The following is a 144,179-nucleotide window of genomic DNA, read 5'->3' as shown; positions in this document are numbered from 1 at the left end:
ATGAATCCATTTTACTTCTCTTTTTAGTTATACATTTCTCTCAATTTTGTGAATTGGGAATATTGGATAAATTTATTGTCCAACAAGTCCCTCAAGAAATTTCCCAGATTATTGATAGATATCATCACGTAGTTTGGCAGAGTTTGCAATGTCTGTCTACACCCAATGTCTTTTTTCACGGTTGGTATTTATTAATTTCTCAGTTAACCTGAAACTTCACAGCTTTTAAAATACCACCTTTGATTTTTTTGTGAATTTTTTCGTGGGATGAACTCATAGTTTCATTGGCGCTAAAAGTCATAATCGACTAAAACCCAACCGTGTCGACTAAAACCCAACCGTGTATAAAATCATTTTCCAAAAATCAGAATCACTTATCAAGTTGATATCAGAACACTGAAAAAGGTATAAAATAGGAAACGAAATTCCTATCTGTTGATACAAACTACTATAATAGAATAAGAGAGGAGATTGTGATCTATTTATTGTAAAATTATAATATAAAATAATAACTCTGGGCGATATTATTACATTGTTATACAAAAAATCTATGCTCTAAAAAAATATTGCAAGAAAAACTTGCAAAATTGTAAGGTCTCATACACTATTTCTATAACAATCTAGCATTTTCGCATATGCCCCGGTCTTATACAAGTTTTGGTAGGTTCCTAAGCAGAATTGTGAGGAAAGTTAACAATCACCGGTTGGGTGATATATAGTTGTACTTTATGAGCGATATGAAGGATTGTAAGAAAAACACATGGATCGATTTTTTACTGCACACCTAGTTGTTCGATGAGGACGGTATTCCATAAACTTGTTTCTGATAGTTCGCCAACTACTCAACCTGGGTCAAACTCGAAGAACAATACAAACATTCAACGAGCATCAATTTTAATGAACGTCAGTTTGTGTAACATGCACTAATTAACAATTCATTTTCCACCACGGAAACAACAATGCAGTCATTTGCTGTTCTGCAGCAATAGGTTGAGACAAACTTTTGCAACTGTTGAGTTCCGAACCGAGACCGCAATTCCACTACAACCGCGCGATATGTAAAATGCAATGAATAATAATGCAGGTTTACAAGCACTCTAGCAGCAGTCAGTACTCAGCAGTGGCGGCTGCCTACCCACATTCGGGGCAGGAGCGAGCAACAACTATTTGATCACATTCTACCTCATCGCCTTCTTTTTCTGAGGTATTCAGTGGCAACTATTCATTGAAATACTTGCTCATGGGTAGGGTTGATCATTTCATTGCTGTGTTAATAAAATTGTCAGATTTATTTTTGAAAATGGTAAAATTATTGATAAAAAACATTATGGCTGCGAACCGAAAAACGCATATTCTGACGTTGATATCAAATTACAATCAAAATATGTATGATCAAAATTTCATTCTTTACAATTCATAACATTTTTTCAAACTACCATTTATTTCGAAGGGTCATTCGTCGGGAAGCATTACGGAACCGGAATCATGTTTTTCAATATAGTTTTTTATTCTCATACACTTATATTAGTTTTGGGGAACCGAAAGACTCGCGATTCGGTCGAGATTTGGGAATACAATAATACAGTAGGAAAGGAATTTGGGTTGCTTAATTAATTACAATGCTGATGTTCACATCCTTGGCGCTGTTTCACATCTTTATCGGGAAGACCTTTTTTTGGAGACTGCAACGAGAGGAAGACTTAGGAATGGAGTTTAAGGGAAGATTACGAGAGGACGACCTTCTTAACGTAACACGGAAAGCACGAACAATCATGAAATCACATCATTTTCATAATCGATGCTTATCTGTTTTGCTTTTCTCGTATTTCTACAACAAATATGGCTTTGGAAAAATAGCACCGGCACGTGCTTACTCGCAATATGCATGCTGATACATTACAGTTTCATCAATCAACTGAAACCCGAAATTCGGCGCTCCAAAATTAAGAGGTAATAAAATTAAAATGATACAAAAGATAAGAAAAACTCAAAGGTACAGCCCAATCGGGTTGTACGCAAAGGTGACGTAGGACTACGTAGCTTCATTGAACGTTGTAGCCGAACGGACTTAGTATTGCTTAGGGGCTGGCAGTAAAGTGTAACGGTATGTCAATTGTATACATCGCGAAACATCAAATCAATTTTTATATATCTGTATTGGATTTACACATTCTCTATCCAAAAGACTGAAACATCAAGTGAAATTTTCTGAACTTTGGGTTTGTTTACGTTTTTGATTGGAAATGCGAATCATTGAAAACAATTCATTTTAGCAAACACTAGAATAGCTGAAGAAAATCTGATTTTAGTGGGTTCACTGAATCAAACATGAATTATGTACCATAAGTTTTGAAGAAAATTATGTATCCATCGCTAAATAAAATTGTACCCTTTGTGCATTTCCCAAGTTTATCGTGGCGATTCTAATAAATAAGGTCAATCAGATTTATTTTTTATAATACGCGTTTCAAAACATGATAAAAAAACAAAAGGTTAAATCTCGTTAGAAAATTTCACTTCCTACTTATAAATAGCTGCAGAAGCTATCGCAGCGAATATTATTTCTGCCCCAACCATTGACGGTGCTTCCTACGTCTACCTCATTGTTATTGAATTTTCTGGTGATTTGAAGAATATTTATCTTGAATCAACTCTCTTCTATTAAATATGGTGGACCTGACAAGAAACGATTTACGCTTATTGATACACTTTTACAATCACTATCTGCGATCAAATACACCCGATTCATTTTTACACGGGGGATGCGTTCCGTGTAAAAAAGAATTTAGTTCAAAATTTGAAAATCCGTGTAAAAAAAGTTCTATGATTTCTCGACAAATCATGCTAAATAGAGCAACTTTGCAAAAATTTTGTATGGGGTTTTTTTACACGGCCGTGTAAAAAAAATCCGTTTAAAAACAGAATCGGGAGTATCCAATAGAAAATATCCACGAAGCTGTGACTACAACAGCACAGGAAGTGTTAGGCACTGCACAGCGACACGCCAACGAAATGGTTGGTTTGATGAGGAGTGCCAGCGAATGACAGACGAGAAAAATGTTGCTAGGAGTCGAATGCTAGTGGCTCGTACCCGTTCCAACAGAGAGCGGTACAGTGTAGCAAGGGCAGAAGAGAAACGAATCCACCGCAGAAAAAAAAGGCAACACGAAGAGAGTGTGATAGCTGAAGCGCAGGAGAACATGGATAGAAACGATATGCGGAGGTTTTACGCAACTGTCAATGGCGCGCGGCATAATACTGCGCCAGTGCCCGCCATGTGCGATGACCGAGAGGGGAATTTGATGACAGACAAGACTATGGTGGCAAGGTGGTGGCCCGGTGGAAGGAGCACTTCGAAGATTCGTTGAACGGTGAAAATGAAGGTGTATTAAAGAGCAGGATGGACATAGTCGGCGACGGTTAAGCCTTAGAACCACCAACGCTGGACGAGGTTAAGGAGGCTCTAAACGAGCTGAAAAACAGCAAAGCTGCTGGGAATGACGAGATCCCGGTAGAGCTTCTCAAACACGGAAGTGAGCAGCTGCATCAATCAATCCACCACATTATCCATAAAATGGGAGGATGAAGAACTGCCTGCCGGCTGGTTGGATGGCCTCATATGCCCAATCTATAAGAAAGGGCACAGACTAGAGTGTGCCAATTACAGAGGGATCACTCTTCTGAACTCGGCGTACAAAATCCTGTCGCGTATCCTGTTTAACAGACTGAGACCGCTTGAAGAGTCCTTCGTCGGCGAATACCAGGCAGGTTTTCGTGAGGGCCGATCAACGACGGATCAGATGTTTAGCCTGCGGATGATCCTTGATAAATTCCAGGAGTACAACTTGCAGACTCACCATCTGTTCATTGATTTCAAAGCAGCGTACGATTCAGTGAAGAGAAATGAGCTGTGGCAGAAAATGTCCGAACATGGTTTTCCGGCGAAACTGATTAGACTGATACGTGCAACGCTGGATGGCTCGAAATCAAGTATTCGGATTGCAGACGAAGTGTCAACCTCGTTTGTGACCTTAAATGGATTGAAGCAGGGTGATGCACTTTCGAATTTATTGTTCAACATTGCACTCGAGGGTGCTATTAGGAGATCTGGCGTGCAGAGGAACGGCACCATCATCACGCGGTCGCATATGCTCCTGGGCTTTGCGGACGACATCGACCTCATTGGAATCGATCACAGAGCAGCAGTGGAGGCTTTTGGCCCACTGAAGAGGGAGACGGCGAGGATAAGCTTAATCATTAACTCTACCAAGATAAAGTTCATGGTGGCAGGTAGAGATAGGGGAAGACCTAGTGGTTTTGGTGCAGAGGTAGTGCTTGATGGGGATGTGTTTGAAGTTGTTGAAGAATTTATTTATCTTGGAACGCTTGTGACATGTGACAATGACGTTTCCCGTGATGCAGACGGAAACGAAATTTGCGCTATACAAAACTCTGATTCTACCAGTGGCCCTTTAGGGGCATGAAGCATGGACATTAAAAGAGGCGGACCGGAGAGCTTTCGGGGTTTTCGAGCGAAAAATGCTGCGTACTGGTGTGGTGTGGTGTGGTGTGGTGTGTGGCGCAGACGCATGAATCATGAGCTGTACCAAGTATACAAAGAAGAAAATATTGTGAATCGAATTAAATACGGCAGACTTCAGTGGGCTGGTCACTTAGTGCGAATGTCGGAATAAAGAATAGCGAAAACAATATTCAACAGAGAACCAGATGGGGGCCGGCATCTTCGTGGAGGGCCTCGGTGGAATCGGACCTGGGGACCCTGAACGTTCGGGGAAACTGGAGAAACATCGCCCAAGTTCGACGATTATGGAGCTCTACAATACGACAGGCATAGCTGTATTGACACAGTAGCCAACCAGGTAGATAACTAACTCAACAGCAGTCTGAAACACGCGAGAAAAGTTCACTTGAGCTGCTGGCCGACCACACGATGATTTATTGCAGCAGACGCCATCGTTGAGGTGAAATTCGGCGTGGGTTGCGGAATAAAAAATTCTGCAGCAACAACACCGACCCGAAGGCCTCCACCGATGCCGATGCTGGGACCGCACACAACGAAATTTTAAACAAAATGGCTCGCGTGCGCAGTAAAGCTGCTTTTATGTATCTCATAAAGTAAGTGACATTCCGCAAAGAGCGTATCAGCATCAGAAATCGATCTTATAGTCGGCGTCGATGGGGGTCGTCGGCGTGGTTACTGCTGAAAACTCATTCCGAAAGATGGTCGTTGTCAGCAGGAAGTAAACCTTTCTCGGTCTGATAGTGATTGTAAAGCGGTGTTGAACTTAGTCTGTAGATTAAAAAACACCTTAATAAAGACTAAAAAAAAAATGATTGTAAAGGTGCATCTAGCATAAATCGGTTCTTTTAAGGACCACCATTTTGAACGGAAGAGAGCGTATTCGTGAAGTATTTTCTTCAAAGTGATAGAAAATGTAATGGATGTGATGGCGTCAGTTGTTGCTACCGGAAAAATGCGACGCCGACGTAGCTTTGTATTTTTTAAAATAAAAGACAAAAATGGTTCTTGACGAATTTTCTTCAATGTCCATAAGCGTTTGGCGATGGCGAAAAGTTGGCATCGATAGAGGAATTACGAGCGCGCTTCGGAGGGAGAGGTGCCATTTAATTCATTCGCCTACTGACTGCAGGAAATTCGATGGTATCAGTATCGGTATTTTTATTCGCTGTCGTCGGCGTTAAGAGAAATTTTCTCGCTAGATTCTTACTTTGGTTTTGTTGCTATTATTTAGTCATTCAAAACACGCATGATTGAAAATGCATAAATAGGTTCTTTTAAGGATCACTGTTTGTATAAGACAAAGTTCATCCGAGATGAATTTACTTCAAAATAGAAAACAAAATACTTTGTCAGGCCACTCGATAATTTTTCGCTAAGACGCCACCATTTAGAATAAATTTTCAGCATCGCCACTGGTGGCACTGGACCACAACAGACGCCATTTTTGTTTTCAATGCTTCCTTCGCATAAAATTCTAGTTTTGAAAAGAACCGATTTTTTATTCACAATGTGCCTTTCTAATCATTAACAGCTATCAAACATTAGTTCGAACCCTGCGATGAAATTTTACTTTGTGTTGCTTCTGTCGGCGCTAACCACTCAATGACTTACTTGCGAGAGACGAGTGCTACTGTCAACAACCGCCACTCGCCGCTGTTGTTGACCATAGAGCTATCGCTTCCATCACTGAGGTTGAATGATCTGCAGTAGACTACTACCGATGCGATGGTTTTCTGTTGAGACTGCTACCAGCGCCATCGTGTTGCTATGTCCACTCCGCCGTTTCCGCTCTGCGTGAAATCTTGTTTGAACTAATTAGATCCAAACCTGCGGTGCGGTAAGGCGCGCGGCTACAAAGCAAGACCATGCTGAGGATGGCTGAGTTCGATTCCCGGTGCCGGTCTAGGCAATTTTCGGATTGGGAATTGTCTCGACTTCCCTGGGCATAAAAGTATCATCGTGCTAGTCTCATGATATACGAATGCAAAAATGGTAACCTGGCTTAGAAACCTCACAGTTAATAACTGTGGAAGTGCTTAATTAGCACTAAGCTGCGAGGAGGCTCTGTCCCAATGTGGAGATGTAATGCCAATAAGAAGAAAAAGAAGAAGAAGAGATCCAAACCCGCAAGTTGCTTGATTTTGATGTCTGTGCTTGAGATGGATGTGCGGGATTGGTTGGTTTACTTATTTCTAAACTTTTTTTTATCAATTATCGGCAATAAATAGTGTAAAATTAGTATTTTCAAGAAAATACAAAGAAGCGTCCAAAAAAATTGAAAATCCATCAAGGAACGGATGAGATATTAAAGTTCAAAGTCTATCATATTTTCGTGACGGTCTCCGATTTTCGCGATCGTAAAATGTACCCCAACATAGAAAAGGCAGACGTAGTCCTACGTCAAAAATTTTGCCTACCAACCTGCCTGGCAAAAATATGTTTAAACAGTGTACGGTCAAAATTTGGATCAATGAAGACGTAAGTTTTTAGATTGTGTCAAAAATGTGTCAAATCCTAATTTATCTAATTTAAATTAAATCTTTATACCTGCCGCATCCTAACGAAGCTATCAAATCTGTACTTTCGTCTCTAATTCTATCATTAACAAATTCGTCTAAGATAGGAAGATTTGTATACCATTGCAAGAATTTCTTGATTACAAATAAGCTTATTGTTGAAACCCAATTATTCGTCCATTTTAGCTGTGACATGTGTAAACTATTTTCAAAGAAGCATCAGTAAGCAATTGTAGAATTTGACTTCTAGCAGAAATTGGAGATATAATTATGAGGTCACCGATCTTGGACAACCCTAATCCCAACCGATTCGACAACAATGACCAGCACAGTACTATATTTGCGTTTTTGATAATCCATCCAACAACCTCCGGTTTTATTTTTCATAGCATAGCAAGGCAACATGTTTTTTGCCAATGCATCACTATACGACTGAAAAGCATGTCGGTAAAAATTACTGCAGACGTTTTCCTCACGCGGTGTTCATGCACTGCATGGTTCATATTCTATGGCAAAATAAATTGTAAATATTCTAGAAAAAAAAACCAGATTAATCCACCTAGCAGTGATGATGCCTTTCTCGTGCATTATAAAATATATCGAAAGAATCACATTAGAAAGGTCAAAAGGAGAATAGATCACATGTTTTCGATCATTTTACATACTTTTGCATTAGTTAAAATGTATCGCCACCATTTTCGAAAAAAAAAATTTTTTTGCTTTTGATTTTTTTTTCCAAGGGGGGACCCTTGGGAAAAAACAATGATATTTCAATAATTCCAAAATGCAATGTCCGATCGAGCCAATTTTCAATAGCAAACAATGGGACCGCATTCCCCTTCGAATGCAACTTGTTGTGAGTAAATCGGATAATGCTAAGTGTGTCTACAAAATTTGTACACATACACACATACACACACACATACATACATACACACATACAGACATCACCTCAGTTCGTCGAGCTGAGTTGATCGATATATAACACTATGGGTCTCCGAGCCTTTTATCAAAAGTTCTTTTTTGAAGCAATCATATAGCCTTTCGGTACAACTTTGTTGTACGAGAAAGGCAAAAATCAAAGAAATAGTTAGGATGTTAAATTATATTTTTTATAATATCAGTGCTTGAAATTTATAACACTAATTCAAAACGGATAAAAATGCTTCAATTGTAACAGAAGAACAGGCAGTTATTATCCCAGGCTTTACTTTCGAATATCAATTTCCAACGGGAAACAATAATATATAAATAACAAGTTTTTTTGTCCAGTCAGAGTATTATTCTTATTATTAATTATTGTGATTATTCCTTCTCTCTGGAACTAGTCACCCAAAGTTTTTGTCTAAAGCTTTTTTATAACAATCGACATTTTTTGTCTGCATGACTAACTGTAGACTAGGGATTCGTATTATCAGATTTTGTGTCAAGCAGCATAAGTGTCATTCATTGACAATAAAATATAAAACATCGTTGTTGAATGACACAAAAAATGAGTTCAAAATGGTCAGTAATCTGTTTTTAGTCATCACGATCTGCTAATGATGTTATTATTATTATAGCTTTATTTAAGAGGTTTTCAGCCGGAGACTGGTTCACCTCTTGCTAATGATGTTGAAATATTAATTAATTGGCGATTAGCGATAAAAATTGCGTCAACTTCAACGGCTTGGTGCACCAATTTTCCAGTAATTAAAACTGAAACAAGCAATATAGAGTAACCATAATTAGGAATACATTTCATACAGGAAAACCCGGATAATAATTGATCTAAATAAGGGGCCTTCCTCGACGTACCTGTAAGAACATGCTGAAAGTGGCTGAGTTCGATTTTTGTTACGGTCTTTTAAATTTCCGGGTTGGATGTTTTCTCGACCTCCCTGGGCATAAGAGTATTATTAACTGTAGAAGTGTCGAATGAACACTAAGCTCCGAGTTGGCAATGCTCCATAAGAGGATGTAATACAAACAAAGTGAGAAGAAGAAGAAGAAAAGAATTGACCTAAATTGTAATGCTCGCGCACAAGTGCGCTGCGTGGCTGTTCGAACAACGGCAACATTGCTATGTTGCAAAAATGAACCCAAGTTACCGGCCATTCGGATATCCGGCCCGAAGCGAAAATGAAACCATTATTGGCCTGGTTTGTCATCTATATTTAATCCAGTGAAAGCAGCTCCGTCCATCAGCCAGCTATCAACGCTGACCGACGATGAATAAACCAGCAAACTCTGATGGTATGCTGGCAGTTTTTTGTTTCATTAGCAGAAATCTTACGCGTTAGGGTAGTATGTTTGAGATTTCTCGTTGAACGTAAACTATTTTCTACAAAGCATTGAAAATATTCGATTTTGTCAACAATTCTGCCTGGACGTCATTGAAAACTTAAACATTATAATGTTATCAAACTCGCACTTTTCCGAACACCCTATTTCACATATTTCCATGCTGATATTGACCGTGACACACAATCGTACAGTAGTTCTGGTTTGCTCCCTCCGGGAGATTGAAATTTCTCCGAGGACTCTTTGTGCCATTTAAATTTTTTATGGTTTCATCAAATGAAGTATTTACGGAATCAGTACGACCGTGCGTTGCACGTAGGGGTATTTCGCCATTTCGATTGAGAAAATTATCTCGCATGAATGAAATGGTTAAAACATAATATTATCCGGAATCAAAAAACAATAATACCATGCTACTTATTAGATTTCTTGATTACTCACATTTTTCTGACTCAGTTGCCGTGTGATGTGTTCCTCAGTTTGCGCTGATGACATGATTTTTTCAGACTTATTTCCTTCTACCAGATGGACAAAATACCCCTACGTGCATCGACATTTTTGTCCGACCGAGGTCCCCTCGCTTGCATGTATACGGAAAACTACCTTTTATAAAACCCCGTGTCGGTACTTGGTAATTCAAGGCTGGATATGGGAATATGAAAATTTTGAGCAGTGAGGCGAGCAGCAACAGCAGCGGAATCGTTTTGCATTCAAAATGGTTCTGATTTTGTTTTCGGTCATGTCCCACCATTTCCTCCCGGCACTAGATGCTTCACAACAATCGCAACAACGCAGTCCAATGGCGACCGTACCGAGATGGATTCTCTGTTTTAATTTCCGGTGCAGCGATAAAGTGATGGAACAAATAACAATATCGCACAACATAACAGCTTTGTGTAAAACACTGCTGAGAGATTAAATCAATGAAATAAACAGATTCCATTGTTGAAATAAACTGTGGTCAAATTGTGTGTCGGTATGGCAAATAAAAATAGGTTAAGTAACAATTAAACCTTGTGGCTTACTGCAACAGATTGGGGATTCGAGGCTGGGATTGGCTAGTCCGTTTGACAGTTTTCCCTTGGGAAAAAATGCAGCTTTTATATACATATTTTACCATTATGAAACAAAACAAATGGAACGAAATCGGCGAATTTTGAATAGATGTTGGTTCATTCGGAAACTTGCTCTATAACAGCAGCTGCACTTGGTGTATGTTTGAAGTCTTTAGTAGAAGTGCTTGGTTTGGACTCCGCTTTGGCAACCTACAATGTTAGATAATTTTTGAAAAAAAGTGTATTTTGAGTAGATAAACTTTTTACGAAAAGTGAGTAATATTTCCGTGAGAAAAAAAGATGGTAACAAATTTTCACTTAGTCAGTGAGTAGAGACTATAATAGTAAATAAAGACGATAATAATGAAACGTACAACGTACAACACTTGAATAACGCTGAGATTACAGACAACAGAGGAAATGACTATGTCAGTTCAGTGCACAGTGGAGGCCAACCAGCCTCCACACCGAGGGAAGTTAAGGATGCCATCCAATAGCAAAAGACCAGTACAACAGCTGGTAAGGATGGTGAACGGTAAAACGTTGGGTTAATTTTAATTTGTTACTTTCATCTTTTTTTTTGTTGAGTAAAATTACATTTTTTTAATCATTACCAGCAACACTGTACCAATTCAAATTGAGTAATAAAGCAAACCTTAAGCAAATCGGAAGTGTTTTTCGTGAGCCGTTTCAAAACGCCGAACCATCCGAATTACCGGCCGAATTGCCCTGTCTGAGCTATCGGTGGACATTTTTTGGTCCGTTCTCCCGGATCATCGGACGGTTTTCGTGGTTTCCGGCGTTCGCGAGTCGTGTGATTAGTACCGTGTACTAATTTCTGTAAGGCCAAACAACGCGTTGGTGGTGCTTCGCCACCAAGCCGGTGTGCCCGTGGCACAATAAAGCCGGAAATTGCCATCAGAGAGCAGTTATAAAAGTGGATTGTACCAAACGTGTCCGTGGCACGAGATTGGGCGGTCGCCATTTTGTAAAAACAGTTTCGAGTGGTATCAACGTCGCGTGTGCAAAATAGACGCCATTGTGGCGAGTGAACAGTTCTAGAAAAAGTGTATCAGTCGTGCCCGTGGCACGAGGGATTGGAACGCCATCTTGGAAAAAAGAGTGTCGGTTGATTTCAACGTCGCGTATGCAAAATAGTCACCATTTTGGCGTGTGAACAATTCGAGAATATATTGTACCGGCCGTACCCATGGAACGAAGGTTTGGGTCGCCATTTTGGAATTTGTGTTGAGCGATTTCTAATTCGCGAATGTAAAATCGACGCCATTTTGGCGTGCGAACAATCCGAGGAAGCAGTGTGTTCGAATCGTGTGTGGAATTGTGGCCAACGAAGAGGCAAAAGAATTCAATGAGTGACAGTGAAACCCCTCGTAGACCGTTAAGTAGCGTTCAACGTAGAAATATTCTGGACGCGCTTACAGGATCCCATAGCAGAGAAGGGTCAACAATTTCCAACTATAGCCCAACAGAAACAAGCACAGCAGGCGCTGAATACAAAGCGCAGAATGGCCCAAAGCTTGGAGATTTTATCCGATCGGCAGGCACTTCTAACCGAGAAGTTGCTGCGAATGAATGCTGCGCTGCAAGAAGAAGGTATCAGCGTTCATCTGCTTAAGCTTTACGTAGAGACTTTACGCCGGGCATCAGATGAGTTCGAAAAAGTGTATTCCGAAATGGTCAGCCTTCTGCCGAGGGAACAGCGGAATGAGCTGCGTGTCGAATATTCCAACTTCGAAGAGCTGCATAACGAAATCTACGTCAAGCTACAGACGCGGATTGACCAAGTGCAACAGCTGAAAGTCCAAGAGCTCCAGAATGTTCCGGTTGCGCCACTCCCACAACAGGCCCAGGTGGCACCGGTGTATGTGCAGGCTCCAGTTCCTCACCTACAGGCTCCGTTTCCAACCTTTAATGGGACTCTTGACAACTGGTATAGCTTCAAAAGCTTGTTCCAGAGTATCATGGCCCGGTACATAAACGAAACTGATGCCATGAAGATCTTGCATCTTGGAAACTCGCTAACCGGCGATGCGAAAGATAAAATCGACCAGGAAGTTGTTAAGGTGGTTATACAACAAAGCCACAAATCGGCCATCTTGGAAACCACGTGCTTTTTCTAGTGATTTTTCAAGAGCACGAATTGAGAGAACCACAACGCTCATGGAGATGAAACATCCGTAGATCGTTTGCCTACTTATGCTAAACAATCGACTTTAATTTCGGCATTGTACGAATATTATTACGCTAGATTTGAACTTTTCATAATAGGAGTAGAAACCGTGTGGTGAATTTGAAATTCACCACTTGGCTTTATTGTATAATCACCTTAACAACAGTGATTATGCCTCCGCCTGGAAGATTTTGGAGGATGGCTATGAAGACAAACGCCTGATTATGGACACCCACATCGACGCCATTATGGATTGCCCGAAAATCACAAAGGATAACCGTGGTAAGTCCCTATCGAAGCTCGTTGAGGTGTGTGTAAAACATACAGATGCATTGCACGGACATGGGTTCCCCATCGAAGGATTGGCGGAGCTCATACTAGTTAACATCCTATACAAAAAACTGGATAAGGAGACCCAAGAGCAATGGGAAACAAAGTTGGGTAGTGGCAATCTTCCTGAATTTGATTAATTCATCGAGTTCTTGCGCGAACGCGGACGTGTACTTCAGCGCACTATTCGGTTACAACAGCCCCCAGTGCATACGGGAGTATCAGGTCCAGTGAAGCGACAACCAGTAAATCAGAAGCTGCACGTGCCATCTAACTCATTCGTACAAGTTGCAAAGGAAATATGTCCATGCTGCAAAGCAGAGCACTCGATTTATCGTTGTCCGAAATTCCAAGGTATGCCCCTACATGAGCGAAAAACAGTTGTAACTAAAGCAACACTGTGCTTTAACTGTCTCAAGTCCAGACATCGCGTCATCAACTGTCCGTCGGAGCAGGGCTGCAAAGTGAAAGGGTGCGGTCGCAAGCATCACAGCTTGCTTCACTACAACGAGCCCCGTCGAGATGCGAATCCAAGCAATGAAGAAGATAACGAAGAGCATTCAGCGGAATTGGAGGAGCAAGCACAAAAGAAGACCCCAGAGCCGCGCAGCAATGCAACCACTCTTTGTGCTAATGTCCATGGTGCTAAACAGCAAGTAGTTCTCTCGACGGCACAAGTATTAGTAGCGGGAAGGGGCAATACGATTGTCAAATGTCGCGCTCTACTGGATTCCGGATCCGACAGCAATATCATAACCGAGAAGCTGGCCATCAAGCTTCAGTTAAAAATGATTGCTGTGGATTTTCCTATCAGCGGCTTGAACAGCATGGAAACACGAGTGAAGTACCAGTTAGAAACACGGCTACAGTCCTGTGTTAATTCCTTCGCCACGTCACCGTTGGATTTTCTTGTCGTCCCTCGAGTAACGTCGAGCCTACCGGTTCTAGAGATAGACACCCGATACTTGCCAATTCCATCCGGACTAAGATTTGCTGATCCTCTTTTTTCTTCACCTGGTGAAATAGACATGATCATCGGAAACGAATTGTTTTTCGACATAGTCAAAAACGGCCGATTGAAGCTCGGCATCGACAACGTAACGTTAGCGGAAACGGAATTAGGATGGGTCGTGGCAGGATCAGTATCCATCAGGAAAGCCCAGTCGTCTCGTCGTGTTTGTCAACTTAATCGGAATGAGGAGTTACTCAACCGCACAATGTCAAGATTCTGGGAACTGGAAAGTGTACAAATGGAGACCGCTACAACTGCAGCTGAAGATTTAGTTGAACAGCATTTCAAGGATACTCATTACCGCGAAGAATCTGGGCGATATGTCGTGCGACTACCATTTAATGGTATGGAACATCAACTAGGTGATTCCTTTGAAGTGGCCAGAAAGCGGCTAGCTAGACTGATGGTCCAACTTGCTAAGTATCCAACTAAGCGTGGTGAGTACTACAATTTTCTATCCGAGTATTTATCACTGGGTCATATGACGGAAGCGGCTGAATATTCGGTTGGTCGTGGTTACTTTATTCCACACCACGCTGTTTATAAGGCTTCCAGTTCAACGACGAAAACAAGAGTGGTCTTTGATGCGTCAGCGAAAACCAGTTCAGGCCTCTCGCTCAATGAAACGCTCTTAGTTGGACCCACGGTGCAAAATGACATCGCAACGATCATACTCCGATTCTGCGTCCACCCGGTGGTGTTGACCGCCGATGTTTCAAAAATGTATCGACAGGTGCGGCTGCATAAAGATGATTGCAAATACCAACAAATTCTGTGGTGGGACAGTGAAGGGCATCTGAAAGTATATGAGCATGAGCATGAGCATGATTGACCGCCCACGGTTGCTCCTCCGTTATTGCCAGGTCAGCTGTAATTACACAGAGAACCAACAGATGATGTTTGGGACTAACATCATCCTCAATGTGTAAGAACTGGTGACCCAAATATTAAGCAATACCAGCGCCGGCCGTGTCCGAATGCAGGTCAATTAAGGAATGGGTAGGATAATGTTGATGTGATACTCGCTTTGATGGAAGCCGACGAGTCATCTGCACTTCCACGAGAAATCACTGGGATGTTGGATACATGGGGTACATAGGTATTGTAGCAAGGTTCGTTTTGGTAAACGGTTTGCCGTGTGAAGCGTATAGTTTGATGAAGTTTAAACAAATATACAATCGAACGCGCACTGATTAATCGACTTAACAACCGCACAGAGCAGAACAAATTATTTCGATGATCGCACGATCGCTCTGCGTACTAATACAAACACGATAGAACACGCACTTAATTTTTATTTGTTAATTAATTTAATTACGCGCACAACGCAGAACCAAATATCTTAATGATCGTGCGATCGTTCTGCTTATTAGAAAAAACACGATCGGACGCGCACCAATATTTCATTTGCTAATTAATTAATGCACTTATACAAAGCAAAACAACATATTTCGAAGATCGCGTGATCATTCTGAATTTGTAAATTAAATTACTCGTTCGCACAACACAGAACAAAACAATTTGGTGATCGTTCTGAGCGCTAGATGTCCCTACTATTAGGGGATGGTCCCCCAGTACACATAAGCGAAAAACTCTCACGAAAACCAAGTGAAAAAGTGTGTGTATAATGGTTATTATTTTCGTGTGGATTTATCAATCGAATTATAGAGAAGGAAACGAAAAAGATAGTATAAAGTAAATCAAACACCAATGATGTTTGAAAACATTGATTTGAATAGTATTATTAATTGTTTAATGTACCCGAGCAGCACAAGTCAGACAAAAATGGTTGCAGCAACTTAATTTTGACTGAATCTGGTCGCATATGAATTGCTGTAACCTATGTGAAAATATTGTGCTGCTAGGGTATGTATGTATTTATACCGAATATTGAGCATTATCTCTCGGATTCTCAGTTATTTCCCATAAATATACTTTTTGTATAAACAGATAAACATATACTCATAGCATGATAAAGTGGACTAGAACATGAACAGGTGTTTGGAATTGGGAAAGGTTTGTCGTTGGTGGTCGTTATGTTGAACGATTTGCTGTGATTAAAACTTTTTATGATTCTTTAATTGTTCATCCATCGCGAGGATAAACAATCAATCGCTCAAAGCGAGCGAGTGTTGTTACTAGAGACCGAGAATACTTCTGCATCTCCACAATTTACCACGGAAAGGAAGTTGCATTAATTGGGTCGGGCAATCAATAACATAGATCAGAATTCACCATGGAAAGTGATGTGACCTATGCAGCTTTTATACAAAAGTATTAGCATTTTCCTATCTTGTTCAATTGTTCATCCCTCGAGAGGACAAACAATCAACCGCTCAAAATGAGCGATTGATCATTTTAATTTTGGATCAAGCGCCAGCGTTATCATTTCTTTAACGTAAGGAAAGTAGAAAAAAGTGGGATTGAAATTGAAAATAAGGGAATATTCACGGTTGCTCAACCACATCGATAGTAATCTTGATTGGTTTGTTTCTAGTTATTACTGTAAACAAGAGTTGAATCTTTGTTTTTTTAATTGGTACTGTTAATTGGTACTGAACATATTTTTATTTCCAAGCGTTTATATTTATGTACAATGGGTCTGGGGGGTGAGAATGGGTCAGCGCACTTACCGGCAGTCTGGATGTCGTAGATCAAAATCGTTCAAAAAGGTCTTTTATATTTTAGTCATCTTGCCCTCAGATACATTAAATCTATTCTACAAGTATTCTAAATAGTTGAAACAGTGTCTCACTCTCACCCCCATTTGACCCATTGTCACCCCGACGACGGTATATAACAACAGTGTAATTCACTTTATATACATTCATCTCAACAGTTATGATAAGGAATAATTGAGAAAAATCCACATCAATAACTGTTATTTGATCGAATAATATTATTATACTAATAGAGTAAACGAAAAGCTAAAAACTTATAAGTTGGAATAAGATTAAAAATCTTGAAATAAAAATTAAACAAAATAGTAAGGAAATGGAAATTAGATTAGGTAAAAAATAAAGTAAAACAAAAATCTTCTCTTTAAGTCTTGAGCTCCATAATATAATGAATGCTGGAATAAAGTTACTTAGCCACCGTCACACGCATAACCGTCTCATGTTCCAAGGAATCCCAGCAGACATGAGACAAATATGCGTATGACCGAGGAAAAGCTGTTTTACAAAACCATCAGATAATATAACTGAGGTAATGTTGATGTGTTTTTTATACAAAGGGACAAAATATGATGTACTTAGCTGCAAATTCAAAGAGTTTGAGTCCTTCAGATCCTGTTCCTCCGATGGTTAAATTGAGTAGACCGTTGCGTTAATCATTTTCGTTCAGCAAAACCAGGCCGATTTTTTTCTTTAAATAATTTTTAACACGACCATCACGTGTTAACACGGCAACTCGGCAAATCACATATTATCCGGAATACAGTGTTAGCAAATTCAAGGTGATAAATTATACAAATTAGGAAACTTGAAAAATTGTGACACTTGAAATTTTTCCATCCTGTCTGTATCAATGCACACTACGATCCTCCTGAAGGGCATCTGAAAGTATATGAGCTGCAAACTGTAACATATGGCGTAGCTAGTTCACCATACCAAGCGACGAAGGTGTTGATTCAACTGGCCAGTGACGAAGGCGAAGAATTTTCACTCGGAAGGAAAGTTATCCATGATGACAGTTATATCGACGATTTTTTGACTGGTGGTTTGTCTGTCGAAGAAGTTATTCGAATCTTTTCGGAGCTATCGGAATTGTTGCGTCGTGGTGGCTTCGAAGTACACAAATTTTGTTCAAACAGTGTGGATGTGTTGAATGCAATTCCCAAGCATCTCCAAGAGCAGCAGGTTAGCTTTGACGAAGCCGGCCTTAGCAACAGCATCAAGACTTTGGGATTGATATGGAACCCCCAGGATGATTATTTCACGTTCCGTGCTACTACAGCTAATGATTGCAATGGGGTGCCAACTAAACGCAAGGTGTTGTCGGAAATTGGACAACTTTTTGACCCGCTTGGATTTTTAGGTCTTATTGTCGTGTATGCCAAGTTAATAATGCAGGACATTTGGCGATTGGGTCTTGACTGGGATCAGGATCTTCCAGAGGAACTGTTGAGAACATGGTATGGATTTCGGCAACAACTCCCAGTTGTGAATCAAATGCGCAAACCTCGTTGTGTAACTCAAGGAGACGTGACTACTGTAGAGCTTCATGGTTTCTCGGATGCCTCGAAGCGGGCCTATGGAGCTGTCGTTTATGTACGGAGCATCACTTCGAGTGGGAAGGTCTATGTCAACCTGGTGGCCAGCAAATCACGTATGGCTCCTCTCAAGCCGATGACGATACCACGACTCGAGTTGTGTGGTGCGAAGCTTCTGGCGGAATTGATGCAGAAGGTATTAGCTGCAACAAAGATGAGTTTTGATAATGTGAAACTGTGATGTGATTCCCAAATAGCTCTGTGCTGGCTTAAGAAATCACCTCTAACACTAAATCCGTTCGTAGCTAACCGTGTTGCTGCAATTTTGGAAATCACGCAATGTTATCAGTGGGGTTACATACGATCCGAAGATAATCCTGCTGATGTAATATCAAGGGGTGAGCTGTCCGAAGATCTGCTGCAAAAACAATTGTGGTGGTGCGGTGCACAAATGCTTTGGGAAATACAGCTCACGTCATGTGAACCTGAATCGTTTGATGAATTGATGCTACCTGAACTAAAACCATCAGTGGTGTTATCAGTTGTGAAGGTGAAACCGACGATAGTGCTCAACAGACTCAGCAGTTATAGAAGGATCCAGAGAGCGTGGGCGTATATTCATCGGTATATCGATTGTAAGGTGTACAAGAAACAGGTGTCTGGTGATATTACTGTCGACGAAATTATGAGGGCTGAGAAATCTGTATTATTGCTTGTCCAACGCGAATCTTACGGAGATGTTTTGAAGTCACTAAAATCTAACTCCGTTCAGCAACACCCGTACCGAAATCTGGCACTCTTTGTGGACGACGATGGGTTAATACGAGTTGGTGGTCGTTTAAAATATTCTTCTATTCCGTATGATGGCAAGCACCAGGTGCTCCTACCACAGAAGCATCACATCACCGAATCCATTGTTCGTGGGCTGCATCAAGAACATTTTCACGTCGGCCAGAACGGGCTTTTAGCAATCGTTCGTGAACGTTATTGGCCTGTCCATGCTAAGCAGTTGATTAAAAAGGTGGTTACGTCATGTCAGGTGTGTGCACGCCAGCGTCCCATACCGGGCATCCAGTACATGGGTAACCTTCCCGGCTGTAGAGTAAATCCGTCACCGCCATTCTCCAAGGTAGGAATAGACTATGCCGGTCCATTTATGCTGAAACTTGGAGGACGTAGTACGTAGACGTAGTAGCTGTACAAAGGGTACGTAGTTGTGTTTGTTTGCCTGGTCGTTAAGGCCATCCATTTCGAGGTGGTCTCCAGTTTGTCAACCGACAACTTCATTGCGGCGCTAAAGCGATTTTCCAGTCGTCGTGGTTTTCCGAGTGATATACACAGCGATAACGCCACTACTTTTGTCGGGGCAAATCACGAATTGGCAGCTCTCAGGCAACTGTTCGAAGACCAGCAACACCAACTGAAAGTAAAGGAATATTGTAGAGCAAAATGTATCCGCTGGCATTTCATTCCCCCCAGAAGCCCACACTTCGGTGGGATTTGGGAAGCGGGGGTGAAATCAATGAAATATCACCTCAAAAGGGTTGTGGGTGAAACCCGACTTACTTACGAGGAGATGACCACCTCCTCGCTCAAACGGAGGCCATTCTCAACTCGCGACCATTGTGTCCAATGTCAGATGATCCCAGCGACTACTCCGTTTTGACTCCGTCTCATTTCTTGATCGGTCGTTCTGGGGTAGCTTTACCAGTACCGTCTTACGAAGATGAGAAGGTGGGACGACTTGATCGATATAAACACGTTCAACAAATGCAGCAGCACTTCTGGCGCAAGTGGTCAAGCGAATATCTGCATCATCTGCAAGGCCGCCAAAAGTGGAACACGAAGGTGAACACAAGTTTCAAGGTCGGTGCATTGGTCTTATTGATCAAGGAAAATCAACCGCCGCAGCAATGGAAACTTGGACGAATTGCAGCTGTCCATCCGGGTGACGACGATGTTGTTCGTGTGGTGACAGTCAAAACCGCAGGAGGTGAATATAAACGAGCTGTGTCGAAGATTGCTTTGATGCCTTCTGTTGAAACTGAATTATCAACGGGGGGTGAATGAACGGTAAAACGTTGGGTTAATTTTAATTTGTTACTTTCATCTTTTTTTTTGTTGTGTAAAATTACATTTTTTTAATCATTACCAGCAACACTGTACCAATTCAAATTGAGTAATAAAGCAAACCTTAAGCAAATCGGAAGTGTTTTCCGTGAGCCGTTTCAAAACGCCGAACCATCCGAATTACCGGCCGAATTTCCCTGTCTGAGCTATCGGTGGACAGATGGTATCGGAGCTGAGCTCATCAAGATGGTTCCAGGAAAGATGGCCACTTGCCTGCACAAACTAAACGTCAGAATCTGTGAAACTGAACAGCTACAGGAGGAGTGGAAGGAAGGGGTCATATACCCCATATACAAGAAAGGCGACAAGCTGGTGTGTGAGAAATTTCGAGAAATCATCCCCCATAATGCCGCCTACAAAGCGAAATCCCAGATTTTCTTCCGTCGTTTGTGAATGAGCTCGTGGGGCGTTATCGAGCCTGCTTCATCGTGCCGCTCGGCAACGGACCAGATCTTTACTGTACGGCAAATCCTCCAAAAATGCCGTGAACACCATGTCCCAACGCACCATCTGTTATCGATTTTAAGGCGGCATACGACAGTAATTGACCGTCGTAGAGCTATGGCAAATTATGGACGAGTTCAGCTTCCCTTGGAAGCTTACCAGACTGATCAAATCAACGGTGGATTATGTGAAAAACTGTGTGAACACTACAGTTCGTTCGAATCGCGCCAGGAACTAAGGCCGATGACATACTGGCGCGTATGCGTGCGCGAACGCATTTAAGACAAAAGAATTCCTCTTGCTGATTGTTGGGAGGCTGTCCACTGACTTCGCCACAAGGGTGGCAGGTGTCAGTGCGACAGATGCTAGCGGTGATGTCAGTAGAATGAGAGAACGGAAAATGGAGAAGATTGATTACGATAGCAAGTGATTCGAAATGTTTTTATAATTGTAAGTTTTGTAATAAAGTATATTTTAAATCGTTCGTATTCCTTTTATCACTTTTATCACTATGTTGCGATAGCATTGACGAGGAGGTATTGGAGCTTTGCGCGAGAAAAACAAATTGCGCGTTCGTCCCAAAATAAGGCGTTTTTGTGGATTCGGAGACAGTGAAATAAGTGCAATGACGGAGAACAATGCAGGTCAAGCGTCAGGAGGGCAACCGCAGCCCCGCAACCTTACAGAGGATGTTGTAAAGTTATGTCCATTTAGAATCCGGAATAATAAAATCATCTGTATTTCGGTAACGGATTGACGTACAAATATGGTTAATACATCAAAACAAGGGTAATTCATTGTACTTTATGGAAAAAATATTGATACAAACCATTTCTTCTTGTTTCTAGTGAAAATTCTCACCTTCTTCTTTATTCCTCTCATCAAAAGTTGCACACCTCCAGTGTCAACATTTGTTTTTTTCCTTGGCACATTTGTTCCACATTTTGGTCCTCTGAGTCGCGTCCCGAGTTGTTTTTCCACTTTTCTTAAGTCTCCGCTTCATTACTGCCCAAAATGTAACGATGGGCCGGAGCTGTGGGCAGTTGCGTGGATTTATGTTTTTATCGATGAAATCTTCGTTATTATCGCGGTACCACTGGATGACTTCCCAGTTGTAGTGGCAACTCGCCAAATCTGCCCAAAACTTCACGGGACCTTTATGGGCTTTATGGAAGGTAGACCGCGGTTTTTCAGACATTCCTCCTTGTACAGCTTCGAGTCCATCATCTTATTCGTCACAAGCACTTAGGTCTTTGCTCCACAGCTGCATATCCCTTGCCAAAATCATCTGTTTTTTTTTGCAAGTTTGTCCAAAAAGCAAACTTAAATTTCGCAGGAACTACTCCTCGTGCCATCGCCATGTAGAATTTTTGGCTAGGAAGCTGTCCGAAATCCATTTTGACGTAGGTTCCATTGTCGATGAGTGGGATTATCAACGTGGGTGTGTCTCTCCTTTCGGCTTCCATCTGGAATAATTTTTGACTCGCTGCACCAAACATCGTGAAATTTATACCACAGCAAATGGGCGCCTAGGTAGACAAACCACTGTAAAAGAATTCTTACAGCGGTCACTTTCCGTGCCGCTGCAATACAATAAATGATTCCGGATTCTAAATGGACATAGCTTTACAAATCCTGAATAACCAGCAAGCCTTTATGAGACAAATAGCCAAACAGTTGGCCGCCACCAATTCCAATCCAAATCCAAACCAAATCCAATCCAAATCCAACCCAAATCCAATCCAAATCCAACCCAAATCCAATCCAAATCCAATCCAAATCCAATCCAAATCCAATCCAAATCCAATCCAAATCCAATCCAAATCCAATCCAAATCCAATCCAAAACCAATCCAAATCCAATCCAAAACCAATCCAAATCCAATCCAAATCCAATCCAAATCCAATCCAAATCCAATCCAAATCCAATCCAAATCCAATCCAAATCCAATCCAAATCCAATCCAAATCCAATCCAAATCCAATCCAAATCCAATCCAAATCCAATCCAATCCAATCCAACCAATCCAAACCAATCCAAACCAATCAAACCAATCCAAACCAATCCAAACCAAATCAAAGCCAATGCCAATCAAATCAAATCAATCAAATCCAATCCAAACCAATCCAAACCAATCAAACCAATCCAAACCAATCCAAACCAATCCAAATCAATCCAAATCAATCAAATCCAAATCCAATCCAAATCCAATCCAAACCAATCAAATCCAATCCAAAATCCAATCCAACCAATCCAAATCAAACCAATCCAAATCAATCCAAATCCAATTCAAATCCAATCCAAACCAATCCAACCAATCCAAATCAAATCAATCCAAATCAATCCAAATCAATCCAAACCAATCCAACCAAATCAATCCAAACCAATCCAAATCAATCCAAATTCAATCCAAACCAATCAACCAATCCAAATCCAATCAAATCCATTCAATCCAAATCAATCCAAATCAATCCAAATCCAATCAATCAATCCAATCAAATCAATCCAAATCAATCCAAATCCAATCAAATCCAATCCAAATCAATCCAAATCCAATCCAAATCCAATCCAAATCAATCCAAATCAATCAAATCAATCCAAATCAATCCAAATCCAATCCAAATCCAATCCAAATTAAATCCAAATCCAATCCAAATCCAATCCAAATCCACTCCAAACCAAATCCAAACCCAATCCAAACCAATCCAAATCAATCTAAACCAATCCAAATCAATCCAAATCCAATCAAATCAATCCAAACCAATCGAAATCCAATCCAAATCCAATCCAAATCCAAGCCAAATGCAATCCAAATCCAATCCAATCCAAATGCAATCCAAATTCAATCCAAATCCAAATCCAATCCAAATCCAAAACCAATCCAAATCCAATCCAAATTCAATCCTAATCCAATCCAAATCCAAATCCAATCCAAATCCAATCCAGATTCAATCCAAATCCAGTCCAAATCCAATCCAAATCCAATCCAAATCCAGTCCAAATCCAGTCCAAATCCAATTCAAATTCAATCCAAATCCAATCCAAATCCATTCCAAATTCAATCCAAATCATATTCAAATCCAAATTCAATCCAAATCCATTTCAAATCCAATTCAAATCCAAATCCAATCCAAATCCAATACAAATCCAATCCAAATCCAATCCAAATCCAAATCCAATCCAAATCCAATCCAAATCCAAATCCAATCCAAATCATATTCAAATCCAAATCAATCCAAATCCATTTCAAATCCAATCCAAATCCAATCCAAATCCAATCCAAATCCAATCCAAATCCAAATCCAATCCAAATCCAATCCAATCCAAATCCAATCCAAATCCAATCCAAATCCAATCCAAATCCAAATCCAATCCAAATCCAAATCCAATCCAAATCCAATCCGGGAGTTTAGCTTCGAAGAAATTGTGGGCAAGTTAAAATCGTTAGTTGGGGCAACTAAATCAACGTTTCAGAGGCGATACAACTGTTTGCAGACACCAAGGAGAACGTTGATGACTACTTGGCGTATTATTGCAAGGTGTGCGTCGATTTCAACTCTGCAGCAAGTTGTGTAGCAATTTAACAGCCAACAGGTCAATCTCAACCAGGATACAGTGTTGGTGGAAAGTTGCTCTTCGGCGGTCAATGCGGCCGCATTTTCCAAGTGAAAGAAACCAGAACGTCGATCACCTTCGGATATCAGCAATAACCGCGAACAGCCAAAAAAAGCCCTGCTGGTCATGCGGCGGAATGTATTTCAATAAAGATTGTCGGTTTCGAGACAACAATTGCGGGAGACACGGATACCGTAAAGGGCATTGTGGGTGCTTCTCGTTGAAAACCAGCCATACTGCAAGCAATCATCCACACAAATTTAACAAGAGGAGACATCAACCATAGACAAAAACTGTGTCAGATAGGACCATCGGTCATCGTCGTAAATTTGTCGAACTCCAAATCAACAATGTACCTCTTCGTCTGCAGTTGGACACAGGATCCGACATCTCCATTATTTCCCACCAATCGTGGATCATAATCGGTCTACCAAAAGCGAAATCAGTAGAGTGCACTGCCAGGACAGCATCCGGAGAGCCACTGAGTGTAAAATCACCTTCAATGGCACCACCAGCGAGGGCTAGTGCTTCATAGCATCTCCTAACGTCAACCTCGACATTTTAGGCATAGACTGGATGGATTTATTTGGTTTATGGAATCATCCCATCACATCATTCTGCAAGCAAATAACAACGCAAGCCAATCAGCGAATCGTTTTACTTCAAACACAGTTTCCCGAAGTATTTACGAATGAGATGGGACCAAGGATGGGACTCTGTAGCAAGTCCCCGGTCAAGCTGGATCTTAAAGGAGATCCAAAACCGGTGTTTAGGCCAAAACGACTAGTGATATACTCCATGGAGCAAGTAGTAGAAAACGAACTGATCCGTTTACAAAGCTTGGGTGTTTTGAAGAAAGCGGATTTTAGCGACTGGGCGGCACCAATCGTCGCGGTACGAAAACCAAACGGTACCGTTCGTATCTGCGCCGATTATTCTACCGGCCTTAACAGTGTTCTCGAACCAAACCAATATCCGTTGCCATTGCCTGAGGATATTTTAGCAAAGATGGCCAACTGTCGGATTTTTAGTTCTGTGGACTTATCCGATGCTTACCACCAAGTAGAGGTGGATCAATCCTGCCAACCTCTCCTGACCATCAACGCCCATAAAGGTCTCTTCCAGTATACACGCTTCTCACCTGGCATTAAGTCTGCCCCAGGTGCTTTCCAACAACTATTGGATACTATGCTAGCCGACCTCGAGAATACCGTTGGTTATTTGGATGACATCCTTGTGGGTGGCCGCAACGAAGAAGAGCATCAGTAAATCTTGGAACGTACCCTCGAACGTCTCAAAAACTACGGGTTTACCTTGCGCGTCGAGCAGCTTTGGATTGCAGCAAATCAAGCACCTAGGACAAATTTTAGATGGTAGTAGAATCAGGACATATCCAGGGAAAATTTCAGCTATCGTCAGTGTGGTAGTAGCGGATTGTGTTAAAATAATAATCGAAGATACGGAATGGAAGCATGAATTATTTGAATGAGATTGGAATTTCTAAATCGAAGCAATCGGCTTTCGAATAGTAGGCGCCCATAAGCACACGAATATGAGCTCGATTGACAGAACGAAACAAAGAAAGAGACGATACTAATCCGAATATCAGGTACATCGCCTATGTATCACTAGAGCTACTCGTTCTGTCAGAACATACAGTTCTGAGTACACAGTCCATGATAATTCAAATATTCGACGGATGTCCTAAGGATATTCGCTCGGCCACGACAGTTATTATGCCGCTTCCACACGATGTATCTTCGCTTCGTTCCTACCTAGGTGCCTAAATTATTATGGTGAATATGTCAAAGAAATTCGCACTCTACGGCACCCACTGGATCAGCTGTTAAAAGCCGAAACAATTTTTGAATGGTTACCAGCATGTCAAGCAACATTCGATCGATTTCGGGAGATACTCCAGTCGCCGTTACTACTGACCCATTACTGGGTTGGGATCCCGGATTGCGCATCAATTTACGGACGGGACGGTTAAAGCTGTGTACCAGGTATCCCGAAGTTTAACGGCAGCTGAATGTAGTTTAACGTGTGCCGGTCAAAGCGCACAAGCCCAAGTCCTGGTGTCAGGTGGGACAGGAAGTTTGCGCAGGCCCAATAAGCCGCCTGGAAAACCAATAATTGCGACCAATATAAGAGATAATACGACTCGATATAATCGGCAACGACCTAGGCGACGAATAAAGGATCAAGATTGGAAGCTTGGAATATGGAACTGCAAGTCGCAAGGTTTCGCAGGTTGCGACAGGATGATGTACGATGAATTACATCCCCGCAACTGCGACGTCGTAGTGCTGCAGGAAATCTGCTGGACAGGACAGAAAGTGTGGAAAAGCGGGTATCGAGCGGCTACCTTCTACTAAAGCTGTAGCACCACCAACGAGCTGGGAACCGGCTTCATAGTGCTGGGCAAGATGCGCTAACGCGTGATTGGGTGGCAGCCAATCAGCGCAAGGATGTGCAAGCTGAGGATAAAAGGCTGTTTTTTCAACTATAGCATCATCAACGTGCACTGCCGATACGAAGGGAGACCCGACGACGAGAAAGAAGCGTTCTACGCACAGCTGGAGCAGACATACGATGGATGCCCACTGCAGGACGTCAAAATCGTCATCGACGGTACAGGTAGGAAGGGAGGAAATGTATAACCGATCATCGGACCGGATAGTCTGCACACCGTATCGAATGATAACGGCCAACGATGCATAAACTTCGCAGCCTCCCGCAAAATGGTAGTCCGAAGCACCTCCTTTCCCCGCAAAAATATCCACAAGGCCACATGGAAATTACCTAACCAAGAAACGGAAAACCAAATTGACCACGTTCTAATCGACGGTAAATTCTTCTCCGTCATCACGAACATACGCACTTACCGCAGTGCGAATATTGAATCCGACCACTACCTCGTTGAAGTATGCCTGCACTCAAAACTCTCGACGGTGATCAACACGCGTCGAAGTTGAACGCCGTGGCTTAACATAGGGCGGCTACAAGACGGTAGACTAGCCTAAGGATACGCGCATCAGCTGAAAGTTGCACTCCCAACGGAGCGTCTCTTGAAGATGGCTGGAGAGATATTCGATCCGCCATTGGTAGCACCGCAACCGCTGCACTTGGCACGGTGCCCCCGGATCAGAGAAACGACTGGTATGTCGGCGAATGTGAGCAGTTAGATGAGAAGAAGAATGCAGCATGAACGAAATTGCTGCAACACCGTACGAGGGCGAATGAGGCACGATACAAACGGGCGCGATACAGACAAAACTCAATTTTTCGGAGGAAGAAGCGCCAGCAGGAAGATCGAGATCGTGAAGAGACGGAGCAAGTGTATCGCGCTAATAACGCACGAAAGTTATATGAGAAATTAAACCGTTCACGAAAGGGCCACGTGCCACAGCCAGGTATGTGTATGGACATAAACGGGAACTTACTTTCAAAAGAGCGTGAGGTGATGCAAAGGTAGCGGCAGCACTACGAAGATCACCTAAATGGCGATGTGGCAGACAACGGTGGCGGTATGATAATGAACCTAGGCGCAAGCACGCAGGACATACGTGTTTCGGTTCAGGATCTCCAGAAAATTCAAGAAGGCGATCGACCGGCTAAAAACAACAAAGCCCCTGAGGTTGACCAACTACCAGGAAAGCTATTTAAACACGGCGGTGAGGCACTGGCTAGAGCGCTGCACTGGGTTATTACCAAGGTTTGGGGGATGAGGTTCTGCCGCATGAGTGGATGGAAGGTGTCGTATGTCTAATCTACAAAAGGGCGATTAGCTGGATTGTAGCAACTACCGCGCAATCACATTGCTGAACGCAGCCTACAAGGTACTCTCCCAAATTATATGCCGTCGACTAACACCAACTGCAAGAGAGATCGTGGGGCAGTGTCAGGCAAGATTCATGGGCAAACGCTCCACCACAGATCAAAAATGAAATTTACATAGGGACCTTTTTCAACGAGATGCAACTTTTGACCACTATCCGTTTTTAAAATTCGAAGTCATTTTTCATTGGCACCCTACCATACATAAGGAATCTTGCCCGCTTGTCGTCAACACTTTCAGATGGAAACTACTATGGTCAATTGGCGATTCATTCATATTAATGATGTCGAGGTTGATTGTTGTTGATGCAATTTGAAGTCGCGGGAGCAACTTAAGCTCTAATCTCATCAACTATCAGCGTCATTGTTGAATTTAATTGCTTGCAATTGCTTCGACGAAAGGAAAATTTTTCAGCATAGGAGAAATAGATTACGATCCTTGTTTTATTAGTTGTCATCGCGCTGAACTTTTTATTCCGATAATCCTTTTTTTATCCCCACGCTTAAGTACCCGTTCCATTTAGTTTCTTAAGATGGCTTTTTCTTCTTCATCTACATTACCGATCTTTAAATTACCCTTTTTTGTGGTATAACATGCTATAGCTGAGTAATATCAATAATAAATATTGACTGTAGAACATTTCAGTTTCCCAATGTTTATTTTTCTATAAAACTTTATCGTTCCTCTCGTTTCTAAGTTTGAGAAGAATATCAAACGAGTGGGAAAAATATAGTTCACATCTGCTTCGGCTGAGTTACTTTTGACGAATGCTTTGGTTGCAAATTTAATATTCATATGAATTTCCTCTTCCCAAACTCCTTTTGCAGACAAGGTCCAGACCTTGCTTCGACCGGGTTCAACTCTCGTTTTTTAAATTGTGTTACACATACAGCATATTTTTTTAGTTGCCCCTCGTTATGCGATATCTGGCACTCAAATCCGGCAGCATTCCATTTGGGACGTAATTTTATAAAAAAGTGAAGAAAAAAGTAGATGAAAATGAATTTCATCTTCTCTCTATATCTCACCCATCGAATCACAGCATATCGGGCTGTCGGTAGCCTTTACCGTACGTCATGCAAACCTGAAATACGTAGACGGCCAGATAACATTGCTGGTACAGGACGCTCGCACAGATGCTAACTGAAACGGCATTGAACGTTGGGTGGGCTGCAATCTTTTCAAAACACCGGAAAAACTAGGCCACTTGGTAAACTAATTCTGGTTGGGGGGCTGCTTCGGACAGGACTTGATTAAAATTTAATTTGCTTTGCACCGCATCCGCCATCAAACCGAGACAGGTGGATGTTTGCGGGCGAACCAAAACTTTTCCCATCTTCCAGTTAGGCTGTTTGAGCTTTGGTTTCCGTACGCCACACGGTACGGAACGGATTTCGAAACTAAATCCGAACAACAACGGAAATGATGACTACGTGGATGTCACGGATGTACTTTTCGGGTCTCCACTGGAGACGTTGAGCAAAGGCGTGATATTGTGAATGCGGAAACGGGGCGAGTACGATTCTCATCCGGTTGATGATATTGGGGATGTTTGAAGAACTTTTCACAGAGTATATAAAATTATTGTATTTGTGACATAAAATGAGCTTTTTAACTACAGGTTTTTTAAGCCATCGTACACTAATTAATAGTTCTTTAGCATATCAACTATAATATGTCATTTCGAAAGAATAATTTTGAAATTTTTCGCATATATTCTGTTTTGACTAAACCTTTCATGAGAAGAAGATCTACTTGGGTGGAACAACATATTTCCGTTCCCAGTTTTATGGCTCAGACGTATCCCAGCCAAAATATTTGATATTTTTGTTTCAATCAAGCACTTATTAGCAGGTCAATACCCAGAAAATAAGCTATTAATTATTTTCTGGGTATTGACCTGCTAATAAGTGCTTGAATTTCCATATTGGAATAAGCAAAACAAACAATTTGTTATTCTTACAATTTTTATCTTCCGCTAAGGCGACTCATTATCATCATCACAGCTGCTTTCATATAACTTATTTCTGAAAACGTGCACTTCCTGGTCCAACATCAAGATTTGAAATTCAACCAGCTTGAAAGTCCCTACGCGCCCAAGACAATACAACCAAACATTTTGCCCAATAAAGTCCCAATCTTTATTGTACAACTTGACCGACAAATTGATTTTACTTGTTACCACTCCCTGTTTTGTTGTATTGTACAACCGCCCTCCGACGTTTTTACGATTATCACATCGCCCGGTAAAAATATCACCCGACGGCCTATAACAAACGGAAACATATGTGGATGAGTACCGTGTTCGGAGTACGGCGTCCGAAAGCGTGCCCAAGAAGCAAGCATCCGTACGGCAAGAGCCAAATAAAATTATGACGATTCGTAAGGCCGGCGCCACACACAATCGTACACCCGGTCCGCTCCTACCAGCCAGCAGCAGCGCCAAATGTGTTTCAGGAAGTCGGTAGTCGTGGTGCGGGGCTATCTGACTTTTGAGAATAGGGACCAAACTGCCGAATAGGATGTTTAGCGGCGAACAAAAACAACCAAAATAAAGTTAAACGCTTACAAGTTTCATGCCCACACAGCGAATTTGTTCGATTTGGAGTTTAGCAATGGCTGTGCGATATGTTTAGAATTTGTTTGCTTTTCTCGTACAACTAAGTTGTATCAATGGTATTCAGAAACGATCTATTCATAGGAACATCATTATAGAGGAAAAACTTATATTCGACTGGTAAAGTTACCCTCTTTTTTGCCACTGTACTTCCTCATAATCGCTGCTTTAAAGTTATGGTGAAAACGATGTTTCAAAATAGAAAAGATTTTCTTCATGCTGCTAAAACACCATGGTGCTGATCTGATCATCTATCAGGTGGAATAATCAAGTTGTTTTTTGATACTTTCATCTTAATGACAATATTATCACAGAAGAACTGGGCCATCCTTAAGGTGACATGTAAACAAACAAAAACTTTATTTGCACATAAATTTAAAAGAATCAGGGGACGATTGAGTTGAGCTATTGAGCTGAAGAACAAATAGCCCAGAGCGAACGTCGACCAAATTTCCCAAGGGCCGGGTACGTGAAAATTCCAAATTGATTTTTTTGTGATAACAAATGTCTTAGAAATGCATGAAACATCAGGAAGTTCCAAAGGGATTTCTGGTGGAAGTTCCGAAGGGATTCCTGGAGGAAGTTCTGGAGAGATTCCTGAAGGAAGTCCCGGAAGGATTCCTGTAGGAAGTCACGGTGGGATTCCTGTAGGAAGTCCCGGTGGGATTCCTGTAGGAAGTCCCGATGGGATTCCTGTAGGAAGTCCCGGTGGGATTCCTGTAGGAAGTCCCGGTGGGATTCCTGTAGGAAGTCCCGGAGGGATTCCTGTAGGGATTCCCGGAGGAAGTCCCGCAGGGATTCCCGGAGGAAGTCCCACCGGGATTCCTGGAGGAAGTCCCAGAGGGATTCCCGGAGGAAGTCCGGGCCTCTTGAAAGGAGGTTTCCGGGAAGGTTTCCTGGAGGAAGTCCCGGAGGGACTCCTGGAGGAAGTCCCGGAGGGATTGCTGAAGGAAGTCCCGGAGGGATTCCTGGAGGAAGTCCAGGAGGGATTTCTGAAGGGATTCCTGAAGGAAGTCCAGGCCTCTTGAAAGGAGGTTTCCGGGCCTCTTGAAAGGAGGCTTCCGGGCCTCTTGAAAGGAGGCTTCCGGGCCTCTTGAAAGGAGGCTTGGGCCTCTTGAAAGGAGGCTTCCGGGCCTCTTGAAAGGAGGCTTCCTGGGCCTCTTGAAAGGAGGCTTCCGGGCCTCTTGAAAGGAGGCTTCGGGCCTCTTGAAAGGAGGCTTCTGGCCTCTTGAAAGGAGGCTTCCTGGCCTCTTGAAAGGAGGCTTCCGGGCCTCTTGAAAGGAGGCTTCCGGGCCTCTTGAAAGGAGGCTTCCGGCCCCTTGAAAGGAGGCCTCCGGCCTCCTGAAAGGAGGCTTCCGGGCCTCTTGAAAGGAGGCTTCCGGGCCTCTTGAAAGGAGGCTTCTGGGCCTCTTGAAAGGAGGCTTCTGGGCCTCTTGAAAGGAGGCTTCTGGGCCTCTTGAAAGGAGGCTTCTGGGCCTCTTGAAAGGAGGCTTCCGGCCTCTTGAAAGGAGCTTCCGGGCCTCTTGAAAGGGAGGCTCTGGCCTCTTGAAAGGAGGCTTCCGGGCCTCTTGAAAGGAGGCTTCTGGCCTCTTGAAAGGAGGCTTCCGGGCCTCTTGAAAGGAGGCTTCCGGCCTCTTGAAAGGAGGCTTCGGGCCTCTTGAAAGGAGGCTTCCGGGCCTCTTGAAAGGAGGCTTCGGGCCTCTTGAAAGGAGGCTTCCTGGCCTCTTGAAAGGAGGCTTCGGGCCTCTTGAAAGGAGGCTTCCGGGCCTCTTGAAAGGAGGCTTCTGGCCTCTTGAAAGGAGGCTTCCGGGCCTCTTGAAAGGAGGCTTCCGGGCCTCTTGAAAGGAGGCTTCCTGGCCTCTTGAAAGGAGGCTTCCGGGCCTCTTGAAAGGAGGCTTCTGGCCTCTTGAAAGGAGGCTTCCGGGCCTCTTGAAAGGAGGCTTCCGGGCCTCTTGAAAGGAGGCTTCGGGCCTCTTGAAAGGAGGCTTCCGGGCCTCTTGAAAGGAGGCTTCCGGGCCTCTTGAAAGGAGGCTTCCGGGCCTCTTGAAAGGAGGCTTCCGGGCCTCTTGAAAGGAGGCTTTGGGGCCTCTTGAAAGGGAGCTTCCGGGCCTCTTGAAAGGGGGCTTCCGGGCTTCTTGAAAGGGGGCTTCCGGGGCCTCTTGAAAGGAGGCTCTGGGCCTCTTGAAAGGAGGCTTCGGGCCTCTTGAAAGGAGGCTTCCGGGCCTCTTGAAAGGAGGCTTCCGGGGCTCTTGAAAGGAGGCTTCCGGGCCTCTTGAACAGAGGCTTCCGGGCCTCTTGAAAGTAGGCTTCCGGCCTCTTGAAAGGAGGCTCTGGGCCTCTTGAAAGGAGGCTTCCGGGCCTCTTGAAAGGAGGCTTCCGGGCCTCTTGAAAGGAGGCTTCGGGCCTCTTGAAAGGAGGCTTCAGGCCTCTTGAAAGGAGGCTTCCGGGCCTCTTGAAAGGAGGCTTCCGGGCCTCTTGAAAGGAGGCTGAGCCTCTTGAAAGGAGGCTTCCGGGCCTCTTGAAAGGAGGCTTCGGGCCTCTTGAAAGGAGGCTTCCGGGCCTCTTGAAAGGAGGCTCTGGGCCTCTTGAAAGGAGGCTTCCTGGCCTCTTGAAAGGAGGCTTCCGGGCCTCTTGAAAGGAGGCTTCCAGGGCCTCTTGAAAGGAGGCCTGGGCCTCTTGAAAGGAGGCTTCCAGGCCTCTTGAAAGGAGGCTTCCGGGGCCTCTTGAAAGGAGGCTTCCAGGCCTCTTGAAAGGAGGCTTCGGGCCTCTTGAAAGGAGGCTTCCGGGCCTCTTGAAAGAAGGCTTGCGGGTCGCGTGAAGGGAGGCTTTCGGTCCTCTTGAAAGCAGGCTTCGGGCCTCTTGAAAGGAGGCTTCAGGCCTCTTGAAAGGAGGCTTCATGCCTCTTGAAAGAAGGGTTCCAAACCTCTTGAAAGGAGGCTTCCGGGCCTCTTGAAAGAAGGCTTCTGGGCCTCTTGAAAGGAGGCTTCCGGGCCTCTTGAAAGGAGGCTTCCTGGCCTCTTGAAAGGAGGCTTCCGGGCCTCTTGAAAGGAGGCTTCCGGGCCTCTTGAAAGGAGGCTTCCGGGCCTCTTGAAAGGAGGCTTCCGGGCCTCTTGAAAGGAGGGTTCGGGCCTCTTGAACGGTGGCTTCCAGGCCTCTTGAAAGGAGGCTTCTGGGCCGCTTGAAAGGAGGCTTCCGGGCCCCTTGAAAGGAGGCTTCCGGGCCTCTTGAAAGGAGGCTTCCGGGCCTCTTGAAAGGAGGGGCTCCGGGGCCCTTGCAAGGGAGGCTTCCGGGCCTCTTGAAAGGAGGCTTCCAGGCCTCTTGAAAGGAGGCTTCTGGGCCTCTTGGAAAGGAGGCTTCCGGGCCTCTTGAAAGGAGGCCTGAGCCTCTTGAAAGGAGGCTTCTGGCCTCTTGAAAGGAGGCTTCCGGGCCTCTTGAAAGGAGGCTTCCGGGCCTCTTGAAAGGAGGCTTCCAGGCCTCTTGAAAGGAGGCTTCCGGGCCTCTTGAAAGGAGGCTTCAGGCCTCTTGAAAGGAGGCTTCTGGGCCTCTTGAAAGGAGGCTTCCTGGGCCTCTTGAAAGGAGGCTTCCGGGCCTCTTGAAAGGAGGCTTCCGGGCCTCTTGAAAGGAGGCTTCTGGGCCTCTTGAAAGGAGGCTTCGGGCCTCTTGAAAGGAGGCTTCCGGGCCTCTTGAAAGGAGGCTTCCAGGCCTCTTGAAAGGAGGCTTCCTGGCCTCTTGAAAGGAGGCTTCCGGGCCTCTTGAAAGGAGGCTTCCTGGGCCTCTTGAAAGGAGGCTTCCGGGCCTCTTGAAAGGAGGCTTCGGGCCTCTTGAAAGGAGGCTTCCGGGCCTCTTGAAAGGAGGCTTCCAGGCCTCTTGAAAGGAGGCTTCTGGCCTCTTGAAAGGAGGCTTCTGGGCCTCTTGAAAGGAGGCTTCAGGACTTTTGAAAGGAGGCTTCCGGGCGTCTTGATAGGAGGCATCTTGAAAGGAGGCTTCCTGGCCTCTTGTAAGGAGGCTTCCTGGCTTCTTGAAAGGAGGCTTCCGGGCCTCTTGAAAGGTGGCTTCCGGGCCTCTTGAAAGAAGGCTTCCGGGCCTCTTGAAAGGAGGCTTCCGGGCCTCTTGAAATGTTGCTTCCGGGCCTCTTGAAAGGAGGCTTCCGGGCCTCTTGAAAGGAGGCTTCCGGGCCTCTTGAAAGTAGGCATCTGGGCCTCTTAAAAGGAGGCTTCTGGGCCGCTTGAAAGGAGGCCTTCCGGGCCTCTTGAAAGGAGGCCTTCTGGGCCTCTTGAAAGGAGGCCTTCTGGGCCTCTTGAAAGGAGGCCTTCTGGGCCTCTTGAAAGGAGGCCTTCTGGGCCTCTTGAAAGGAGGCCTTCTGGGCCTCTTGGAAGGAGGCCTTCCGGGCCTCTTGAAAGGAGGCCTTCCGGGCCTCTTGAAAGGAGGCTTCCGGGCCTCTTGAAAGGAGGCTTCCGGGCCTCTTGAAAGGAGGCTTCCGGGCCTCTTGAAAGGAGGCTTCCGGGCCTCTTGAAAGGAGGCTTCCGGGCCGCTTGAAAGGAGGCTTGCGGGCCTCTTGAAAGGAGGCTTCCGGGCCTCTTGAAAGGAGGCTTCCGGGCCTCTTGAAAGGAGGCTTCCGGGCCTCTTGAAAGGAGGCTTCCGGGCCTCTTGAAAGGAGGCTTCCGGGCCTCTTGAAAGGAGGCTTCCGGGCCTCTTGAAAGGAGGCTTCCGGGCCTCTTGAAAGGAGGCTTCCGGGCCTCTTGAAAGGAGGCTTCTGGGCCTCTTGAAAGGAGGCTTCCGGGCCTCTTGAAAGGAGGCTTCCGGGCCTCTTGAAAGGAGGCTTCCGGGCCTCTTGAAAGGAGGCTTCCAGGCCTCTTGAAAGGTCTTGAAAGGAGGCTTCCGGGCCTCTTGAAAGGAGGCTTCCGGGCCTCTTGAAAGGAGGCTTCCGGGCCTCTTGAAAGGAGGCTTCCGGGCCTCTTGAAAGGAGGCTTCCGGGCCTCTTGAAAGGAGGCTTCTGGGCCTCTTGAAAGGAGGCCTCTGGGCCTCTTGAAAGGAGGCCTCTGGGCCTCTTGAAAGGAGGCCTCTGGGCCTCTTGAAAGGAGGCTTCTGGGCCTCTTGAAAGGAGGCTTCTGGGCCTCTTGAAAGGAGGCTTCCGGGCCTCTTGAAAAGAGGCTTTCAGGCCTCTTGAAAACAGGCTTCCGGGCCTCTTGAAAAGAGGCTTCCGAGCCTCTTGAAACCCTAGTAGCACATTTCAGATCGATTTGGTTACAGCAACTCCAGAGTGACTGGATTGGGTCGCATATGAGTCACAGTGACTGGTATGTGACAAGTGTGCTACTCGGGAAGGAGGCTTCCGGGCCTCTTGAAAGGAGGCTTCCGGGCCTCTTGAAAGGAGGCTTCCAGGCCACTTGAAAGGAGGCCTCTGAACCTGTTGAAAGCATGTTTCCGAACCTTTTGAAAGGAGGATTTCAACTGCAGAAACTTATCTCGTTGCACCATCAATCAACCGCTCCGCGTCGCCTGATGCATCGTGTTCAGACAAAGTTATGACAAATTCAACTAACCCAGAATAGTTCGCCAGGACAGACGACATCTACACATACATTAAACTGCATCTTACAGCGCAAAGCGGTTCAGATAGGTGGTATCATTTGATTAGAGAGCCTGAAACAGAGTCCCAGACACAATTGATCCCTGAGAGCACGTTTTGGTGAATCCCTGACAAATTGATCATATCCTTAACATGAACAGGACAAGTCTTGATGATGGCTTGTGTATCCAAGTTTAATAATTGAGCAGAACAATAAACAAATAAGCTCTCTTTTTGTCATTAATGATTTTTATGGTCATGCACGCAAGAATCAACTGCACATCCAATGTATATAAAATATATTTGTAGCTTTTGAATCGACCGTTGCAATAATATGAGAATTTATTAATAATCTTCGAAAACTGGACTTTTGAAGGCAAACTATATTGGGGGGGGGGCGGTTCGAAATGATACTTTGCCCCTTCAGATAATTACTGAGGGGGCAAAAAGTGCCTCGCCCCCCAAAGTTGGCGCCTATGGGCCGAGGTACACCCTACTTAAATCGTTTGAGACTGCGGACCATGTGACACTCAACAACGGTTCGTACAACATTGCTAATGGCCATTGCCATTGAAGAGATCGCTGCCAGTAGGTGTATTCTTTCCGCTTTCAAGTGGGAAGGGTCTGCCGACTTATTCGGGAGCAATCGTCCATGCCTCAAACATCACACGGAGAACAAGATACTGACCTCCACCTTCGACGCACATTGAGCGAAACACGTTAAACGTTACACGAAACAACGTTACATGTATCCCGCAAACCAGCACCCAGTCAGAGCAGAAGGCATTCCGCTAGTGGTCGGATAAAAAGCATCGGATGGTTAAAGTCAGAAGGAACGTAACAGAGATTTCCCGCGCTAAAAATAAGTAACTACCCACTAGTGGCTGCAATCACTATTCTGGAAAAGGTTCTCAATGTAAATATCAATTTGTAGTCAGTACCTAAATGCAATACCCTGATAACGAATTGAGTACAACATGAACTTCTGCGAAATGTTTGATGTTCTTCATTTATCGAACTAAACCTATCGTTTTCCAGAAATAATGCTATGCAAAACCTTCGATGACATATGATCTGTCAATGCTTGTTACAGCAAAGTTAATTTCCATAAAGATAAGTTAATGACTGTACCAACAACTGCTCCAGGTGCAGTGATTACAAGAAAAGTTATACAAAGCAAAACGGCTGCAGGAAGAAAAGTTTCACAAAAAGCCGGTGCAAAGTTCAACGGTTCCTTATTTCCCATCATTTAGATCGGGAGGCGCATTCATTTTTCCTATACTTGTCATAGAACCAACCAACCAGCATCAGCATCGGCAGACTTTTACTCCGTGAGAAGTTTTCCGAAAGCTTTTTATTACCATATTACACCACGTAATGGACGAAATGAGAGGCCTCACTAAAGTCGACTTTGACATCTTTGCTTCAGTTGTAATAAATTTGATTTTTTTTTCTCTACAACAGCAAACTTTACGTCTGTCAAAGTCGTAAAAAGTAATTAGGAAAATTAACTTTTACGCCTGGTCTGTTTCGTACTGCGGACGAAAAATCTACCATGGCGTTCCGCAATAAGACGGTATCTTTCATTTTAAAAGCCCATTGATAACCTGTTGCTGGTGTGCTGGTGTTATGAGTTTAATCCTCTGAAAGCGAATCAACAGTTTACCTTGGGAATTTAAATGACGCTCTGCACCGTACTCTCCAGTAAGGGGAGCTTTTCATGGTCGAACATATTTGGAGCGCGGGTAGATTTTTTTATATTTGTCAAGAATCAATTCGAAATTATTTACTTCGAGTTTATTTCTGGTACACTGTTCACCGTGCGGATAGGAAAAGATTTATCTTTGTTGCCAAATTAAAATATACTTTTGTCTCTTCCTGACGCATGAAAGGAGAATTGACATTTTCTTCGGGGCTTGCGTTTTATTGTCTCAATCTAATATTGTATAAGAAGATAAGTAAATAAGACCTTTAAAAAACTATAAAATTAAAATCATTTATGATTACACCAGCCAGATTTGAGCAAATGAACATGATTTTTTAAGATGTATTTTGATGATTCATTTTAGGTTGACTCCTACGCGGAGAACAACACGAGTTCTGCTCAGTAGGAATGAAAATGTCACGATTACGTCATGTTTCATAATATGAAACAGAATATATTAACAAATGCCTAGAAACCTAGAAAACTAGAAACCTAGAAACGCTGGCGAGTTTTTATCACTTGATAATTTAAAACTAAGATCGCGGGTGAGTTTTGATCATCCTCGATTTTTTGAAAATTTAATTTTCCCATCCCTGGAGAAAAGAAAAACGAATTAATATATTTTGAAATTTGATCGTAAATACAATGTAAACACATGGAATTTATTATGTTTCAAAGGGTTATCTTTTGTTGCCCTAGAAAATTTATACTGAAATCATCGATAATTATTCGTAAATTCAGATCATCACCTAATTAATTATCACATTAATCATTTTTTTTGTTAAATATCTTGGCTACGCACAGAACATGTTTCGAAAATGTACAAATTGATTTCCAATTTGCGAAAAAGAATCCACGTGCCTTGAAGGGACTCGAACCCTCAACCTCCTACTCTCTAGGTAGGGGTGATAATCTCTACACAACAAGACCGATTAGGGGCCTTCCACAAATTACATAACGCTGAATGGAGACAGAGGGGGTCAAGCCGAGCGTTACGATCCATACAAAAATATTAAACCTTCCATACAAAAAATGTTACGAGGGGAGGGTGGGTGTCCAGAATTACCAAATTTAGCGTTACGTAATTTATCCACAGCCAAGCGAGCCCACATTATTGTCTCGAAACGGAACCGTCAATGTAGTGGTGTTCATGGCTCCTTATTCTGGTGTTTAGCAATTCGGCGACCGATATCGTCTGGCCGACATGGTGAAACCGACCGACGCGACGAGGTCCACCGATAAACTGCACTGACCGCTGGCTGTTTGGGTTTAGATACGCGTTCGCGTCAGAGTGTCTCCGAAAATCGCAAGCCGGATGTCGCCCGTGTATACGAAGATGTAAATGATTTTGAAGTGGCCATTGAAGACCCAGTTTATGACAATCTGAAACAAAACCACTATCAGAACAGACCCCTGAGAGACCTCAGTCTCCATTGGATATGTTCTGGATTGCTGATTATTGTTGCATTTACTACAGAACGTTATGTCCTCAGTGATCGGGTGGTTATCCGATAAATTCGCGCTGATGCAGTTGTTGGCCTTACCACATCTACAAATTTTCTTCATTTACTTCGACTACTCAATATAAGTTTGTTTCAACAGATACCTATTTATTTTCTACTTAAAAATTTCTTCAAAGTAAATAGTTGAAGAAAAAAGGACAACATTTGATATCCAAATCAGATTGATGAGATCTTATCAGTGTCAGCGTTCAAATTTGATAAAGGTTCAAATGCGCTTTGCAAGTTCTAGCTTTATTTGTTGCAAAAGATCAACACGAAGCAGCTTATTCTAATCCATATAGGTATGGAAAATATTAGACTGTAAATTGAATGTGATACAAAAATGCACTCATTTCCACAAATTTGTCGTTGTGGACGAAACATGCTGCAGTGGACCCTGTAAAATATGTCGAACTGAAAAATGTTTTCTAGATTACTGTAATGTTTTTCGAAGAGTTTATAAAGAATTTCATGCTTCTCATCATTATTTTTCCATGACGGGATGGTTCCTTGATTATCCGCTCACGGAGAGTTGACTTTAGTTATAATGATTACCTGAGAATATATTTGATTCAATCGCATTTGGTCCACTGAACTTTGTGTAATCTTATATTCTTCGGATTTAATGTACAATACAAGAACCTAAATTGCAAACATAAATTCGTCGTATTTCTTTTTTCTATTCAACCAGCAGACGTGTGAATGGTTCGGCTTGTAAAAGTTCTTTCCCTTCAAATCTCGGCTGCTTCTGTTTGCGTTTGCGATCTCCCGTCGGACACGACAATTAATTTGAAATTCAAATTCCATCACCGGCGCTGTCGTTTCCACAAAACCAAATCTATGAGCCCAGCTTAAAAAGTCCGTCTCCCGTCCGTCAACCTCGGACGGAAGCGCAAACCAAGGAAGAATGTTTGGCTCGTCAGCGGTAGTGAAATGCGTTTTGTACCATTTTTTTACTTTGCAACCAACAACCGCCCGCTGATCATTTGCCACCAAGGTATGGACAGAGGTATGTCTGCGGTCGGTGACCCAGAGTGGTGCAAGTTGGGGGTATTGTGCAGATCCGGAGTGGCTGGAAATTTTTGGCAGTCTGAAAGCAATGGAATTAATTAAACTATTGGGTGGAAATATTTTAGCATCTGTCCGACTGTTGTCAGCGAATAGTACAATGAATTGAAGGTGCCATTTTTGTAACGAACCTGGTCTGATAAACAGACAGTAGCTATTTCAATTCTGCATTTCAAATTTGATTTAGTAATTTTCTATTGAAGAAGCTACGACCGAAGCAACTCATATTATGAATATAATTTCTGTATCAAACTAGCCTGCTTATCAGACCGGTTGTGTTACTAATTACAATGTGTTCAGCAAACCTTTTATTAACAGTGGAGTGGAGAACATTTAAAGCATTTAAGATTGACATGGACGAATCGATTATACGTCGTGTTTTCACCCCTGCTATGAGATTTGGTTTTCCCTAACACCACTAACAATATTTACGAAAGTTCAATCAAAGTTAATTGCCTATTTTCCGTGTGTTAGACCACCCGACTTGGACATTAATTTACAATGTTCTGAAAAACTCAGATGTGAATATGTACGAAACCATGACCCTCAGTACGCTGGACGGGTGCTTTAACCAACTAAGCTACGAAGGACCTCCATCGGCCTTCGCCACTTAGCGGCTACTGAATGACCCCGAGATTCCCAGATTGGACGCATAGTCGAATCACTCACAATCCATTTTTCAAGCCATCTCTTCCACATGTGTATAGTACACGTTCACATTAGAGGAGCGTGAGTATTTAGAATGTCTGACAGCTACACACATTCTTTATCAGCAATTGTACTGATCAACCTCTATGGTAATACACTCATCTCAATTATCATAATAATGATTATTCTAAAAGGCTTTGGGACATAAATAATCCACAAGATTCATGGATAAACTGATAAAAGGAATTCAGTCGACGTGAGGAAGTTCAGCGGAAGTGCGGAAGAGCGGAAGAAACGAATATGGATGTCAATGAGGATTTTTCACCTGACCTTAAGAAACTTCTGGAGACTCTGGTGTATTATAGATCATCGCGATGTAGGTAACGCGACCCCGGTAAGGTAGCTTACTGAAGCCTCTCAAATACCACGAAAAATGGAGATAGAAGAAAAAGAGAACGTTATTTTTGCAACCGACCCGGCAACGAAATAAGGACTATGATTGGAAACTCGGTACCTGGAATGTCAGGACCCTAAATGAACCTGGACGAGTGAGCCTTCTGGCTCGTGAACTGCAGAAGGTTGGAGTGAACGTGGCTGCTATTCAAGAAGTCCGATGGCCTAGATCCGGAGAACGTGAATTCCGAGCCGTGGACCCCACGACCAATACTGCATTCAAGTATAACATTTATCACAGCGGCGGTGAAAAAGCAGAGCATGGAGTTGGTTTCGTAGTGATGGGCAAGCAGATGAAGCGAGTGATGCGGTGGAAACCCATTAGCGAACGAATCTGTGTGTTGAGGATACAGGGCAAATTCTTCAATTACAGCCTAATCAACGTTTACGCACCGACAAACGATAAATCCGACGACGTGAAGGACACGTTTTATGAATGTCTTGATAAAGCCTATGGAGAGTGCCCAAAGCATGACGTGAAAATTGTTATCGGAGACGCTAACGCTCAGGTCGGTTGAGAGGTTCCGTCCCATAATCGGTAGGGAGAGCCTTCACTCCGCTACCACGACAACGGCCTACGGCTATTAAATTTTGCTGCTGGCAGAGGGATGGCCATCAGAAGCACCTACTTTGCACGAAAGAACAACCGAAAGCACACCTGCAGACACCCAAATGGTGAAACTTGCAACCAAATAGACCATGTTCTGGTGGATGGGCGCCATTTCTCGGATGTTATCAATGTACGGACATTCAGAGGTCCGAACATTGACTCTGATCACTACCTCGTTGTCAGTAAAATTCGATCACGGTTGTCAACTGTATCGAACGAAAGATTACAGCGAACGTCGGCGGAAGGAGTATCGGCTGAGTACCGCCAGAAGCTCGACGAACGGATAAGTGCAATCAACGTTAGCGACAACATCAACGATCTATGGGAGTCGATCCATGGAGCGGTGAGCACAACAGTACGAGAAGTGGTAGGCACTGCACAGAGGCGACCCAGGACGGGTTGGTTCGATGTGGAGTGTCAGTGAGTGACAGACGAGAAGAACGTTGCCAGAAGCCGGATGTTGGTGTCAGGTACCCGAACGAATAGAGATCGGTACAAGCCAGCAAGAGCAGCTGAAAAACGAACCTACCGCAGGAAGAAAAAAGAGTACGAAGAACAAGTTATTAGTGAGGCGCAGGAAAAAATGGAGCAGAACGATATGCGGAGGTTTTATGAGTCTGTCAATGGCGTGCGGAGAAAGACAGCGCCATCTCCCGTCATGTGCAACGACCAACAAGGGAATTTGCTGACAGATAAAACTGAAGTGGCTGCCAGGTGGAAGCAACACTTCGAGACTTTGTTGCATGGAGGAAGTGACGGTGCATCGGTGAACAGAATAAATATTAGCGACGATGGACAAGCTGTGGAGTCACCTACACTAGATGAGGTTAAAAAAGCTGTCAAAGAGCTGAAAAACAATAAGGCTGCGGGGAAGGACCAGCTCCCGGCTGAATTTCTCAAACATGGCAGTGAGCAGCTTTATGAAGTTCTGCACCATATTATGTCGAAAATATGGGAAGACGAGGAAATGCCTGCTAGCTGGTTGGACGGCCTCATTTGCCCTCTCTTTAAGAAAGGGCACAGACTGGAGTGCGCCAATTACCGAGGAATAACCCTCCTTAATTCGGCGTACAAAATTATGTACAAAATATTGCTTAATTATCGATCTACGCAGTTTAAATTCTGAACCCCTTGGCCGAATTCGACCAAATTTGGAACACAAATTCCTTATCTTGAAAAGGGGACGATAGGGGGTTAAGCATGCTCTTTGGAAAAGGGGGAGGATGTGGGGGGAGGGGTACTGCTTAGTTATCGATCAACTCAGTGTAAATTCTGAACCCCTTGGCCGATTTCAACCAAATTTTGAACACAAATTCATTATCTTAAGGATGGGACGATAGGGGGTTGAGCATGCTCTTTGGAAAAGGGGGAGGGTGTGGGGGGACTGGTATTGCTTAGTTATCGATCAACGCAGTTTAAATTCTGAACCCCTTGGCCGATTTCGACCAAATTCGGAACACAATTACCCTATCTTAAGAAGGAGACGATAGGGGGCTAAGCATGTTCTTTGGAAAAGGAGGAGGGTGTGGGGGGAGGGGTATTGCTTAGTTATCGGTCAGCTCAGTTTAAATTCTGAACCCCTTGGCCGATTTCAACCGAATTTGAAACAAAAATCCTTTATCTTACAGAGGGAACGATAGGGGGTTAAGTATGCTCTTTGAAAAAGGGGAGGTATGGGAGGAGGGGTATTGTAATTATCGATCAACGCAGTGTAAACTCTGAACCCTTGGCCGATTTCGACCAAATTTGGAACACAAATTCTTTATCTTAAGAAGGGGACAATAGGGGGTGAGGCATGCTCTTTGGAGGGTGTGGGAGGAGGGGTGTTCTTTACAAAAGAGGGAGGGTATGGGGGGAGGGGTATTGTTTAGCAATCGATCAACTCAATGTAAATCCTGAGCCTCATGACCGATTTGAACCAAATTTGTATCAAATATTGTCTGTCCTAAGGAAGCGATTTTAGTGGATGTGGTTAAGTAATTTTAAAAAATGGGAGGGTGTGGGACAGGGGGTATTGTTTAGTTATCGATCAATTCAGCATGACTTCTGAACCCATTTATCGATGTCCACCAAATTTGGAACCCATATTATCTGTCTAAGGAAGACTATATCAGACTGGGTATGAGTGCCATAGCTAAATGAGAGAGAGGGTATATTCATTAAACGAACAGTTTAGTATACCTTTTTATCGCATAGGTCAATTCAAACCAAACACGTAAGCACGTAATCCCTACCCAAAGGAAACTATTATAGAGAGGCTGGAAGGGACTTTTGGAATGGGATGTGGGAGGGGGGGTATTGGGATTGGGTATTGTTGTTCATCGGAATAATTGTATGCCCAGTGAAAAGTAATGATTAATGTGTTTCCTTCTGAATGGTGGATGTGATTGCTTCTTCAAAAGTAGGCATTTGCCCGGAATAAGGCAATGGTGGGTGTGATCCCTTCTTTAAAAATATGCGTTGTCCGAATATGGCATCGATGAATGTTTTTTCTTCTTTAGAAATATACGTTTTCCCGGAATAAGACCTTTCAAACCCAAGATCCCTTCTTCAAAATCAGTCAATGTTTCCAAAAGGGTCTGTTCACAAATTACGTAACGCTTTTGGGGGGGAGTGGGAGGTCCAACTTGCGTTATACTTTGTTACACCAAAAGGTGGGGGAGGGGGTGGGTACTACGAAATGTTACGCATAACGCGACTAAGTTTATTTCAAATGTTTTTTTAATCACTGATTGCAGTAATCATTGACATGTCTTGACGATGAATACGCAATAACCTATCCTCTTTACTACCATACTACCCATAATTGTCCCATGTTAGTCTTTGTAGTTTTTTTTTTACTTTTTATCTCAGAGCAGGCTATTTTAGTGTATTTTTTAATTCTAAAAGACAGCGAGTTTTGTTCGAAACATTGTTTCTTAATTTCTAGGAATTTTTGTGTCAATATTCACGATTGCTACAGATTATATTATTTTATAGAACGACCTCGGAGACGACGCTTTTATTGGTATTGTATTTCATGATTAAATCTTCCAAACAAAAGCCAAAGTTAATAGAAGCAACCCAGCTTCAACCATGTAAACATTTAATTTAACTGATATGCCCAAAAACTATTTCAATGGCCATGGTCGCAATTTACGTTTCTAATAGCTGCATTCTTATTATCCTTGATTTTTGATCATGTGCCATTCGTATTATAACAGTGTTCAAAAAATACCAAAACCCATGTGTTTCAGAAAAGAAAAAAAAATCTGCCTTTAAAATTTTCATTGTTACGCGTTATACGGGGGAGGGAGGGGGTACCGAAAATGTTACTTTTTGTTACGAGGGGGAGGGAGGGGGTCAAAAACTCGGATTTTTGCGTTACGTAATTTGTGAACAGACCCAAAGCCTTCTTTTAATCAAATGATAAAGTATGAATAAGTAAACACAATTACCCTGTTGATCAATTGGTTTTATCATTTTCCGATTGTAAAAGAAAACTGCAAACCAAACTGGCAATTCCGAGCAAGGCCGGGTACATAAAGCTAGTCCTTGATAAATTCCGGGAGTACAACTTGCAGACACATAATCTATTTATTGATTTCAAGGCGGCGTACGATTCAGTGAAACGGAATGAATTATGGCAAATTATGTATGCCTGAACATGGTTTTCCGGCGAAACTGATACGGCTGATTCGTATAACGTTGGACGGATCGAAATCAAGTGTAAGGGTTGCGGATGAAATATCGACGTCATTTGTTACCTTAAATGGATTAAAGCAGAGTTATGCACTCTCGAACCTACTGTTCAATATAGCGCTCGAGGGAGCGATTAGGAGAGCTGGTGTGCAAAGACGCGGTACCATTATCACTAAATCGCATATGCTCCTGGGCTTTGCGGACGATATCGATATTATCGGAATTGATCGCCATGCCGTGAAGAGGCTTTTGTGCCTTTAAAGAGGGAGACAGCGAGGATTGGACTCACGATCAATACCAGCAAAACCAAGTACATGGTCGCTGGCAATCAACGTGGGTTCATTAGTGGTGGTGGTAGCGAAATGGTGCTAGATGGTGAAACATTTGAAGTGGTAGAAGAATTTGTGTATCTTGGAACATCAGTGAAAAATAGGGCTTATTTCGGACTTCGTAACCAGCTTAAGTCCCGTAGTCTGCAAACGAAAACAAAACTCGCGCTGTATACTACTCTGATTCTTCCGGTGGCTTTATACGGCCATGAGACATGGACGTTAAAAGAGGCTGATCGGAGAGCTCTCGGAGTGTTTGAGCGAAAGGTGCTGCGGACAATACTCGGCGGTAAACAGGAGAACGGTATCTGGCGGCGTCGCATGAATCACGAATTGTACCAGGTGTATAAAGGGCTGGATATTATTAAGCTTATACAACACGGCAGACTACGGTGGGCTGGTCACGTTGTTCGTATGCCGGAAGAACGTCAAGCGAAGATAATATTTAGTAGAGAACCCGGAAGAGGCCGCATGCTTCGTGGAAGGCCGCGTACACGATGGCTTTTTGCAGTTGAAGAGGACCTGAGGGCGCTCAATGTTCAGGGCGACTGGAAGCGATTGGCCCAGGATCGATTCCAGTGGAGAAGGATACTCCATTCGGCGTAGGTTCATCGAAGAGCTGTAGCCCATCAAGTATCAAGTAAGTATCAAAAACCAATGACATCAATGTTTCTACTTCATTGTAGTCGGCTTTGGAACATTTCGTTGATTGACAGCTAGTCTAATGACATTTGGTCAAATGACATTTCGTCGAAAGGACGTTTAGTCGAAGGGACATTTGGTCGAATGAAAATGGTTTTCTTATACTTTTCATTGAAACTCTTCCTTTCACTCAATATTTATACAATAATTAGTTCAGAATGAAATTATCTTCTAACCATAATTCGTTTATTATTGGCCGAAAATTTAATTCCTATCTAATGGTCATAAGAATTTATGGTGAAATGGTGACTGAATTTCTTTTGACCATGTGGTATAGATTCATCGTAGTCGGTTAGAGAGGTTCGCCAATATCAATATCCATTCGGAAATATTCTCGGGATATTCACCGTTTTCGTATTAATTATTCTTTTTATGGACCCATCATTCTTTGGACAATATTGGAGGAATAATTATGTGACTTTTAGAAAACCCGAATAAATCATTTATTTTTTTATTGTTATTGGCTAAAGTTCTTTTCTTTCAAATATCCATTCGACGGAACGTTGTTAGACTAAATTTACCAAGATTTTTAATTCGAAAACTCGCTTTCGACCAAACGTCATTCGACCAAATGTACGAAAAATTTTCATACTAGAATCAGATTTCGACTAAATGTCAATTCGACCAAATGTCCTTTCGATCAAACGTCATTCGACCAAATGTCCATTTGACGTAATGTCATTTCGACCAAATGTCATTCGACTAAATATCATTCGACGAAATGTCTTTGACGAAATGGTATAGATTCATTCTAAATAATGCATCAAATTATTCAGATGCAGAATACTTAACAGGTTTTAAATGCCTACATCTTCAATTTTGAACTAAATAATTTGACAGAATACGAATCACTTATAGTCTAAACATAGAGCTGCATTTCTCAGAAAAACTTGTGAATTTTGCCAAGAAAATCTAATGCGATATCCCGGTATTTATTTATTACCAGATTAAGGCCGGAGTGGCCTGTGCAATACATAGAAGTTTTCTCCATTCAGCTCGGTCCATGGCTGCACTTCGCCAACCACGCAGTCTGCGAAGGGTCCGCGAATCGTCCTCCACCTGATCGATCTACCTTGCCCGCTGTGCACCTCGCCTCCGTGTTCCCGTCGGATCGTTGTCGAGAACCATTTTCACCGGCCTACTGTCCGACATTCTGGCTACGTGCCCGGCCCACCGCAGTCGTCCGATTTTCGCGGTGTGAACGATGGATAGTTCTCCCAGCAGCTCATGCAACTCGTGATTCATTCGCCTCCTCCATCTGCACCCCATCATAGATGGTAAGCAGCACTTTCCTTTATAAAACTCCAACTCCGCGTTGGTCCTCCACGAGCATCGTCCACGTCTCGTGTCCATAGAGGACTACCGATCTAATGAGCGTTTTGTAGATTGTCAGTTTGGTACGGCGGCGAACTCTATTCGATCGATTTGAAATAAAATGAAATAATGAAAATTGCAGTTGTGGGTGCTCCCGTTTTCAATGGAATGCCCTTGAAAATGCAAGTGCATTTAGTTTTGGATTCCGTTTGGATTTTACTGGATACAAATCAATTATAAGTCTGAAAATAGAGCAGAAAAACTTTTGGATTTCGTGAAGAAATTCGCCAATGATTTCCAGGAATACCAATCTTCATCCACTAGGGAAATATTTTTAATTTTTAACAATTTTTTGTTTCGAGTTTCAACTATAAAACCATCTGAAAGCACCAAAAACCCTTCAAGTAAAAATTCAAAAGAATTTCCAGTGCACATTTTTTAGAATGTCCTTCTGAGTTCCTAAGAATCTACAGTCGAAATTCAGATACATTCCCCGTAGAACATCGAGAAATTTTTTTTTGCACTTGAATTTGTATTTGTTGGCTAGGTATATGAGTTGTCTAAATCAAAACGTTGAAAACGGCTTAGCAAGCGATGAATGCGTCTATTAATGAAGTGTATTCAAAACTATAGTAGGTAAAACGCTACGATTACATGTTTTAATTGGAATACGAGTTCTAAGAACAGCTTTAAATACCAATTAAAAGAGTGTGCAATTCATATTATTTTTCATGGGCCATTCAGTATACCGAAGCGCATCCATCCTTTCTGCATGATTGCTCGAATGAATCAGAACTGGCTTGTCGATTCCTAAAAAAAGTATAATAAAAATAGGTTGGTGCCGATTTCCGAACCTAACGCCATTGATAACATACAACCCAAAAATCGGAAACGACCCATCTGCCTCCAAACGCTATCGGTCGGTTTTACGGGTGGCTGATTTTTGCCAAAAGGAATTATTCAAATTAGCTTTGCAGGCACATTGATGAATCGTCGCCCGCCGCCACCACACGCTCGCTGCTGGCTCAGTGATGACGATGGTTATGGTATACTAAAATGCCCCTGGGGACCATGACGAATGTGATTCAGCTTTTAATAGAGACCAAGTCCCACCTGCTAGGGTACGTGTAAAACGAGGCTTTGGAACGCGGCTTTCAAAACGACGCACCCTCAAATTCGGCACGGGCGATGGAGTTTTCCGCTAAATGGGTTTTGATGGGTTTTGTGAGCGGACACGGTCAAATAGGTTTCAAATTACTCAAGGATATCATCCGGTATCGTGGACTATATTTTCGCTATTTGATGAGGTTATGTCACACGGGGTTTGTCGCGCTTTGATGATTCGCAAAGCGATTGGCAAAGTGTTCTTCACAGCGTATTGTGAGTATGAGACGCATTCTTGGTATAGAAATTTGAATACTAGGTTTAGGAACTAGGTTTAGACTTTGAAAGATTCCACCAAACAATAAATATTGTGTTTATCAGAAATGGAATTTATACGTTTTAATGAAAACAAAAAAACTTGCCAGTGTGATTTATGTTCTCAAACAAATTCCTCAATACATTTAGGCGTTGCTCTGCCGCATACTTACGAACAAATCAATCACTACAAAAATAAAGCTCGATTTATGATTGCATTGATTGTTTATTACTGTTTATATACTGATTATCATGATAAGTTTGGATACACTTTCAAAATGTGTTAAAAATAACGAGATTAAATTATTTAGTTTTTTTTTTAGGTAGCATGTCGATAGGACTTGCAAATCAGTGGGCTTGGTAGTCATATGGCTACTGGTTCTGCCTCATACGCAGGAGGTCGTGGGTTCAATCCCAGGTCCGTTCCATTATCTTCTACTTTGTATCTTTCTCTATATTTCTCATGTGCTAGCAATCGCTAGAACTGGAAATGGACTTTTCCATCTCAGTTCCTATACCTTCAACTTGAATATTCTAACAGTAATCTGCTAGAATTGGAAATGAACTATAAAGCGCGTTTCCAAACATCCAATTGAAAATTCCATCAGTTGCTTTCTCCTATCTATCACATTGGCAGCTCGTTAACCAAGACGGACCTCTGCATGTACATGTACATGTACTTCTTCGATGCGCTCACTACCATTCCAACTTTTATTGGCTCACGTTTCAGGCGGGTGTACAGTTTTGCCACCTTTTCAAATGTTACACCGACATTATCCAAATCATCCGCGAAACAAACAAATTGACTGGATCTGTTGAAAATCGTACCCCGGCTGTTGAACCCGGCTCTCCGCATGACACCTTCTAGCGCAATGTTGAATAACAGGCATGAAAGTCCATTACATTGTTTTAGTTCCCGGTGCGATTCGAACGAACTGGAATGTTTGTCTGAAATCTTCACTCAGTTTTGCACACCATCCTCCTTTGCTTTGATCATTCTGGTAAGTCTTATTAAAAACCGGGCATATATCAGTCAGTCAGCTTGTTGTTTCACTAATTGATAAGCCAAGTGTCCAAGTTAGTGTTTAACGGATTTTCAAGCAATCTTCTGGAATCGATCACAAAATTCCTATAGTTTTAGGAACCAAGGTCAATTTTTATTAAATGACCATGGTTTCGGATATATTCCGGGGAGTACTGGGGCTACCTCCCTCCCATCTTGCGACATGACAAACTTGATGAATTTGCAAAACAAGAACAATGGAGTATATTTCGGCGATTTTCAATCACCTTCCGGGTACTTCAAGGAACTGGTTCCCTTGGGGAAGTGGCCACACTTCGTTCAATCTTTGACCCATTCTTGCGACATGTAAACCTTCATGATTTTACAAAATTAGTACATTGAAGCACAACGGTGTTAGATCGATCTGGCTACCTTTCGGGTGTTTCCGGAATTTGGCTTCCCTTGGGAAGTGATCAATCTTTGAACCCATTTTGCGACATGTCAAACTTTATGATTTCACAGAATACCACTGAAGCACACTTAGACGATTTTCGATCAAACTGGTCACATTCAGGGTGTTCCGGAACCTGGCTCTCATTGTTCTTGATCTGTTGGATGGCATCGTTAACTTCTTTCAATGAGGGGGCTGGTTGGTTTCCATCATACGCTGAACTACTGAAGTCGTTTCATTATTCATTACTCGGGGGCCTTCATTACTCGTAATTCCAGCACTCAGAATCTGCTGTCTCCATCTAGGTCTATAGCGTTCTACGTTCTAGTGGGTCCCTTGCTATAACTCAACCCTGCGCGCTGCGTCCTTTTCCTACAAAATCTGTCCGCACGCTTCAGAGCACTCTTCAAAATCTGTCAGTCAGAGTCCGAACCAACACCCAACGTTTATTTATATTGTAAAAACATATAGTTTGACATGTCGCAAGATAGGTTCAAAGATTGAACCGAAAATGGTTTGCATTCGTATATCATGAGGCTAGCACGATGATACTTTTATGCCCAGGGAAGCCGAGACAATTTCCAATCCGAAAATTGCCTAGACCGGCATCAGGAATCGAACCCAGCCACCCCCAACATGGTCTTGCTTTGTAGCAGCGCGTCTTACCGCACGGCTAAGGGGGGCCCGTATTACAAGTACTTAATGGATAATGGACAATTCCTTGAGATTTTCAAGTTTTTCCAGGGCTTCACACTTAAATCATTTGGTAGATCTCGGCAAAATTTTTGCCGAGATTCCAACAGCCAAGATCTCGGTAATATTTTTTACTGAAATTCGGTAATTCCTTTACCGAAATTTCAGCAATATTTTACCGAAATTCGGCAAAGTTGATTTTTTGCCGAGATCTCGGTAACGATTACCGATGACTCGTCGAAATTATTACCAATATCTCGGCTGTTGGATTCTCGGCAATCGGTAAACTTAGAATTTTAAGTTGTTTGTGAGTAACTGTTATCTAAATCGAGTGTATGATCTTAACCTTCCTAACTAATACCAATCCTAAAAGCTGCAGCGCATTTTAATTATCACTGTAGGCTTCTTGAGAAAGGTTCGGTAAAACTCTTAGATTTCAAGAAGAGGTAACTAAAAGTTGAATAAGAAAGAACTTTGTATTCTTTCGGATGGATTTTAGAAACTCCGCAAACTTTTTAATTCTCTAAACTCCTATTGTCGCTGCAGCAATGGAACCAGTGAAAATGTCTCAGTAGGCGTGAAACAGACCTACTGAGAGAAAAGATGTGTTAAATGTCCCAATGTGTTAACAAATGCTTCTATAAGTTAATTTGTTGCAATTTTTTAAACTAAATTGAAAATTAACGACCAATAAGTTGTATTGGGATGTAAAAATGTTTTTTTTAATCATCCTAGAAGAAAGAGAAAGGATAGTTTGTTGTGGTCAGATTGCCGTTTGAAAGCTCATAGGAATTGCCAGGCCACTGAATTGAAAGCTGGCGAAAAGATTTTAACTAACTAATTTATTGAAGCAAATCAAAAAATCCTTTAAAAATCAGGATCGTGCTTCACATTCTTTTTACGGCGAGCGCAACACCTATGGTGTTCTGAAGCTATCAAGAATTTTGGGAATCCTTGGGGATTTCTAGATTTTTGTAGCAAGGATGAGCGTCGATGAACATCATTTGAAATATTTAAGCCGTTCATTGATATCTGGTAGACCAACTTGCGAACAATATACAATAATATACATACATCAGTTGAATCGAGCGAAAATGGTAAACTTTCTGTGTTCTTCTTCTTCTTCTTCTTGGCATTATATCCCCACACTGGGACAGAGCCGCCTCGCAGCTTGGTTTTCATTAAGCACTTCCACAGTTATTAACTGCGAGGTTTCTAAGCCAGGTTACCATTTTTGCATTCGTATATCATGAGGCTAGCACGATGATACTTTTATGCCCAGGGAAGTCGAGACAATTTCCAATCCGAAAATTGCCTAGACCGGAACCGGGAATCGAACCCAGCCACCCTCAGCATGGTCTTGCTTTGTAGCTGCGCGTCTTACCGCACGGCTAAGGAGGGCCCCTTTCTGTGTTATGAGTGTTAAAATAGAAAAGTTTAAAAAAAAGTTAGCCCCCTCTAGAATTTTTCATTAGTTACGCCAATGACTTCCCCACGAGACCTAGGTTCCGCCAAAACCCAGAAGATGGCCAACCAGCTCGATCGAAAGCTGTCGAAATGTTCTTCAGTTTACTGATTTTGTAAAATCATGAAGTTTAACATGTCGCAAGATTGGTTCCAAGATTGATCGAAAAGTGGAAGGGAAGCTAGGTTCCGGTGACATCCGGGAGGGGACCAGTTGGATCAAAACCCATAGAAATGTGCTTCAGTGCTCTTATTTTATATAATCATGAAGTTTGATATGTCGCAAGATGGGTTCCAGCATTGAACGAAAATTGGCCGCTTCCTCAAGAGAACCAGGTCCTGTAAGTACCCGGAGAGTGACCAATTGGATCGAAAATCGCCGAAGTGTACTTGTTTTGCCAATTACTGAAGTTTGACATGTCACAAGATAGGGTCCACGATTGAACGAAAAATGGCCACTTCTCCAAGGGAGCCAGGCCCCGGAAGTATCAGGCCAATTCAATCGAATATTTTCGAAATGAACTTCGGTATTCTTGTTTTACAAGATCATGAAGTTTGACATGTCGTAAGATTGGTTCCAAGATTGAGCGAGAAGTGGCCGCCTCCGCCACCAAGGCCTGGAAATCTAAAAAAAATTTCAAAGAGTTTCTAAAGGATTTTGTGAAGGGATTTCTGAAAGAATATTCAAAGGAAATTCCGAAGGAATTTCGAAAGGACTCTGAAGGTCTACAGGAATTTCTGTAAAAGTTGCTAAAAACAATCCGGAGAAATAACCGAAGGCATTCCTAGAAGAATTTTCGAAAGAATTTCAGGAGGATGTTCGGAAGAAATTCCTGAGGAAGTTACGAAGGAATTTTCTTTCTAGAGTTTCCAAAGGGAATTCTTGAGTTAGTCAGAATTTTCAAAATATATTCCGAAGAATTTCCCAAATCAATTTCCGAAAAAAAAAGCATTAAGAAATTCCTAAAGAACTTTCGGAAGGATTTCTCATAAAGGAATTTATGAAGGTTTTCCACCAACAAAAAACAAATATAAAACAAATATCGTAAGTATTGTAGGTACTGAAGAAATTCTCAAAAGAATTCGTAAAGGAATTTCCGAATGAATTTTTGGTTTATTATTATAATTCCTTCTTTGAATTTTCGAAGGAATATTATGAAAAATTTCTAAAAGAATTTCTGGATTTATCTCCGAAGTAATTTCAGGAGGATTTTCAGAAGAAATCCAAAAAAACCAAAAGAATTTTTGGAGGAATGTCCAAAGCAATCTTCCAGAAATTTAAGATTGTCGGAAATTCTTTTACGTATTCTTTATTGGAAATTCCCATAGAAATTATTTTGGAAAATTCTTCGGTAATAGCTGTGGAAAATCCTTCGAAAATTCCCTCAAGAATTCCTATGAAAATTATTTTAGGAATACCAAATTCAATTTTATTGGCATATCGGTCTCGCTGCTGCTCGTTTAGCGGAAGGGAGCAGCATGTGTGCGAGAGCAGATAGGATTGAAACGGAATCCGAAAGTTATCGCTAGGCTGCGACAAGTGTGAAAATGGTTTGTAAAGTGTTGAAGTATGCGAGGGCCATTAGAGAATAATTAAATTATCGAAGCGTCTGTCTTTGCCGCACATCTTTTCTGGGGATGGCTCGCGCAGTGAATGAAAGTCACTGTTACCGAGACTAATGCCAATAAAAAAATGAATTTGAACTGATCACGGTCGTACAACTTCTGTCTAATTTAGGAATACCTTCAGAAATTGTTTAAGGAGAACTCCTTCGGAAATTTCTTTAGGAACTCCTTGGTATGTCCAAATTATTTTCTGGAATACTTTTCAAAATTTCTTCAAAAATTGCTTCAGGAATTCGAAAAATCTTATAGGGATTCCTTCAAGAATTCTTCTACTAATTCTTTTCGTGATTTCTGCCGAAATTCTGTTAGAAATTGCTTTAAAAAATCTTTTTGGAATTTCTTTAAGAATATCTACGGAAATTTTTTTTTAGAAAATCCTTCCGAAATTTCTTCAGGAGAAATCATTTTATCAATTCTTTTAAAAATTGCTTTAGGAACTGCCGAAATTAAATTAGGAAGTCCATCAAATTTTCAACGAATTGCATCAGCAGTTATTTCAAGATTCTTCCAGTAATTCCTTAAGCAATCCATTCCGAAAATTTATTGAAAAAAACTTGAAATTCCCTTGAAATTTCTTTTGGGAATTTCTTCAACATCACAACCAGATATTTTCTTCAGTACCTACAATACTTACGATATTTGTTTTTTTGTTGGTGGAAAACCTTCATAAATTTCTTTATGAGAAATCCTTCCGAAAGTTCTTTAGGAATTTCTTAAGGCTTTTTTTCGGAAATTGATTTGGGAAATTCTTCGGAATATATTTTGAAAATTCTGACTAACTCAAGAATTCCCTTTGGAAACTCTAGAAAGAAAATTCCTTCGTAGCTTCCTCAGGAATTTCTTCCGAACATCCTCCAGAAATTCCTTGAACACTTCTCCAGAAATTAAATCAAAAATTTCTTCAGACCTTCGGATACTCTTTTAGAAATTCTCTGCATATCTTTTCAGAAATTCATACAGAAAATCTTTTAGGAATTATTCAAACATTACTTCAAGATTTTCTTCGGAAATTTCATCTAGAAATTCCTTTGAAATTTCCGTTAATAACTCAATTATGGCGTATATAATTAAATTTGCAAATTTTCGGTTTTTTGGGTCACGTGCCACATCGTGCCCCAGCTCAACCCCAACTCAAAAATTTACTTTTTAGAACAATTTTGGCGTATATTATTAAATTTTAGAAAAAAAAGTGCACTATCGTGCCTCAGCCTAACTCCAACAGTGCATGCCACATCCTTGCGAATGTTGAGGAAGGGGAAGGATGATTCTTAAGAAAGATGCAGAAAACTCTACGATCCCTCATGGTTTATCAAATTCCTATGAGTTCAGCAGTTTCACATTTAGAATTGTTAAAATTTTGATTTTTAAACAATGTAAATTCTTATTCAATGCTACACTATTGAAACATTTGAAAAAAAAATTAGGGCATAGAATGAAATATGTTGCCCCATCATTCGAAAATACAACATTTGTATGAGCATGAATACGGTGGTCTCAACTTCTATATGAAAATCTTAAAACTCACTCAGAATTGCACAACAAAATTTACTAAATACAGTTTGAAGATAATATCTGAAGGAAATATTTCTAGAAATTGATTTACTAGCGATGATTTACTAGGGACTAGCGATTGGAAACTCGGTTCGTGGAACTGCAAATCTCTCAACTTCATCGGGAGCACACGCATACTCGCCGATGTGCTCAAGAACCGTGGATTCGGCATCGTAGCGCTGCAGGAGGTTTGTTGGAAGGGATCAATGGTGCGAACATTTAGAGGTAATCATACCATCTACCAGAGCTGCGGCAACACACACGAGCTGGGAACAGCTTTCATAGTGATGGGCGATATGCAAAGGCGCGTGATCGGGTGGTGGCCGATCAATGAAAGAATGTGCAAGTTGAGGATCAAAGGCCGGTTCTTCAACTTCAGCATAATCAACGTCCATAGCCCACACTCCGGAAGCACTGATGATGATAAGGACGCATTCTACGCGCAGCTGGAACGTGAGTACGACAGCTGCCCAAGCCACGACGTCAAAATCATCATAGGAGATTTGAACGCTCAGGTTGGCCAAGAGGAGGAGTTTAGACCGACTATTGGAAAGTTCAGCGCTCACCGGCTGACGAACGAAAACGAAAGCAGCCACCGACTAATTGATTTCGCCGCCTCCAAGAATATGGCCATTCGCAGCACCTACGCACTTACAGCCTTCCGTATCGGTACACCTGGAGAACACCACTGCAGACAGAATCACAAATCGACCACGTTCTGATTGATGGACGGCACTTCTCCGACATTATCGACGTCAGGACATATCGTGGCGCTAACATCGACTCTGACCACTATCTGGTGATGGTTAAACTGCGCCCAAAACTATCCGTCATCAACAATGTTCGGTACCGACGACCGCCGCGGTACGACCTAGGGCGGCTGAAGCAACCTGATGTCGCCATTGCATTCGCGCAACATCTCGAGATAGCGTTGCCGGAAGAGGGTGAGCTTGATGGAGCCCTCTTGAGGACTGCTGGAATACAGTTTAAGGAACCATTAACTATGCAGCTGAGAACGTTGGGTATGTGGGACGAAGTCAACGGAACGGTTGGTTCGACGAAGAGTGCAGAAAGATTCTGGAGGAGTAGGACGCAGTGCGGGCGGTCTCGCTACAGCAAGAGACCCGGCAGAAAGTGGAACGCTATCGACGGAAACCCGCCTTTTTCAGGAGAAGAAACGCCGCCTGAAAGTAGCGTAGTGCGAGGAGCTGTGCCGTTCCCAAGCAAACACGCAAGTTCTATCAGAAGCTCAACGCATCCCGCAAAGGCTTCGTGCCGCGAACCGAAATGTGCCGGGATAAGGATGGGAGCGTCTTGACGGACGAACGTGTGGTGATCGAAAGGTGGAAGCAGCACTACGAGGAACATCTGAATGGCGCTGAGAGTACAGGCAGTGAAAGTCAAGGCAGCGGAGGAGATGACTACGTCAGTTCAGCGGACGATGGAAGCCAACCAGCCCCCACCTTGAGGGAAGTTAAGGATGCCATTCAACAGCTAAAGACCAATAAAGCAGCTGGTAAGGATGGTATCGGAGCTGAGCTCATCAAGATGGGCCCGGAAAAGCTGGCCACTTGCCTGCACAAACTGATAGTCAGAATCTGGGAAACCGAACAGCTACCGGAGGAGTGGAAGGAAGGGGTTATATGCCCCATCTACAAGAAAGGCGACAAACTGGAGTGCGAGAACTTTCGAGCGATCACCATCCTTAATGCTACCTACAAAGTGATATCCCAGATCATCTTCCGTCGTCTGTCACCATTAGTGAACGAGTTCGTGGGAAGTTATCAAGCCGGCTTCGTTGATGCCCGCTCGACAACGGACCAGATCTTTACTGTACGGCAAATCCTTCAAAAATGCCGTGAATACCAGGTCCCAACGCACCATCTGTTCGATGATTTCAAGGCGGCATACGACAGTGTAGACCGCGTAGAGCTATGGAAAATTATGGACTAGAACAGCTTTCCTGGGAAGCTTACCAGACTGATCAAAGCAACGGTGAATGGTGTGCAAAACTGTGTGAAGATTTCGGGCGAACACTCCAGTTCGTTCGAATCGCGCCGGGGACTAAGACAAGGTGATGGACTTTCGTGCCTGTTGTTCAACATTGCGCTAGAAGGTGTCATGCGGAGAGCCGGGTGTAACAGCCGGGGTACGATTTTCAACAGATCCAGTCAATTTATTTGCTTCGCGGATGACATGGACATTGTCGGCCGAACATTTGCAAAGGTGGCAGAACTGTACACCCGCCTGAAACGTGAAGCAACAAATGTTGGACTGGTGGTGAATGCGTCAAGACAAAGACAAGACAAAGACAAAGTACATGCTTGTGGGCGGAACCGAGCGCGACAGGGCCCGCCTGGGAAGCAGTGTTACGATAGACGGGGATACCTTCGAGGTGGTCGAGGAATTCGTCTACCTCGGATCCTTGTTAACGGCTGACAACAACGTTAGTCGTGAAATACGAAGGCGCATCATCTGTGGAAGTCGGGCCTACTACGGGCTCCAGAAGAAACTGTGGTCGAAAAAGATTCGCCACCGCACCAAATGTGTCATGTACAAGACGCTTATAAGACCGGTTGTCCTCTACGGACATGAAACATGGACAATGCTCGAGGAGGACTTGCAAGCACTCGGAATATTCGAGAGACGGGTGCTTAGGACCATCTTTGGCGGTGTGCAAGAAGACGGTGTGTGGCGGCGAAGAATGAACCACGAGCTCGCCCAACTCTACGGCGAACCCAGTATCCAGAAGGTAGCTAAAGCCGGAAGGGTACGATGGGCAGGACATGTTGCAAGAATGCCGGACAGCAACCCTGCAAAGATGGTGTTCGCTTCCGATCCGGCAGGTACGAGACGGCGTGGAGCGCAGCGAGCGAGATGGGCAGACCAGGTGCAGAACGACTTGGCGAGCGTGGGGCGTATCCACTTCAAATGTTTCACCATCCAGCACCATTTCGCTACCACCACCACTAATGAACCCACGTTGGTTGCCAGCGACCATGTACTTCGTTTTGTTGGTATTGATCGTGAGTCCAATCCTCGCTGTCTCCCTCTTAAAAGGCGCAAAAGCCTCTTCCGCGGCACGGCGATCAATCCCGATAATATCGATATCGTACGCAAATCCCCGGAGCATATGCGATCTTGTGATAATGGTACTGCTTCTTTGCACACCAGCTCTTCTAATCGCTCCCTCGAGCGCTATATTGAACAGTAGATTCGAGAGTGCATCACCATGCTTTAATCCATCTAAGGTAACAAATGACGTCAATATTTCATCCGCAACCCCTACACTTGATTTAGATCCGTCCAACGTTATGCGAATCAGCCGTATCAGTTTCGCCGGCAAACCATGTTCAAGCTAAATTTTCCACAACTCATTCCGTTTCACTGAATCGTACGCCGCCTTGAAATCAATAAACACATGATGTGTCTGCAAGTTGTACTCCCGGAATTTATCAAGGATTTGTCTCAGGGTAAACATCTGATCCATCGTTGATCGGCCCTCACGAAAACCTGCTTGGTATTCACCGACGGAGGACTCTTCAAGCGGTGTCAATCTGTTGAACAGAATACGGGACACAATTTTATACGCCGAATTCAGGAGGGTTATTCCTCGGTAATTGGCGCACTCCAGTCTGTGCCCTTTCTTAAAGAGAGGGCAAATGAGGCCGTCCAACCAGCTAGCAGGCATCTCCTTGTCTTCCCATATTTTCGACATAATATGGTGCAGAACATCATTAAGCTGCCTTATTGTTTTTCTGCTCTTTAATAGCTTTTTTAACATCATCTAGTGTAGGCGACTCCACAGCTTGTTCAAAATGTTTTACAGAACAAAAAAAGATAAATAGCTAGAGTTGTTTTTCCATCAGTTTCTTCATGAACCAAATATCCAATAAGATTTATGTTAAAAAAAACATATTAATCCACCTAACCTAATCCACCTTTCTCGCTCATTATAAAAATGTGAAAAGCAACACGTAAGAAAGGTCAGTATTACACTTTAGAGGGATAGATTTCATTATTTCCATCAATTCATATATATTTGCGGTCATATGACAGCATTGCAGAAATTTCTAAAAATAAATATTTTTTTTTTTTTGAAATTTTATTTCAAGGAATTATTAAAAAATGTTTTGTCAATGACTCTAGAAGGTAATGGCCGATCGAGTAATTATCGAGAATATCAATTAATGAGACTGGATTTTTCGTATAATGCAACTTGTTATGAAGTATATCGGTTGATACTAAGTACCCGAAAGTGTGTCTTCATTTTTGTACGCACACACATACATACATACACACACACATATAGACATCACCTCAATTCGTCAAGCTTAGTCGATTGTCATCACTATGGGTCCCGAGCCTTCTATAGAAAAGTTTGTTTTGTTTTGGAGTGGTACTATAACCTTCCGTGTAGGACTTAGTATACGAGAAAGGCAAAACGGATACGTTTTTCGTTTGTTTAGGTAGGGAGTGGGACCATTTGGGCAGCACCCCTATTCCCGTCCGCAACGTTAATAACTCGACCGCGTTCCAACCAAATGGCTTGATTTTTTGTAGATCACTAGATATCGACAGAAACTAACGATGTACTAAAAAACAAGTAATTCGGTTGTAACACGATCGAGTAATGAACGATGCGGACGGGAATAGGGGGTGATGCCTAAATGGTTCTTTACCCTATGTACACATTAACAGCGGTTTTTATCAACTAAAAAACAACCCGCACAAATCTAATATCATCAACAGGGTATATGCAAGTTACACTAAAGGTACAATTCGTGCACATCGCATGAATTGGAAACCTAACGCAATCCTTTAAGGAAGCAAGAAAATACGAATCTAAGCACCGCAAGATGCTGAGTTTCCTTTCCATGGGCTAACATCGCCCATTCTCTGAAGATGTATTCCGCGAACTCAGTCTAATGTAATCAGCTGATTTTATCCATTCCGACTGCAAACACAACAGTCACTCTCCGTTAAATCGAGCACTTCCAATACTCTGAGAGTAAGTTCTGCATAATATCAAAAGCTCGTTCGTGTACACGAGTAACCTTCCAGCTGACAGCTGATGTATCGCGACACTGCCAGCATCCCAGGTTCACGACCTTCGCCCACCCACCCAAAACCAGAGAGCAGAGAGAAGGTCCATTTCCTCTCCAGCTCCAAATCCTTCCGTTCAGGACACATGCTGTCACACAGCAACAGACCATCAGGAGACTTTTGTTTAGTGTGGCCTCAGCTTCCAGGACGACTTGTGCGTTTGCCATCGATACCGCTACGCCATCCCTGACGCCTGTTGATTCAGGACTTTGTTTTTGAGTTATGCCCACTCCAGGTGCCTCCCATTCCCATTCAGCAGGAAACGTTAGGGATAAAACAAATAATCGTGAGCACACAACTCGAGCAAAACGATCCCATTGACATGGAAGAGTTTTCTGGGATTTTCGACGATAGCAGCGGGTTTCGCTTCCGGATGTGTCACACAATCCGGCGTCGCTGTTCGTTTGCTACAAATAGTGACTGATTGTGACAGGTTGTTCCTCCCACCCGAATCGTGCAGTCGCTTGCTTCAGGCATAAACGTCGTCAGCGGCACAGGTGGTGGTTTTGGTTTGGGGCACTCCATAACATGGTCCGGGAGGCGGGGTAGGACGTGCACGCGGTAATGAGGAAGCTGCATGATTTCGTGCGAACATTTCTGCTTCCATGGGGCTTGATTGAGAGCGAATGGTGTTGGGTAGACGAGATGCGGTACCTCAGATGGGTTGAATTGATGGCTGATTTTTCACACCCACAAAATGATACAGCTTCGTCTCGTTCATTATACCACACCTACTCGATAACGACTACCCATAGCGATCGAAGAACGGTCACAGCAGGAAGTCGAATGCCGGATGGGAACTGACTGCTCTTGACTTACTGCCGATGATTGATGCTGTGTGCTCCTTCCTACTCGTTTCAATGTGAACGACGTCGTACCTACCAGCTTCTCTGACTCAGCGGATTCATTGAGAAAAAGTAGTGTCCGATGAAACTCATTCACGATGCCGCCTCCTTCAGTCAGGATTTTGATTAGGAAACTTTGAATAATGCTGAAGTTTCGAAATAACTATTGTAAAAGTTTCTAATATAATTATGTAGAGTATATACTGGAGCAGTTGCCATTGGCAGGTTTTGTTTCATCATTGACACGAGGTTTTTGCAACTCAATCTATTTGAAACTGGATAGATTGAGTTTATAGAATAGCCGACAAGTTGACAGAATTGGATAAATTGATCAAATAAAATGTGCAAATTAATCCCACTAGCGCTGATGGTACCTTTTTGTTGTATTATAATAGTAATCCCGTGTCGTACGTTTATCCAACGAGGCTTGGCAGCTTCCGGCAGTTTCACAAATTTGTTGTGATTGTTTGAAAAGTTTATTAAACTTCAATTTTGTACCAGAAAATACTTGATGATTTTTCAAAAGACCGCGATATACCCTATGGGAGAGGGTTACAACAAGTTATAAACCAATCAAACAAATCAACTAGCACGTAAAAAGCAATCACGGAGCATGAACTTTTCAAATATTAATCAAATGTGTTATCTATGACAGAAACGCCAAATGGGTCAAAATTCACACTGCAGAATTTCAGTTATAAAACTATTTTCCGCAGTCGTAATAAATTTCAATTTATAAATAGACACTACTAGGCTACTACCGTTTTATTAGCTCCAGCATATATTACGACTTACAAAGACGAATACATCACCTTAGGAAGAAAAATACTATCTGCACAGATTTTACTCTCCTTGGTTTTGCTCCAACGGCGCCAGAGACATTTACGATCGGAAGTAAAAAAAACGAGATGTGTACCACCACACTCTTCAAGGGAATTGCTTTAGCACCGATCTCCCAGCAATATTGGCTGGTAGCTGACGTTAACACGGTTTTCAATTTTGCCCTCCAAATGCCTACCAACTTCCATCTGAAACCATTCATTGATGTGTATTGCCTATCGCTTCCCGGGAGATTCCATCCGAGAATACGTGAGCACATCGTGTGCCGTTCTTTACAATCCGTACCCTCCGACAGATGAAGGGGATGCGTTTATCGCGATAAGCAAATTCCACTCACGCCGATGCCACAACTTATGAAGCGTTATGACGGCTCACGTACTGAACGGGCGGAGGCTTAATTTCGCGTCAATATAACCTGGTTTTCCACGGTTTCCCCCCAGGTTTCGATTGCAGTAGGTTGTAAAATATGGGGCTTTACCTCGAGGTTTTCTTAGGCTGTCAGACTGACACTGCTACGGTACGTTAGAATATGTTGCGCTGTACGTTGAACCAAGATATGTTTTTTAGTACATTGAAAGTGTTCAGTTCAGGATAATAACACTTCTAATAAATGCTTTCTGGCTATTTATATTGAAAGGGACGTATTGATTTTGAACTTGAATTAATACTTTTCGTTATATTACCAGCAGATGGAGTATGTTTTATTCATCGATTTGAACTTCAGAATTCAACTCTTCATCTCACTAAACATATATCCATCCCACGCGGTTCTATAGCTTGGCAACTGCAATTCTGTCGCCGTTTGTATGAAATCGTAAATGGAACATTGCCTGCAAACACAATTACTCAACAACTAGTTGTCGCTGTCGCGGCAATGGAGTCGCTTAGATCTGGGGGAGCCTTGAATCTTCAACTACATAATAAAATTCTCCTTGGGTGCATGTATTATTACGTAGCTAAAGTACCATACGCCTCCATATTCACTATAAGTTGAAATCTTTGGAACGCTTGAAGAACAAATTTGATTTCTGAGCATTAGGTACCCCTTATCGACGTAGGCAGGTATTTTCGCAGGCAGGTATTTTCGTCTTTTCGTCATAGTCTCGAAAACCAATAAAGGAGACACTTTTTTGACAAACTCATTCATATCAAATCTTAAGCTCAGGAGATACGTTCTGCTATAGTGGAGCTCTAGCGAATGGATGTTGCTTTCGATGGTTTTAGTCCCTATGACGATGGACGGAAATACCTGCCGTGTCCCTACTACCTTTTTTTTAAGTTCGTTTATTTGGTAGGCTTAGGCATGGGGCCCTCCTTAACCGTGCGATAAGACGCGCGGCTACAAAGCAAGACCATGCTGAGGTGGTGGGTTCGATTCGTGCCGGTCTAGGCAATTTTCATTGGAAATTGTCTCGACTTCCTGAGCATAAAAGTATCATCGTGCTAGCCTCATGATATACGAATGCAAAAGTGAACCTGGCTTAGAAACCTCGGCGTTAATAACTGTGGAAGTGCCTAATGAACACTAGCTGCAGCGGCTTGTCAGTGTGGGGATGTAATGCAAGAAGAAGAAGAAGGCATGTAACGCTATGGAGCCATGGTTCTTTGTAATATATAAAATCAATATCATTTCATTATACAGTTAGTAAGAGAGGGGTAGAAGCCAACGTACTCGTGGTGACTCGAGGTTAGTTTACTATGTTTAAGGATGGACGAGGCTTAGGAATCGGGATCAGAAAACTTCAGCTTCTCATCCAAATGCGTCAGGTGGCGAGTCGTCGTGCTCGAGGAGGTCCGACTGGGACAATGATGCTGATTTTTTCGAGTGCACTAATACGAATGCACTTTTAGAACAAATTAAATATTTGATTGCCATTTACGACTTACCTCCATCAGTGCGTAATCATGGCATTCTCATATGAATTTTTCACCCTCTTAACTAGATAATAACCAATGGATTGCTTAAAAACCCTTAAAACTGTTTTTTAGTCATGTACCATATGATAACCGAACACATACTAACTCCGAGCTTTCGGTTCAAACACATACATATATCAAGAACATCCACTTAACTTTTCATTCTCTCATTTCTTCAATTACGCCTGCCGGCACGTGAACAAAGCTGTGCATAAACACGAAAACAATCACCACTTCATCGCTGCCAGATTTATTTATATGATAAAAATCGTTGCTGTTTCCTGGTTAAACAAATGAGCCAAAAAATATTAAAAAAAAAACTATGTAAGCTTCTGTTATGTATCAATTGGTGTATACATTATTTTCAAACTATAAATTGTTATATATGCTCGTATATTTGATACATCATGAACATGTTCAAGAGGGAAGGGCCGAATGCCATTTGGACGAAGACCACTAGGCATAATATATCATTTGGCCGAGTCATTTGGCAGACCATTAGGCCGAATGTCATGACATTTGGCCGAATTTTAAGACTTTTGGCCAAATTTTAAGACTTTTGGCCCAATAGGTTATTTGAAAAGTGAGAAAGTGAGATGTAAAAAGTGAGACGTCTCACTTCTTACCACTCATTTCCCATTTCTCACTGTGAATTGTAAATAGTGCGGAGAGAGAAGTGATTAGTGCGAAGTGAGAAGTAAAACGTCTTACTACTCACTTATCACTTTTTACAGTGAGCACTGAGAAATGATAAGTGAGTAGTAAGACGCCTCACTTCACGCTACTCACTTCTCGCTGTAAAAAGTGAGACGCGCGAATTGAGTAGTGAGATGTCTCACTACTCATTTCACGCTTCTAACTTTTTATAGTGAAAAGTGAGAAATGATTAGTGAGAATTGAGACGTCTCACATCTCACTATTTATTACTTACTTCTTATTGTAAAAAGTGAGTAGTGTGAAGTGAGAAGTGAGACGTCTCACTACTCACTTTTCACAGTGAGAATGAGAATCGTTGGACACACATGCTAATGGGCCCTCCTTAGTCGTGCGGTAAGACGCGCGGCTACAAAGCAATATCATGCTGAGGGTGGCTGGGTTCGATTCCCGGTGCCGGTCTAGGCAATTTTCGGATTGGAAATTGTCTCGACTTCCTTGAGCATAAAAGTATCATCGTGCTAGCCTCATGATATACGAATGCAAAAATGGTAACCTGGCTTAGAAACCTCGCAGTTAATAACTGTGGAAGTGCTTAATGAACACTAAGCTGCGAGGCGGCTCTGTCCAAGTGTGGGGATGTAATACCAATAAGAGAAGAATAAGAAGACATGCTAATTCCGGATATGTCGAATTGGATTAGTAAAAGACAATGTCAGGTCAACTTCCACCTATAACAGCTGTTATCTGAACATGACTGCTTTAAAAAGTTCCTGCATAGGTTCAGGTTCGCAGATTCTGCGGAGTACCCAGAATGTGTAGGTGAGGAAGAATCGGCAAAGCATGTGATGTTTGCAGGCCCGCGATTCGATGTTGAACGCAATGCCATGCTGCTTGCAGGCTTGCCAAAAACTACTCGCTGAGTAGAAAATGAGCAATATATGTATTAAAATTGACTTCCCTTTTTGCAGTAGTACAGAAAAATATCCATCTCTATCCGGTGACTTGCGGCGATGAACTGTCGCCGTCACGGCGATGGAATCGCTTAAGTCTACAACTAATTCTTCGTGGGTGCATATGTTATTATGTCATTGTCTTATTGAGTTAAAATACCATGCGCCTCCATATTCACAAAAAGTTGAAATCTTTAGAATCCTTAAAGAACAAGTTTGATTTCTGGGCATTAGGTACCCCTTATCGACATACCATTTTGACTCAATTCCCGAACATGACTCATATTCCGGACACTCGCTTTTAAATGGCTATTTCAAATATTATCTATGAAGTTGATTAAAATCAAATTTTTATTTTAGGGCGCTAAAACTCCAGTGTACGACTCGATACAATCGGCAACGACCTAGGCGACGAATGAAAATCACGATTGGAAGCTTGGAACATGAAATTGCATGTCGCTAGGCTTCGCAGGTTGCGACAGGATAATCTACGATGAATTACATCCCCGCAACTTCGACGTCATAGCGTTGCAGGAAATCTGCTGGACAGGACAGGAAGTGTGAAAAAGCGGGCATCGGGCGGCTACCTTCTACCAAATCTGTGGCATCACCAACGAGCAAGGATGTGCAAGCTGAGGATGAAAGGCAGTTTCTTCAACTATAGCATCATCAACGTGCACTGCCCACACGAAGGGAGACCCGACGACGAGAAAGAAGCATTCTATGCACAGCTGGAGCAGACATACGATGGATGCCCACTGCGGGACATCAAAATCGTCATCGATGACATGAACGCTCAGCCCGGTATGTGTAAGGACATAAACGGGAACCTTCTTACAAACGAGCGTGAGGTGATCCAAAGGTGGCGGCAGCACTACGAAGAGCACCTGAATGGCGATATGGCAGACAACAGTGGCGGTATGGGAATGAACCTAGGAGCACGCGCGCAGGACATGCGACTTTCGGCTCCGAATCTCCAGGAAATCCAGGAGGAGATCGGCCGGCTGGAAAACAACAAAGCCCCTGGGGTTGACCAACTACCAGTAGAGATATTCAACCACGGTGGTGAGACACTGGCTAGAGCGCTGCACTGGGTGATTACCAAGGTTTGGGAGGATGAGGTTTTGCCGCAGGAGTGGATGGATGGTGTCTTGTGTCCCATCCACAAAAAGGGCGATAAGCTGGATTGTCGCAACTACCGCGCAATCACATTGCTGAACGCCGCCTACAAGGTACTCTCCCAAATTTTATGCCGTCGACTAGCACCAATTGCAAGGGAGTTCGTGGGGCAGTACCAGGCGGATTTTATGGGCGAACACTCCACCACGGACCAGGTGTTCACCATTCGCCAAGTACTGCAGAAATGCCGCGAATACAACGTGCCCACATATCATATATTCATCGACTTCAAAGCCGCATATGATACAATCAATCGAGACCAGCTATGGCAGCTAATACACGAACACGGATTTCCGGATAAACTGACACGGTTGATCAAAGCGACGATGAATTGGATGAGGTGCGTAGTTCGAGTTTCAGGGGCATTCTCGAGTCCCTTCGAAACCCGCAGAGGGTTACTGCAAGGTGATGGTCTTTCGTGTCTGCTATGCAACATCGCTTTGGAAGGGGTAATACGAAGAGCAGGGATTTGGTTTCGCCGACGACATAGATATCATGGCACGTAACTTTGAGAAGATGGAGGAAGCCTGAATCAGACTGAAGAGGGAAGCCAAGCGGATCGGACTAGTCATCAACACGTCGAAGGCGAAGTACATGAAAGGAAGAGGTTCAAGAGAAGACAATGTGAGCCACCCACCGCGAGTTTGCATCGGTGGTGACGAAATCGAGGTGGTAGAAGAATTTGTGTACTTAGGCTCACTGATGACTGCCGAAAATGATACCAGCAGAGAAATTCAGAGACGCATAGTGGCTGTTAATCGTACGTACTCCGCAATTAAGACGCTTCGATCGAATAGAATTCGCCGCCGTACCAAACTGACAATCTACAAAACGCTCATTAGACCGGTAGTTCTCTACGGACACGAGACCTGGACGATGCTCGTGGAGGACCAACGCGCACTTGGAGTTTTCGAAAGGAAAGTGCTGCGTACCATCCATGGTGGGGTGCAGATGGCGGACGGTACGTGGAGGAGGCGAATGAACCACGAGTTGCATGAGCTGCTGGGAGAACCATCCATCGTTCACACCACGAAAATCGGACGACTGCGGTTGGCCGGGCACGTAGCCAGAATGTCGGACAGTAACCCGGTGAAAATGGTCCTCGACAACGATCCGACGGGCACAAGAAGGCGAGGTGCGCAATGCAACGAGGCAAGGTGGATCGATCAGGTGGAAGATGACTTGCGGACCCTCCGTAGACTGCGTGGTTGGCGACGTGTAGCCATGAACCGAGCCGAATGGAGAAGTCTCTTATATACCGCACAGGCCACTTCGGTCTAAGTATGAATAAATAAATAAATAATAACTAATGACAGTCTTTCCTTCAAGATAGAATAATGAAACATTTATTCTCTTCCCGTAGAGAAATAATAACAAATATAATTAATGACTTTCGGCAAGAAATGACTCTCGAACAACATTCGAAAGCTCTAAAGGTGACGAGAGTTTTTTATTCGACTTGAGTCGTTTTCCAGTGTGCTATCGAGTATCCATAATGCCTAAACATCTCGTTATTCTTGTACCTCCTCGTCGTTTTCGAGATTGAATTGAAAGCCGTAATGCCAAACAGTGTTGTCCTGCACTCAGTGCGAAAAAAAATCTGCTCTTTGATTTTACTCTATCTAAACGATTTTACACTCTTAACTAAGTAAGTGTAACTATTAGAAGGATATTTGAATTTTCTAAATGTCATGTCAAACTGTCAAAAAAATGCACGCCAGAGCAACAAAAGCGCGCGCGCTGAAAATACACTCCAGTGAAAACACTCCAGTGTATTTTCAGTGCGCGCGCTCCTGAGGCTCTGGTGTGCATTTTTTCAATAGTTTGACATGACATTTAGAAAATTCAAATATCCCTCTATTAGTTACACTTACTTAGCTAAGATTATAAAATCGTTTAGATGGAGTAAAATCAAAGAGCAGAATTTTTTGCACTGAGTGTAGGACAACACTGATGCCAAATATGTTCGACTCGATAGGATTTCGTTCGAATCGAGATGCGCAATGCCACCCCAGGATCAGAAGCAGCATTCCGAAAGTCGATGTGGTAGAACCGTACCTACAGCGGTCATGTTATACCAGCAAAACTAAGCTGCGCCCCATGACGAACCACGAACCATATGCCAATATTCATTAGTCTAAGTTTGAAGACTAAAGACAACTCTTTGTATATCATATATCAGATTGAACTGCCTCTCTTGAGAACTGCTGGAATACAGTTAAAGCAGCTATTAACGACACAGCGGAGAACAACGTGTAGAGTGGTGCACAATGGGGTCTTGTCCGACCCTATCCGGGTCGTAGCTGGTGTGAGGCAAGGATGTATTCTAGCACCGTTACTGTTTCTCATCGTAATCGACGAGATTATGGTAGATGCGATTGACAGTGAACCAAACCGCGGGCTGTTATGGTAGCCTACAACCATGGAGCACCTAAACGACTTCGAATTGGCTGATGACGTTGCACTCCTCGCACAATGGCGCTCTGATATGCAGAGTAAGCTCAACGACCTTGCCGAGCGCTCCACTTCGGCAGGTTTAGTCATCAACGTCAACAAAACCAAATCGTTGGATGTAAACACGGTGACTTCTTCCAGTTTCCCAGTAGCCGGGCAACCAGTGGAGAATGTTGAAAGCTTCCAATATCTTGGTAGCCAAATGGCGTCAGACAGCTGAACAAAGATCGACATAGGCGCACGGATCAAGAAAACAAGGGCTGCCTTTGCGAGTTTAAGAAATATCTGGAAAAACAGGCAGATAAGTGAACGCACCAAAATACGAATTTTCAACTCTAACGTGAAATCTGTGCTGTTATACGCTAGCGAAACATGGTGTGTATCAGTGGAGAACACTCAACGGCTGCAGGTGTTCATTAACAGATGCCTGCGGTATATAATTCGGGCCTGGTGGCCTCACAACTGGATCTCAAACAACGAACTTCATCGTCGTTGTCACCAGAGGCCGATAGCAACAGAAATTCGGGATCGAAAGTGGGGCTGGGTCGACCACATTCTACGTAGGGGCGGAAACGAAATCTGTAAACATGCATTAGACTGGAACCCAGCGGGACATCGCAGCAGAGGCAGACCCAGAGGCTCTTGGTGGCGAAGCCTCAATGAAGAAATTAAAGAAGTCGACCGAAATCTAAACTGGCAACAGGTCAAAGCGATAGTTGGGCACCGGAGATGTACAGGATTCATAAGTAAGTAAGTATACTAACTTATACTTATACTTATACTTATAAGTAAGGAGAACAACGTCGGGTATGTGGGACGGATTAAACGGAGCGATTAGTTCGATGAAGAGTGCAGACAGATTCTGGAGAAGAAGGACGCAGAGCGGGCGATCGCGCTTCAGCAAGGGACCCGGTAGAACGTGGAAATTTATAAACGGAAACGGAGACACCAGACCCACCTTTTTCAGGAGTAGAAACACCGCCTGAAAGAAGCGGAGTGCGCAAGAAACACGCAAGTTTCATCAGAAGCTTCGTGCCGCGAGCCAAGATGTGCTGGGATAAGGATAGGAGCATCTTGATGGACGAACGAAAGGTGGAAGCACTATGAGGAACATTTAAATGCCGCGCTGAGAGTACATGCAGTGAAAGTCAAGGAGGAGATGACTACATCAGTCCTATTCGGCCTAATGTCCTATTCGGCCAAATATTCTATTCGACCAAATTTCCTATTCGGCTAAATGTCCTATTCGGCCAAATGGCCAATTCGGCCAAAATGTCTTATTCGGGAAAATGTCCTATTCGGCCAAATATCATATTCGGCCAAATGACCTATTCGGCCGGATGACCCGTTCGGCCAAATGACGTTCGGTCAGATGAGTTTCGGCCAAACGACCCTTCAACCCATTTTGTCAAGTCTGGCAACATTATGTTTCAACTGGCATATTTTTAACACCCCAGTTGTACACGAAATTTGTTTATTAGTGTTGCTCTTTTTAGTAGCAATTTCATCACCAATCCTAACAAACGTTACAATCATTAGGTTTCAAAATAGAGTGACGGAGTATTGAGCCTTAAGGAATTTTCACTGCGATTTGATCGCTTCCTTTTTCTTCATGCACTTTCAGAGGTAAGGCCTATTGTTCACAGCAAAAAAAATCAGAATCTTTGTGTACAAGACACCACCGGCCGATGTAAACTATGAAACACTTTTTGGTGCAATGATAATTGTACCAAAGGGTTATTATTAGGTTGTTAAACGCCACAGACTCTAACGTCGCCAAGCGATTATATTTTGTTCTTTGAAGAAAATTCTTCTTGTATCAACTCTCTCATGTATAAAATCCTGTCAATAGTCCAACTTATTTTCAATTATACGCATTTTCAATCACTAATAACAACAAAACCAAAGTCACAATCAATTTCACTTTTCAACGCAATCATATTCAATTCTTGTCAACCACTTGCCGACGACGGCCGCCGCTCGGACCGATGCTGATGCCATCAAATTTCAGTCTCATAGTCTTGCGAGAATATTTCACTGAATGCCATGAATATGCTACAGTCACAGTCACATACAGATGCCACCATACGCCGTCGACCGACTTCCTGGAAATCTCGAACGAAAATGACACGCATCTGCGAAACACGGCTCTTTCTACGCACAAAGGAAATGAAGCGTTGGGTCATTATAGCCCCGCCTATGAAAAAGCATAGTCAAAGGTGGTTAAAATGGACACGGACACTCATATCGTTTACCAAAGGGGCAAGGCTTATAGTGGTCCCTCATAAATGGATGGTGGTGCAGAACTAAGTGGTCGGGAAGCAGCTCTCAAGTCAGATTTATCTCGCAGGATTTGAACTATTGAGTGATTGCTTATAGTGATTGGAGATATTTTTGGAAATAAATCGGTTCTTCTCAGGCGCACCATTATATTCGGAAGAAAGTAAAAGGCTGTACTGTGACTGTAGCAAATTCATGGCCAGTAAAATTTTCTCGCTAGGTGCTGAGCTGTCGTTATCGAAAATTAACATTTTCTTACCAAATTCTGAATTGGCTATTATTGATTTAACATGCGCACCTTGTCGGAGAGAGACGCTGCAATCAATACATTCGCAGACGAAGGCTTAAAATTTCTTCACTATGATGGCGTCTTCATCGGATTGGCTGGTGTCGGTGAAAAGTGAAATTTTCTTGCAAGACTCTAAGTTGAATTGCAGTTAATAAAATCTGTGAATAATTATTTACTGTTTTGTATGCATTGTTTTTCACAGATTTTGTGAACTCTACTTAAAAAATATTAAATGGAAATCAGAAAATGAAGTACACCTCGGAACACATCCCTTTTTCTAGCAAATTATTTTGTGGCCCTCAAAAATGACCGCTTCTTTCTGTACGCATGAAGCCATTTGAAGTGATGTTAATCGCGTGCCGGTGAATGCAATTGGCTGGTTGAGGCAGGAGGCACTTCAAAAATGGCTGAAGTGCTCTAAAAAAAGTGATCTTCTCTAGACAAGTTACGTAATGACTAATCTACATAAGGACTAGATAATAAGTATTTATTGTACTAAGTATAATTGGTCTACATTTGATTGAGAGCAAATAAAATAAAATAAAAGGATCATTTGTCATGCTGGTCCGTCGAAAGGGATGTAGAGCACTGCTCTGACGGCGTGCTACCGATTAGTAAACATACCCCAACGGCAGGAGAATAGTTGAACTGCAGAATATCCAGGCAAGAAAATACAATATTATTGATGTCATAGAATTTTCTTCAGTAATAATTGGCAACCGGATAGACTCCCTAAATCTTTTACGTCAGGCGAACTTCTATGTTCCAGCACGTCGTTCCCACCAACGTCCTCTATTTTATACAAATCGGTATCGGACTGTGTTTGGACAAAACCACCCGTTGGAAAAATGTTTTACTGTGCTTAACGATGTACCCAGCCCATGTTTGATTTCAATATCAGTAGAGACAGTTTTAAAAATAGCATAAGGCAATTACAATAGTTATAAGAATATTTAGTCTGTACAGCTTAAGCTGAAGATTATGAAAATAAAATAATAATAATAATAATAATAATGCGAATAAATTTATTGCATCATCTCCTCCCGACATGTGCTTGGGCTCTACTACCGACGGCAACTTTGTACACTTCGTATCAAGCACTCCGTACTTAGAACTTCGTATCAAGATTATCTCGGAATTTCATTTTCAATTAGTTACAAAAACAAAACCAAACTTAGAATCTCGTGGCAAAATTTCACTTTGTGCAGACATCATCCAAATCATCAGTCAGACGCCACACTATTGAAAAATTTCTGAACCATCCACTCACCGTCTGCCGATGCTCGGATCGGCACTGTCGCTATGATTCCGCTACCGACGCCAAACGATTATGCTTTGTTTCACGAAGAAAGTTCATTTAAAATAAACTTTCTCAATCACTAACATCATATAACCGTACTCTAAAAAACGCTAGAAAATTTCACTGTAATTTTTTTCAGTTCCTAGCGGTTGCACTATGGAAAAATTGTTTCAACTTAACCTTCTTCCAAATACAACGGTGGTCCTGAAAAGAACCGAATTATTTCCACTTATGTGCCTCACTAACAGAAACCACTGGACTACGCGCCCATCATCCGATGATTCGGTGATACGGATGTCGTTGCCAGATCCGCCGAAGATGCTGATTGGAACACGGATGTAAATGATGTGCAGGTGCTGCCACGACTGCGCGTACACGAAGCACGGGTCTTTTTATACACAGGGAAACGTGGGCCCGTACCATACATCAATCTGATGTTCGTGTTGGGGATGCATGAACGGGATTGATTATTTCTGAATTTTTTACCGGGTTTTGGGAAGAAATGACATTCTCAATAGTTTAAAGTTGATAATCAATAGTATCGATGGAATTGTCAAATTTCTGGGGAGTTTCCGAAACGATTGATAAGAAATTCTCGAAAGGTTAAGACGCTATTTGCGTTTGAAATCTCTCCTTAGTTCATGACGGTCTAAAATTTAAAAATTTCGTTTTACACCGAATCTTCCTCTTAGACGTAATTTATGCATAAATGACTGTCAGATTAACTAAGAACATTCTTTCCTCAAAAAAATATTTGAAAATCTGGTGTGTTTTAAATTTAACATTTCTAATACGACGGTTTACATATACCAGCCATCACATGAGTCTGTTTCTTGTGTTTGCCACAATGTCACAGAAATAAAATTATTGTATTGCTGAAGTAGAGTTGGAAGACATATTAAATAACATCTTGAATCAACTTGAAAAGTTTCGTAAATTTTCGATTTGAAACCATGTTCACTGAAACTTCGGTTCCACTTCAAGCTACATTAACGATTAATTCTTTTATTACACAGAGTAACACCCTCAATAAAACAAAACCAAGCCAAGCTCCTACTTGATTTATTCGCCCTTAATGGAGCGCATCCCATTAATCAATTTCATAAATAAACATGTATTTCCACACCAACGAAAAAAGTGAAAATCTATCACTTTGGGAATTAAACCGGGTGTCGATTGCTGTGTATATACAGACTGTCACTGCCAACAGTCGCGATTGCCGATAGCGTCCTCGGGCAAGATAAAGAGCATTTCCCTCCGAGGTCTCATCCAAATCCCACAAGCAAGCAGCACATGCTGCTCCCTACCAATCGCCGCCATGCCATGCCACCATCAAAGCTGCCATCATCGTTCTGGTCGCATTCAACCGGAAACACGGCAGCCATCCAGCCGGATGACGAAACAAAAAGAAAAACCTCCCACAAAAGAAAGCTATTCAACTTTGGTGCGTTTATCTTCCACCAGGATCAATCTATTTGTCTTTCAAACTGTGACTAAATCTATTTCACGCCTGTTTATCATTTCCCAGCAGTGTAGATAGGGGACTTTTCCTGCTGTATGTACAGGATGATATGGCAACAGATGATTTTCGATCGATTTATACATCTGTTGACAATACTTTTGCTTTCAATCAAATGTCGATGACTCTATTCTATTGAAACTTTCAAAGCCATTTCTACTGAACATGTTATGTTATTTTTAATCATTAAAGAAAAGCAAGAACGACTTAATTTTATAATTGGATGACTTATGAACTCATAAAGTATAATAAAAACGACTTGGTACATTCAAAGTTAATTGTTTGGCATGCCGGGTGCTGAGCCACCCGGAGGAAATCCAATGTTCAGATCGTAATTTAGTTAACTTTAAATTAATTACCACGCGTCCGAACCAAATCTATCACATGCTGTACATATGCATAATCAAGTTTCAGACATAGTAATTAATTTCCACCTGTGGCTCAATACCCGCATATAGGCAATTAACTTTGAATGTACTGATCTCGAGTGGCGATCTCTTCGCTTGTGTGGTCGTGTTGAGATTCTGACGACCAAACTGGCAATAACTCACACAACCCTACTTCATTGAGCGCCGTTGCTGATGAAGCAAGTGTGTAGGAGCCGGACAATACTAAAGACTCATCCAACTTGGTTGACATGATGTGTACAAAAATACATTTGAGAGAGCTAGTTCTGAAAATGTATTGCGAGAGATCGGCTGGTACCTGGTGCTGGGAATTTGGTTTCATCAGTACCCGCTAAGCTGCGGTGGACGACGGAGGTCCTTCGTAGCTTAGTAGGGAAAGCACCTGTCATGCGAACTGGGGTCGTGGATCAAACCCCACCGAAGGGGCGGTTACCTCCAATACCTTTTCCGAACTAAATCTATCACATGTTGTACATATGCATAATCAAGTTTCAGACATAGTAATTAATTTCCACCCGGGTGGCTCAATACCCGGCATATAGGCAATTAACTTTGAATGTACTGATCTCGAGTGGCGATCTCTTCGCTTGTGTGGTCGTGTTGGGATCTGACGACCAAATCTGGCACAACTCACACAACCCTACTTCATTGAGCGCCGTTGCTGATGAAGCAAGTGTGTAGGAGCCGGACAATACTAAATACTCATCCTACTTGGTTGACATGATGTGTACAAAAATACATTTGAGAGAGTTAGTTCTGAAAATGTATTGCGAGAGATCGGCTGGTACCTGGTGCTGGGAATTTGGTTTCATCAGTACCCGCTAAGCTGCGGTGGACGACGGAGGTCCTTCGTAGCTTAGTAGGGAAAGCACCTGTCATGCGAACTGGGTCGTGGGATCAAACCCCACCGAAGGGGCGGTTACCCTCCAATACCTTTTCCGAACTAAATCTATCACATGTTGTACATATGCATAATCAAGTTTCAGACAAAAAACGACTTGTTTCATTTATGTTACTTATAATGGAATTAAGTTAACTGTCTCGTTTTTTGTCTTATTCTTCACATAATTAATTCTATTCTTAGATAACCTTGTAGATGAGAGCACGATATACACAAACCGGAAGTCTAAAGTTTGCTAACACAAATTTCATAAGACTTTTCACCCTTTTTAGTTGACTAGCTACGCTCTTGTTGTCACCACTCCACCAACATGCATGCATCCCTCACGAAGTAATCCATCATTCATCGGTGAAGCGAACGGCGACACATGTCCATAGAGATACTATCCGGCGATACCGAGGGTCCATGTTCCGTCGTGACCTCCGTCAACCTTTCCATTCGTGTGACATGGGAACGGACCCGAATGGACGGATACGGTCGTCTCGTCAGTAAAGTTTGGTGAACTGAGCCAACCGCAGAGGGTTCTAAATGACGAAAAAGACATCGCCGCTATCGCATCAGCAGCCTCAGTAGATTTGTGTTACACAATGATAACAAATTATTCATGACACGATCCAAAATAAACACACGACGAAGAGAGCACGTCGAATGGCGACGATGACGACGGCTATTGGACTACGTGAATGGGCCGCACAATCGGCCGTTTGTGGGCAGTTGGAGAAATCCGGTGGACCGCTTCCGAGCAGTTCTGCTGAGCCAAGCCAATGACTATTATTCTGACAAAGTGAGCTGCCCTGCCGTGGTGTTATCATGTGGGATTGGAGAGTGATCGGACTACACACCGAGTGGATAAGCCGGAAGTTGAGCACACGTGCCGGATGACACAAAAGTTTTGGGGCTTAAAAATAATTTCAGAACAATGTTAACGGGGTGACGATGACGATGCTGTTGAAATGTACATGAGTTGTGTGTTGGATTATTTTGTACTTTTACTGAATAATTCAAGCAGAGTTAATTATTCAATTGATATTCTGATGTCGAGATAAAATGGTACCACTGTAAAAAACGATTCATGTTTTCAGATCTACATCATCACTGATTCCGAAACGACAAACATGAGACTTAAGTGCGATCTACAAAAGGATTACGCGACTTTTCAACTATCTCTTATCCACTGGCTCTTTTATTTGAGGTCAATTGCATTTTTTCATACTTAAACCTACAATTAGCTAAACTGTTTAGGACTTGTCAGAGAAATTGCAGTGGGTGTCCATTACCATACCACCATGCGATGGGAAATTCAACTGTTAAGGTTTCCCCAAACACACGTGACATGACGGTCGCTGTCGCTTGAAAGCGAAATGGATGCAGCGACCCAGCGATAGAGCCACGGCGCCAGTCGTTCCGCGTGTATTTGGGGTGTCTTCAAGCAAATGTTTGATTCAATTAGACTATGGAACACTTGAAAACTATTGAGATTTTTTTGAATTTAAACTCTTCGAGTGTTACAAGTTATCACAACAACATAGTGATTCTTGTTCAACTATGTAGATTCGATCAAATCTTTTCCAATTTGACAGTTCACAACATAAGGTAAGACGACAAAACGCCATTTGGCATAATTTAGAACTGTGAAAGAGTAATGTATTTTTCGATGTATTTTTTTACATAGATGAAGTAAATCGAGGAATGTTCTGATAAATTTAGGGTGACCTTTTTCAGAAGAACGGACGGACTACTTCCGACGGAGGAATCACATGCATGATTGACTTATTCCAGGCAAACGGCTTCTTCCGAAAAAGGAATCTCAATTCCCGTTCCTGAACAAACGTACAAACCTACTTTTTAAGAAGGGATTAAATCCAACATTGCCTCTATCGTGGTCGATTCCCATTTTAAAAGAAGGAATTAAATTCAACGTGACCTTATTTCAGTCAATAACCTACGTCCAAAGGACGAATCACCATTGGCTTACATACATGAGCATGATTGACCGGCCACGGTTGCTACTCCGTTATTGCCAGGTCAGCTGTAATTACACAGAGAACGAACAGATGGAGTTTGCGACTAACTTCATTCTCAATGTGTAAGAACTGGTGACCCAAAAATAAGCAATACCAGCGCCAGCCGTGTCCAAATGCAGGTCAATTCAGGAATAGGTAGGAGCTTGTTGGCGTGATACTCGCTTTGATAGAAGCCAACGAGTCATCTGCGCCTCAACAAGAAATCACTGGGATGTTGGATATATGAGTAGGGAGTGTGGCAGGGTTCGTTTTGGTAAACGGTCTGCCGTGTATAACGTGTAGTTTGATATAAAACTAAAACAATCGAACGAACACTAATCAATTTAATTATCGACCGCACTACACTACTGGATGCGAACTATATTTTCACTTTCTGATTAATTCACTCACCCGCACAATGCAGCACAAAATGTCAGTGACCGGCCGATCGGTTATTTCGATGACCGGCCGATCGCTTTACCCACTGGAGAAACACTACTGGACAAGAAACAAATTTTCACTTTCAGACTAATTTACTCACCCGCACAAAATTTCGGTGACCGGCCGATCGTTTTGCTTTCCGCACCCATGTTTCAAGTGATACTTTCATTATTGTAGATTAAGTTAAGATTCCACACTTGTAGCACACTTGTCACATACCAGTCACTGTGACTCATATGCGACCCAATCCAGTCACAGAGTTGCTGTTACCAAATCGATCTGAAACGTGCTACTAGGGATCATCATTAGACCAAACGAAACTTTTGATGTAAATTACAAAAAAAAATCACTACAATTCGATGTTTTTTAATGTGTAGTAACCATTTATTAATATACATATGCAGCCTGATATATGTATATGTGATTACTCGAACAAACATGAAATATTGAAATGCCTTGTGAGAAAAAAAAACCCTGGGACACGAACATACTTTTTGAGAATTAAAAAAACAGTTCGTATGACATGTGTTTGTGTTTACGGGATGGGACAACCTTATTCGGGGCCCTTTGATTTTCCAGGCAAAGCGCGAACTCTTTAATAAGGGACCATACACTATTTGCATGAACGATGTTTAATTTTTTTTATTTTCTCTACTGTTAATTGAAAAGTGCTGATCCTTTAATGAATCACACTTTCAACCTATTATTATTTGCAATAAACAGCTACAACAAATTGCAAAGGACTTAATGTGTGATACTACCACCATTTCCTTTAATCGCTCAGCTCTTCGGATGCGCGTGTGTGTGATTTGTTGGCCTTTCAAATACGAACATTTTTTAATCATTGGTGTTTGAAGTTTGAAAATTCGATTCTGACGGCGATCCTGTTGATCGATCAAGGGTCCCTTTTCGCATAAGTGAATGTTCGATTCGTTGCGTGGGTGGCGTCGTCCGATGTTCCATACCAAGCGTTCAGATGATCAGCGGGAGTTTGTTAACTATTATTTTCATATTATTTCTCGCTTTTTTGTTGCGTATTTCATTTGTCTATGTTATTCTCCTTTTTATGTTGATATCTCGTTGAATCTTCTGGTTTGCAAGGAGAATGCTCCTAGTCCCTCGCGTTGAAACAATAAAGATGGCGTTGACGTTTTTAATCCACTTACAAATGAACAATCGCTCACTTTGAGTGATTTATTGTTTATCCTCAAGATGGATGAACGATTCAACACTACTCTAAAAAATCTGATAAGAAAATGCTAATACTGTTGTACATAAAAATACTATTTTTTTAAAATAGAAGTTGCATAGATCACATCGCTTTCCATGATGAATCCCGATCTATGTTTCTGATTACCCTACCCTACTAACATAAATTCTATCCCGTGGTAGTTGTGGAGATGCAGAGGTATTCTCGGTCTCTAGTAGAAACAATAACCACAAACTAACCTTCCTTTCCTTTCCCAACTGACTGTAAGGACTTGGCCGGCGCCGTTATTGATCAACATCCGAGAGCTGCTGGAACGTGCACTTCGAGAATAGATGGCAAATTCTCACCACTATTCACTTGGATCGAAGTGCAATTCGCACCAGCTCCGATCAATCACGGAGTAGCAACCATTGATATGTACAGTCAGTCTAAGCTAAAGCTAAGCTAAAAACCCAAATTTATCCCCAAGTGGTGATTATGCCTTTCTCGATTCCATATGTTGGATTCGAATTAATGTTGTAAATGCTGTGCTAATTGCCTACATCTTGGCGGTTAAAATATTTGATGCAACTCTATCACGCTGCTTATAAATTACTCAATAATTGAGTAATTTTTAAGCAATTATTATGAGAGTAAAGGATTGCGTCATGGCTAAATTGATTAATGACTTAAAGTGTGCATGTAAACAGCGTGTTTGTTAAAAGAAAAATAGAAATATTATTCAAATTGAATGAGTTATTAGCAAACAAAAACAATAGTGTCCAACTAGGAAAGTTTCTCCGTCGAATGAAACTAGTTGCACTCGAATCGGTCAAGTCCTTCTAAATGAAACGTGTTTAACAATAAAAAATTCCCGGGGCTACACACACACACACACACACACACAGTCAGACATGTGCTCAGTTTTTCGAGCTGAGTCGATTGGTATATAACACTATGGGTCTCCGAGCCTTCTATCAAAATTTGGCTTTTGGAGTGAAATTATAGCCTTCTGGTACAACTTTGTTGTACGAGAAAGGCAAAAAGATACTACCACCATTTCCTTTAAATTCACTGTTGCGGAAGATTATCTTTTTGCTTTCCGTAGATTCCTCTCTTACACGATTTTTTCTTCTTCTACACGCGTCAATCTCCTTCTGTATTATGGTTTCCTTCTTGATTTTGGCACTCGGTACAAACGATAGTTGGAATATTGAAAACGACTGTTATTTTGATACCAAAAATGGACGAAAAACGATGGATAAAATGACGTGTCGAAAAATATGATTCCGTCTTTAGTCATGGCACACTCATCAGGACGAATCACTATTGGCTTACTCATGGCAAACTCTTATTAAAAAAAAAAAAAAAGGAATTACATTCCCCTCTACCTTATTTCGGGCAAACACTCACTTTCACTTTTAAAGAAATTATCAAATCCACCATTACCACCATCACCATTGTCTACTTCGAAAGAAGGGATCACATCAATCATTGCCTTAAACCGGACAAACGCCTACTTTTAAAGAATAATTAACATCCACATTGCTTTTAAGGAAGTGATTATATCCCCCATTGCTATATTCCGCGCAAACGCCCACATTATTAGAAGGAATCACATCCATCATCGCCTTCAGCCGGACGAACGCAAACCAATATAGTGAACTCGTGTTTAACAGAGATCATCACCGCTTCTAATCATGTGAGATTATTTTCATCGGCTTTTTTCGGTGAACATTAATTTAAACTAAGCAAATTACCGGACGTTTCGACCTACTAATATGTTCGGTCATCATCAGCGGATCCTTAAATATTTATTTTTTAGTTTTTTAGATACAATATTTTAATTAATGATAACTTACATGCTATAGAGAAAATCTACTCCCATCACTTCTCTGCTTTTGTTATGTTCATCAGTCGTTTTGTGTGGTATATTGTGTCCTTAGGTTATAGTTGTTTTGTTGTTATTAATTTTTCAATTAGACCGTTATACGTCGATCTGAATCTGATGGAATCTCTCTGCAAATTCACTGTATTCTCTTCTCCTCTAATTTTAATATAAAAGGTTTCTGCTATGAGTCTTGTGTCTGTTCTAGGTATCTCGTCTAGTATAGTAGTACAGGTTTAGTACAACATACCATCAACGAAGGACACTGCTTTAATTTTGAAAAACACAAATACTAGACGAGATACCTAGAACAGACACAAGACTCATAGCAGAAACCTTTTATAATAAAAATTAGAGGAGAAGAGAATACAGTGAATTTGCAGAGAGATTCCATCAGATTCAGATCGACGTATAACGGTCTAATTGAAAAATTAATAACAACAAAACAACTATAACCTAAGGACACACATACCACACAAAACGACTGATGTACAAAACAAAAGCAGAGAAGTGATGGGAGTAGATTTTCTCTCTAGCATGTAAGTTATCATTAATTAAAATATAGTATCTAAAAAACTAAAAAATAAATATTTAAGGATCCGCTGATGATGACCGAACATATTAGTAGGTCGAAACGTCCGGTAATTTGCTTAGTTTAAATTAATGTTCACCGAAAAAAGCCGATGAAAATAATCTCACATATAGTGAACTCTCCCCTACTCGATACGTAAGGGACCATCAAGCTAGGGAAGTATCGAGATATGTAACACATTTATATTTTTCACAAAATATCAAATACTTTTCATAACATGTAAAAATATGCTTTATGGTCATTTTGGCCGAAAAGGTATGTTTTGAATGAAAGGGTCATTTCACCAAACTTAATTTGGCCGAATAGTTAGAACTGTTTCCTTTTTAAGTGGAGGAAGAAGTGAGATTTTCGAAGTAAACAGTTAAAAATGAGAACTTAGAAGTGAGAAATGAAATGTTCGAAGTGAGTACAGGGTAATGAGAAGTAAGTACTGAAAAATGAAAGTGAGTACTTAGTAATGAGATGTGTACAGTAGCAAATGAGAAGCGAGTAGTGGGAAGTGTGAAATGAGAAGTGAGATGCGATAGCTGCGAAATGAAAAGTAGTGAGTAGTAGTAGTGAGGAAAACAGAAGCAAGAGGTGAGAAGTGAGAATGATAATTGGGATATGAGAAGCGAGATGCTGAGACAGAGAGAAGAAGGAAGGAGGAAGAAGTAAGTAGGAAGAAGAAAAAATACGGAAGCATGAAGGAGTCAGAAGGAATAAGGAAGAAAGAAGAAAGAAAAGGGTTGAAGGAATAGGGAAGAAGGAAGGAGAAAGAAGGAATAATGCAGATAGAAGGAGAACAAATGAAGAAAGGAGAAGAAATAAAAGAAAAAGTTAAATGGAATGAAAAAAAGAAGGAAGAGGGAATCAGGAAGAAGAAAGAAGGAAATACAGTGAGCTCTCCCTAACTCGATGTTCTGTAACTCGATGTTTTCCCTTACTCGATGAAATTCAAAGTCCCTTGAATTTAGCATACTGCGCTCCCTCCGTAAGTCGATATCTCCCTTACTCGATATTCTCTAAGTCGAAGCAATTTTCCAATGCATTTTCATCTCGCTCGCATGTTGTCAAAAACAGTACATACACGATATAGTTAGAAATTGAAAGTAAAAATGATAAGCGAGAAGCGAGAAATAAGTAGATAGAAGTAAGAAATGAGGAGTGAGACATGAGTAGTGAGAAGTCAGAAATTCCAATTGAGAAGTGAGAAATGAGAAGTGCGAAGTAAGAAGTGAGTAGGACAAAGCAAGAAATGAGAAGTGACAAATTTAAATTGCGAAGTGAGTAGTGAAAAGTGAATAGCAGTCTTCACGAAAACATGAGCGGCGCTGAGCTTGAGTGCAGTTTTTGCAAGTTCATGTTCATCCCGAGCGCGCGTTCTCCTTCAAGCTCGTGTTCACCATCAGCATCGAACATGGGTGCGAAAAATGAACGCGGTGCGGCTCAGCTTAGGCTCGAGCTCAAGTTCAAAACTTGGGCTGTGTGTTCAGGCTGTGTGCTCATCCAGCATGCTGTGTGCTCAGACTGTGTGCTTAGGCTGAAAACTGAGGCTGTGAGAATAGGTTTTGTGCCGAGCGCGATGCTTTACGTTATGCGGCACGTTTCGCATTCGCCATAGTTGAGCGGCATAGCAAAAAAAGATGAATCGGAGTTGGTAGATGAAAACAAGTTATGCTTTCAGCATTTGCATTTGCGTGCGTCAAACGGGAAAACAGTCAAAACGTTCGCAAAAGTACCCATTCTGCGTGGCCCTTTAGTATGCGAAAAGCAAGCGTGTTATGTTTTATTGTTGAAAATAATCCAAAACGTGAAGCAAACTATCTTTAACATGAAAATTTAGTGTGTTAGCTAAGATGGTACATAACATTATTGTTTCTATCCAAAACTATCTATCTAAAAACATAAAGAGTGTACAATAAGAAGGTAATGTTGTTGTTATACTGTCGTGTGCATCGCTTCTCTAGTAAGCTCGAGTAAAACCGTTAATTTCACAGTGTTATTGAAGTGATTTATTGTCATCTTGCGATAATATCAAAAGCATGAATGATTTCGTGTAGCTGATACTATTGATGTGCACCGAAAGCTGTTGGAAAAATAATTATTCAATCATCTATCTATCATCGAAAAACCTCCGTACGCATTTGCAATTGTTTTATTCTTCCATATCCACTCAACACCAACAGTACCCGTGTGTTCGTTAGTGAGGAGAAACGATTGAATTTGGCTAAGGGTTACCTCGACCGTATTATGAGTTCATCGTGTTGTGACGAATGCAAGGAGTCGATCACTCGCATAGACCCGGTTGTCTCTTGCAGCGCATTCTGTGATAGCACCATTCGGTATCATGCGGTCTGCGTTGGATTATCTGTAGAAGAAGGTCTAGCTTGCCTCAATCGGAACATTTTTTGGGTATGCAATAGATGTCGAAATTTGTTCGAATCCAAACGGTCATGCTTACATATGAAAGCTCCCGAAGAATCTGACGGAAAAGATATGAACCGCATTAAGCTGGATATCAATCAAATACAATCATCATTGGATACACTTGTTCAACGCTTCGAAGTCATCAGCCCATCTTCGCATACTGTTAATAAAGATGTGGATGCAAGTACTTGTTATGCAGTGCGAGATAGTTCATCGTTGCTAACGTCTTCAAGGATTGTACCAAATGTTCATGACGATCCAGAGTGTAGTAAATCGCTGTTTGTTTCCAACATAGCCAACGACGTGACAGAAGAAGAAGTAAGCCTGATGATACATGAAACAATTGGAGTGGATGATGTTATTTCGCTCAAATGTTTAATCTCGCCATGGAAGGAAAAATCGTCACTGGATTACGTGTCGTACAAAGTCATTGTAAAGACAAAGCATTCAACACCACTTGAATACAGCTGGCCGAAGGGAATTTACTGTCGTGAGTTCAAGAATCGTCTCAATGAAACCTGGCGACCATCCCGTAATTACTGATTCCGTGAAAAATTAACTTTGTTATATGTTATTTCTTATATGTTCGCCTATAATTGTTGCTTTGTATTCTATGTTAAATTGCTAAAAAGTATTCTTTCCAAACAGTGTTATGTTAATTTACACTACAGATTATATTAAACATCATTGGGGCTTCACCAGCCTGTTGATTTGAAGAATAAATAAATAAATAAATAAATAAACGGATTAGTTAATTGATTGCCACTAGCATGTTTGGGTCCAGTTTAGAGTGTTTTCGTGAGGGAAACATTTTCGACGTCTTGGACATAGTATATTCATTGTGTTTTCTACATAAAGTACACAAAACACATGTATACAATGGCAGGCATAGAAAAGCCTCAATTATAACGGTTCCTTTAAATGCTAATAGGGAACACTTAGTTCAAAACAGGTCAAGTTGCATTTGAAATGTAGATCCATTGAAGAAGAAATGGAGGCTTATATAATCGTGAATTGAATACTTCATTGTTGATTATCGCATTGCCAAAATATGTACACACATTTCCATCCCAAGTAGAGAGAAATCCCGCAGTGCAGGACAACTTAGTCACATTACGTAAAATTCCATAAATTTCGGGTTCTGCGATAGGTACCCTTTATACACAAAATATACGATCCACATTTGATTATTCGAACATGATTTCCGATTATGTACTTTGATAATAACTGAAGGTAAAAAATCACGGATTACCAAATCGTCCTCCAATATCGTAAACTTAAGCGGCATAGGGAAGCAACCGAAATAATGTTTGAAACTCTTCTCAACAAATCTAAAAGACATTCAATTAAAAATGGTTAGAAGTACGGGGTTGAACTTTCCTTATGCTTATGTTTTTCGTAGAATGTCCTTTTACTCTGTCATTGAGCATATTTCAAATATCTACGCGCATAATAAGATGATAAATAAGTTCCTTTTTACTTTTACGAACAAAGTATCATCGAACCATTGAAATTCAATTATATGAAAACTAGAGTTTCAACACCAAAATGCTAAGCCTAGCCAACCAAGCAATGTCTGTTGATTGTAACCGATGTTTTGTACCGTGCTCAAAGCGGCGCTCACAGCCGCGCTGAAAACATCAATGTTCGAGCGCCGCTGTGAGCGCGGTGCAAAACATGAGCATCCAGCCTACGCTCGGGTTCATGCTCATTTTTGCGAGTACAGGCATACCTCGATAGTACGTACCCTCGATAGTGCGTACCCTCGATAGTACGTACCCTCGATTGTACGTACATTTTACCTCGATAGTACGCACAAAAAATTTTTTTTTTCTTTCAATTTTCTGTACGATTTTAGTAAAAATTTGAATATGCTTTGATCATGGCACATGCGGGGCCCTTCATATGTTACGTAATAATTTCACAACTGATTTAAACACCATTGTGAGGTTATAATGAATTTAGTAGCAAAACTTTGAAAAAAGCAGCGTGTCATAAATGTTTGCCAGTCTTACGTAACACATATTATACTATCATTTTAAACAATTGAAGAAACATCTGGAACAGCTGGGCGATGCGGAGCGCGTCCAAGCCCTCATAAAGCAGAATACCAGAAAGAGGATTTTTTTTGTCTTGGATGCGTTCACACACGCACTCGCGTGAGTATGTCATCGGCATAAGAGTGTTATCAGCAATAATTGAAATTTTATGGGTATGATTTTTTTAGAAAGCAGATTAGCTACCCACTTAATTGAACAATTATTATGTATATGAATTATTGTATTCATCAAGGAAGTTTATTCCAGTTCTAGAACCCTTCCCCATGCATTAATTCACCTGATGGACCAGTGAATATTTCCCCGAGGGGTAAATTAATTCCATCATGGGAATGGTGATTCATAAAATTGAATTGTCGGCAAGATATTTCATTGTTTAATTAAGTTTACATTAAGTTTAGTTCCACATTTTTTTTCTTGAGAAACAAATTAGCAGAGTTACTATAATGAGGATAAATTTAATTGGTTGAAAATTTCCTCTGAGACGTTTTACTGGGATTTCCGAAGAAGTTTATCCTGGAACAATAATTCATTTTTTTTACATAATTTTCATTTTCATTTACATAAAATCTATAGGTGGAATCCATAAAATACGTCACGTAAAAATGTTGTGATCCACTCCCAATCGTCACTTTTTGTAGTAACATGCATAATTATGCATGAAATGTAACATATCTTTGAAACGTCACGAATATCTCGTAATTTATGGATGTTCCGACGCATTAACATACAATATTTCATAAAAATAATAGCCTCACATTTACAAGGACGATAATTTTGCGCAATGCTATATGCAGGCACCATTTCAAGAAAAATCTGAGTCATGCTGGTCCGTTGTGTACTATATCAAATATAAATTTGCTTAGAATACAGAGCCTTCTATCGAAATTTTGGCTTCCGAGCGGTTTTATAAACATTACACCACTCCCAAATAAATAGAAAGGCAAAAAAAAAAATTTTTGTTCGGTTTTATTTGCTTCGATAGTACGTACGCTTCGATAGTACGTACACTAAAATTACGGAGGTGTACGTACTATCGAGGTATGCCTGTACACGTTCGAGCCCGAAGCGAATGTTCATTCGAGTGCGGCAGCACGGATAAACATTTGCGCGGGACTGCACCTTGAAGACTGGTGAATAGTTAGAAGTTAAAAGGGAGAAGTGAGAAATGAAAATTATAAAATGGTAAGTGAGAAGTGAGAAGTGAAAAGATAAAAGTGAGAAGTAAAAAATTTGAAGTGAGAAATGAGAAGTAAGTAGTATGAACTTAAGATGTGAAAAATGAGAAGAAAGGAGTGAGAGTTTAAAGTGAGTAGTGAGAAGTGAAAAGTAAGAAGGGAAAAAAGAGAAGTGAAACTTAAGAAATTAGAAGTGAAAAGTGATAAGTGAAAAATGAGAAGTCAGAAGCGAGATATAAGAAATGTTAAATGGGAAGTGAGAAATAAATGGTTAGAAGTAAGAAATGAGAAGGACTAAGTGAGAAGAGAGTAGGAAGTGAGGACCGAGGAAAGAGGAATGAGGAACGAGGAAGAAGTTTTTCTTCTGCCGTTTCTTCTGTCCTTCTCCTTTATGTTTTATATCTCTCCACTCACTTCTCACTACTCAACATCTCGCTTGTCACTTCCCGATTATCATCTCTCATTTCTCGCCCCTTGCTTCTGTTTTTCTCACTATTCACATTCTACCTGTCACTTCGTAACTATCACATCTCCCTTCTCACCATTTTCTTTTCACTCTCATTTCTCACTTTCCACTACTCACATGTTACTGCACGCATCTCACTGCTTAATACTCACTTTCGTTTCTCAGTACTTACTTTTCACTACTCTGTACTCCTTTCGAACATATCATTTCTCACTTCTCAGTTCTCGCTGTTCACTATTCACTTCGAACATTTCACTTCTTACTTCACTTAATAAGGAAACAAATATTAACTGTTCGGCTAAACGGCATTCGGCCAATTATAAATGTGTTCCCTATCTCGATACCTCCCTAACTCGATGGTCTCTTCAATATCGAGTAAGGGAGAGTTCACTGTAGAAACTATCGAAATGTAGTGGTAGTTTTTTAATGACAAGTTCTTGTTGTAACCTTTTTATTATGTGGTAGAAAAAATTCAAATGAAGGATATAAAACATCTTTGGTTAAAGTGGGGCGTTTTGACAAGGCACTTATTGAAATCCATTTTTATTACTTTTCAGAAAAAGCTTCTTTCGTGTTCTCAGTAATATTTTCAAATGACTACTCACAGGCAATGCTTTCGTGACTTTGTAGGCTATCAAATAACACAAAGTTTGCATAAATTGCGTTGAAAAGTTAAAGGTTATTTATATATTGCATAACCTTAATTATTGAAATTGTTGTTATTTGTAACTCATATAGGTTTACTGTTCCTGAATTCCCTAGTATATGGTTAAAGGGCCCAGAAAGGAAGCGGGCCATTTGGCATAACGTCATTTGGCATAAAGGCCATTTGGCATAATTATGAACAGCGTTAAAATTATGGGTCATTTTGGCATAACTTTTGTTGGTGCTAAATATATTAGGAATGACCATGAAGCTCGAATGAAGTAACATCTAATTAGTACAACTGATTAGTAGAGTGGATGTTACTTCATTCGAGCTTCCAATCTTGATGTACAGTAATATTCTGATTTTTCCATCCCCCTGGTGAATTTTGCAGGGATAAAATAGGAAATGTGAGAAAATCGGAAATTTTCTTTTATTTTTATTTTTAAAATTTGTTTCACAAATATGAATGAGTTTATGCCTTGAAAAGGTAAAACACGTGAATGGAACCCATTTATTGTCGGAAGACTTACACAATTTTTGACAGGTACTCAGAAATTATTCGTAATAAACCACAGGCGGTGAAAGTTATTTTGTGAAAACCATTGTTGTTTGCGGTACTATTTACAAAAATAAATTTTTGTGATGACAAACTCGGGTCGAAAACGTGATAAAATCGGGGGTAGACAAAATCGTGGAGTGACAAAATCTGGGAATTCCGATAAATGCCGATAAAGATGTGCTTCTCGTGTGGTGGTAAGGATATCAGCTAATGCTTACAATCCTGAAGGCAATTGGATCAAAATGTGTTGATGATTGTCGGGACTAATCGCACTCGGGGCGAACATTTTCCACTCTGAATCGAGGTAAATCATCGTGATACAAAATTGCTACAACTATTTTTTTAAACGGTGGATCGAACGTTTTCTCTGCTTGAGCGATAACAAACAGTGCGAATTGAGGCACACAAACGGTACTCCTTATAAGAAAACCTGGAAGTAACACGATTTAAATACCTTATACACATGAATTGTGAACTATTAACTGAATCATCTAGCTATTAAACTATTCAATTATTTTAAAAATCGATAATGAAAACACAGCTCAATATACTGCTGGGGAATCCTTGACATAAAAAAAGCGAAAAAAATCCGTGTAAAAACAGAATCGGGTGTAATTGAACAAGTAATGCGTAACGCTTATATCGGATATGTTCAACAAATGTTCATGACTCTGATTCATGTTTTCAGGACTCTGGGTCATGATTCCATAACTCTGATTCATGTTTCCAAGACTCAACGTCATTTTCTCGTGACTCAGTTTCGTGATTTCATGACCCGGAATCACAAAAACATGACTCAAAAGTTTAATTTTTTTTATATCTTAATTAACGATACTTCCAGTCCAAGGCTGACTCGTCTCGTTATAATATTTCATTCATGATAATGTGGATAGTATTTTGAAAACGCTTCTGGCGGTTATGACCTTCTTCTTCTTATTGGCATTACATCCCCACACTGGGACAGAGCCGCCTCGCAGCTTAGTGTTCATTAAGCACTTCCACAGTTATTAACTGCGAGGTTTCTAAGCCATGTTACCATTTTTGCATTCGTATATCATGAGGCTAGCACGATGATACTTTTATGCCCAGGGAAGTCGAGACAATTTTCAATCCGAGAATTGCCTAGACCGGCACCGGGAATCGAACCCAGCCACCCTCAGCATGGTCTTGCTTTGTAGCCGCGCATCTTACCGCACGGCTAAGGAGGGCCCTGACCTTATGACCTTATGACCTTAGTTCAAGAAAAAATGCTATTATTATTCATGGTAATCGTTATTTCAGTCATGATAACATGAATTGTAGTCATGATGTCATGAAGCCATCATTTTTATGAAATCATTGCTTTTTAATCATGAATCTGGCTACCGATTTTTTTCCCGTTTGGATTATATTTTCCATTCAACGGTTGTATAATTTGATAAAAACAGTAAAACTATCATTCCATGCAGTCAGTACTGTCGTTAGAATCAGTCCCACTTTAATTCCACCAGCAGAAACAATCTCCCAAGTAAATCAAACAAGTACCGTCCCATATAATTTTGTCGAACAATTTGTCATCCATCATTGTAAACTCCCACGTATCACAGTGAAGATTACAAAGCTTGTCCTTCCACCACCTGCACACAAAACGAATAAAAAACGAGATGTTCAACACCGTCATCCTGTTTTATCTCCGTGTTTCTGATTCCCACCGTCATCGTCCACGTGTATTGATATCAACTCTAGTGCTAACTTTGACCGAGTGGGCATGTCCATCAAATTTCCAAACCGGGTGGTGAGGTGTTCACACGTGGCGAGGCGAGATTCGACACAGACACATTCTGGAGCAATAACACAGATAATCAAACTTACGACATATCCCAAAGTAATTAATCTGTAACTATATAATTACGATACTTAAAGTTAGAATTTGACTTTTTAGTGCCAAATAACCTTCAATACTGCTTTCTGTGCAATGTTATGTATGTATTCTGTGATAACATAAACTCAATGAGTAGCGTCATGATGAGCGTGACACTAAATATCAAAGATTTTCGAGGAGTAAAAAATGGTCTCGCATCACAATTCTCATACCGTCACGAAGCAACAACCAATCGATCATAGATCTACCAAGCGTGTCGATAAAGCGAATCAAGCAATCCAACAGACGGCAACCTTTAGAACTAAACCGCATGGCTTGTAAGTACAATGTTTTTTACTACAACTGATGTCTTTTTTCTTTGAACAAACTTGCAATAGTGTAAATAACACAGTACGACAAAACTGTCTTTCAAAGATAAAATCTAGACACAAATTGGTAGAAGCAAAATTTACACCAAGAGTTCCAACAGCCGAAATGCAGCTACTTTTTTAGATCACGGTAGCGATTACCAATGACTCGGTGAAGTTTTCCGAAACCTCGTTTAAAAGTTTACCGAAATTAGTTAAACTCATTGCAAAGATCTCAGCTGTAGGACACTCAGAAATCATATAATTTGCAATTTTAAGTGTCCAAAGGACAGACAAATTAGTGCATTTCAAAACTTTGCAAGTTTGTCCATTGCAACTCGGGTTTTCTACTGCTGTCCCTTGCAATCAATCTACACTGCCCCTTGTCCATATTGAATACTATAGTGAAAACTAATAGAACCTAATTAGGCAGGGTGCTGTGGAGATTGACCTGTTACCGATCTAGATTTCGGTCAACTTCTTTAATTTACATATGGAGGGTGCGCCACCATGAGCCTCTGGGCCTCGCTGCATCAGCTTGGATCCAGGCTAATAATAAGCTGCAAATTTCGTTTCCATTCTTACTCTATGGATGACTTACCCACCCTTTTTTCCATTCCTTAATTTCAGTTGCTATCGACCTCCGGTAACAACATTGATGGAACTCGTTGTTTGATATCCAGTTGTAAGGCATGAATTATGTACCACAGACATCTGTTGATCCACACTTGCAGCTGTTGAGTGTTCTCCGCTGTTACACACCATGTTTCGCTAGCGTATAACAGCACAGCCTGTAGATCTTGGTACTGCCGTCAGGCTATGACGCTCGGAGGGATTGCTTTGTTCACATCCATCGATTTGTTTTTGCTAACGATGATGAATAAACCAGCAAGTGAGAAGCGCTTGGCAAGGTTGCTGAGCTTATCCTGCATATCAGAGCGCCCCGTTGAGCTAGGAGTGTAGGAGAGATTATAATGAGGAACAGAATCGGTTATAGAATACATTCTTGCCTTGCTACTACCAGGATGGGGTCGGACAAGATCCCGTTGTGCAACACTCTGAACGGAAAAGCCTGGCACTGTGCTTCGATAAGGCTGATGATTTTGTCAGAGACAAACTTGGGCCTCAAGGCCCCCACTAATCCTCGTGATTTTGATGGTCGGAAGCTTGTCCGAAGTCAATAAACATTCAAATAAAGGGACTCTTGGAATTCGTTGACCTGCTCCATTAAAATACGAAACGTGACAATGTGGTTCACACAATAGTGCTGTCCAATGAGCAGCTCGAAGTAGTCGTCCTTCTTCTTCTTCTTATTGGCATTACATCCCCACACTGGGACATAGCCGCCTCGCAGCTTAGTGTTCATTAAGCACTTCCACAGTTATTAACTGCGAGGTTTCTTAGCCAGGTTACCATTTTTGCATTCGTATATCATGAGGCTAACACGATGATACTTTTATGCCCAGGGAAGTCGAGACAATTTCCAATCCGAAAATTGCCTAGACCGGCACCGGGAATCGAACCCAGCCACCCTCAGCATGGTCTTGCTTTGTAGCCGCGCGTCTTACCGCACGGCTAAGGAGGGCCCCAAGTAGTCGTCCTGCTCGTTCTTTTTTGTAAACAAATGGACATGAGCAGGGCAGGGCGAAACTTCGAGCTACTTCAAGCTCTCATTGGGCAGCACTAATATCTACCGGTACGGAATCCGACCTGCTGCCGCCGGAAAGTCGCATCATTCTCTACCTGAACTCGGGATAGGATCACTTTGCATGAGAACGACACTTCTACATAATGCCTCACTAGTTATCGCATAGTTATAGCGCGGGTATGCAATCGATTCCTGAGGCTTAGTTCGATTTCATACTTTGGATGGCCGTTTGGAGCTTCGGTGTCGACTACGCAGACCATAGAAAGATATGTTGGTGGTGGTGATCTGAAGTGTTCGGTTGGGTTGATCAATAGCTGACCAGTCGCATCCTTCACAGACATCGTTGCGGTGCATCCGTCTTCTCCCCGTTTAAACATCGTGAGACACGGTATACAGAAAACCTGACCTGACCTGAGCTCATCCCCTGCTGCCGAACAGAAGTTTCATGGATTTCCAGGATTGGCCTCTTGGTTCCGGAGTTATTCCGGATTAAAAATGTGGCCATTTCTCAGAACGCATACTTTGAAAGAGTGATCAGGAATTTGATCGGTCCAAAATATGGCCTGTACAAGAATGCCATAACTTACGATATCATGAAGTTTGATGTGTCGCATGATTGTATTCGCCTGTTACGCCTGTTAACAGGTTACGGAGGAACGTCAGGAATCCGGAGTACAGGCCATATTTTGGACCGATCAAATTCCTGATCAAACTTGACATAGTTGAATGTTCATCGATTTCAAGGCGACATACGACAGTATAGACAACGTAGAGCTATGGAAAATTATGGACGAGAACAGCTTCCCTGGGAAGCTTACCAGACTGATCAAAGCAACGCCGGTGGATGGTGTGCAATACTGTGTGCAGATTTCGGGCGAACACTCCAGTTCGTTCGAATCGCCCCGAGAACCAGGGATAGAAAAAGTCACTTCAACTACGTTCAAACAGTTGACATTCAACACACAATAAAATCGCCAGTCCCACGGTATACAGAAAACAAGGTAGGCTCGTTAGAAAAATGACACTTCGAATGTGACGCATGTTTTATCGCCACATGTTAGAGTACAAAAGTGAGCATGCTGCGACCGTAGAGCATCGTCTCGGTCCAGCTTGTGCGAAGATAGCAGTGACGTCACATGTTTACATTCAAACTGAATGTTTATATACGTGATGAGTCTGCCTTGTTTTTTGTATGCCGTGATCGTGAGATATCGGACAAGATGCGAATTTCCCCGGTTGCTGTGGCTTTTTTTTCTTCGTCGAGAGTCCCACTCTCGCACGTCCCATCAACAAGAGCGTTTCACCTTTTTGCCTTTCTCGTACAACTAAGTTGTACCGAAAGGCTATCATTTCACTCCGCAAACGAACTTTTTATAGAAGCCTCTGAGACCCATAGTATTATACACCAATCGACTCAGATCGACGAGCTGAGCACATGTCTGTCTGTCCGTGTGTATGTATGTGTGTATGTGTGTGTGTATGTGTGTGCACAAAAGCTATAAAAAACATTAGACAACTTTTCGTACAGTAATCCTTAACCGATTTTCTCGCAACAAGTTTTATTCGACAGGGGACAATGCCTTGTTGATAACTATTGAATTTTATAACGATCGGTCATTGCGTTTAAAAGTTATGAAGAAAATGGTACATCGGACAATTTAAACCCCATATAAGGTTGGTGTCTTAACTAAATGCGAGAAAGGCACCACCAAAGCTAGGTGGATTAATCTGGGTTTTTTCAAGAGCCTAGAATCGTTGACGGGCTAAGACTCTGGCTCCTCTGGCTTTCGTACGCTTTGGAGTATGACTTTCGTCCCACCGGAAAACTATCAGCAGCAATGACGTTCATCGGCGGTGGTTGCACCAGAAAATGTATTCGCCATGATGGCGTCTGTGATTTTTTCTGAACGGGATAGAAACTGTGAAAAAGCTGTGACACCATTAATATCTTATGAAACGAATGCATAGTGCTAGGCAAGTTGCGTCAAGCCGCGTTAACGCAATGATGTGCAAGCTTATAATCAAAGGCCGTTTCTTCAACTACAGCAATGAGCCACGAGTCGCATCAGCTGGTACATTTTTCATACGTTTTGCAGCAACGATTCTCTCGGTCTGTTTTTTTTTGTCGTACTGTGTAAGACAACCCACAGACATAGAAACAGTAATCTTCTACACTGTCTGTACGGTTACGAAAACGATCAATAATCGCAACAAATGCCTCCAGTTACTTCAGTTTGTATGGGATATAAAAGCATTTATCACTTTTGATTCTTACTGTTTTCTAGAAGCTACACATAGTGGTCAAATCAACGAGGCTCAAATTAAAAAGTGTTTAGATATAAAAAAAAAGTCAAATTACCTGGGATCCATGGTATTTAATTCAAGATCAACAAGTTCCTTCCATGTTCCTTCTATATCTTCATATTGACCTTTTTGACTTAGAAATGTGATGCAAAAAAAAAGTTTCTAAAAAATCAATAAAATCAAATCATTTGCCAATCAATTACTGTTTATTGCCTATATGGACATTATTCACAATGTCTAATAATTCTCACTCAACTTCTGAGAAACAAAATAATTACTGGAGATGCAGTGGAGCAAAATTAAATTATCCGGTGACTCATGAATTCATCCCTCACTAATTCAATCCAAAAAAGAGCAGTGAGTGAGAGTAGAAAAATCTTAGAAACAAAAATCAGAGATTTTATTCTTTTCTGGTCGCATACCAACATACATTCCCACCGTACGCATAAAATCATCCTACTTCATTGAATTCATTGTTCCGATCTGATGCCAGGATGCTGGCATCTAGGATGTGTTGTGATTGTTAAGAGTACCGATATCTAATGTGTCCCGATTGTCCAGTTGTGTCAGATGCGAGTCAATCGCTTTTTATTGTCCAGCACTTGGCCTTTGCCGGAGTCGATACTTGTCAGACGACCGGGGTTCCCCAACCGCATTCGGTTGGATCGCAAGGATCGATAAATAATAAACAGCTGGACAAGTCTGTGGGAGATTCTTCCATACCTCCTACACGGGTGGCACATCGACGAACGATGCTTTGCTGTCCAAACCACCCCCCGAGATGATGAGTTTTCGAAGATTCCGATATTCCAGCACTGCGAATCGACACGACCGGAGACAGGTTGGAGGGAAGAGAGTCCGGCGACCCCAACCCCCAACCTGGTTGCTGCAGCAATAATAAATGAAATGTTATGACCGGCACGACAAGATAAATGTTCTAATCATACAATGCTGTGTAGCAAGCGGTTTTATATTCGAACATAAATTTGACTGTCTCTGACTTCCCAATCAGCACCACCGAGGTGGGCGTGGGTTATATCTCGATGTGGTGATGTTGAAGCGAAAGGTCTAATTCTGCTATCCAACGGGCTGACGCATGATAAAGAAGGTTCAATCCAACAACGGTGAAATTCCATAGCTCAGAAATATAAATTAATTCGAGACGCTAGGTTAGTAGACGAAATTTAATATAGATCATAATCTGTATGACAAAAAAATATTTTAAAAATACACTGTAAGGGATTCAAAGTCAGAGGTCAGACAGCGCCATTGTCAGCCTAAATTCCATTGATTTACAGAATGTATGGAGCGACGCAAATTCATACCGGGGTCGTGTCAGTTCGAGAAGATTGAATGCTGCGTCCACCAGTGGAGGATTGTAGTAGATAGGAGATAACATTTGATCAATTTGTCGTCAAATATCAGAGAATGATTTACTCCTCAGCAGGGTTGCAACTTTCCGTTTCGATGAGACGAAATCAGACGACTCGCGAGCCACCGAAGAATTTATTTTCGAAGCTTTTAGTGGGGAAAATGTTTTTGCTCACTGCACTAGTGCGTAGTGGAAGTGGTATTTGGGTGATATTTTAATCTGTGATCAAAAGTAGCCCTTGCTAGCGGCCTACTCTATCGGCACTTGCTATTCGCTAATTGAATGGCACTCGCCGGTCACACTTCGCGTTCGCCAACGTGACTCACCTATGCTGTTCCTTCCGTATTCAGCTACCACATACGCCAGCTGAGTTTCGAGCATGAGCATGAGCATGATTGACCGCCCACGCCCCATGATTGCTACTCCAGGTTAGATCAGCTGCAATTACACAGAGAACCAACAGATGATGTTTGGGACTAATGACTTTTTCATCTTCATTTGAGTGATAGGTAGTGTGCTAAAGGACGTCAAGAATAGAAATTATAAATTTTCGAAGCCCTGATAAATCAATCAGTAGTTTAAAGTTCGATATAGACTTCGTGTATGAAGCAAAATGAATAAAATGTCTACGACACCAACTAGTGAAATATCGAAAGGTCTCCAAAGTAAGCTGTTAAAAAGTGTCCATAGCATCGAGAGAGGTTTTGAGCATTTTGAGTGTAGCCGAAAAAGAACACGGGTCAATTAACTCATTCTAATTACAGTTCATCTCAAACAAAATTCAAGTTTCTAGTGTTCCTTTAGAGGAATTTAATATAAGTAACAGACATGAATAAATTTTACAATCGGCACATTAAAAATAAAAGAAAATATTTCCTTGCATCATGAAAACGTCGGCAATTACCATTGCAATCCTTGCAGCTTCTGATCAAAATTTGCTATCTTCATCCTAATTTACCGCACTTTTGTAACTTCACTATGTTGTAATTATTCAAAACAGAACAGAACAAAAACTTCAGAAAACTCCACACACGGCTGAGTTTTGGAAGAAAAAAGTAATTACAAATTTAGATTGGGTAGAACTTTCTTACTTCGAAAGCTCTTCTACACCAGAAGGACATGATATCCGAAGATAGAAAAGTGCTTCTGTGTCGCCTCGTGCTGTGCCATGTACTGGCACAGAATTCCTGGAGGAACTTCCGGAGGAACTTCCGGAGGAATTCCTGGAGGAACTTCCGGAGGAATTCCTGGAGGAACTTTCGGAGGAATTCCTGGAAGAACTTCCGGAGGAATTCCTGGAGGAACTTCCGGAGGAATTCCTGGAGAAACTTCCGGAGGAATTCCTGGAGGAACTTCCGGAGGAATTCCTGGAGGAACTTCCGGAGGAATTCCTGGAGGAACTTCCGGAGGAATTCCTGGAGGAAATTCCGGAGGAATTCCTGGAGGAACTTCCGGAGGAATTCCTGGAAGAACTTCGGAGGAATTCCTGGAGGAACTTCCGGAGGAATTCCTGGAGGAACTTCGGAGGAATTCCTGGAGGAACTTCGGAGGAATTCCTGGAGGAACTTCGGAGGAATTCCTGGAGGAACTTCCGGAGGAATTCCTGGAGGAACTTCCGGAGGAATTCCTGGAGGAACTTCCGGAGGAATTCCTGGAGGAACTTCCGGAGGAATTCCTGGAGGAACTTCCGGAGGAATTCCTGGAGGAACTTCCGGAGGAATTCCTGGAGGAACTTTCGGAGGAATTCCTGGAGGAACTTCCGGAGGAATTCCTGGAGGAACTTCGGAGGAATTCCTGGAGGAACTTCGGAGGAATTCCTGGAGGAACTTCCGGAGGAATTCCTGGAGGAACTTCCGGAGGAATTCCTGGAGGAACTTCGGAGGAATTCCTGGAGGAACTTCCGGAGGAATTCCTGGAGGAACTTCCGAAGGAATTCCTGGAGGAACTTCCGGAGGAATTCCTGGAGGAACTTCGGAGGAATTCCTGGAGGAACTTTCGGAGGAATTCCTGGAGGAACTTCGGAGGAATTCCTGGAGGAACTTCGGAGGAATTCCTGGAGGAACTTCCGGAGGAATTCCTGGAGGAACTTCCGGAGGAATTCCTGGAGGAACTTCGGAGGAATTCCTGGAGGAACTTCCGGAGGAATTCCTGGAGGAACTTCCGGAGGAATTCCTGGAGGAACTTCGGAGGAATTCCTGGAGGAACTTCCGGAGGAATTCCTGGAGGAACTTCCGGAGGAATTCCTGGAGGAACTTCGGAGGAATTCCTGGAGGAACTTCGGAGGAATTCCTGGAGGAACTTCCGGAGGAATTCCTGGAGGAACTTCCGGAGGAATTCCTGGAGGAACTTCGGAGGAATTCCTGGAGGAACTTCCGGAGGAATTCCTGGAGGAACTTCCGGAGGAATTCCTGGAGGAACTTCGGAGGAATTCCTGGAGGAACTTCGGAGGAATTCCTGGAGGAACTTCCGGAGGAATTCCTGGAGGAACTTCCGGAGGAATTCCTGGAGGAACTTCCGGAGGAATTCCTGGAGGAACTTCGGAGGAATTCCTGGAGGAACTTCCGGAGGAATTCCTGGAGGAACTTCCGGAGGAATTCCTGGAGGAACTTGGGAGGAATTCCTGGAGGAACTTCGGAGGAATTCCTGGAGGAACTTCCGGAGGAATTCCTGGAGGAACTTCCGGAGGAATTCCTGGAGGAACTTCCGGAGGAATTCCTGGAGGAACTTCGGAGGAATTCCTGGAGGAACTTCCGGAGGAATTCCTGGAGGAACTTCCGGAGGAATTCCTGGAGGAACTTCCGGAGGAATTCCTGGAGGAACTTCCGGAGGAATTCCTGGAGGAACTTCCGGAGGAATTCCTGGAGGAACTTCCGGAGGAATTCCTGGAGGAACTTCGGAGGAATTCCTGGAGGAACTTCCGGAGGAATTCCTGGAGGAACTTCCGGAGGAATTCCTGGAGGAACTTCCGGAGGAATTCCTGGAGGAACTTCCGGAGGAATTCCTGGAGGAACTTCGGAGGAATTCCTGGAGGAACTTCCGGAGGAATTCCTGGAGGAACTTCCGGAGGAATTCCTGGAGGAACTTCGGAGGAATTCCTGGAGGAACTTCCGGAGGAATTCCTGGAGGAACTTCCGGAGGAATTCCTGGAGGAACTTCGGAGGAATTCCTGGAGGAACTTCCGGAGGAATTCCTGGAGGAACTTGGAGGAATTCCTGGAGGAACTTCCGGAGGAATTCCTGGAGGAACTTCGGAGGAATTCCTGGAGGAACTTCCGGAGGAATTCCTGGAGGAACTTCCGGAGGAATTCCTGGAGGAACTTCCGGAGGAATTCCTGGAGGAACTTCCGGAGGAATTCCTGGAGGAACTTCCGGAGGAATTCCTGGAGGAACTTCCGGAGGAATTCCTGGAGGAACTTCGGAGGAATTCCTGGAGGAACTTCCGGAGGAATTCCTGGAGGAACTTCCGGAGGAATTCCTGGAGGAACTTCCGGAGGAATTCCTGGAGGAACTTCGGAGGAATTCCTGGAGGAACTTCCGGAGGAATTCCTGGAGGAACTTCCGGAGGAATTCCTGGAGGAACTTCCGGAGGAATTCCTGGAGGAACTTCGGAGGAATTCCTGGAGGAACTTCCGGAGGAATTCCTGGAGGAACTTCGGAGGAATTCCTGGAGGAACTTCCGGAGGAATTCCTGGAGGAACTTCGGAGGAATTCCTGGAGGAACTTCCGGAGGAATTCCTGGAGGAACTTCCGGAGGAATTCCTGGAGGAACTTCCGGAGGAATTCCTGGAGGAACTTCCGGAGGAATTCCTGGAGGAACTTCCGGAGGAATTCCTGGAGGAACTTCCGGAGGAATTCCTGGAGGAACTTCCGGAGGAATTCCTGGAGGAACTTCGGAGGAATTCCTGGAGGAACTTCCGGAGGAATTCCTGGAGGAACTTCCGGAGGAATTCCTGGAGGAACTTCCGGAGGAATTCCTGGAGGAACTTCGGAGGAATTCCTGGAGGAACTTCCGGAGGAATTCCTGGAGGAACTTCCGGAGGAATTCCTGGAGGAACTTCCGGAGGAATTCCTGGAGGAACTTCCGGAGGAATTCCTGGAGGAACTTCCGGAGGAATTCTTGGAGGAACTTCCGGAGGAATTCCTGGAGGAACTTCCGGAGGAACTTCCGGAGGAATTCCTGGAGGAACTTCCGGAGGAATTCCTGGAGGAGCTTCAGGAGGAATTCCTGGAGGAAAATCCGGAGAAATTCGAGGAACTTCCGGGATTCCTGGGAGAACTTCCGGAGGAATTCCTTGAGGAAGTTCCGGAGGAATTCCTGGAGGAACTTCGGAGGAACTTCGGAGGAACTCCTGGAGGAACTTACGGAGGAATTCCTGGAGGAACTTCCGGAGGAATTCCTGGAGGAACTTCCGGAGGAATTCCTGGAGGAACTTCCGGAGGAATTCCTGGAGGAACTTCCGGAGGAATTCCTGGAGGAACTTCCGGAGGAATTCCTGGAGGAACTTCCGGAGGAATTCCTGGAGGAACTTCCGGAGGAATTCCTGGAGGAACTTCCGGAGGAATTCCTGGAGGAACTTCCGGAGGAATTCCTGGAGGAACTTCCGGAGGAATTCCTGGAGGAACTTCCGGAGGAATTCCTGGAGGAACTTCCGGAGGAATTCCTGGAGGAACTTCCGGAGGAATTCCTGGAGGAACTTCCGGAGGAATTCCTGGAGGAACTTCCGGAGGAATTCCTGGAGGAACTTCCGGAGGAATTCCTGGAGGAACTTCCGGAGGAATTCCTGGAGGAACTTCCGGAGGAATTCCTGGAGGAACTTCCGGAGGAATTCCTGGAGGAACTTCCGGAGGAATTCCTGGAGGAACTTCCGGAGGAATTCCTGGAGGAACTTCGGAGGAATTCCTGGAGGAACTTCCGGAGGAATTCCTGGAGGAACTTCGGAGGAATTCCTGGAGGAACTTCCGGAGGAATTCCTGGAGGAACTTCCGGAGGAATTCCTGGAGGAACTTCGGAGGAATTCCTGGAGGAACTTCCGAAGGAATTCCTGGAGGAACTTCGGAGGAATTCCTGGAGGAACTTCGGAGGAATTCCTGGAGGAACTTCCGGAGGAATTCCTGGAGGAACTTCGGAGGAATTCCTGGAGGAACTTCCGGAGGAATTCCTGGAGGAACTTCGGAGGAATTCCTGGAGGAACTTCCGGAGGAATTCCTGGAGGAACTTCCGGAGGAATTCCTGGAGGAACTTCGGAGGAATTCCAGGAAGAACTTACGGAGGAATTCCTGGAAGAACTTCGTGAGGAATGCATGAAGGGACTTCCGGAGGAATTCCTGGAGGAACTTCCGAAAGAATTCCTGGAGGAACTTCCGGAGGAATTCCTGGAGGAACTTCCGGAGGAATTCCTGGAGGAACTTCCGGAGGAATTCCTGGAGGAACTTCCGGAAGAATTCCTGGAGGAACTTCCGGAGGAATTCCTGGAGAAATTCCTGGAGGATCTTCCGGAGAAATTCCTGGAGGATCTTCCGGAGGAATTCCTGGAGGAACTTCCGGAGGAATTCCTGGAAGCACTTCCGGAGGAATTCCTGGAGGCACTTCCGGAGGAAGGAAGGAAGGTATCTTAGTAAAGGTGTCCAAAAAGGGTCACCTGACTGTATGCGATAACTGGCGAGGCATTATGTTGCTGTGTACCGTTCTCAAAGTTCTGTGCAAAATTATCCTAGCCCGGATTCAGGAGAAGATCGATGCGACTCTCCGGCGGCAGCAAGCCGGATTCCGTGCCGGAAGATCCTGTGTGGACCATATTGTCACGCTCCGCATCATTCTGGAGCAGGTCAACGAATTCCAAGAGTCCCTTCATTGACTACGAAAAAGCTTTCGACCGTCTCAATCACGAGAATATGTGGGGCGCCCTGAGACGCAAGGGAGTTCCTGAGAAAATCATCGGCCTCATCGAAGCACAGTACGAGGCCTTTTCGTGTAGAGTGCTGCACAATGGGGTCCTGTCCGACCCTATCCGGGTCGTAGCTGGTGTGAGGCAAGGATGTATCCTATCACCGTTACTGTTCCTCATCGTAATCGATGAGATTCTGGTAGGTGCGATTGACCGTGAACCAAACCGCGGGCTGTTATGGCAGCCTATAACCATGGAGCATCTAAACGACTTCGAATTGGCTGATGACGTTGCACTCCTCGCGCAACGGCGCTCTGATATGCAGAGTAAGCTCAACGACCTTGCCGAGCGCTCCTCTTCGGCAGGTTTAGTCATCAACGTCAACAAAACCAAATCCTTGGATGTAAACACGGCGACTCCTTCCAGTTTCACAGTAGCCGGGCAACCAGTGGAGAATGTTGAAAGCTTCCAATATTGGTAGCCAAATGGCGTCGGACGGCGGTACCAAGATCGACATAGGCGCACGGATCAAGAAAGCAAGGGCTGCCTTTGCGAGTTTAAGAAATATCTGGAAAAACAGGCAGATAAGTGAACGCACCAATATACGAATTTTCACTCTAACGTGAAATCTGTGCTGTTATATGCTAGCGAAACATGGTGTGTATCAGTGGAGAACACTCAACGACTGCAGGTGTTCATTAACAGATGCCTGCGGTATATAATTCGGGCCTGGTGGCCTCACAACTGGATCTCAAACAATGAGCTCCATCGTCGTTGTCACCAGAGGCCGATAGCAACAGAAATTCGGGATCGGAAGTGGGGCTGGGTCGGCCACACTCTACGTAGGGGCGGAAACGAAATCTGTAAACAAGCATTAGACTGGAACCCAGCGGGACATCGCAGCAGAGGCAGACCCAGAGGCTCATGGCGGCGAAGCCTCAATAAAGAAATAAAAGAAGTCGACCGAAATCTAACCTGGCCACAGGTTAAAGCGATAGCCGGGCAACGCTCAGGATGGAGATCTTTCAAGTCGGCTCTTTGCACCACCGGAGGTGTACAGGATCCGTAAGTAAGTAAAAAACTCCCGGATGAATTCGTAGAGGAACTTCCGGAGGAATTCCTGGAGGAACTTCCGGAAGATTTCCTGGAGGACCTTCCGGAAGAATTCCTGAAGGAACTTCCGGAGGAATTCCTGCAGGAACCTCCGGAGCAATTCCTGGAGGAACCTCCGGAGGAATTCCTGGAGGAACCTCCGGAGGAATTCCTGGAGGAACCTCCGGAGGAATTCGTGGAGGAACTTTTGGAGGAATTCCTGGAGGAACTTCCGGAGGAATTCCTGGAGGATCTTCCGGAGGAATTCCTGGAGGAACTTCCGGAGGAATTCCTGGAGGAACTTCCGGAGGAATTCCTGGAGGAACTTTCGGAGGAATTGCTGGAGGAACTTCCGGAGGAATTCCTGGAGGAACTTCCGGAGGAATTCCTGGAGGAACTTTCGGAGGAATTCCTGGAGGAACTTCCGGAGGAATTCCTGGAGGAACTTCCGGAGGAATTCCTGGAGGAACTTCCGGAGGAATTCCTGGAGGAACTTCCGGAGGAATTCCTGGAGGAACTTCCGGAGGAATTCCTGGAGGAACTTCCGGAGGAATTCCTGGAGGAACTTCCGGAGGAATTCCTGGAGGAACTTCCGGAGGAATTCCTGGAGGAACTTCCGGAGGAATTCCTGGAGGAACTTCCGGAGGAATTCCTGGAGGAACTTCCGAAGGAATTCCTAGAGGAACTTCCGAAGGAATTCCTAGAGGAACTTCCGAAGGAATTCCTAGAGGAACTTCCGAAGGAATTCCTAGAGGAACTTCCGAAGGAATTCCTAGAGGAACTTCCGAAGGAATTCCTAGAGGAACTTCCGAAGGAATTCCTAGAGGAACTTCCAAAGGAATTCCTAGAGGAACTTCCGAAGGAATTCCTAGAGGAACTTCCGAAGGAATTCCTAGAGGAACTTCCGAAGGAATTCCTAGAGGAACTTCCGAAGGAATTCCTAGAGGAACTTCCGAAGGAATTCCTAGAGGAACTTCCGAAGGAATTCCTAGAGGAACTTCCGAAGGAATTCCTAGAGGAAATTCCGAAGGAATTCCTAGAGGAACTTCCGAAGGAATTCCTAGAGGAACTTCCGAAGGAATTCCTAGAGGAACTTCCGAAGGAATTCCTAGAGGAACTTCCGGAGGAATTCCTGAAGGAACTTCCAGAGGAATTCCTAGAGGAACTTTTGGAGGAATTCCTGAAGAAACTTCCGGTGGAATTCCTGGAGGAACTTCCGGAGGAACTTCCAGAGGAATTTCTGGATGAACTTCCAGAAGAGTTCCAGGAGGAACTTTCGAGAGAATTCTTGGAGGAACTTCCGCAGGAATGCCTGGAGGAACTTCCGGAGGAATTTCTGGAGGAACTTCCGCAGGAATGCCTGGAAGAACTTCCGGAGGAATTTCTGGAGGAACTTCTTGAGGAATTCCTCGAGGAACTTCCGGAGGAATTCCTGGAGGAACTTCCGGAGTAATTCCTGGAGGAACTTCCATAGGAATTCCTGGAGGCACGTCAGGAGGAATTCCTAGAGGAGCTTCTGTAAAAAATCCTGGAGGATCTTCCGGAGGAATTGCTGGAGGAACTTCCAGGCGAAATTTTGGAGGAACTTCCGGATGAAGTCCTGGAGAAACTTCCGGACGAAGTCCTGGAGGAACTTCCGTAGGAACTCCTGGAGAAACTTCCGTAGGAACTCCTGGATGAACTTCCGGAGGAAGGATACCTCTCCTTCTTGAATGGGACAGGACTCTGCATACGATAGCCGACGTCGTTATCTCCCAGTGGCGAACTGGAGAGTGTTCACTACTGGGCAGCTCCGTAAAATCAAGTGTACCACAACGGCCTGGACGATTCTAAATAATCCAAATTAACAGCAAATTATCACTCGTCGCCGGGAACCCCTTCCGGACATTGTGCTACGTTTGTGGGGTCCACAATTTAGTGAAAGGTTTTATGTCACACCTCCCCATTGAAGGGCTGTGTAATTATCAAAATTCACACACATGCTAAATTATCATGTTTCTACTTTTTATCAAATTATCTTTGATGGCATCAATAATAAAAAGAAGGCCCAAATAGAACACAGGGAAAATTTTTGATTCTAGATTGCTTCAATCAAGTATCCAATCTAACATTTCCTTTTCAACAAACATTAGGCAACCATTGCATCCATTTTGATTATCTTCTACAAGTGGACCCTTTTGGATGTTTTCGTAGCAAAATCAACTTGATCACCAAAGTTTAAGATCCTGTCCATCCGGTCATCCTTGTACATTACAACACAATGCTGTTCACCAGAAGGTATAAATATCCTCCTACACTCAAGGCCAACATCAACTTTGAACATCCACTTTCATTGCTTCGATTATTGGCAAATAATGCGTAAAAAGTTTCCCTCGCCCACACACCCAATTGAACGGCATTGCCATTCATGCTTTGACGAAACAAAAGCAAAAATTCCACACCGAACCGAACCGGAAAGAATCCTGAATCAACCAAGTTCTGAACGATTGTTGAACTGAAGGAAGCAAAAAAAAACTAGAACGAACGAACAATAAGACAATCATTTCTGTCTTCCGTTTCTCTGCACTCGATTTGGTCTGCTTTCCATTTCGGGAGGCAATGCTGTTTCTCGCATTCCGAAGGTTTTTTTTTTGCACCGGATCCTCCGAACCGGATGACATCAAGTATTTTTTACTCCGCATCGGATAAGACGACGAAATTGAATTTACAACTCGATGTCATCGCATTCAAGCGTACTTTCTAATCTTAATGACCTGGCTGGATGGCACAGACCCTGGATCCGTTATCATGGCTGTTAGTAGCGAATCGGAAATGTGATGGATTTGTGAATTGAATTTTTTACATTGGGGTACGACAAGCAGAAATAAGAAGGTGAACCTTTTAGGACCTTTCTTCCACTTTGGGTTGCTCTTATTTTTTTAAATCATATTACTAATTAATGCAACATTGTCCAAAGTTGTCCATCACTTACATCTTCGAAGCCCGTTTTGAAATGCTGAAGAACAATTCTCACTGAAGCACAAACTAATATCAAATGAATGCGCCCTAATTATTAAGAGTCGTTTCTGAGCACAATAAGATAGGTCAAAAATCCATTTTCTTCTACTCCCATCGGAAAGTACGTGCTACATGGTTTTGCACTTTCATTAGGCTCTTGAATTTTGCAGAATGTGTATCTACATATGTAGATAGACTTTTCCACTTCAACATATTAGCACCCTCTTCTACACCTTGCCCCTGCTCGACCGGTGTGACCAACAACCACAGGTCTACTCAACTTCACCAGGTCATCAGCCTGTAGGCGCAAACTAATCAGTAGTGGTTCTTGCTTTAGTTCTTGTTTTTGCTTCTACTCCCATTGCAGGTTCTCACTTTAAACCTTCCTTTTCTTAACCATTCGATGAAAGATCGCATCCCCAAAGTATAGGTTCACTAAACACCGCACCCCGGAAACTTTTCCGTCGAAACAAGTTGCAATCTTCTCACCCCCCATATCAGCACCCATTCGGCTCGGCTCCTTTGAGAATATTAAGGCCAACCGCCCGAGTTGTGCTCACTCAGAAATGCCCAGTAGTTAGGGAAGGAGCTGCAGAGTAAACACAATTTTCGTTTCAATTTCCCTACACCGCCATAGATACGAGAATAATAGTGTAAAATCGTTTCCTTTCGTTCGAAATACACACATGTGGGGGTGCGGTCCAAAATGTACCGCTTGTCATCGATGTTTTTTCAATTACGATGGGGTACATAATGGCAAAACAATATAAGATCATTTTCTTTGTATTGAAATATGCTGTAAGGTTTTAACATTCTAAAATACGAGACAAATATAAATAACCTGCACTTCCTGGTATATCACAGGATTCAAATGTTGTTTTGAAATTAACCTTTCCAGTAAAAAAATGTTGGATCAGTCTATTAATTCACGTTTTTAAAGTCTACTTTCCCAAAGAACTCATATTTTTTTAACGAATGGCTTCAAAATTAAAAACAAAAAATCATAAAAGTGCCGCAATCCCATTTTGACCTAACCCCAGTTAACACTGCATCACTTTTTTTACATAAATATGCATCTCAATGTTTTCTCTAACTCGATATGCATAAATCTGGTTTTACTGTGAATAATTTCTCAAAGGGTGGCTGTACCGGTTTTGCGCTTGTGTCTTACTATGGATTCCTTCTTGTCCCACTACTGCATTGTAGCCCATTCCCCCTTCATGCACACCACATAGTGATGCTGATTGCTTGAACGGATCGTTGTGTAGGACCAAGAGTTTTCCGATGGCTACATGCACTTATTGCAAGGGAATCGGCACAAAGAAGAAATAACGAGAAACTGGTGATGAATTTGCTTTCTTTGGAATATTGGAAACTTCTCCCACCTTCTCGACGGCCTGCGATAGCCGTTCCGAGAACAGAAGCCATCCTCCGTGTACTTTCTAAGCGAACGCATGCAGATGAGAAACGACCAGAGAACACAGGACAATGAACAAATTTCGAAGAATTTCCATTCCAAGCAGATTCAAACTTGTACTTGGTTGGGAAAAACTGCATTCACTGCTGGAAAACGAGATATCGAAGTTTGAAGAATTTGTTGAGAATGGTTAAAAGTTACGAGAAAGGAAATCTTTATTGAATTTATGATATTTGTGCTATGAATAACTTGAATGCAAAAGCCCAATTCTGGATATTTCAACTCTATCGTCGTACGCCGGAACTGGTCGACAGGAAAAACTCATTTTCCGTAGCTTAGAATGCCGTTGGCTACACTTCACAGATTCTTGGACATGTTCCCGCACACACATCCACGCTGAACCACTAACAGATTTCATCACCAGGACCAGGGAGCTTGTAGTATGGCCGGGTGGTGGTTAGCCCGAACGCTTTGAGAAACATTTATTTTTCATTATACCAAGGAAGCTTGCCTTGTCCTCGGGATGCCCATCGGCACTTTGAAGCAAAAGATTGATGGAACTGGGTTGTTTCATCCGAGCTAAGAGCAAGCAAGGACTGGGTACTTACGTACGTACCTAGCTGCCTAGTTACGCTGCACGTGGGCCCAGCCCTTGCTCTATCCGTCTGACTGGTAGTCAGTCACTCGCACTAGAGTGTGAAAACATCACAGCCCTGGCACACGACCAACGGCATGGCCTCGGCTGGTGATGGATGAGTATGCAAATGAGAGAGGAGCCTGTGAAATCGCATCCAACGCAACGTGTTATTCCAAGTTGGTAAGTACCCAGCCATGCATCAATCCTTTGGCCCCGGGTAGGAACTAAAGTGGACCGTGAATAAGAGAAATTTCTTCTGGGCAAAACATGTCAACGGTTAACCATCGGAATGTTACCCACTCACTGGGAGCCGTGTGTTTGGTATGCCCTGAGAGGAAAATTACGGCACAACAGCTGGGTGTTTGCATTCACTTCATTTTCTCCGGGGAGCTTATTTTCTGTAAACCAATTTGAGTTTGTTTTAGGAAAGAAGGGTTGTCCCGGAGCTTGTGTGTTTACAGCAAGGGTTTCCCATGGATTGTTCCTAAATGTTTAGACTTCAATCTATTTGAAGCTGTTGATTCGAGATAATTTGACTCCTCGTCAACAGCAAACATATCTGCTTTTTGATTTACTAATGAGAAACGTTTAAATTTTCTAAACTTCATTTCAATCTGTCAAAATACTGCACGCCGGAGTCACGCGGGCACGCACACTAAAAATACACCAGCGTAAAACACATGCACTCACTAAATTAATTTTATTTAGTTGTTAGTTGTGGAAAATCAAAGAACATATTTTTTGCCAAATATGTAGGACAACTCTGGTCTGCAGTACTATCGAGCATACCTTGTAGTTTAATAATAATGTAATTAAAAGTGATACAAGTAGCGGAGAGGCTCCAGACAATTGAACGGAATGATTATAATCAAATTTCAGACAAATTATGAGACCCTTCTTCATACAATTCCCAATCATAAAGGTTGTTTCACAGTTCGGTCGACCTTTCTTCATCTCAGCAGTTGCATATTGTACATTGTGCATAGTATCATAGTGTCACATTGCGTAAATCGATTAATGTTTTAACAGTTTTGAATTCCTCCGGAGCCTGTTTCCCAGCTCATCTAGCGGATCAACGACCATGAAAAGAATTTGCTGGCAAAGAAAATCGATTAAGTTGCCACAAGGTGGAAGAAACACCTCGGGGTTTTGTTGAACGGTGCATCGATTAACAGAATAAACATTAGCGACGATGGACAAACTGTGGAGCCGCTTATACTAGATGAGGTTATAAAAGCCGTAAAAGAGCTGATGCGGAAAAGGACCATACAGGAAGACGAGAATTTGCCTGCAAGCGGTCTCGTTTGCCCTTTACGCAAGGGAACAGACTGTAGTGCGCCAATTAGAGAGGAATAACCGTCCTGAATTCGGCGAACAAACGTATGTTTCGAATTCTGTTCAACAAAATGAGACCGATTGAAGAGTTCTTCGTCAGCGAATCTTCTACTTATTCTTCTTCTTATTGGCATTACATACCCCACTAGTACATTGCCGCCTTGTAGCTTAGTGTCCATTCAGCACTTCCACAGTTATTAACTGCAAGGTTTTTAAGCCAAGTTACCAATTTTGCATTCATATATCATAACACGATGATACTTTATGCCCAGGGGAGTCGAGAGAATTTCCAACCCAAAAATTTCCTCGAATGGACCGGGGATCGAACCCACGGATCAAATGTTTTCCCTAAGACAAATTCCTGATAAATTCCGGAAGTACAACCTGCAGACACATCTATTTATTGATTTCAAAGCAGCGTACGATTCAGTGAAATTAAATGAATTATAGCAAATTATGCAAGAACATAATTTTGTCTGCTTAATTTTGTCAAAACACATTCGCAGCGATTTATAGCACCGTCCAGCGGCACCTCTTTTGGAGTGGTTCCGGGACCTGTCCAATTGAATCTGTCAGGTATATTACGGAACGGAGGACGAGTGTGGACCAGTGTAGAAACCTTGGGGGAAATCCCGCTTTACCAGTAATGTCCAGAACAATTTTAGATTTGATTTAAAAGAAATTCAATAACAAATCTTAAATTAATTTGCCGCTATTGGGCGGCATCATCTGCTCATTTGGGTGTGAGCTTTGAATTTCCCTTTGAAGCTCAAGTCCTGGTATCAGGTGGGACACAAACCAGACCTAACACAACGGCCCTCCGACGAGACAGGAGGTTTGCGCAGGCCCAATAAGCCACCTGGAAAACCAATAATTACGAACAATGTAAGAGATAATGCGACTCGATATAATCGGCAAAGACCTAGGCGACAAATAAAGGATCACAGTTAGAAGCTTGGAACATGGAACTGCAAGTCGCTAGGTTTCGCAGGTTGCGACACGATGATCTACGATGAATTACATCCCCGCAACTTCGACGTCGTGGCGCTGCAGGAGATTTGCTGAACAGGACAGAAAGTGTGGAAAAGCGGGCATCGAGCGGCTACTTATACCAAAGCTGTGGCACCATCAACGAACTGGGAACCGGCTTCATAGTGCAGGGTAAGATGCGCCAACGTTAGGTAACAGCCAATCAACGCAATGATGTGCAAACTGAGGATAAAAGGCCGTTTCTTCAACTATAGCATCATCAACGTGCACTGCCCACACGAAATCATCATCGGTGACATGAACGCACAGGTAGGAAGGGAGGAAATGTATAGACCGGTCATCGGACCGGATAGTCTGCACACCGTATCGAATGATAAAGGCCAACGATGCATAAACTTTGCAGCCTCCCGCGGAATGGTAGTCCGAAGCACCTTTTTCACCGCAAAAATATACACAAGGCCACCTAACCAAGAAACGGAAAACCAAATCGACAACGTTCTGATCGACGGTAAATTCTTCTCCGACATCACGAACGTCCGCATTTACCGCAGTGCGAATATTGAAACCGACCACTACCTCGCTCTAAACTACGCGCAGCAGCTGGAAGTGGCACCCCCAACAGAAGAGTAGCTAGCGGCAGCGTCTCTTAAAGATGGCTTGAGAGATATTCGATCCGCCATTGGTAGCACCGCAACCGCTGCACTTAGCACGGTGCCCCGGATCTGATCTGACGACTGGTATGACGGCGAACGTGAGCAGTTAGTGGAAGAGACGAACGCAGCATGGGCGAGATTGCTGCAACACCGCACGAGGGCGAGAGGCTCGACATAAACGGGGCGTAACGGACAAAACACGATTTTCCGGAGGAAAAAGCGCCAGCAGAAAGATCGAGACCGTGGAGCAGCTGTAGCGCGCTAATAACACACGAAGTTATATGAGAAGTTGAACCGTTCACGTAAGGGCCACGTGACACAGCCTGATATGTGTAAGGATATAAACGAAAACCTTCGAACGGACAAGCGTGAGGTGAACCAAACGTGGCAGCAGCACTACAAAGAACACCTGAATGGCGATGTGGCAGACAAAGATGGCGGTATGCTGCCGTAATCTGGAAAAGTGACTTGACCGCCATTTTACAACATGCATGTTTTCCATTTTTCTGTTAAAGAGCTCGATGAGTAGTACTCGTTAACACCATTTTTGGAAAATGGCATATACGTCACTTTTTCATATTACGGCAGTATGGTGATGAACCTGGGAGAACGCGCGCAGAACATAATTTTACCGTCTCCGGATCTCCAGGAAATCCAGGAGGAGATTGGCCGGTTTAAGAACAACAAAGCCCCTGGTGTTGATCAACTACCAGGAGAGCTATTTAAACACGATGGTGAGGCACTGGCTAGAGCGCTGCACTGGATCATTTCCAAGATTTGGGAGGAGGAAATTTTGCCACAGAAGTGGATGGAAGGTGTCATGTGTCCCATCTACAAAAAGGGCGATAAGCTGGATTGTAGCAACTATCGCGCAATCACATTGCTAAACGCCGCCTGCAAGGTACTTTCCCAAATTTTATGCCGTCGACTAGCACCAATTTCATGGGAGTTCGTGGGGCAGTACCAGGCGGGTTTTATGGACGAACGCTCCACCACGGACCAGGTGTTCGTCATTCGCCAAGTACTGCAGAAGTGCCGCGAATACAACGTGCCCACACATCATCTATTCATCGACTTCAAAGCCGCATATGATACAATCAGTCGGGACCAGCTATGGCAGCTAATGCACGAACACGGATTTCCGGATAAACTAATATGGTTGATCAAAGTGACGATGGATCGGATGTAGTTCGAGTTTCAGGGGCATTCTCGAGTCCCTTCGAAACCCGCAGAGGGTTACGGCAAGGTGATGATCTTCCGTGTCTGCTATTCAACATCGTTTTGGAAGGAGTAATACGAAGAGCAGGGATTAACACGAGTGGTACAATTTTCAATAAGTCCGTCCAGCTATTTGGCTTCGCCGACGACATAGATATTATCGTACGTAACTTGGAGAAGATGGAGTAAGCCTACATCAGACTGAAGAGGGAAGCTAAGCGGATCGGACTAGTCATCAACATGTCGAAGACGAAGCACATGATAGGAATAGGTTCAAGAGAAGACAATGTGAGCCACCCACCACGAGTATGCATCGGTGGTGACGAAATCGAGGTGGTAGAAGAATTCGTGTACTTGGGCTCACTGGTGACTGCTGAAAATGATACCAGCAGAGAAATTTGGAAACGCATAGTGGCTGGAAATCATACGTATTTACTCCACAAGACTCGATCTATACTCGATCGAATAGAATTCGCCGCCGTACCAAACTGACTATCTACAAAACGCTCATTAGACCGGTGTTCCTCTACGGACACGAGACCTGGACGATGCTCGTGGAGGACCAACGCGCACTTGGAGTTTTCAAAAGGAAAGTGCTGCGTACCATCTATGGTAGGGTGCAGATGGTGGACGGTACGTGGAGGAGGCGAATGATCCACGAGTTGCATGAGCTTCTGGGAGAACCATCCATCATTCACACCGTGAAAATCGGACGACTGCGGTGGGCCGGGCGACTTTACGACACAACCCATAATCCCGTTACCCATAATGCCATTACCCTGTTCTGCGTTCATTTAAAAACGGCATTATCAACTCTGTTCGCCTTATACCGGGCAAACACGTTCATTTTAAGCAGGCATTATCTCTTTTTTATGCTTTATATTGGGCAAACGCGTTCATCTAAAGAAGGCATTATCTCATATGTTTGCCTTATACTGGGCAAATGCGTTTACTGTGGCCAGAGATTGGGCCCTACGTTGTGTGGAGATGATGTGAAACGGTGACAAAAAGCCTAACTCGTTTTAGTAGTTTAAATTCAAACTCACTTTAGATTTGCCTTTTTTAGGCAATAAGACAATTAAAACAGCACAGACAATTAACAATTAAATTCAAGCACGCGCTCGTTTGCAAGCAAACCATAGATGCAGCATTTGCGTTGCTGATGGTGCCTTTCGAAGCAGCGATGAGGGGATTGGCTACAAAGCAATATAGCATTCAGTTTATAAAGACATTACACCCAGAGAAAATAACTTAAGGAATACCATCCGTGTAAAAAAGATGTTTGGCCTACTCATTTTGCCTTAAAACGTTAGCGTTCATTTAAAAAAATACATTTTTGCAATTCCGGATCACAATACCTGGTTGACAGATCATCTTTGAGTGATAAAACGGACTACTTTTCCTTACCAACGAAATGGATGCTTTAATAAACATTATGCAACTCAAATGGGTTGCTTAACATCCATTATAGCACTAATTTGGGTGCTAGGCGGGTGTACAATTCTGCCACATTTGCAAATGTTCGGCTGGCAATGTCCATGTCATCCGCGAAACAAATAAATTGACAGGATCTGTTGAAAATCGTACCCCGGCTGTTACGCCCGGCTCTCCGCATGACCTTCTAGCGCAATGTTGAACAACAGGCACGAAAGTCCATCACCTTGACTTAGTCCCCGGCATGATTCGAACGAACTGGAGTGTTCGCCCGAAATCTTCACACAGTTTTGCACACCATCCACCGTTGCTTTGATCAATCTGGTAAGCTTCCCAGGAAAGCAGTTCTCGTCCATAATTTTCCATAGCTCTACGCGGTCTATACTGTCGCATGCCACCTTGAAATCAACAAACAGATGCACTATGGGGGATCCCCATACAAGCGAGCGGTCAAAAATAAAATTGGACTTTTAAAGTGATTTTCCACTTAGTTTTAGCTGTGTATGGTCGAAATAGCATGAATATACAATTTCCAACCCCCCCCCCTTTGGGGATCGTCTATGAATTACGTAATTATTTTTTTCATAGGTTCGATTAACGTGACAAAGCAAACCTATTTGGGAAGTTGAAATTTCGTGCGTTTTCTTAAGGAGAAGGAAGGGGCTGTACAAAAACTAAGTTCAGCAATTTATGGACATTATGGCGGCGATCATGTTAAATGACATTAATTTCATGACATTCCGTGATATTTTTGTTCTCACTCTCATGCCTCACAATTTGTATTTAGAACAATTTGTTTGACAAAGTACTAGGATCTGAAGGATCATAAAGCATTAAATGTTAATCAAATAATCAGAATTGAAAATAACTTTTGAAAAAGGGTATTAGCAAATTAGAAATCGCAATCCCATGACATTTTTACGTGTACAAGTTATTCAAAAATGAGATTAATATATTCTCAAAAAATGTGGACATTCATTGTGGAATGTAAGAATGCTCCATTCTTCCGAAAAGCAAAATTCTTTTAATTTAAATAACAACACTATTTGAATTACTTTTGATTTGTTTTCATATTTAGTTCTCCATCAGTAGCTAATGAATAGCTCAGAAAATTAGGTTTAGAGAATGACTCAAACCACTCAAGCCCCAAACGCATTTCAGCGGAATGGCGACGGAAACGGTAAAATTTGACAGGAAATATATGAGCGAACTGTTAAATCCTTCCGTTACCGTTGTGCTGCATTGCATTGGGGGTTTTATTCATTTACTCCTTTGAAAAGTTAATTAAATGAGCTCAAATGGTTATAAATAAAGTCGAAGTTATTACCAATAAATGTATTTTGACCATACCCTTTGAGCGCATAGTTCAGTCTGACCCATTTTCAATAGGAAACGATGGGACTAGATTTCCCGTCGAATGAAACTTGTTGCGAGAAAATCGGACACAAATAAGTGTCTAAATGGCGATTGCGTTCTTTTGCGCACATACATACAGACCCGCATGCACACACATACAGACATCACCTCAATTCTTCGCGCTGAGTTAGTTGATATATACCACTAGGGGTCTCCGGGCCTTCTATCAAACATTCGTTTTTGGAATGAGCATTAACCTTGGAGTACGAGAGAGGCAAAACACGGTAAAAAACAAATGAAAAAAAATCAGAGTGACTTAACTCTGTTAATTGCAAATACTGGCAAGAAATTCTTTCAGGACATTTTAGTCGAAGCTTTGTCCTTGATGTGTATCATAAAAGAACCTGGGATTCCTGAGGAAAAAAGTTCTTCACTATCAAAGTTGAAAATAGCGTCGTTTTGGAAAAAATATTGCTTCCGCATTTTTTTCAATTTTTTCACAGTGTAACCATTAGTTTTGCACACCATTTAAAAGCTTATACAATAACCTTTGTAATGATGTATTAACATTGAAGAAAAACATTTAAAAATATTTCAATAAATAGTTGAAAATAAAATATTTTTCAGAAAATTTGCTAACTTTTTACCCATTTCTGACTTTGCCACCTTATATCTTTGGAACTAGTGCACCTAGAGACTTCAAATTCAGAATTTCTCTTAATTAGAGTATTGACAATGGAGAGAAAATATTTTAAAATAATTCGGAAGACATGACATTTTCGATTAATGACCGCCCGAAATCCTATAGTGAGATGGAGCAACAATCTTATGAGATTTTTTTAAGGTTTACTGGCAGGACTCTGAATATGTATAGTAGAAATCTCTACCCCAGGCCCTCGATGAAACCGTTGCATAATTCCTTTCGAAGCAGTTTGCCAGTCGTACACAGAATATGTCGTCCAAGAAGACGCTGTTGCAGCTGAATCAGAGGGAATTACGTTCATAAATAGTCAGAGGGGTCTAACACTAACTAACATCGTAATAGTTTAAAGTCATTTTTGTCATTTTCTTGTCAGAGTCAAATTATTTTGTCAATTTTTATTTAAAATCGACCGAAGCAGTTTTTTCGACTCACATGGAACATGTTGCCCAATGATTCGTCGTAGAGACTAGGGATCCGACATTCAGAGATATGCGAGAGCGGCAATATTGAGCCAATAGAGCATTGAGAACTGTCAAAAACTGAGCCAAATGAACATTGTTATTGTTGCAGATTGAGAGGTATTGCTATCGTAATGGAAAAGAATTTTCAAAAAAAAAATCGAATAAACAATTTGTTTTTTCTTCGCAAGTAAAAGTAGTCTAGTTTATGCATTGTGTTTTGTTCTTTTGTACTGCAATTTTATTTTAGTGATAATGCACGGTTGGAGCACAAACAACATAATCGAAAAGTGTCATCAATTGCAAAATCATGTACAAGCTACAAAATTTTACACTACGGCAAGGTCTGGCAGGCGTTTGTTTACGAAATTAACAGCGTTGCTAAATCGTCTGGAAAAGTATTCGCCCATCTCTTAATATAGGATCCCTAGTAGAAATTGCGACGGAAGTTTATTTTTATCAAATATAAGAAAGCATTCAATCCCCGATTTATACAAATGACAAGGTAATAGCTTTTGAAGCAATTTTCTAGTCGTCCAAGGATCATGTCGTCCATTAAGACACTGTTGAACTGGCTCAAGAGACATTATATTTACAACTTTAATAGATATTCTCTCCCATTATCTCATTCTTAACCAGATGTCATTCTTGTCTTTATGGTCAGAAGGTATGAAGTATGCGTTTGTTGAATTACTTTGTTTGCCTAAGTTAGGGCTGCCCAACGTACGGCCCGCGGGCCGAATGCGGCCCTTGGATCCACTTTTTGTGGCCCGCGACGTGCAAGAAAGAAATACTTCATAACCGACGGAAGCATTTCTAACTGGCCCGAGAAGCTTCTTTTTATTATTTATTAATGAATACTGTAGGTTATTACTAATTAAAAGAGTTGAATCTGGTCAACCACGGAATCGGCGAATGCAGCACCGGCCAGTTTTGCTTTTAATGAGATTATGGCAATACGATAAGACCTTTCCAGGGCAGAGAACTTGTTAGGGCATGCATAGCATAGCATAGCATAGCATATCTGACCGCACACTATCCTGGGTTGGCTGTCGATAGGGACGTTAGATGCGCCAGAAAACAGCCTGGGGCTTGGCATGTTTTTCACTCAACGATCGCTTTGTTCAACACCTGGCCAGGTCCTTACGATCAGTGGGGATTTGGGTATCATAGGTATCTGGAGTTGGAGTTTGGATGGGTTATTAAGGGGTGCTTTTCTTGGCGAAAAAGCGTTAATATTATATTTTTATTGGTATTGATATTGTAAAAGGCAATGTTGGTTCTTGAATGTAATATGAATAAATAGATTTTGGCAAAATATTTGCATTGATTTTGCAATCTGCAGCATATTTCTGAAATAATAATTTTTTTTTTGTGAAGGTTTACTGGCGGGACTCTGAATAGAGTAGAAACATCTGCGCCAGGCCTTTGATGATCTCGTTGCATAATTCCTTTCAAAGCAGTTTGCCAGCCGTACACGGAACATGTCGTCCAAGAAGATGCTGTTGCAACTGAATCGGAGGGAATTACGTTCATGTTATATAGTCAATGAGTCTATCCGTAACAAACTTCGTAAGATTTCTTAAGTCAGTTTTGTCATTTTATTGTCAATGTCAAAACATGTTGTCATTTTTTTATGTAATGTAGATGTCTATTGTTATTATGGGTGGTCAAAATCTACCGAAGCAGTTTTTTCGACTCGCATGCTGCATGTTGCCCAATACTTCATCGAAGAAACTGAATCGAGAGTTTTTTATTAGGCATAAGATAGTATTTAATCTTCGGTTCATAAAAAAGACAAGCTTATTACAATTAATTGCATATTATTCGGCAACTCGGCCGTACGAAAACTATTTTTTTGTTAAATATCTTGGCTGTGCATATGCACAGCATATGTTTCGAAATGGACAAATTGATATGAAATTTGCGAAAAAGAATCCACGTGTCTTGGAGGACTGAACCTCAACCTCTACTCTCTAGATAGGCGTGATAACTCCTACACAACAAGACCACTTAAAGGTCACGTTTGCGGAAAGCCATCAGAACTCGAGTACCAACCTCCACCGCGGTTAGCTCTCTTTTGCAAATTGAATATCTTCGATGCTTGATTTGTCCAATCTCCACATGTGCTTTTACTATTGTATACCCACAGCCAAGCGAGTGCACATTGTTTATTAAACGAGAGGATCGCCCATGCCCCCAGGAACTGTCTGGCGGGACGGTATAGAATGCGAATTCAATCGCACTTCTGCTGTGCCAAAGGCTGCTTATTAAAGTATTTGATGAGTTTGATTGCCCTACGCATGCGGTCACGTGTACTCAGACGACTAATGAAGCTGAAAGACCGACACTTGATTACAATTAATTGCATATTATTCGGCAACTCGGCCGTACGAAAATCATTTTTTGTCAAATATCTTAGCTGTGCATATGCACAGCACATGTTTCGAAATGGACAAATTGATATGAAATTTGCGAAAAAGAATCCACGTGTCTTGGAGGAGACTCGAACCTCAACCTCCTACTCTCTAGATAGGCGTGATAACCCCTCACACAACAAGACCACTTAAAGGTCACGTTTGCGGAAAAAGCCATCAGAATCCGAGTACCAACCTCCACCGCGGTTAGCTCTTTTTAAATTGAATATCTTCGGATGCTTGATTTGTCCAATCTCCACATGTGCTTTTACTATTGTATACCCACAGCCAAGCGAGTGCACATTGTTTATTAAACGAGAGGATCGACCCATGCCCCCAGGAACTGTCTGGGCGGGACGGTATAGAATGCGAATTCAATCGCACTCTGCTGTGCCAAAGGCTTGCTTGGCTAAAGCATGTGATGAGTTTGATTGCCTTTTACGTAAAGCGGTCGCGTGTACTCAGACGACTAATGACGGTGAAAGACCGACACTTGATTACAATTAATTGTATATTATTCAGCAACTCGGCCGTACGAAAACTATTTTGTTAGAATATCTTGGCTGTGCATATGCACAGCATATGTTTCGAAATGGACAAATTGATATGAAATTTGCGAAAAGAATCCACGTGTCTTGGAGGGACTCGAACCTCAACCTTCCTACTCTCTAGATAGGCGTGATAACCCCTACACAACAAAGACCACTTAAAGGTCACGTTTGCGGAAAAGCCATCAGAACTGAGTACCAACCTCCACCGCGGTTAGCTCTCTTTTTTGCAAATTGAATATCTTTCGGATGCTTGATTTGTCCAATCTCCACATGTGCTTTACTATTGTATACCCACAGCCAAGCGAGTGCACATTGTTTATTAAACGAGAGGATCGCACTCCATGCCCCCCAGGAACTGTCTGGGCGGGACGGTATAGAATGCGAATTCAATCGCACTCTGCTGTGGTCTTGTTGTGTAGGGGTTATCACGCCTATCTAGAGAGTAGGAGGTTGAGGGTTCGAGTCCCTCCAAGACACGTGGATTCTTTTTCGCAAATTTCATATCAATTTGTCCATTTCGAAACATATGCTGTGCATATGCACAGCCAAGATATTTAACAAAAAAATAGTTTTCGTACGGCCGAGTTGCCGAATAATATGCAATTAATTGTAATCGCGTCGGTCTTTCACCGTCATTAGTCGTCTGAGTACACGCGACCGCTTACGTTAAGGCAATCAAACTCATCAAATGCTTTAGCCAAGCAAGCCTTTTGGCACAGCAGAGTGCGATTGAATTCGCATTCTATACCGTCCCGCCCAGACAGTTCCTGGGGGCATGGAGTACGATCCTCCTCGTTTAATAAACAATGTGCACTCGCTTGGCTGTGGGTATACAATAGTAAAGGCGTGGAGATTGGACAAATCAAGCATCCGAAAGATATTCAATTTGGTAAAAAGAGAGCTAACCGCGGTGGAGGTTGGTACTGGATTCTGATGGCTTTTCCGCAAACGTGACCTTTTAAGTGGTCTTGTTGTGTAGGGGTTATCACGCCTATCTAGAGAGTAGGAGGTTGAGGTTCGAGTCTCCAAGACACGTGATTCTTTTCGCAAATTTCATCAATTTGTCCATTTCGAATATTATGCTGTAATGCACAGCCAAGATATTTAACAAAAAATAGTTTTCGTACGGCTGAGTTGCTGCTGAATAATATGCAATTAATTGTAATCAAGTGTCGGTCTTTCACCGTCATTAGTCGTCTGAGTACACGCGACCGCTTACGTTAAGGCAATCAACTCATCAAATGCTTTAGCCAAGCAAAGCCTTTTGGCACAGCAGAGTGCGATTGAATTGCATTCTATACCGTCCCGCCCAGACAGTTCCTGGGGCATGGAGTGCGATCCTCTCGTTTAATAAACAATGTGCACCTGCTTGGCTGTGGGTATACCAGTAAAGCACATGGAGATTGGACAAATCAAGCATCCGAAAGATATCTAATTTGCAAAGAGAGCTAACCGCGGTGGAGGTTGGTACTAGATTCTGATGGCTTTTCCGCAAACGTGACCTTTAAGTGGTCTTGTTGTAGGGGTTATCACGCCCATCTAGAGAGTAGGAGGATGAGGGTTCGAGTCCCTTTAAGACACGTGAATTCTTTTCGCAAATTCAATATCAATTTGTCCATTTCGAAACATATGCTGTGCAATATGCACAGCCAAGATATTTAACAAAAAAAATAGTTTTCGTACGGCCGAGTTGCCGAATAATATGCAATTAATTGTAATCAAGTGTCGGTCTTTCACCGTCATTAGTCGTCTGAGTACACGCGACCGCTTACGTTAAGGCAATCAAACTCATCAAATGCTTTAGCAAGCAAGCCTTTGGCACAGCAGAGTGCGATTGAATTCGCATTCTATACCGTCCTGCCCAGACAGTTCCTGGGGGCATGGAGTGCGATCCTCTCGTTTAATAAACAATGTGCACTGCAACTTGGCTGTGGGTATACAATAGTAAAAGCACATGTGAGATTGGACAAATCAAGCATCCGAAAGATATTCAATTTGCAAAAAAGAGAGCTAACCGCGGTGGAGGTTGGTACTCGGATTCTGATGGCTTTTCCGCAAACGTGACCTTTAAGTGGTCTTGTTGTGTAGGGGTTATCACGCCTATCTAGAGAGTAGGAGGTTGAGGGTTCGAGTCCCTCCAAGACACGTGGATTCTTTTTCGCAAATTTCATATCAATTTGTCCATTTCGAAACATATGCTGTGCATATGCACAGCCAAGATATTTAACAAAAAGCTTATTACTTTTGAAGCAATTCTCAAGCCGTACAAGGATCATGTTGTCCATATAGACACCGTTGAACTGGTTCAAAAGCTATTATATTTACGAGTTTGATTGATATCTATTCTTTCCGATTTTCTCAGTCTTAAGTATGTAGATTTATCTGCTTGATGTCATCTTGTCATTTTGTTTAAATAAATATAGGTGAATGAAGTTGCCTGTTTTAGTCAGTTATAGTTTTCTACGTAATTACATTCACGTATTTCATGAACCGTACAAGGATCATGTTGTCCACTGAGATACTGTTAAATTGATTCGAAAGATGTTATGTTTAGTTTTCAATATCCCTTAGTCATAGTTATGCAGAATGTTTCGTACAATGTCACTTCGTCTTACCTATTTTATTTTCCTTATTATTTTGTTTTTTGTTCTTCCATTTATTTGTCCAATACTAAACTTCAAGTCGTTCAGTTGCACTCAGTTTCACAAGCTAAATTTCAATTACCGATAACGAAGGAATTTTCAAGTCGTGATAGTATATTAAAGTTTTATCACGTCTGATCTCCTATTCCATCATACACTGATCCCTATCAATTTGTGGAAAACTATCAATCATGAAACCGTTATATAATTGTATTGTATGGTTGTTGAAAGTTTGGCGATACTTTCCAACTATCAACTTTCCCAGGTGCCACTTTGCCCATATAAAACTTATATTTGGTGGGTCCATGTCGTCCCGACATGTTGATGGGTTTAAATACATGGTTTGAAATATATGCTTTTGAAAAAAGGAAAAAAATTCTTACCTTAACGATAGTAGTGTATTAGGTGCCTACTCACTTATACATAACCTGTGTTGTTTCTCAGGAATTACGATTCATTTTTGCCAGTTTTAGTCCAAGGCACATGGGAGTGGAAAATCCATCTAATTATTGTGGACCGCCTCTCAATTTTTTTCGTGTTATTAAATATTTGATATATGAAAATAGAAAAGAGAAATCATGGATTAGTGGTATTCAAAGGTGATATTCTCACGACGGCCGTTCAGAAATGTTCGACGGGTGCAGATAAGATCATCAAAGTACGCGAGTAAGATTTATAATTTATGAAATTTATAACAATTTCGTTTTAAACTACATATTATGATGTTAATAAAAAATTTTTACATACAATACATTATAGACGAATGATCTTTCATCCCACCTTCTAGCGATCCTCACAAGCTTTATATTTCGTTCAGGCACTTTTGAACGTCCATATCAAACTTGTTCTCGATAGAAATCTGCCTCGACCAACCTGGCAGAACGCGCCCATTCCCCTTTCTGAACCGAAGGGCAGGGCATATTTCCGAAATAATAAATTGTAGTAATATTAGACTTTGTAGTGTGATGCTGCTTCATAATCTTCGTCAGCACCCAATGTTTCTGAAAGTGAAGATCAATAATTGTCATTTGGTTAGGTAAATCGTAAACCGAAGGACCTCAGCTTCAAGAAATCAGCGTCTCCAAATCACCGTGTGTCAATAAAAATATATGGTGAAAATTATTAAAATAAATATGATTCTTCTATTGTATTGGAAATGTTACCTTTCCTTTCTATATTGTCAGCTCCTCCCGTTTTTCTAAAATTTAATCACCGAACCTATCAAAATTTTGTCAGATAATAACGATCTTCAGACGATCTTTTGTCAGATAATAACGAACGCCCTTTCAATCTTCCCGTATTTTTTTAGTAAACCAGTTTTAGTAATTTTTTAACAAAAATGTGTTAAATGTGAAAAAAATAGATATTAGTAAATATGACAATATGCAAGAAATGAAAATGTTCGGAGACGAGCCAGCCTCGGGCTGAAAGTCTCCCTAATAAATATAAAAAAAATATAAAAATACATAAAAAACATGAACATTATAATAAAATTAAATACAAAATAATGAAAACATAAATATATGAATATATAACAAAATGAAAATATATAAATTTGAAAATAAGAGAATATAAAAATATGAAAATGTAAATAAAAATATCAGAATATGACAATATGGATATATGAAAATATAAATCATGAACATATGGTCATATGGTCGGGGTTCAGCCAAAGCACACCAAGCGCCAACGAAAAATTACCGATTTTTCTGCTCAAACTTTTGTTTATCAGATTTAATTGATCGCAAATCGTATTGGATATCCCTCAACCCTATAACTGAGGATATCCTACTGCAAATGTATGCTTAAATTGATATGAAACAATTTTCGTTTTTCTTGATCGAACAAAATATCACAAGTCGGTCGAAAAGCCGCATGGTGCGGTTTGGCTGAACCCCGACCATATGGAAATATGTTATATAACTGAAATATGAAATATAAGAAGTAAACATTTAAACAGGCAAAATTTAGAGAATATAAAACATGAATGCATAAGAATAAGAAAGTTTAAAATATGAAAATAACTTTACATTTTCACACTATTATATATACATGCTATAAAAATAAAAATATGAGATTATGAAAATATTAATGTATATGAAAAAATAAATATATTGTAATATAAATAGCTGATAATAAAAATATATGAAAATAAACATATATAAAAATTAAAATGAATTAAAGCATAAATATATGAAAATATGAACGCACGAAGAAACGAAAATATGAAAACAAGATAAAAATGAAAATATAAAAATATGAACATAGAAAAATATGAATACATGATAGAATGAGAACGTTATAATATGAATACACCCAGGTTTTTTTTACACGGTTTGGTTTTGGTCGTTTAAGACCTTCAGCGTGAATGAAGCAATGAGTTAACCCCACCAAAAAATTCACAAAAAATCAAAGAAAATTTAGGGGATAATTGAAAGCTGTAAAAGTTCAGGTTAACCGAGAAATTAATGAATTCCAACCGCGTAAAAAAAAACCTGGGTGTACATATTTGAAAAATATATAAATATAAATATAATTAATATATAATTAAAAATGTAGTTTCTTATCAGCAGTGTATGGCAGCGTACAATACAACATTGTGAAATTATGAAAGCATCGCAATAAAAAATTATGAAAATAAAAAAAATAGCAAAATTTTAAAATATGAGAGTATAAAAATATGACATTATGAAATTAAGTAGATATAGAACATATAAATATGGAAAAATGAGGAAATAAATATACGAAGATAAGAAAATATTCAAATTCCAAATTAATGAAAAATGAAAGTTGAGTAAAACTCATGTTTCTTTTGAAATTACTGTCCAGATTGCTATCAGAAATCAAGGTAGGTGTAATCCTTCATTTCAATCTAAGACAAAAATTACAAAAGCGTGAGGATTACTACTTCGTACTACACCCATCTGAACCACAACCAGGGGATGGAAAGGAAATGTTGATGTGATACTTAAAGAGAGGCTCTCCACACAGCGACACCCTCATAAGTACCACGGGGTTGGATATTGGGAAGGTGTTCGTTGGGTCAGGATTTGCCTGTAGCTGGCAATGTGACCGTGGTAGATCTTACCCCGTAACACACCACGTAAAGGTGTCTACCCAGCATTACGGGTAAACTTGTTAGGGAATGCATAGGGAAAGAAAAACCCGCCTTCAGTAGTATTAGTTTGTCGTAAAGTACAGTGAAGAGTTAGAGTTCTCACAGAAGACTTGAAAATTACGTTACGTGTAAAAGCCACCTGCTTCTGAATATAGCTGCTCACAATATATGATTTTTTTTCTTCTTCTTATTGGCATTACATCCCCACTGGGACAGAGCCGCCTGATCCTGAATGGGTGAGTGGCCTTTATACATAGTAGATGTCACCAAACATTTCAATAACTGGAACATAAAGATATAACAAAATAAGACTGGCACCACGTTCCTAGTTTAAAAAAAAACTTCTACTCAGTGAATCCAGCAGTCCTCCCTCCCTACGAATGTAGTGAAAACATTGTTTATCAATAAATACCTAGCTAGCTAAATATAAGCGTGGCTACGACTCGTCACAGGGAACGCATCAGAAAAGTATTGCCGAAAAAAGAGATTTCACATCATTATCACTGATGAAAAAGGCCACTGCCTGACTGAACTACCGTTCAAGGCTCCAATACACGATGCCACACATGCCTTAAATTAGTGCGTCAATGCCAGATATGTGACGCGGCACAAACAAAAATAGTCAACATGTGAAGCCAACACGAAAGAATATGTCGCTAAATGGAATGGAAATCATCGTCAAAAAGTGCAACATACATAATATCGTTCAGTAGATCGAGAAGTCCATCTGTCTTAAAATATAATATGTCTGCCGCCAGTATCACAAGAGTCAGCACCGTCAAGGACCTTGGCGTCGAGTTAGATTCCCGGCTCAACTTAAATGTGCAAATAACTACAACAACCGCCAAGGCGTATGCAATGCTTGTATTTATAAACCAAAATGCTCAGGAGTTTGATCACTCTCTACGCTGTTCTCGGGTGGGCTCCATATCATGTAGTGCAGAGTAATCGGAGCGAGCGAATTCAACGAAATTTCCTTCGATTTGCGCTCCGTCGACTACCGTGGAATGACCCCGTCCGCCTCCCTCAATATGAGTATCGCATCGCTGTGGATTAATTCATTTGTCATCCATCCTCAACGGTTGTTCGGGTTCGATTTCCTGTCCCACAACATTGACTGTCCGACGCTGCTGAGTAATGTCAACATCAACGTTCCTGCGAGGTCAACCCGCCATATAGATTTCCTACGTCTACGTCCAGCACACCACACCGTTTTTGGACAAAATAACCCGCATGATATTTTGTTGTTGAAGTTTTAATGAAGTGTATGTTTATTTTGATTATAAAATGACCAAGTGTGTGTTTAAAAGTAGTATAAATAGCTAGTAGCATCTGTCTGCACGATTAGTTCGAAGACCAGTAAATAAACAAATAAATAAATAAATAAATAAATAAAAATATTGATAGAAGTAAGCAGCAAGCAAAGGATAACTAAACGATACCAATTATGATTGGTACAACATGCCCTGTATTGGCCATGCTAATGATTATTAAACAACGCCAGCCAAACAAGTACTACTATATGTATTTGATTCCACCACTCGATTGTGAAGTTACTATGGGAACTGTTCCGTTTTCCATCTCACTGAACATATATTCATCTCATCGCGAAACAAAGTAATACGGCACCAACTTCGTCACTTCTGTTTGCTCACTGCTGAAAAAACCACAAAAATAAGAAACAAATCAAACAGTGAAATAGGCCCCAAAACGCCCCCTCCCCAGGCAAAACCCCTTTTGGGTATTGCCTCATATTAACTGTATTTGGCATGACCGTAGCAAAACTAGACCTAAAATGTTGTAGGCAATGCGTAAAAAGTGTCAAAATAAAAGATAGGAAGACTGGGAAAACCGAAATTTTCCACATTTGAATGAAAAATCTAACATTTCGGCGAGGGAAAACGCCCTAGGGGACCAACCTTCAACTACTACGCGTCTCCACGCACTGTCCATACTAAAATGCTGATTCGCCGACGCGTGGTGCGTTGTTCCCTAATGCCAACTAGAAGGCGTTTAGCCTCATAAGTTTTCCGGCAGCGAAATATCACCACTTTTTTTAAATGTGAATATTATCAATATGATTGAGATTTTTTTTTCTAATTTTAATATGACATCAGCTAGCTTTATTGTTCAACTGTTGCATGAGGTAAAAATACCCATGAAAATCGTTTTAGCTAAGGCATGAAAGCAGTATATGCTTTGCTAGGGCATACTGCCTCTCTTTCCCCTATTTTTGCATTGCTTTGTTTTTCGTGGGATGAATATCGGAGCTATGAAATGAAGTTCAGGACAGTAGCCCTAAATCAAGATCAATCAAAATCAGTTTTCGAAAGCGAAAATTGCTCGACCAAACTATTTATACCAATTTGTTGCTTAACATTTCCGAGTAGCACAAGTCAGACAAAAATGGTTGCTACAACTTGATTGTGATTAAATCTGGTCACATATCAGTTGCAGTAACTTATGTGAAACATGTGTACTGCTAGGGTTATTTTCTTATGCTGAGATTTGGGCAAAAACTACTTAAAATAAATTACAGCGTTTAATAGAGTATGTTTGCTACCAACCATCCCTGTGGTGAATCCAAATTTGTCTTTTCCTTTTCATTGTGTCACCTTAAACCACTAACGACGTGCTGCTGGATTCTTCCAGGGTAATTTCCGAAAGCCGTATCCTTCGGGATGACCTCCACCACCTGAGAAGAGAAACCACGGTTAAGGTGCGGAAGCATGTGGCACGGTTCAACAGGCAGAAACTGTGTTAGGGGAAGGTATTAGATAGGGGAAGACACCCAGAAATCGCCCTCCCCCCAGTTTTCGCCCACTTATTTTAAAACTTTAATTTCTCGAAAACTAGTTGTTGGAAACAGTTAAAGTTCAGGTTTTTTCATAATTGATTGATGCTTGTATGGAAAAACTTTAACTGTAACTGTTTTCAACGACTAGTTTACGAGAAATTAAAGTTTTAAAATAGGTGGGCGAAAACTGGGGGGAGGGCGATTTCTGGGTGTCTTACCCTATACTAAGCCACTATCCGCAAAACATATGCCCTGCCAGTGCACAATCATTGAAGACTGGAGAATGGATATGAAAGTGAGCCGAGTTGAGACTTACCTATACCAGGGGATGATGTGATCCTTTGCCAGAACGAAGAGGTTGGTTAGGTACACAATTAGCTGCAAAACGGAAGAACCAAATGAGTCTGATGAGTAAAGGCAAGAATTTAATAGTTTCTCTATGCTATCTAGATTCTCAAATATTAGTCGGAAAAAGATGTTCCGATTGGCTGTCTATCAACTAGCTATAGTAGAATGATGGCATCGTTCTGACCACCGGATGTTGACTGCATGTACAGCTATGTAGATGTGAGCATATGCAAATTTTGATGGTTTTCTTGATGAAAAATACGTACATGGTACTGCAGTGGTTTTGTATTTTCAAACTATTTTGTTGTGGATAGTAGATAGATCATTCACAAATCCGATCCCTCCTGCCTGTTTGTGACCTGCACGCATTCAACATATGACGCATTATGTAAATGAATTCGATGTAACTGATTATAAGAAACCAGTCGTAGAAGTGGAAATTAAATTTTCATTCCAAAGCAAGATTTACTTCACTAATTGTACTTCCCGTCGTAAAGAAAAGCTGCCCAGAGCTACACCGCGTTTTGGCAAAATATTATTTATGTGTTGTGATGACCACACCGTGTCCATCTCATTTCTAGAAGATCTCATTTATCCACTGCAAAGTCCGTAACCCATCGTTCTTGTCAGCGTACGCCCACACGGTGACAGTTCACGTTGGTAAAGACATTCAACGGGTGATCCGGATAGTTTTCTCTACACAGTATCGCGCAAATTCTAAACCTATAATATCCTACCGCAATTATGTCTTTGATAAACAGGATTTATATTATTTTTCCAAAACAATAATGTGATAAGATTGTTTTCTTGAAATGCTCATTTTAGTAAGAAAATTGGAGACACAATGCTTGATTCTTGCACCCTAAGTAGTTTCTCATCATTCAAACTTTGCCTATAATCAACTCAGATTTGCTTCTAACCCTTTCAAATAGAGACATTTTAAGAGGTTCATCTTTGAATATTTTCATCTCTTGATAAATAAAGGAGAAATAACTGAACAGGTTCATTCATTCCATTTTGTTCGTAACCCAGTGCTTTTAGTGCTTGGTATATGTGCTTTTATGTTCCTACAAACGGTGTTTGGCGATAGGCACAATAATCCAGACACAAGATGTTAAATACCTACCACCAGCAGCAGAAAGCAAACAATGGCCGTCGAGGCAAGGGTCTCTTGAAGCGTGTTGCCATGGGTACTCTGGAATCGGAGCACCAGAATGCAGATCATTGTCAGGATGAAGCAGATGAATGACAGGACGGCATAAATCAGTGCGTCCGACTGTGAACGAAAGAAGACGGAGAGACGTTGCGAGATGAGTAAAATTTTGATTCCTATGGCTTCCATTATTCTGCATAGGTGACTCAAGTGCCATTGTACTTCACCGAAAAGGCCACGCCATTTACAAAACGGATTATATTCTATTGATATTGAACCAATCAAATCATCATAAGTTTTAATTATCTCGAAATACACTTCTCCATGGCTCTTATGTCACCTATGTAATTATGGGCACTATTCTAAGCCTTGATGCAATCCTTAATTTCCACCCGACGCTGGAGGAGCGGTTTGAGCAAACACGTGCAATCATGTGACCCTCAGCGTAAAAGGGCACTCGGGGCCTATGCTTGTGGTCATGGATAGGACCAAGATTAAAGGTTAATTTGGCGTAGTTGTCGTGAGCCGTGAGTAACGTGCGGCACGGTACGGTGCACGTGTGGGTATCAGAAGAATTGCGAGATAGGCCACAGAGACTAGTCAAAGGCCTTACCACCAGCAGGCCACGATTGCTCGGATGACGGTACCAAACGCACAAGGACTCCATGCAGCCGTACCTGGTTGGATGAAAAATGGAATAGAAAATTAGTGAGTGAAGATGTGTGCCCTCGTGTGGTCGAATTCGGGGGTAAGTAGCGATTATGGTGGCAGTTAGGGCCCATTAAGTGGATCGCTTTCATTTGGATTATTTGCTTTACTAGCAGTGTTGTCGGAATGTACGGAATAACAGCACTCTCGATGTTTCAAACTAGAGCATGTACATAAACCAGTTGAGTGGCAGTGTAGCTAAATAAGCACAACCCAGTGCCATTTTTTATGGTTTTCTGGGTTCGAATCCCGTTGCGGTCATATTTTTTTATGAATGAGACGTGAGAATGGTGAACAGAAAAAAAAAATTATCTTGTTCGCAATCATATGATATGTTAACAAATACATTCTCACGCTCTTTTCCCAAATGTGCTGCTGCTCAAGAAAACGATAAGTTCCGGTTTTATTTAGTGAAATATGAAGCAAATATTGCACATATTTGCTCTTTCTGGTGATAATCAAGTGGTGATAAAGTGACAAAAGTGGTTTACATACTAAATGTGTCGTGTCATAAACAATAAAGAGGAGAAACAGGTGATCAAAAATAGTGAATAAGAGTTTGCTATTCGTGTGCTGCTTTCTTGGGCAATGCAATAATGGCAAAAATAATAAATAAAGAATAAAGAATAAAGAATAAAGAATAAAGAATAAAGAATAAAGAATAAAGAATAAAGAATAGAGAATAAAGAATAAAGAATAAAGAATTAAAGGAATAAAGAATGACGAATAAAGAATAAAGAATAAAGAATAAAGAATAAAGAATAAAGAATAAAGAATAAAGAATAAAGAATAAAGAATAAAGAATAAAGAATAAAGAATAAAGAATAAAGAATAAAGAATAAAGAATAAAGAATAAAGAATAAAGAATAAAGAATAAAGAATAAAGAATAAAGAATAAAGAATAAAGAATAAAGAATAAAAGAATAAAGAATAAAGAATAAAGAATAAAGAATAAAGAATAAAGAATAAAGAATAAAGAATAAAAGAATAAAGAATAAAGAATAAAGAATAAAGAATAAAGAATAAAGAATAAAAGAATAAAGAATAAAAAGAATAAAAGAATAAAGAATAAAGAATAAAAGAATAAAGAATAAAGAATAAAGAATAAAGAATAAAAGAATAAAGAATAAAGAATAAAGAATAAAGAATAAAGAATAAAGAATAAAGAATAAAGAATAAAAGAATAAAGAATAAAGAATAAAAGAATAAAGAATAAAGAATAAAGAATAAAGAATAAAAGAATAAAGAATAAAGAATAAAGAATAAAGAACAAAGAATAAAGAATAAAGAATAAAGAATAAAAGAATAAAAGAATAAAGAATAAAAGAATAAAGAATAAAGAATAAAGAATAAAGAATAAAGAATAAAGAATAAAGAATAAAGAATAAAGAATAAAGAATAAAGAATAAAGAATAAAAGAATAAAGAATAAAGAATAAAGAATAAAGAATAAAGAATAAAGAATAAAGAATAAAGAATAAAGAATAAAGAATAAAAGAATAAAGAATAAAGAATAAAGAATAAAGAATAAAAGAATAAAGAATAAAGAATAAAGAATAAAGAATAAAAGAATAAAGAATAAAGAATAAAAGAATAAAGAATAAAGAATAAAAGAATAAAGAATAAAAGAATAAAGAATAAAGAATAAAGAATAAAAGAATAAAGAATAAAAGAATAAAAGAATAAAGAATAAAAGAATAAAGAATAAAGAATAAAGAATAAAGAATAAAGAATAAAGAATAAAGAATAAAGAATAAAAGAATAAAAGAATAAAAGAATAAAGAATAAAGAATAAAAGAATAAAGAATAAAGAATAAAGAATAAAGAATAAAGAATAAAGAATAAAGAATAAAGAATAAAGAATAAAAGAATAAAGAATAAAGAATAAAGAATAAAGAATAAAAGAATAAAAGAATAAAGAATAAAGAATAAAGAATAAAGAATAAAGAATAAAGAATAAAGAATAAAGAATAAAGAATAAAGAATAAAGAATAAAGAATAAAAGAATAAAGAATAAAGAATAAAGAATAAAGAATAAAGAATAAAGAATAAAGAATAAAGAATAAAGAATAAAAGAATAAAGAATAAAGAATAAAGAATAAAAGAATAAAGAATAAAGAATAAAGAATAAAGAATAAAGAATAAAGAATAAAGAATAAAGAATAAAGAATAAAAGAATAAAGAATAAAGAATAAAGAATAAAGAATAAAGAATAAAAGAATAAAGAATAAAGAATAAAGAATAAAGAATAAAGAATAAAGAATAAAAGAATAAAGAATAAAGAATAAAAGAATAAAGAATAAAGAATAAAGAATAAAGAATAAAGAATAAAGAATAAAAGAATAAAGAATAAAGAATAAAGAATAAAGAATAAAGAATAAAAGAATAAAGAATAAAGAATAAAAGAATAAAGAATAAAGAATAAAAGAATAAAGAATAAAAGAATAAAGAATAAAGAATAAAGAATAAAAGAATAAAGAATAAAGAATAAAAGAATAAAGAATAAAGAATAAAAGAATAAAGAATAAAGAATAAAAGAATAAAGAATAAAGAATAAAGAATAAAGAATAAAGAATAAAAGAATAAAGAATAAAGAATAAAGAATAAAGAATAAAAGAATAAAGAATAAAAGAATAAAGAATAAAGAATAAAAGAATAAAAAGAATAAAGAATAAAGAATAAAGAATAAAGAATAAAGAATAAAGAATAAAGAATAAAGAATAAAAGAATAAAGAATAAAAGAATAAAGAATAAAGAATAAAGAATAAAAGAATAAAGAATAAAAGAATAAAGAATAAAAGAATAAAGAATAAAGAATAAAGAATAAAGAATAAAGAATAAAGAATAAAAGAATAAAAGAATAAAGAATAAAGAATAAAGAATAAAAGAATAAAGAATAAAGAATAAAGAATAAAGAATAAAGAATAAAAGAATAAAGAATAAAAGAATAAAGAATAAAGAATAAAGAATAAAGAATAAAAGAATAAAAGAATAAAGAATAAAGAATAAAGAATAAAAGAATAAAGAATAAAGAATAAAGAATAAAGAATAAAGAATAAAAGAATAAAAGAATAAAGAATAAAAGAATAAAGAATAAAGAATAAAGAATAAAAGAATAAAAGAATAAAGAATAAAGAATAAAGAATAAAGAATAAAGAATAAAGAATAAAGAATAAAGAATAAAGAATAAAGAATAAAGAATAAAGAATAAAGAATAAAGAATAAAGAATAAAAGAATAAAGAATAAAGAATAAAAGAATAAAGAATAAAGAATAAAGAATAAAGAATAAAGAATAAAGAATAAAAGAATAAAGAATAAAGAATAAAAGAATAAAGAATAAAGAATAAAGAATAAAGAATAAAAGAATAAAAGAATAAAGAATAAAGAATAAAGAATAAAGAATAAAGAATAAAGAATAAAGAATAAAAGAATAAAGAATAAAAGAATAAAGAATAAAGAATAAAGAATAAAGAATAAAGAATAAAGAATAAAGAATAAAGAATAAAGAATAAAAGAATGAAGAATAAAAAAATAAAGAATAAATAAAAAAAATTAAAAATAAAGAATAAAGAATAAAGAATAAAAAATAAAGAATAAAGAATAAGGAGTAAAGAATGAAGAATAAAGAATAAAGATCGAAGAATAAAGAATAAAGAATAAAGAATAAAAAATAAAGAATAAAGAATAAAGAATAAAGAATAAAGAATAAAGAATAAAGAATAAAGAATAAAGAATAAAGAATAAAGAATAAAGAATAAAGAATAAAGAATAAAGAATAAAGAATAAAGAATAAAGAATAAAGAATAAAGAATAAAGAATAAATAATAAAGAATAAAGAATAAAGAATAAAGAATAAAAATTGCACAGAGAAGAAGGAAGAGGGAAGAAGGGAGAAAGAAGACGGAAGAAGAGATAAAGAAGATAAGATAAAGATGGAAGAAGCAACAATGATGAAGCAAGAAGAAACTAGTAAGAAGGAAGACAAAAGGAAAAAGGAAGAAAGAAGACGGATGGAAGAATGAAGAAGGAAGAAAGACGAAGGTACAATAATGAAGAAAAAAAGAAAAGGAAGAAGGTAAAATACAGAAGAAGAAAAAATGGAAAAAGTAAAGAATATGAAGGAAGAAGAAAACAGGACGAAAGGAAGAAAAGGAAAAAAGGTTGAAAGAAGGAAGAAGGAGGGAAAAAAGGTTTAAAGGAAGAAAGAAGGTAGGAGAAAGAAGACAGAAAAGAAAAAAAATGGAATGGAAAATAAGGAAGAAGGAAGAAATAAAAAAGCAAAAGTAAAGAATGAATAAAAAAAACAAAAAAACAAAAAATAAAGGAAGAAGAAACCCGAAAAAAGAAGTAGGAAGAAGAAAGAAGGAACAAGGAAGGCAGAAGAAGGAAATGGAAATAAGGAAGAGGAATTAAGAAAGAAGAACTTAAAAGAAAGAAGGTAGAACGAAGAACAAAGAAAGAAACAGGAAGAAGGAACTAGGAAGGGTTAAAGGAGAAAGAAGGAGTTGGAAGGGAAGTAGGAAGAAAGAAGGAAGAGTAAGGAAGAAAAAAGAAGAGAGAAGAATAAAGAAGAACTAAGAAAAAATGTATAAAGTTCATTTGGCAAGAATCAAAAACCAAATACAAGAACCAAGAACAATAAAGTCTTGTTCCTTTCAATGTTACCTCAAACATGTTTGAGCTTTGTATACTAAAAATAAGAATTCCGTATAAAAAATGAATAATAACAAGAAGCCGCAAGAAGGTTTTGGATCATTTTAGTTTTTGTTCCTATTAACGTCAAATGTGAATTCTTCCACTAAAATTGGTTTCTCACGATTTTTCAGCCTTTCGTGTTCAGCCTTATGAGTTTTCAGCCTTTCGTGGAAGACCCTTCCTGCACACCTGTGCAGTATCATAAATTTATAACAGGGTCATATTTGCTAGATTTCCTATTTTCCCATGTAAATGCATTTATGAGCAGTATACATATCCATGGATTCGTATTATTCTTCTAATTGGCATTACATCCCCCACAGGGACAAAGCCGCCTCGCAATTTTATATTCATTTCCAACCGGGAGATTTCCTAGACCGAACCTGGAATCAAACCCAGTTACCTTCAGCATGGTCCTGCTTTGTAGCCGCGCATATCACCGTGTGGATTAGTGGATTAGTGTGTATACAAATGACAGAATACTAATTATTAGGATCTCTATGATCTCTCCCCTGTTTACGTAACAAAAGCAAACGATAGAGCAACCCCCTCCTTTATATATTATACAGCACGGGCTTTTGTTTTAAACGTACAGGTCAATCCATAGATTTTTTAATCCCAGAAGTTATAAAAACGGTAGAGCCTTGAATCAAGTCATATGTCGCAAGGCAAGCACACGAAAGATTATATCCACTTTTATAGATTACCAATGCAGAGATTAGATGGAAAATATTAATTGAATGATAATAACGAAACAAGTTCAGATAGATTTATTAGTTTTCTGGTGAATTTGCTAGAAATAATAGTTTCAAATACGTTCTAATTCTTATGAACACGAAAACTTATTTCCTTGCTGACAGCACTGCAGTCTGTAATCGCTGACCACCTCATGACCGTTCGAAAGCGACCAACGAAACGGTCATGATACCGAGTCTAATTGCCTGTGCCAAATAGAAGCACACCAGTAAAGTGACCTAACGGGGACATCAGATTTGTTCCGGTTCCGGTACAATTGTAATAAGTGAAATACAGTTTCAGTATAGCGGAGCGAGAAAAGGGGCCGCTGGCTACCATTAAGAGGTCCTCCTACCTTAGCGTCGTGTACGTTTGAAACCTATGTAAACACAGCTCACAGTGTGTAAGTCCGGACCGGCTTAGCCAGTGCTCCAGGCAGTCCCGATGTACGTAGCGAAGCGATCCTTTGCATAGGCAGGGCGAGATTAAACTGTAATTAAAAATAGCAGAAAAGAGAACGTTTTCAGACTGGTGACTGCTGCAGAAACGTGTACCGGCGGTTCACAGTGTTTCGAATGTGGCCTTATTTCTTTGAACGGGATTTGAATGGGATGGGCGCGGGGACAGAGGGAAGGAATGTGTCAGTGGACAGTGTTCCGTTCGTCCGGATGTGGTTGCGTTTCCTCTCTGTTATTTGCAGAACCGTCATCTATCTTGACCGGGACACCGGAGAAAATGGGGATCTTTTGGCCCAACTCGAAATGAAAGTGTGTCTGTGGCTTATCATTAATTCTGACTGTTTGTACTTTTAGTGGACGGATACATATGTTTGCCAGGGGTAACCAGCAGTATCTTTGAAAATGGAGATTTACTCGGAAATGAGAGCATTGAAATTGGGGCTGATGCCGGCGTAGCCAAATATTTGAGCGGGCAGTCAACATCGGCAAACCAGTTCGGTGGGGACTAACTGATTGTGCATACAAAGTTAAATTTACCGAGACTTTTCCGTTGCGCTTTGGCAAATACGACATGCAATCGAATCCGTGCTGCTTCTCTGTCGTTGGGATTCTTCACTGAGTGACACTTCTTCGAATTCTTGCTCGACGCTGACAGACGTATTTGTAGTCATATTCAATGTAAACTTAAAATTTTGGGACTAGGATATTGGATGTAAAAAAAGATTTGAAAATACTGACAAAATACCAGATCTTTGAGTTGCAAAACTGGTTACTTTGATTTCTTTGATACAATCTTCAGCACTGGGATTTCCAACTATCAACAATAATCACCAGCCGAAAAATGATAATGTTTCAGACAGAAATTCAGCTCATAATTGTTATTGTAAGATATCCAAAGTATATTGCTCATATTAAAGATTTACAAAGAGAAAACTATGTGACACGTTACCCTAAATATTCCGAGTATCCTTCATTTTAGGATAACGTGTCGAAGCTATTCGAATTACCTAGCTTGGAATAACCTAAACCAGGTTGTCTCAGCAGATACGGTTTATTTTATTCTGTTTTTAAAAAGATGATTAAAGTAGCTAAGTAAAACGTGATACCATTCCACTTCATCGTGGTTTAATTAGGTAGAGGCCAAACATTGACGTAACCACTCAAAAGATTTTACAAGGTAATTTATCAGTCATCCTATCCCTATAAATAACGATAGCGATATGCTTGTGATTGATTGGAATGCGGAATCGGTCGTTTTTTCACTAGGGAGTAGGCCATTGACGAAGAGCGAGGTGGCGCACGCCTCTTGTTCCATGCAAAAAGATACTGAAACGATGGGGGCGTTAATGTATTTTTTTATCAACTCTATTGGATGAAAGCTTCAAGAAAAAATCCACCGATTGGATGGCACGTTTTACGTATTCGATACTACAACCTAAGTCTATTGGTCGTAAGAGGTATGGTCATTTAAGCAAACACAATATCAAAACATCAGGGCAGCGTTAGGTATGAGATCAAGCGTCATCAGGATTGGGTAGGACTAGTAAAACAGGATGTGTTTTTTCGGGAAAAAACCCGAGATTCCGTTTGGATTCTAGGAATATTTTTTAATCCGCTAAACGTTATGGTAGGACTAGATGTTTTTCAAGAAGTATAAAGGCCAGAGGGCTACGAACTGGTGAGGAAGGTGTGATCAAATGTGTTTTGTAGCGGACGCAGAACTTTAGCGAGATCCGGGTAGATTGGATAGTTCTGTTTTGTGCAGTCGGAAAGTAAATCAGCCACTGCGCCATCGATCGTGTCTTAAGTGCGCGTTTGCTCATGTTTTCTATCGGACCCAGAAGAATCGCGCGATCATCGAAATGCTTATTTCTGCTCAGTGCGGGTGAGTAAATTACGTTGACGCCCCATTCCTGCAGATAGCGGAACTTGGGCCAACAACCTTCTGTTTCCGAAACATCAATTTGTTCGAGAATCCGACAATGACAGAACACCGACTGATTTAACGGCATCTACTCTGAAAACAAAACATGAAATATTTTAACCCGAGCCCAGCAGGGTTATTTGACACAACCTGTCAACGCGACTTCTACATTAAGCTTGAGATCCTACACACTTTATTTTTTTACCGGGATCTCAGCATAATGTTTAACTTCCACCAAGATTGGCCCAGCCGTGCACGGTGTCTTTGTCCAAAGAGGCTTATTTTCGAAGAATCAGTATCTCTGAAACACCCACTGCACGATAACACAAGCTTTCCTCTTTCACGTTAGTGCAATTATAAAATGTTCTATTGGGGGTCATTTTTCCATACATGTTTGATGGTAACCATCAATACCAAAAAAAAACAAACCAAAAAAATGGATCTAGATCCCCCGATAGAACATTATAATTTACCCACGATATAAAAGAGGCGACCATATAATTTCACATGGTGGGTGTTTCATGAGCATGAGCATGATGACCGTGCATTTCGTAGTTGCTACTCCGTGATTGACCAGAACAATCGCAATTGCACAGGGAACCAATGGATGGAAGCATGGGATTTGCTCTCCAACCTCAATGTGCACAGTCCGAGAGCTCTAGTATTTTTTGGATGGTCGATAACGGCGCTGGCTACGTCCTCACGGTCATCGAGGATGGGAAGGAATTGAGGATGCAATCACTCGCCCACTGCGAGCCAAGAACACCTCTGCACTCGCCACGAGTTCCTGCGGAGTTTTATTGGAATCTGGGGGTTAAGGTTTGATGGCAGAGGTTCGTCTTGGTTAACGGGTTGCCAATGTGATAGTAATGAAAGGGTGGTGTATATTCTAATTAGAGCCGCCGAAACAAGCTTTTTTTTGCTCATTTCGAATTCTAACAGTTACCGACGAGCTCGGTGGCCGTGCGGCTACCGCTTCTGCCTTATAAGCAGGAGGTCGTGGGTTCAAGAACATGATAAATATATGAAAAGATACAAAGTAGGAGGAATGGAACGGGCCTGAGATTGAACCCACGACCTCCTGCGTATGAAGCAGAAGCGGTAGCCATATGACCATCAAGCCCATGGTGGGTGTTTCAGAGATACTGATTATTAAAAAATATTATTTCCCCATAGAGTCACCGTGCGTGCCACAGCAAATATGATTTTTGCCGAGATTTCTGTCAATGTTGCTGAAAATCAGCAAATAATTTGCCGAAAATCAACTAACAAACGTAATTTTTGCCGGAATATCAGTGTTCCATTTTTCTGGCCCAAGGCTTTGTGGGTTTTTGCCAAGCTGCAGAAATAAACTTGGTTGGTCAAACTTTGGAGAACACAGAATGCCATCGGGACAAATTCTGCTATACTTTGGTTACGAGGTGAACACGCTAACCAGCATCGTGGAGTTGGCTTTTCATTAAAAGTCCAGACACACTCTACGCTTAAGAAGTGAGAACCTATAAATAAAAGGATAATTGTTGCCGGATTTAGAACACGGGTCCGAAACCTTACTATAATCCAATGTTATGTGATAACCGATTCTGGTGATCTGCAAGACAAAAAGTGCTTCTACAACCAAATCAACACTATCGTAGATAGAGGTGATATCCAGAACAATACGGGCGGATTCAATGCGAAGACCGTATGCAACAACTCGAACTATCATGGGACGCCATGGTCTCAGAGAAATGAGCTAAATGAAAAGCTGCTTGCAGAATTCTTTGCTTATAACGACATTGTGGTCGGAGAATCGCTATTCACCCATCTACCGTTAAGTAACCCCCCATCTACCGTTAAGTGACCCCCCATCGTGACGGCCTTTTCGAAATTCAAATCGACCACAACTGCTCATCTGCATTAACCGAAAAGGGAAACCTTCTTGATGTACGGCATAAACGTAGTGTTGATATCACGCCTGATACATATCACGATCTTCGCACAGGCGAAATACGCCTGCGCGTGCGCGGATTTAAGGTCTGAGGGAAGGGTTTTCCGTTAAAAAAGCACGTGGTAGCACCACAGGGATGACAAGCTACGCCATCTTTGTCACATCTTTTCTAAGTCACCAATACGAGTGCACTGCGAATGCAACATAAACAATTACGAGGGTGAACATGATATAAAACGAACAAAAGCATAGACAGTACCTTGTGAAAGTAGCATTCTGAAGAAATGAGCAAATAAGTTGAACATTCTTAAGTTTAAAGCAAGGAATCGAGTGTAAAATAGTTTTAATTTATAGTTTGTTCCTTTTTTTCCCTATTAAATCATGATTGTATCATGTTGCATTATTAAGTGGCATGGGCGTTTTGTATCATATTCTCCTGTAAAAAAGAAAAAATTCAAAATTCGCGCACATACTATTGCAAAATAAATCAGTATTGGGGTAATTTGACACTGGGGGATAAATTTATCACCCAAAAAAGAACGAACAGGCAAACCTGTCAAAATCCATAGTAAAAAAATTGGATGTCGCTCCTCTGGGTAGCACTCTCTGAGAGAGAAAATTGCCCAATTCAGCCCGCCAGAATGATGCTGTCAGTGTCGCCAAAATTATTTCATCATTATGCAGTTTACAATTGCTTTAGAATTTGCCGTCAACGGAGAACAAAAGGAATTGGCAACAATGGGGAAGAAATTTATCACTCATGCAGTGCAATGAAAATAAATACTAAGGTATGGAAATCCATATATTGTGTGCGTGCCTTTTGTGTATGGCGAAAAAGCCTTCACTACTACATTCGAACGAGCTCCCGTAAGAAGCCGTGCAAATATGTACGTCACCATTTGCTGTTTACATTTTTCATCATCCACTAATACATTTGCATTTGATCTTCTTCCTCACCTTCTATTTATTCTCATTGAGCGCCGACCAATCACGCAAAGAGGAAATCAAAATAAGGGGCTGTCCATAAACCACGTAGACTCTTTAGGGGGAGGGAGGGGTTTCGAAAAAGTCTACGATAGTCTACGAAGGGGGACGGGGGGGTATACCAATAGTCTACGTAGACCTTTTGTATTTATTTTTTTCGAAAACGATATACAGCAGCTTTGAGCGGAGTTCACTAGTTTGATTTTGCATGACTTGACCGTTTATTTGCATGACTTGACCGAAATAATCTCTTGCGTTTCTCCATAAAAATGTTATGAATTCCACTGAAGTAAAAGTCTGAACTACGGCTTAAAACTATCAAGAATTTTACCAGGAAGTTCTTCTTTGATGAGCAGAAAAAAACTCCTATATTCTATAAAAATTTTCGAAATTTTTTCAACATCCTCACTTGGATTTTATTGCAGATTCTACTAGAATTTCTTTTGATTTTCGGAACTTCTTTGCAAACTATGGAAATTATGTCGTACTTGAAGTACTTCCACGGATTTCTTTTTAATTTACGCAGGAAGCATTTTGGAATATCCCAGAAAAAGTCTTTAGAATGCCCAAAAGATATTCTTTGGAGCTTGTGAAGGAAATTCTCCGAATTTTCCGCTAGAAACCCTCCAGAACATTCACTGGAGATGTTCTGGGAAGTCCTCGATTTTTTTTCCTAATTTCGGAATTTTTCGGATTTTTCGCGAGGAATTCTTTGGACATATAAGCAAAATTATTCGAAATGCCCGTGGAAAATTCTTCGGCAATGATAATGCAAATTCTTTGGAATTATCGATGGAAAATTTTCGAAATTTCTAAATAAATTTTTGAAAACTTCCACGAGAAATTATTTTAATTTCCCACCAAAAACAATTTGAGTTTCCGCAAAAAAAATTGCAATTTTTGTAAAAAAACAGAATTTTCATGAAAATTTATTCGAATTTCTTACGAGAAGTTCACAAAAATTTCAACTGAAAATTCTCCAGAATTTCCACCGAAATAATTCAGAAAATTCTTTGGAATGCCTATAGGATTTATTTAAATTTCCTAAAGAAATTGCTTCAAATTTGAAGTAGAAATACAAAAATTTCGTAGGAAACCATTCTAAATTTCCACGGGAAATATTTCGGAATGTCCGTTTACACGTCCGTTTAAAGTTAGCTCGGGAAATAATTCTTAATTTTCACGGAAAATTACTCGGGGTTTTTTAACAAGGAAACTTTTGGAATTTAGGCTGTGAACCATTTGAGCAATTCGTTTAACTTTTAGTTAAAATTTGACAGTTCGATGGTTATTTTCCCATTGGGGTTAAAATTCTACCCCGAAGCCGACCCATTTGAGTTTTGACAGATTGATAGTTATTTG

The 144,179-nt window shown here is 41.3% G+C and overlaps 3 protein-coding genes across 4 annotated transcripts; 2 read left to right on the top strand and 1 right to left on the bottom strand.

Annotated features, from left to right (window-relative positions):
* The first annotated feature begins 18,594 nt into the window (after positions 1–18,594).
* On the top strand, positions 18,595–19,329 carry LOC134209080 (uncharacterized). Its single transcript, XM_062685059.1, has one exon. The coding sequence runs from the start codon at positions 18,595–18,597 to the stop codon at positions 19,327–19,329; it is 735 nt and encodes a 244-aa protein (XP_062541043.1).
* A 5,710-nt stretch (positions 19,330–25,039) lies between these two features.
* On the top strand, positions 25,040–25,600 carry LOC134209079 (uncharacterized protein K02A2.6-like). The gene has a single exon (XM_062685058.1). It carries the CDS (start codon positions 25,040–25,042, stop codon positions 25,598–25,600), a length of 561 nt encoding a protein of 186 aa, XP_062541042.1.
* A 14,628-nt stretch (positions 25,601–40,228) lies between these two features.
* Positions 40,229–138,791, bottom strand: LOC134214692 (E3 ubiquitin-protein ligase MARCHF3-like). Of its 2 annotated transcripts, XM_062694013.1 has the most exons (7): positions 138,517–138,791; positions 137,877–138,011; positions 131,997–132,060; positions 131,357–131,506; positions 130,199–130,260; positions 129,687–129,780; positions 40,229–40,657 (listed from the first exon to the last, which is right to left on the bottom strand). In XM_062694013.1, the coding sequence occupies exons 1-6, from the start codon at positions 138,648–138,650 to the stop codon at positions 129,702–129,704; spliced, it is 624 nt and encodes a 207-aa protein (XP_062549997.1). In that variant the 5' UTR covers positions 138,651–138,791; the 3' UTR covers positions 40,229–40,657; positions 129,687–129,701. The 2 variants fall into 2 exon arrangements, with proteins under 2 accessions (XP_062549997.1, XP_062549996.1); XM_062694012.1 differs by lacking the exon at positions 40,229–40,657 and having other exon boundaries at positions 129,590–129,780; positions 138,517–138,790.
* Between the last annotated feature and the right edge of the window lie 5,388 nt (positions 138,792–144,179).

Source organism: Armigeres subalbatus, chromosome 2 (assembly GCF_024139115.2).
Source record: "Armigeres subalbatus isolate Guangzhou_Male chromosome 2, GZ_Asu_2, whole genome shotgun sequence".
NCBI lineage: Eukaryota > Metazoa > Arthropoda > Insecta > Diptera > Culicidae > Armigeres > Armigeres subalbatus.
Note: the sequence above shows the minus strand (reverse complement) of the source record. Positions and strands in the feature narration are given on the sequence as shown.

Bases quoted from the DNA above. Each gene is read 5' to 3' on its own strand.
- LOC134209080 (XM_062685059.1), top strand. From the start codon at position 18,595: ATGCTTTGGGAAATACAGCTCACGTCATGTGAACCTGAATCGTTTGAT.
- LOC134209079 (XM_062685058.1), top strand. From the start codon at position 25,040: ATGGGACTCTGTAGCAAGTCCCCGGTCAAGCTGGATCTTAAAGGAGAT.
- LOC134214692 (XM_062694013.1), bottom strand. From the start codon at position 138,650: ATGACTACAAATACGTCTGTCAGCGTCGAGCAAGAATTCGAAGAAGTG. The intron at 138,012-138,516 runs GTAAATTTAACT...TTTTAATTACAG, and splicing joins AGCGCAACGGAAAAGTCTCG to TTTAATCTCGCCCTGCCTAT. The intron at 131,507-131,996 runs GTAAGGCCTTTG...TTTCGTTCACAG, and splicing joins GCAATCGTGGCCTGCTGGTG to TCGGACGCACTGATTTATGC.